At 40.4% G+C, this 115857-nt stretch overlaps 11 protein-coding genes, 3 non-coding genes and 1 pseudogene across 17 annotated transcripts; 6 read left to right on the top strand and 9 right to left on the bottom strand.

Moving 5' to 3' along the window:
- Positions 1-881: 881 nt before the first annotated feature.
- On the bottom strand, positions 882-3470 carry LOC122015139. Of its 2 annotated transcripts, XM_042571876.1 has the most exons (6): positions 2807-3469; positions 2549-2600; positions 2383-2457; positions 1352-1411; positions 1205-1257; positions 882-1129 (listed from the first exon to the last, which is right to left on the bottom strand). In XM_042571876.1, exons 1-5 carry the CDS (start codon positions 3361-3363, stop codon positions 1234-1236), a joined length of 768 nt encoding a protein of 255 aa, XP_042427810.1. In that variant the 5' UTR covers positions 3364-3469; the 3' UTR covers positions 882-1129; positions 1205-1233. The 2 variants fall into 2 exon arrangements, 1 of the variants encoding a protein (XP_042427810.1); XR_006120838.1 differs by having other exon boundaries at positions 1205-1411; positions 2807-3470.
- Positions 3471-26329: 22859 nt separating this feature from the next.
- Positions 26330-30721, top strand: LOC122015115 (mitotic checkpoint protein BUB3.3-like). Of its 3 annotated transcripts, none has more exons than XM_042571813.1 (9): positions 26330-26597; positions 26688-26818; positions 27084-27166; positions 27761-28015; positions 28385-28457; positions 28814-28894; positions 28977-29055; positions 29529-29629; positions 30474-30721. In XM_042571813.1, the coding sequence occupies exons 1-9, from the start codon at positions 26487-26489 to the stop codon at positions 30565-30567; spliced, it is 1008 nt and encodes a 335-aa protein (XP_042427747.1). In that variant the 5' UTR covers positions 26330-26486; the 3' UTR covers positions 30568-30721. The 3 variants fall into 3 exon arrangements, with proteins under 3 accessions (XP_042427747.1, XP_042427763.1, XP_042427755.1); XM_042571829.1 differs by having other exon boundaries at positions 26348-26597; positions 26726-26818; XM_042571821.1 differs by having other exon boundaries at positions 26348-26601.
- Positions 30722-31858: 1137 nt separating this feature from the next.
- LOC122015128 (uncharacterized protein At2g23090-like) lies at positions 31859-34721 on the top strand. Its single transcript, XM_042571844.1, has 3 exons — positions 31859-32079; positions 32182-32222; positions 34390-34721. The coding sequence occupies exons 1-3, from the start codon at positions 32007-32009 to the stop codon at positions 34507-34509; spliced, it is 234 nt and encodes a 77-aa protein (XP_042427778.1). The 5' UTR covers positions 31859-32006; the 3' UTR covers positions 34510-34721.
- A 712-nt stretch (positions 34722-35433) lies between these two features.
- On the bottom strand, positions 35434-40657 carry LOC122015108 (casein kinase II subunit alpha-like). The gene is made up of 10 exons (XM_042571801.1): positions 40283-40657; positions 40010-40139; positions 38513-38707; positions 37588-37745; positions 36907-36997; positions 36760-36825; positions 36069-36151; positions 35923-35986; positions 35785-35853; positions 35434-35703 (listed from the first exon to the last, which is right to left on the bottom strand). Exons 1-10 carry the CDS (start codon positions 40567-40569, stop codon positions 35647-35649), a joined length of 1200 nt encoding a protein of 399 aa, XP_042427735.1. The 5' UTR covers positions 40570-40657; the 3' UTR covers positions 35434-35646.
- A 1772-nt stretch (positions 40658-42429) lies between these two features.
- On the top strand, positions 42430-45252 carry LOC122015102. Its single transcript, XM_042571791.1, has 2 exons — positions 42430-43023; positions 44360-45252. Exons 1-2 carry the CDS (start codon positions 42493-42495, stop codon positions 45119-45121), a joined length of 1293 nt encoding a protein of 430 aa, XP_042427725.1. The 5' UTR covers positions 42430-42492; the 3' UTR covers positions 45122-45252.
- A 336-nt stretch (positions 45253-45588) lies between these two features.
- On the bottom strand, positions 45589-45662 carry TRNAE-UUC. Its single transcript has one exon. It is a non-coding gene; the product is annotated as a tRNA-Glu (tRNA).
- An 87-nt stretch (positions 45663-45749) lies between these two features.
- Positions 45750-45823, bottom strand: TRNAE-UUC. The gene has a single exon. It is a non-coding gene; the product is annotated as a tRNA-Glu (tRNA).
- A 497-nt stretch (positions 45824-46320) lies between these two features.
- On the bottom strand, positions 46321-51665 carry LOC122015094 (adenylosuccinate lyase-like). The gene is made up of 10 exons (XM_042571781.1): positions 51377-51665; positions 51011-51166; positions 49580-49795; positions 49299-49481; positions 48449-48670; positions 47909-48025; positions 47681-47824; positions 47391-47492; positions 47181-47249; positions 46321-46744 (listed from the first exon to the last, which is right to left on the bottom strand). Exons 1-10 carry the CDS (start codon positions 51557-51559, stop codon positions 46511-46513), a joined length of 1626 nt encoding a protein of 541 aa, XP_042427715.1. The 5' UTR covers positions 51560-51665; the 3' UTR covers positions 46321-46510.
- A 2015-nt stretch (positions 51666-53680) lies between these two features.
- Positions 53681-56319, bottom strand: LOC121998567 (protein DETOXIFICATION 29-like). The gene is made up of 8 exons (XM_042553544.1): positions 55535-56319; positions 54905-55446; positions 54744-54830; positions 54606-54662; positions 54281-54519; positions 54087-54205; positions 53916-54002; positions 53681-53784 (listed from the first exon to the last, which is right to left on the bottom strand). Exons 1-8 carry the CDS (start codon positions 55730-55732, stop codon positions 53713-53715), a joined length of 1401 nt encoding a protein of 466 aa, XP_042409478.1. The 5' UTR covers positions 55733-56319; the 3' UTR covers positions 53681-53712.
- Positions 56320-56446: 127 nt separating this feature from the next.
- On the bottom strand, positions 56447-67614 carry LOC122015087 (annotated as a pseudogene).
- Positions 67615-82601: 14987 nt separating this feature from the next.
- LOC122015079 (deoxyuridine 5'-triphosphate nucleotidohydrolase-like) lies at positions 82602-83667 on the bottom strand. The gene is made up of 3 exons (XM_042571758.1): positions 83264-83667; positions 83087-83178; positions 82602-83017 (listed from the first exon to the last, which is right to left on the bottom strand). Exons 1-3 carry the CDS (start codon positions 83596-83598, stop codon positions 82773-82775), a joined length of 672 nt encoding a protein of 223 aa, XP_042427692.1. The 5' UTR covers positions 83599-83667; the 3' UTR covers positions 82602-82772.
- Positions 83668-86226: 2559 nt separating this feature from the next.
- Positions 86227-89710, top strand: LOC122015072 (receptor-like protein kinase 7). The gene is made up of 2 exons (XM_042571746.1): positions 86227-89080; positions 89229-89710. The coding sequence occupies exons 1-2, from the start codon at positions 86446-86448 to the stop codon at positions 89582-89584; spliced, it is 2991 nt and encodes a 996-aa protein (XP_042427680.1). The 5' UTR covers positions 86227-86445; the 3' UTR covers positions 89585-89710.
- A 33-nt stretch (positions 89711-89743) lies between these two features.
- TRNAE-UUC lies at positions 89744-89817 on the bottom strand. Its single transcript has one exon. It is a non-coding gene; the product is annotated as a tRNA-Glu (tRNA).
- A 793-nt stretch (positions 89818-90610) lies between these two features.
- LOC122015067 (CBBY-like protein) lies at positions 90611-99250 on the top strand. Its single transcript, XM_042571734.1, has 11 exons — positions 90611-91066; positions 92063-92112; positions 92305-92368; positions 92605-92653; positions 94359-94427; positions 95064-95125; positions 95881-95961; positions 97336-97490; positions 97572-97656; positions 98316-98459; positions 98912-99250. The coding sequence occupies exons 1-11, from the start codon at positions 90804-90806 to the stop codon at positions 99012-99014; spliced, it is 1125 nt and encodes a 374-aa protein (XP_042427668.1). The 5' UTR covers positions 90611-90803; the 3' UTR covers positions 99015-99250.
- Positions 99251-100164: 914 nt separating this feature from the next.
- LOC122015062 (phytoene synthase 2, chloroplastic-like) lies at positions 100165-102083 on the top strand. The gene is made up of 6 exons (XM_042571719.1): positions 100165-100707; positions 100818-100868; positions 100960-101132; positions 101198-101433; positions 101530-101722; positions 101805-102083. The coding sequence occupies exons 1-6, from the start codon at positions 100392-100394 to the stop codon at positions 101958-101960; spliced, it is 1125 nt and encodes a 374-aa protein (XP_042427653.1). The 5' UTR covers positions 100165-100391; the 3' UTR covers positions 101961-102083.
- Positions 102084-115857: the final 13774 nt, after the last annotated feature.

Here is a 115857-nt window from a genome sequence, read left to right as displayed (position 1 = left end):
ATAAAATAAAAAAATTAAAAAATTTGATAAAAAAAAAATAATAAACAAAATTGATTAAAGAAATAAAACTAAATAAATATTAAAAAATTAAAAAAATAATAAATAAAATTAATTAAAAATAAAACTAAATAAAAATTAAATAAAATTAAAAAATATAAGTATTAATGAAAAAATAATAAACAAAATTAATTAAAAAATAAAATTAAATACAATTAAAAATATATATAAGTATTAATGAAAAATAATAAATAAAATTGATTAAAAATTTAAACTAAATAAAAATTTTAAAATATATAAACTAAATAAAAATTTTAAAATATATAAGTATGAATGAAAAAAATTTAAAATAAAATTAATTTTAAAAATAAAACTAAATAAAATTAAACTAAATAAAAATTTAAAAATATATAAGTATGAATAAAAAAAACTAAAAATTAAAAATAATTAAAAATTAAAAATTAAAAATTAAAAATATATAAGTATGAATTAAAAAAATTAAAAATAAAATTAAAAAATTAAAAAAAAAACAAGAAAGATAGAGTATAGAATGGTCATTTGAAGGCTTTATCTAACCATAAGGATCGTTTTGAAAGGGTATTTATTATCTCCTTTTTTTTTTTTTGTTGTATTACTTATTATTCTTATATACCTGTAATTTATTTCCTTGTAAATTCACATATCTTAATATTTTTTTAATTATTTATTTAAATGTCTATATATATGTACCTCTTCTTGAATGTATCTTTTTCCGCAACATTTCGTTTCGTTGTAATGGATTGAAATTTTCAACCTAGCGCAATTTTGCTTCTTTTCTACTAGAAACACATTTCTCTTTGGAAAGAGAGAGAAAGAAGACTTCACATAGAAACAACTCACTCTAAGCTTGTTTATAACAATATATCGACAATTGGTTGAATTAAAATAAGAATAGATAAACAAAATAATATTAGCATAATCTTTTGGTGAACATACACCAAGACAATTGCCATTTTTCATGGCTTTCCAACAATTGATGAATCGTGTTGTTTCACATTCACAGCAATTTGTATCTTGAATAGTAAGTTTAATCTTTAAGGGGTTCCCAAATCTTCTTCTAAGGATCAACATAGTTGACGACCTTTATTGATTCCTTCATACAAACAAATAAAATTTTTATGAAAGGAAATATAAAAGGAGGGGAATAAAATGTAAAGTAGCAACTTACGAAGTTTTAAGACACTTGGTCCAAGTACTTCAGGAAGTCTTCTTATTTCTTTTCTTTTTTTTTTTAATTTAAACAGACGACATTAACTTTATCAGTCAAACCGAAGAGATTTAAATATAAACAAATTATAATAAAAAATAATGTAACCTTCATCAGTCTATCTCTCTCCTGTTTGATTTGCTCAAGGAAGCTTATGTGCTTGGAAACCTGCCAAAGTAATTAGCAATTCACTTTTAGTATTTAACACTAAACTCAAATAGATTTTTGTGGGAAAAACAAAAGCAGGGAGCCCCTAAATATTCAGATGTTGCCTGCATGGTTTACTCGACAATTGCCTAATCCATAAAGATCTTTGCAATTTACAATACATGGTTTTACTATATATGAATTATACAGTAACATTTGCTAAACTTCATGCATGTCACATACAGATATTTATTTTCAATACTACCAACAGAGAGAGATTGTAGAGTTAAGATAGTTACAGTTGTACTCTTGTATTTGCGAATAATTTAAAAAAGAACTTCGGTAAACATCAAAGAATTAAGTTAGTTTAATGTTTTTTGCACATTAGACTTGAGATTAATGGCAATAAAAAAATATCCATGTTCAAGGTAGAAATTGTGGTGGAAGAATACTATTCCCGTAAATATATTATGATAGTAATACACGAGCCCTTGCAAAGATGATAACACGATGATAATGATAATTACATAAATGGATAAACGATATATCATAGTGAATCAGGGTGGATTAACAATAATCCCCTTCCCTAACAAAAATCTTCACAATTATCATTCCATTCATTACAAGTTCTTCCTTTTTTATGGATTTATTCTTCTTGAGCAAGAAACTTTCTTGGCCAACTTGCATTGAGCATGAGCAATTTACCTTAATGAAGTATCTACCATGCATGCCTCCATTTCATTTACTCTAAACTTTCTTTCTGATGTTTGTGTACAAATATGTCAGTTTGTTTAATAGGACCACAGTCTGGTATTATTTCCCTGACATTCATTTTGCTGTCTCCCACAATATGGTGATAAACAAGCATTCATTTGTCGAGGAACTCATTTTTAGAGTCAAACTTTCATTCGTTTTTACTTAGAAGAATAGTTACTCTTTCTATTCTATAGACCATTATTGATAGAATATCGAAACAAAGTCAAACATTGTACCTTTGCACTCAATTTGAAAGGCAGTGGGCTTTTAGCTTTAAGTCTGTCATTCCTTCTTTTTGATGGGACTTTGCTCTGTAATGTAAAGATTTACACTATGAGAAATAGAACTATTTTCAAGGAACACTGGAAGATCAAAAAAAGTTTATAACTTGTATCTTCATACATTTTGGTCGTTCCTTTGGACTTTACAAGATTCATTGCTTCCGCTACTGAATCTGCAAGAACAAGACTGTTAGATAATATAAGTAAATCGAGCAATCTGGATTCTTTTTTCTTCTTCCTTTTGCACTTTTAAATCTAATCAATTGGTCGATATTATGCAGCCATATTTTGATAGCTCAACCTCTCAGAATTATCAGTAATCTGACATAATATTCGGGGAGAGAAATGTTGGGATTAGGTTTATCAACATTCTACAAACCTTCTATCCTTGTTCTTCACAGACGAATGCTCAGTCAAAGTTCCTTCTTCAGCTAGACATTCTGCCGAACATGAAACAGGCGAAGGGGAAAAATCACTCAACTTGGCCTCGGGACGACACTCCAATCCAGGCAGTGCCCAATTCTTCACTTTTCTCGTTTCCTCTCCATCTACATACTCTGCCGTCATGACAACCGACTGAAGCCTCTCGAAGGTCTTCACCATGTACATGACGCGCCCTGCCCCGTGCGCTGGCAGGCTGTTCATCGCCTCCTCCAGCATCGATCGCCTCAAAGCGTTCACTTTCGAACTCCCCGTCAAACCCATGTCCTCCGAATCACTGCCTACTGTTTTCAATTTCCCCTTCTTTGACGTCTCGGAACTCTTCTTCTTCTCCGGAGTGAAAAAAGAATCGAGTTTTCGGGACAATTCGATACGCTTCGCCCGTTTATCTTTTGCCGGGGACCTCGACGAGAGTCTTCGACGAGGAGTGGAGAGCTTGGAGAATCCCGAGGGTCGGCGTACGACGGCTCGAGATATCTTTGCAGCCGCCGCCATTACTCTATCGCGCGCAGTGGGGGGATCGGAGAGGAGGGGGAAGAAGAAGGGTTATCAAGCGAGAGAAAATGGTAGCTCTACGGAAATTCGAACGTTGAGGGTTGGAGTCATCGCAACTGGCAACGGCTAGTTTCCTATGTTAGCCGGAATAAAATAAAATAAAATAATATGAAACGAAGGAATGTTCTTTATTTTAAAAAATTAGAATATCATTGGATAATCATCATGATCCTGAGGAATAATTTAGCAGGTGAAACTTATATGGAAAAAATATATTGGTCTAAAGATATGGAAATGCTATTTTTTTCTTTTTAATTTTTCTATCCAACATAAAGTCCTGTGCCAACTGAACAATAGATCACCAAATGAGCGGCTAACTCACTAGGAGTAGCTAACACCTACCTAGCTAGACTCACTAGCTCACCCAAGTCATTAGTTCTCGAGCCCCGTCACTCAATTATATGGATGAACATAATCTTAATAATACGATGGAGTCAAAACTAAAGATGTGTACACTAACATCACATATAACCAAAAGACATAAATACTGATATCATCACAACCACAAAATGTAAACCGTGACGAATCAAAGCACTACTTGACACCAATAGCTGATGATGTTCTTAATCCCTGCCCAACCTACTTTCTTCCCCCACTTAACATCTTTTTGCAACAACCACCTCATCTTCCAACTACCGCCAACAAGGTTCTGCTATAAATACTATCCAAAACTCTTTATGCAAGTGAGTGTTTATAAGTAAATAAGTGTTCTTTCTAGTTTCCTAAGTATTTCTTTCTGTAATTTTCTTTTTTTTGGTAATTTCCTATTCTAAGTTTTTTTATGTATTATTTTATGTCTGTACTTTACTAAGAAGTTTGAATATATAGTTTTATATGGCAACGTAAGTCTTTTTCTAGGTCATTTTTGTCTTCTTCTTGATTTTAGTGTTTTGTACCTTTCTTAGTCCTTATCAAAGTAACTCTGTTGTGAATTGTAACTATATAAGAAAGAACAGTAGAATGACCGTATAAGACATGTGCTAGTTAAGTAATGATGACAAACAAGTAGCCTAAGATCTAAAAGTAATCGGGTTGTTGTTCAGATATTAGTTCCTTTATAGGTGAGGCTCATAGGAAGAAACTAAATACTATGACCATACCATACATCTTTTCACTTGGCCTAGCTCTTCTAAAAATATCAAATCCCAAAACCCAAAAATTCAACATTCTCTCTTCAAACCAAAATCATTAAAAAAAAAAAAAACCCCCCCTTCTCTTCAAACCAAAACCATAGAACCCAAAAAACTCCAAAAATTTGGTATTAGAGCTTAAGACATTGAGACCACAACCATGTATGATTTTTAGTTCAAAGAACTTCAAAGACTTTCATAAACTAGACTTTATAGATATAGTCTTACAATACTCAACTAAGAAAATTAATACTTCTGATCGATATAAACATAATTGTTATGTTAGATCTTAGAAAGACAATCACTGCTTTCATAATGATGATCCACACCTAAATACTTTTACAATACTATTACAGATCTACTCCTTAGTATTAGATCTATCTTGGACTCTCAACAACAATAGACTAATTGTCACGCCCCAGAGGAGTCCCTGTCTGGCAAATGGACAGCATCTCTCCTGTAACTGTGACAATATGAAGCATATATACATTGTCACATGACTACTCACAAGCAAATAACAACCCACACGACTAGATATAAACACAACCATGCAGTTTATAAGCAGCCCACACGGCTGAAAGTAAACACAATCACACAGTTGTTAAACAACCCACACGGTTGGAACATAACACAGCAGAAGTCACAAAATAACGAACGTGAAACCAACAAAACAACTAACTGCGAGCCGACCCGGCTTGATACGATAACATCAAACCAAATACAAGAAAACACAAAGCTGAATTCCATACAAAGATACATATACATGAATAAGTCTAAAACTAATAAAGCGAACGGAAGCAATAACGAAAAAAGTCGCTCGATGTGACATGAGAATGGCGGATAGGATCTCCAGACGACTTTAACCTGAAATAGGAATAAATCAATGGAGTGAGTTCAAGAACTCAGCGGGTATCGATCAGACATGCATAGTAAGATATAACTATCAGTAATAATCATGCAGTACAGTCTCCTGAACAATAACAAGCAATGCAAAATTGAACAACAGAAGAAATTATACTCACCAAGACCTCTTATATATCCGAACATAAGGGTGTGAACCATACCAACAGGTGCAGGGTCGTTAGACCAAATACATAATGTCTCATGTATGCATGTCAATCATATGCAACCACCAAAATGTAGCATCTAGAATGCGGTAATTACAAGCAATAAATACAATCCATGCATATAATGCAAATGACATAGTATTTCTTTATGCAAGTGAGTGTTTATAAGTGAACAAGTGTTCTTTCTAGTTTCCTAAGTATTTCTTTCTGTAATTTTCTTTTTTTGGTAATTTCCTATTCTAAGTTTTTTTATGTATTATTTTATGTCTGTACTTTACTAAGAAGTTTAAATATATAAATTTTATATGGCAACGTAAGCCTCTTTCTAGGTCATTTTTGTCTTCTTGATTCTAGTGTTTTGTACCTTTCTTAGTTGATCCTGTCCGAAAGCTGAATCAACGAACGCTGGGCAGGTGGCGTTCTCCGGTTGCTGACGTGGGTCTTCGGATGCTGGTGCGAACCTCCGGCGATCCTGCTGGTGCGAACCTCCAGCGATCCTACAAAGAAGTCGGGCCGGGAAGGGGTTCCCGGCGGCGACCCTCCGACGCTCTAGTCAGGTAAGTGAACAATGAAGAAGTAGCTCCCCTAGTATTATAACGCGTACCTTCGGCGAAGTATAGGGCTCCTTATATAGAGCGGTGAAAGAACTCACGCACACATACCGAGGCAAACACGTGTTCTTAGCCCATACCTCGGTATGTGTTTGTCAGAGAGCTTACCTGACACCATACTGCTACAGTCCCGGCACATCTTCGATGGGACAGCAGAACACCTTACCGCCAGATTTGGAGTATGACCTAGTCATAGGAATTGACAGTTGTCATAAGATGCTCCTTGTCCTTCTCTCCCTACTCCAAGCCGGGGTGTCCGGCCGGCCGACACTCATCTTCCGTCCGTCCGGCCGGCACTCATCTCCCGTCCGGCCAGCCGACATTCATCTCACATCCGGTCGGCCGACCCTCACATCACATACGACCCTCCATATGCATCGGTATGCTGGGGAGATCTTCGGTAAAGTGCTGTGTGGGGACTACTGGCAGTATGTTACCTTATGTCTACGGCCGAGCATGACTTCTGCTCGGCCCTTCGTTACCGTTCAATCGAGCGTCGGAACCCCGACCCCTGTCGGGGTGCCTTTTACCATCAGCTATTTACCGACCGACCGGCCGGGGGGTTGGCCCATTCTTCTCCGGTCGGCCACCTGGCCTTTGACTTCCACGTGGCGTTGACCCCTCAAAATGGGGGTCCCCTGTTCTAACCGCCGGATCACTTGCCTCCCCCTCAAGTCTAGTCGAAGGAGACGAAGTCCAACTGACTGGACTGCCGGTCAGACTGAGTAACGACCGCTGCATTAGTCCGCTCGGCCAAGCATAGGGATGCTCATCCGGTCGGCGGTGTCTTGCCCGTGCCTTGTATTCCCTTGGAATCCATGCCGAATCCTCTTCTCTACTGCCCATGTGCGCTGCGTGTGGTATGGGGCGCTCATTAAATGTAACTCGTATCCTGCTGACACGTGGCGATCTTACTTTTGTCAGGGTATGGCGGTGGCGGCACCTCCGATGGGACAGCCGCCGTTTGAAATGAACGGCTGGATGATGACCTCGTTCTTCACGACCTGAATCGGACGGCTAAGGCCGTACGAGGCTAACGTTATAAATCTCGCGGCCTCTTCTCTCCGCCGCCTTCTTCTTCATCAACCTTCGACCTCCCGCTGTCCTTTCTGCTCCGGCGACCTCGTGTCTCAGCTCCCCGACGGACCCGAGGCCCCTTTCGATCATCCCTTTTGCTCGTAAGCCTTCCTTTTCCTCGTTCCCTCCTTTTTCTGTTAGTTGTCCCCTTCAAGCCAACCACCGTTTCTTTCTCGTTCGAACCCTTCTTTTTGCCTCGAATTTCTTACTGCATTTCGCCCATGACTAGCACTTCTCAGTCGACCGCCGGCGCTCCTGGTCTTTGGTTCACGACCATGGAGAGCCGGTTTGATGAGGAGGACGCGCTGCATCTTGCTCGGACTTTTGACATCCCTCTTGACCACCACATAGTAATAGCCACCCCAGCCGATCGGCCTCATGAACCGCCGCCTGGCACCGTTCTTTTCTTCCGAGACCAATTTTTGGCCGGGTTACGCTTTCCACCCCATAAGTTTTTCTTGCAAGTTTGCAATTACTTTCGCATCCCGCTCGCCCAGCTAGTTCCGAATTCCATCACGCTACTGAGCGGGGTGGTAGTTTTGTTTAAACTGAATAACATCCCGTTGGATCCCAAGGTGTTCCACTACTTCTACTACCCTAAGCAGGCCGAGTGGGGTACTTTTGTTTTCCAATCTAGGATAGGTTTCGTCCTTTTTGATAATATGTCGAGCTCCAACAAACACTGGAAGGAGCATTTTTTCTATATGCGCTTTCCCGAGCCACCGACCTTCCGAATCAAGTGGCAGACGGCGATGCTAGCGCAACCGGAGCTCGGCAAGTTCAGGGGCGATCCGGCCTACCTTCATGCAGCCGATCGGCTGGTCGGCCAGCGATATCACATCGACAAGCTGCTCCTTCTGGGAGTACTATATATATTCGGCTTGTTCTCTATCCCCGCCGATCTGCCTTGCAGCATGAGTAAGTTCTCTTATCTTCCCATTTCTTTTGTTCTAACTGATTTATTCTTTGTTTCTGCAGTCGAAGTCATGTGGCGCGCCAAGGCTACTGAGCGGCTGAAACTGCGAGCCGCTGAGATCGAGGCGGCCAAGAAAAAAGAGATTGCCGAGCAGAGCTTAGACACAGCTGGTCCGGCCAGCGAAGAGGGTGAGGGGACTCAGACTATCCCCGAAGCCTTAGACACTCCTGCCTCTCTCGGCGAGGTTGCGGGCGATCTCGAGCCTCCTACTCAAGTCGAAGTAGAGCGCCGTTCGGCCGACGACGCTCCCCTGGCCACTCGGAAGCGCAGACGGCCAGAGCCAGCTTCTCAACCAACTGTGTCTGATGAACCGCAGTCCGAGCAGGGCGATGAAGCTCCAGTGCTATCCGGGACGGTCTCTATAGAGAGTACCCCCACGCCGAGCGGCTCTCCAAGGGCTATCTCTGAGGTGCCGCCCTCCAGTCCTCCCCGAACCCTACGGCATCTTAAGTGGTTGGGCGACCGTCCTTCTTCCTCCATCGGTGAGCCGTCCGGTAAGGCCGCTGCGCCCTTGGGTGATCCGAGCGGCCCGAGATTGATAAAAACTATCTTGCGCCTCCCGTCTGAGGAATATATGGCGGCTGCTGATCGGCCAGTGGTCCCCGAGCAGCAGATCACCCTTACGGGTCCTCTCGCCAAAGCCTAGGAGGACGCTCGGCTCCGAATTGCCATGATGACTCCGGTCAACTGGGCGACAACAATCTACAACAGGCGACCGGGGTATGTTCTTTGCCATGTTTGTTATTTGGATTTAGTTTCTAACTTGCTCCTATCCGTTTGCAGAATTGGGTGGAGTAGATTGCAATCAGCAATCGCCTAGCTGAACTGGAGGACGAGCTGAAGAAGCTCAAAGCCGCAGGAGATAGCAGACAGTCAACGACCGCTCTGGAGAAGGCCAAAAAGCTGCTGGAAGCCGAACGGGGTAAGTCCTTCGGCTTGTCGAGCGAAGTGGCTTGACTCGAAGCTTTGGTCAAGCAGCGGGATAAGGAGATAAAGACCGCTACCACCCGGAAGCTTAAAGCCATCGACGACATGGATATGATGAAGGTAGAGAACCGGGGGTTAGAGCAGCGGGTTAAAGAATTGGAAACCTCATTATCCGCCGAACAGGAAGGTCGTTCGGCCGACCAGGCTAAAGCGGAAGGGGTTCTGAAAGATCTTCAAGCCGTCTTCGATGCTTCTAAAGCTTCTTTTAAAGAATATCAGGACGGGGAACCTGGCCGGTCGGCGGAGGTGCGCAAAGCATTCATCCGCTCGGATGAATTTGGCGAAAGGTTTAGCGACAAGCTATCCTTAACCTTTAAAGAGGCGATCAAAGTGACAGTGGAATATATGAAGACCAAAGGCCACATACCCGTCGAGCTGTCCGTTCCCCCCGAAGATTTGGCGGCTATGATGGGCTTCATCCCCGACTCCCTCTTTGATTTCGATGATAGTGAATGAGGAGCTTATGCAATTTCTCTCAAGTGTACAATCTTTTGTATGCCTGCCGTTAGGGGCGAATATAAATTTTGTCTGCCCGCCGCTCGGCGTAAACGGATAGTCTTCTTTTGTTATTTGTTTGTTCGAACCGCGTCCAATCTTTAACTTTCGTCTCCTTTTCAGTTTTCTCGCGTCCAAGTACATTTTATAAAGGAGTCGCTTGGCCGCACGATGTCTTCATTCCTGCCCTTAAGGCAGGCCCGATCATGAGCCGGTCGTTACAACAGAGTAAGACCTTGCAGAAAGCTATCCGTCCGGAGGATTTATAGACTCCGGTTATTCGCCTTTGAGCGTTGAATTTTACCGTCAGCGCTTGACGACCCTCCGATCGGCGGATTTATAGACGCCGGCTCATTTCTCGATTGTTAACGTCGGTTCCACTCGGCGGATTTATAGACGCCGGCTCGTCTCTCGATATTTAACGTCGGAGCTCGACGGTCTTCCGCTCGGCGGGTTTATAGACGCCGGCTCGTCTCTCGATTTTTAACGTCGGAGCTCGACGGTCTTCCGCTCGGCGGGTTTGGAGTTCGACGGTCTTCCGCTCAGTGGGTTTATAGACGCCGGCTTGTCTCTCGATATTTAACGTCGGAGCTCGACGGTCTTCCGCTCGGCGGGTTTATAGACACCGGCTCGTCTCTCGATTTTTAACGTCGGAGCTCGACGGTCTTCCGCTCGGCGGGTTTATAGACGCCGGCTCGTCTCTCGATATTTAACGTCGGAGCTCGACGGCCTTCCGCTCGGCGGATTTATAGACGTCGGCTCGTCTCTCGATATTTAACGTCGGAGCTCGACGGTCTTCCGCTCGGTGGGTTTATAGACGCCGGCTCGTCTCTCGATATTTAACGTCGGAGCTCGACGGCCTATTAAGGATAATTTTTTATATACTCCCGAACGACATGGAGTCCTCGTCGTCGAGCCTCCGACTCAGCTAACATACTCCTGGCCGAACGGCGCGGGATCTTTGACCTCGATCGTGTTTCGAATAATATACACCCCGCCCGAACGGTACGGGGTCTTTACCATCGAGCCTTTGTCTCGTGTAATTTGTATGCCCGGCCGAACGGCACAGGGTCTTCACGTAGTAGGTCGTTCAGCGGATAATGCTCAATGCGTTTTTATCTTTTTGCTTCCTGCATTACAAGTACATAGGCGGCCCAAAGTATATACAAAAATGAGTTACATCAGTGCACCTTTCACCCAGCTCGATAAGGCTGGAGATGATTCGCGCTCCATGGCCTATCCAGTTGCCGCCTGTCTTCATCCTCCAAATAATAAGCGCCCGAGTGGAGCTTTTCGATGATTTTGAAGGGGCCCGCCCAAGGAGCTTCTAGCTTGCCGACGTCGCCGACCGGCTTCACTTTCTTCCAGACAAGATCGTCGACCTGGAATGATCTGGGGATTACGCACCGGTTGTAATTCTGCTTCATTCTTTGACGATACGCCATCAGCCGGACGGACGCCTTGGCTCTTTTTTCTTCGACCAAATTCAGCTCCATGTTCCTCCGCTCGGCGTTGTCGTTACCATAATTCTGGATCCGAGCGGACTCTACGCCAACTTCGACAGGAATAACCGCTTCGCCGCCATATACCAGATGGAAGGGCGTGACTCCAGTTCCCTCCTTTGGTGTCGTTCGGATGGCCCATAAGACGCCTGACACTTCATCCACCCAGCTACCTCCCATATAATCGAGCCGAGCACGCAAAATGCGAAGGATTTCCCGATTGGCTACTTCGGCTTGACCATTGCTTTGGGGATATGCCACGGACGTGAAGTGTTGCTCGATGTCGTAACTTTTGCACCAATCTTTGAGCAACTTTCCTGTGAATTGTCGCCCATTATCGGAGACAAGCCGGCGGGGGATGCCGAACCAACAGATGATGTTCTGCCAGATAAACTTCTTAACCATCTGCTCGGTAATCTTGGCTAGCGGCTCGGCCTCCACCCATTTGGAAAAATAATCTACAGCCACCAGTAGAAATTTCGGCTGACCGGTCGCCATAGGGAATGAACCCACAATATTCATTCTCCATTGGTCGAACGGACAGGACACAGTAGCTGCTTTCATTTCTTCCGCCGGTCGGTGAGAGAAATTGTGATACCTTTGACAAGAAAGGCACATTGCGACGGTCCGAGCGGCGTCAGCTTGTAGGGTTGGCCAGAAGTATCCAGCCAACAGGATCTTCTTAGATAGCGATCGTCCGCCCTGATGTCCCCCGCACGATCCTTGATGCACTTCTTGGAGGATGTATGCTGCATCTTCTGAACTCACGCATTTCAGAAGCAGGCGGGAGAAAGCCTTCTTGTATAGTTGATCTCCAATGAGCGTGAACCGACCGGCTCTCCTCCTTAGTAGCTGGGCCTCATCCCGATCGGACGGTGTAGCACCCGAGCGGAGAAACTCCATGATGGGTGTCCTCCAATCACTTGGGAATGTGAGGGCTTCCATCCGATCGACGTGCGCCACCAAAGATACTTGCTCGATTGGCGATTAGGTGACGAACGACGTTATTGCACTTGCAAGTTTGGCTAACTCATCGGCCGCTTGATTTTCTGCTCGGGGTATCTTTTGGATGATGACCTCTCTGAAATTGGCTCTGAGCTTCTTAAAGGCTTCAGCATAGAGCTTGAGCCGAGCGTTGTTAATCTCAAAAGTACCAGAGAGCGGCTGAGCGGCCAACCGAGAATCTGAATGTATAGTCACCCGTCCGGCTCCCACATGTCGAGCTGCCTGCAAGCCGGCTATGAGGGCTTCATACTCAGCTTCATTGTTTGTAGCTCTGTAATCCAACCGGACGGATAAATACATCTTTTCTTCTTGGGGAGAGAGCAGCAGTACTCTAATCCCACTTCTGAGCCGAGTCGAAGATCCGTCCACAAATATTTTCCACATAGCTTCCGGCTCTGAATTCTGCACCTCAATCACAAAATCTGCTAAGGACTGCGCTTTAATTGCCGAGCGAGGTTGATATTGAATGTCGAATTCACTCAACTCCATTATCCACTTAATAAGCCGTCCGGACGCTTCTGGATTCAATAATACTCGTCCGAGCGGGCTATTAGTTTTGACAATGATGGTATGCGACAGGAAGTAGGGACGAAGGTGCCGAGCGGCGAGGACCAGCGCGAAGGCTAATTTCTCGAGCCCAGTGTAGTGAGATTCAGCATCTTTTAAAATATGGCTCAGAAAATATACAGGCTCTTCTCCACTCGCCCTCACTAATGCCGAGCCGACTGCTTGTTCATTTGAAGATAAGTAGATACAAAGAGGCTCACCTACAGCTGGCTTGGCTAGTACAGGCAGAGAATTCAGATATGCCTTCAGTTCTTCGAACGTCCGATCGCATTCTTCGTCCCAGTAAAATTTAGTGGTCTTGCGCAGTATTTTGAAAAAGAGCAAGCTCCGGTCGGCGGTCTTGGAGATAAATCTGGACAGAGCAGTTATCCGACCGGTCTCAGATTTTTTGGAGGCGACATATCTTGTAGAGCTTTCACCTTGCTGGGATTTGCTTCGATACCCCGCTCGGTCACTATGTAACCCAAGAAATGCCCTCCTTTTGCTCCGAACAGGCACTTCTGAGGGTTTTGCTTGACTCCATATTTCCGTAGCGTTCGGAAAGTTTCCTCCATGTCTTCGAAGAGATCGGCCGCTCGGACGGACTTGATAAGAATGTCGTCCACGTATACTTCCAGGTTTCGCCCGATCTGCCCCTTGAACACTTTGTTCATCAGCCGCTGATATGTAGCTCCCGCGTTCTTCAATCCGAACGGCATCACATTATAGCAATGGGTGCCGTCGGCTGTAACGAAGTTGACTTTTTCTTGATCTTCACGGACGAGCGGCACCTGGTGATAGCCTTGGTAAGCGTCGAGCATACATATCAGCTCGCAGCCTGCAGTGGAATCCACCAATTGATCGATCCGAGGCAGAGGATAGAAATCTTTCGGGCAAGCTTTGTTGAGATCCCGAAAATCTATGCATACTCTTCACTTGTTGCCCGGCTTGGAGACCAATACTACGTTTGCTAGTCAGCTTGGGAACTGAACCTCGCGTATATGGCCGGCCTCCAAAAACTTCTCAACTTCCGCCCGGATGATGACACTCTGCTCGGCGCTGAAATCCCTTTTTCTCTGCTTCACTGGCCGAGCGTCCGGTCGGACATGTAGCTCGTGCTGCGCTATGCTCGGCGAGATTCCGGGCAGCTCGTGCGTCGACTAGACGAACACATCACAATTTCTTCGGAGGCATTTGATCACTTCTTGTTTCTGGTCTGCCTCCAGGTCGGACGCAACGAACGTTGTGGCCTCCACTCGGGTCGGGTGAATCTGTACTTCCTCTTTTTCTTCATAAACTAGAGAGGGAGGCTTCTCAGTTATGGCATTCACCTCGATCCGTGGCGACTTCCGAGCGGAATTGGCTTCTGCTCGGACCATCTCGACGTAGCATCGCCGAGCTGCTAGTTGATCTCCCCGTACCTCTCCCACTTTGTCCTCGACGGGGAACTTTATCTTCTGGTGGAAAGTGGAGACGGTCGCTCGGAACTCGCTGAGCGCCGGTCGTTCCAAAATGACGTTGTATGATGAGGGAGAGTCAATCACCACAAAGTTTGCTGTCCGCGTCCTCCTGAGCGACTCTTCTCCTAGTGAGATAGCCAGTCGGATCTGTCCGACCGGCAGGACTTCATTGCCCGTAAACCCATAGAGGGGGGTTGTCATGGGCAGCAGCTCGGCGCGGGTCAATTTGCAGTTGATCGAATGCCTTTTTGAATATGATGTTGACCGAGCTTCCTGTGTCAATAAAAATGTGGTGAATAGTGTAGTTGGCTATTACCGCTTTGATGAGCAGAGCGTCGTCGTGGGGCACTTCAACTCCTTCCAAGTCCCCGGGCCGAAACTGATTTCGGGTCCACTCGCCCGCTCTTGGCTGCAGCCGACTACATGGATCTGGAGCTGCCGGACGCTCGCCTTCCTTGCTCGGTTGGAGTCTCCTCCGGTCGGCCCACCAGCTATGATGTTGATCTCGCCTCGGGAAATATTGCTTCTATTTTCTTCTTCCCGAGCGGTCGGTCGGGGACGTTCCCTAGACATCCGGAGATTCTCTCGCCTCGGAGAGCGATGCCTCTCGGGAGTCTATTGCTGTCGTATGTCAGCTATCGTCCGATCGGCTTCACGAGGCCTCTGTCGCCTGTCAGATGAGGGCGATCGTCGACCACCACTTCGGGAAACGGGATGAGCAATCAAGGGAAGACTTCGACAATCCCTTATGTTGTGCGTATCCGTCCGGTGGAAGGAGCAGAACATTGGGGTCCATTTCTTCTTTGGCTTGGGCCGAGCGGCAGCTACCTCTTGCACGTGGGACCTAGCATGGGGGGAGCGGATTGCTTCGGCCCTTGGTCCTCTGGGTGGTTGAGCAGCGTGAGGCTTCCGCTCGGCAGGAGGAGCCCGCTCGGTTGGAGTTTCTTTTTTCCGGGCTGCTTGGGCTTCCTCCACGTTGATGTATTCGTTGGCCCGGTGTAGCATGTGGTCGTAGTCTCGAGGCGGCTTCCGAATGAGTGATCGGAAGAAATCCCCATCCACTAGGCCTTGTGTGAAGGCATTCATCATGGTCTCCGAGGTGGCCGTTGGAATATCCATGGCCACTCTGTTGAACCGCTGGATGTAGGCTCGGAGCGATTCGCTAGCTTCCTGTTTGATGGCAAACAGGCTGACACTAGTCTTTTGATAGCGCCGACTGCTTGCGAAGTGATGGAGGAAAGCCGTTCGGAAGTCTTTGAAGCTTGAGATAGATCCGTCCGGCAATCTCCGAAACCACCGTTGAGCCGACCTAGAGAGGGTGGTGAGGAAAACCCTACACTTCACCCCATCTGTGTATTGATGCAGGGTTGCCGTGTTATCAAACTTGCCCAAATGATCATCCGGATCGGTGGTTTCATTGTATTCGCCGATCGTCGGAGGCACGTAATGCTTGGGTAGAGGGTCTCGTAGAATAGCCTCTGAAAATTGGCGATTAATCCGCTCGGGCGATGCATCCGCTCGGGGGGCTTTCCCTTTTCTGTCGTCTCGTCTAGGCATTTCATCCGAAGAAGATCCCCGATCTCGATTAGTTGCTGCGGCTTCGGGGGTGCAGAATAGGGCCCGATGGAATGCAACGGTGGTCTGTGGTGCTTCCGCTCGGCCACCAGATGCTGACGTTGCTTGCTGCTCCGGCCGCTCGACTGGTGTTTTTTGTTTTTGCTCCACAAGCTTGGCGGCCCTCAACTCGATCAAAGCGTCGAGTTCCTCCGTGGAAAGCATCACCGTGTGTTGCCGTCCAGCTTCGTCCATTGCTTCCGCTCGGATGCAGGAGCGTTCCCACAGACGGCGCCAAATTGATCCTGTCTGAAAGCTGAATCAACGGACGCTGGGCAGGTGGCGTTCTCCGGTTGCTGACGTGGGTCTTCGGATGCTGGTGCGAACCTCCGGCGATCCTGCTGGTGCGAACCTCCGGCGATCCTGCAAAGAAGTCGGGCCGGGAAGGGGTTCCCGGCGGTGACCCTCCGACGCTCTAGTCAGGTAAGTGAACAATGAAGAAGTGGCTCCCCTAGTATTAGAACGCGTACCTTCGGCGAAGTATAGGGCTCCTTATATAGAGCGGTGAAAGAACTCACTCACACATACCGAGGCAAACACGTGTTCTTAGCTCATACCTCGGTATGTGTTTGTCAGAGAGCTTACCTGACACCATACTGCTACAGTCCCGGCACATCTTCGATGGGACAGCAGAACACCTTACCGCCAGATTTGGAGTATGACCTAGTCATAGGAATTGACAGTTGTCATAAGATGCTCCTTGTCCTTCTCTCCCTACTCCAAGCCGGGGTGTCCGGCCGGCCGGCACTCATCTTCCGTCCGTCCGGCCGGCACTCATCTCCCGTCCGGCCAGCCGACATTCATCTCACATCCGGTCGGCCGACCCTCACATCACATACGACCCTCCATATGCATCGGTTTGCTGGGGAGATCTTCGGTAAAGTGCTGTGTGGGGACTACTGGCAGTATGTTACCTTATGTCTACGGCCGAGCATGACTTCTGCTCGGCCCTTCGTTACCGTTCAATCGAGCGTCGGAACCCCGACCCCTGTCGGGGTGCCTTTTACCATCGGCTATTTACCGACCGACCGGCCGGGGGGTTGGCCCATTCTTCTCCGGTCGGCCGACCGGTCCGCCCTTCTCCGGTCGGCCACCTGGCCTTTGACTTCCACGTGGCGTTGACCCCTCAAAATGGGGGTCCCCTGTTCTAACCGCCGGATCACTTGCCTCCCCCTCAAGTCTAGTCGAAGGAGACGAAGTCCAACTGACTGGACTGCCGGTCAGACTGAGTAACGACCGCTGCATTAGTCCGCTCGGCCAAGCATAGGGATGCTCATCCGGTCGGCGGTGTCTTGCCCGTGCCTTGTATTCCCTTGGAATCCATGTCGAATCCTCTTCTCTACTGCCCATGTGCGCTGCGTGCGGTATGGGGCGCTCATTAAATGTAACTCGTATCCTGCTGACACGTGGCGATCTTACTTTTGTCAGGGTATGGCGGTGGCGGCACCTCCGATGGGACAGCCGCCGTTTGAAATGAACGGCTGGATGATGACCTCGTTCTTCACGACCTGAATCGGACGGCTAAGGCCGTACGAGGCTAACGTTATAAATCTCGCGGCCTCTTCTCTCCGCCGCCTTCTTCTTCATCAACCTTCGACCTCCCGCTGTCCTTTCTGCTCCGGCGACCTCGTGTCTCAGCTCCCCAACGAACGCTGGGCAGGTGGCGTTCTCCGGTTGCTGACGTGGGTCTTCGGATGCTGGTGCGAACCTCCGGCGATCCTGCTGGTGCGAACCTCCGGCGATCCTACAAAGAAGTCGGGCCGGGAAGGGGTTCCCGGCGGTGACCCTCCGACGCTCTAGTCAGGTAAGTGAACAATGAAGAAGTGGCTCCCCTAGTATTAGAACGCGTACCTTCGGCGAAGTATAGGGCTCCTTATATAGAGCGGTGAAAGAACTCACTCACACATACCGAGGCAAACACGTGTTCTTAGCTCATACCTCGGTATGTGTTTGTCAGAGAGCTTACCTGACACCATACTGCTACAGTCCCGGCACATCTTCGATGGGACAGCAGAACACCTTACCGCCAGATTTGGAGTATGGCCTAGTTATAGGAATTGACAGCTGTCATAAGATGCTCCTTGTCCTTCTCTCCCTACTCCAAGCCGGGGTGTCCGGCCGGCCGGCACTCATCTTCCGTCCGTCCGGCCGGCACTCATCTCCCGTCCGGCCAGCCGGCATTCATCTCACATCCGGCCGGCCGACCCTCACATCACATACGGCCCTCCATATGCATCGGTATGCTGGGGAGATCTTCGGTAAGGTGCTGTGTGGGGACTACTGGCAGTATGTTACCTTATGTCTACAGCCGAGCATGACTTCCGCTCGGCCCTTCGTTACCGTTCAATCGAGCGTCGGAACCCCGACCCCTGTCGGGGCGCCTTTTACCATCGGCTATTTACCGACCGGCCGACCGGGGGGTTGGCCCATCCTTCTCCGGTCGGCCGACCGGTCCACCCTTCTCCGGTCGGCCACCTGGCTTTTGACTTCCACGTGGCGTTGACCCCTCAAAATGGGGGTCCCCTGTTCTAACCGCCGGATCATTAGTCCTTATCAAAGTAACTCTGCTGTGAATTGTAACTATATAAGAAAGAATAGTAGAATGACCGTATAAGACATGTGCTAGCTAAGTAATGATGACAAACAAGTAGCCTAAGATCTGAAAGTAATCAAGTTGTTGTTCAGATATTAGTTCCTTTATAGATGAGGCTCATTGGAAGAAACTAAATACTATGACCAGACCATACATCCTTTCACTTGGCCTAGCTCTTCTAAAAATATCAAACCCCAAAACCCAAAAATTCAACATTCTCTCTTCAAACCAAAATCATTAAAAAAAAAAACCCCCCTCTCTTCAAACCAAAACCATAAAACCCAAAAAAAACTTCAAAAATTTGGTATAAGATCTTAAGACATTGAGACCACAACCATGTATGACTTCTAGTTCAAGGAACTTCAAAGACTTTCATAAACTAGACTTTTTAGATTTAGCCTCACAATACTCAGCTAAGAAAATTAATACTTCTTATCAATATAAACATAATTGTTATGTTAGATCTTAGAAATACAATCACTGCTTCCATAATGATGATCCATACCTAAATACTATTACAGATCTACTCCTTAGTATTAGATCTATCTTGGACTCTCAACAACAATAGACTAATAATTTATTAGACAAAGTGTTTATTTTGAGTAATTTAAAGCTTCTTCGTAATAGGTGTTTTTGAAGTTCAGTTTGTTTATTTATATTTGATTTCTTTAAGTATAGCGTATAGAATCCTAAGTCTTCTATTATGTGGGTTTTATTTGTTGCAATTAGTTCTTTAATTTGAAGTAGTACAATTTTGGACTAAAGTTCAAAGTTTCTAGATTTGTTTTCTTCCATAAGTTTTGACAGAGTTAAAATCTTTTTCTTAGTCAGAATACTAGGTAGATTCAACTGACTAAACCATTTAAAGAATCTTTCATTTAAGAAGTATATGTTTTGTTGTAAGCCATTGATTATTTGAGTTATTGTAATAAGGTTTTAGACACTTTGCATAATAAATTGTTCATCTGTTGTTGTTAAGAGTCCAAGATAGATCTGATACTAAGGAGTAGATATGTAATAGTATTTAGGTGTGGATCTTCATTATGGAGACAATGATTATATTTTCAAGATTTAACGCAACAACTATGTTTATGTTGATTAGAAATAATAATTTTCCTAGCTAGATAATGTGAGGCTAAATCTAAAAAGTCTAATTTCTGAAAGCCTTTGAAATTCTTTGAACTAGAAGTTATGCATGGTTGTGGTCTCTAGTGTCTTAAGCTCTAATACCAAATTTCTGGAGTTTTGGGGGTTTTGTAATTTTGGTTTGAAGATAGAGGTTTGGGGATTTTTGGATTTTTTGTGGTTTTGTTTTGAAGAGAGGGGTTTTGGGGTTTTTATGATTTTGGTTTGAGGAGAGGATGTTAAATTTTTGGGTTTGAAATTTTTAGAGGAGCTAGGTCAAAGTGAAAAGATGTCTAGTTCAATCCTAGTGCTTAGTTTATTCCAATGTGTTTCACCTATAAAGGAACTATCAGTTGAACTGTTGCCGTGGCTACTTTCAAGTCTTAGGTACTTGTCTTGCATTATAAATCTTATATGATCACTTTATTGTTCTTCCTTATGTAGTTACCTTAATAATATGGTTACTTGAATAAGGACTAGGGAAGGTTTAGAATATTAGAATCGACAAGAAGACAGAGCTTTACTCTGACCTAAAAAAAAGACTTGTGTTGTCATATAAAACTTATGTTTTCAAACTTTTTAGTAAAGTACAAACATAAGATAATACAAGAGAAACTTATAATAGAAAAGTATTGCAAATAAGGAAATTACAAAAGGAAAGACTTACAATAGAAAACTAAAAAGAACTCTTGCTCATTTACAAACATCCACTTGCACACACTTGCTTCTTTCTCCTCTATATGCTTGCATAAAAAGTCTTGGATAGTATTTATAGGAGAACCTTATTAGTGTTAGCTGCATGAAGGATTGTTGAGTGGGTGCTTCTTCATGAATGGTTGTTGAGTGGAAGATAAGGTGGCTCTTGCATAAAGGGTTAGGTGGGGGAATGTTGTGCCCAAAGGATGTCCACATATTTCCACAATGATATGATATTATCCACTTTGGGTCAAGACCCTCATGACTTTGCTCTTGAGCTCTCCTCAAAAGGTCTCATACCAATGGAGATATCATGCATCCTTTTAACCCCATGATCTTTACCAAATCTTTCCAATATGAGACTTTGATTGAAACCCAACAATCATCCCCTCAAACGAAGGACCACAATTACTCTCATAGTCTGGGCCTCCCCACGAGTATCCGGTCATCCTGACCTGCTCTGGGCCTCCCCGCAAGTAGAGCTGTCAGACGGGTCAATCCATGGCGGGGCGGGTCGGCCCGTGGCGGGCCCACCATTTTGGCGGTGCGGGGCGGGGCGGGGTGGGTCGTCAACTTGGCAGGTTGGGAAATTTCCAACCCAACCCAATCCAAGGCGGGTCGCGGGTTTGACGGGCCAACCCCGCGGGCCTATCAAATTTTTAATTTTTTTTAAAAAAAGTTCATATCTTCAATGTTTTACTTCCGAAATATTTTTTCAATCAAATGTATTCATAAACAAGTATTTTAAATATAAATAGACATAAATAAATACTTATGTTGGGTCAAAAGTACTATTTTTATTTTAAAATTATAACAAAGAAAGATAATAAACTGCCATAAAATTGTGCAACAAAGAGGAATAGTAATTAGGACTCCTGGTTGTGCGTCAAGCAGTTTAGATCAGTGGTACCCTGACTGTGCGTGTGTAAACGAATCAAATAAGAAGGTCACCTAATTTGGGTACACACACCAAGCTCTTCATTGTACATAATGTATGTTTCAGATTTATCCCATAAACGAATCAAATAAGAAGGTCATCTACTTTTAAGATTAATCGACTTTGTGTGCATATATATTTCTGTAACTTTTGTCAATCACACTCAACTTCACAAGTATGAGCTTTTCCTAATTAGTATTCTTCTCAACGAATAAGATAATGAAATGTTATAATTTAACCCCTGGTACTCTCGCAGTTGCAGCATTGACTACTAATATAAACTGCTTACATGTATTTCTCAACCCGCGGGTCAACCCAAGCCCATCGCGGGCTGAACCGCGCGGGTTGCAGGCCGACCCGCGCGGGTTGCGGGCCTAGGCGAGTCGGCCCACGGCGGACTTGGGTTGATAAAATTCCAACCCAATCCGCTTAATTGGTTTGGCGAGGCGGGCCAACCTGACGGACCTAACCTAAATTGACGGCTCTACCCGCAAGCATCCACGCCCGGTCACCTTGACCTACTTCGGGCCTACCTGCGAGCATCCGGTCACCCTGACCTGCTTCGGGCTTCCCCGTGAGCATCCGGTCACCCTGACCTACTTGTCCCCTGCAAGTATTCGGTCACCTTGACCTGCTCCGGGCCTCCCCGCCAACATCCGCGCTCGATCACCTTGATCTACTCCGGACCTACCTGGGAGCATCCAGCCACCCTGACATACTTGCTTCCGCACAAGTATCCGATCACCTTGACCTGCTCCAGGCCTTCCACGAGCATCCGGTCATCCTGACCTACTCCGGGCCTACCCTTAACTTCGTTTAAGGTCACCCCACATAGTATCTGGTTCGTACCATGGCTCTGATATCATTTGTTGTGCCCAAAAGGATGTCCATATATCTCCACAATGGCATGATATTATCCACTTTGGGTCAAGACCCTCATGGCTTTGCTCTTGGGCTCTCCCCAAAAGACCTCATATCAATGGAGATATTATGTATCCTTTTAACCCCATGATCTTTACTAGATTTTTTTAATATGGGACTTTGATTGAAACTCAACAGAAAATAATTAGGTTAAGTGGGGATCAAGAACATCTGTTAGCTACTATTGTCAAGTAGTGCTTTGATTCGTCATGGCTTACATTTTGTGGTTGTTATGACTTCAATGCTTATATCTTTTGGTTAATTGTGATGTCATTGTTTACGTCTTTAGTTAGGGGTTCATCATGTTGTCAATATTATGTTCACCCATAGAATCGAGTGATGGGGTTAAAGAGCTAGTGGCTCAGGGTAAGTTGGTGAGTCTAGCCAAGTAGGTGTTAACGGCTCCTAGTGAGTAAGTCGCTCGTTTGGCGAATATATTCATTGTTTATTTTTCTTTTTATAATGTTGGCACAGAACTATATGTTGGGTAGAAAAATGGAAAGGAAAAAAATATTATTCATGTCTTTAGGTTAATATATTTTTTCCATATAAGTTTCACCTGCTAAATACTATTCGTCATGATCATGATGTTTATCCCATAATTAGTTGCTTCCTTGGGCTGAAGCACATCAGTGTTTGAGTTGGTCAGAGAGGGCTACCTAGTTTAAATTGGGATCAATAAAATAATCTTCTTATTTTAGATGTTGGCCATTAATTAACTTCAAGAATATCGATACGAATTAAATGTCTGGCGGACTCAATCTTAAAAGTAATTCATTCAGGAGGAAAGCTTTTGAAGATGTAGATGACAAAAGTTTTTGATTCTTGTAGAGCTTAAGCTAGAATGATGTCTAGAGTGTTTGAATTCTCGAACAGAATCGAGATCACGTATCGAAAGTATATATAGTAATCCATAGTCCATAAATGTAAAGGGATTAATAAGTCTCCCTTTCAAGTTGTGAGGAATAAATTTCTCAAAATTAATGTGTCTTCCGGAAGTAATAGACTAATTGACATAACAACCAAGGTTAACTGAATCTGTATAGGATTTTACTGTCTTTTGGCACTTCAATTTATAGTTGAATTCAACTTTAAAAATAATGAGCATTCATGCTGGAGGACTGTCATGTAGTATCTTAAGTAGCTCACATAAATTGAAAAAGATCTGGAGAGTTAAATGTTCGACCACGTTGTCGATGTAGGTAGAAATATCGTTGGGTATAGTGATAGGAACCTATAAGAATTCTTTCATAGCCTATGATTTCTAGTGCGCGCCTCAAAAGAGTCCATGTGCCAGTCAACACCCCTAGCTCCCTCTCTCTATCATTTTCACGAAGGAGCGAGTCCGTAAATATGAAGTCGCTCTTTCAAATATATATATATATATAAATGTTTTTTTTATTAAATAAAAATATTAAAATATTTTAAAAAATTATTGAAAGTTAAAAATTAATCGTTGTTCAATGATTAATTTTTGTATTTAAAAAATTCTTTATAAAAATTAATCGTTGTTCTATTTTTTTCAATCACTAAAATATTTTCATTTATTTTAAATAGCTGAAAATCTAGATCAATTTATGCACCGTGAATTTTGGAAAAATGAATTAACAGAAGATGCAGAGAATATTGATGAACAAATAATGTTCCGGCTATATGAGCAGCAACAAATGGTACATCAAAGAGTTCAAAGTTCTTATGGTAAAACATAGAGAACAAGGTATTAGAATGAAGATTGTGAAGTCGTAGATGCTCGTCTTTTCAATGATTATTCTTTGATAAGCTAGTATGTCCTAATGGCATATTCCAACATTGATTTCGAATGCAAAGAGGGTTATTCCTTCGTATAGTCGATATCTTGAAAAATCATTCAAAATATTTTCAATAAAAGGCCAATGGAATGGGAAAAAAAGAGTTGTCGCTACTTTAGAAATGCACAACAGTTATTCGTCAATTGACGTATGGAGTCCCTACTGATCATTATGATGAGTACTTACAGATTGCTGAAACAACTGTCGCCAATGCTTATTCAACTTCTATCGATGTATAATTGAAATGTTCGAGACCCAATATTTGAGGAGACCTGATCGATGTTGTTGATATCCAACACTTGGTTGAAATGTATGAGTAGAGATACAACTTCCCTGGCATGTTAGGTAGTATGTATTATATGCATTGACAATGGAAAAATTATCCTGTTGCTTGGAAAGACCAGTTTACTCAGAGAGATCATGGCGTCCTAATAATTGTGCTTGAAACAGTGACATTTGTGGGATTGTGGATATAACACACCTTTTTTAAGATTGCAAGGGTGCATAATGATGTCAATGTACTTAATGAATCACTTTTTATTCAACAATGTCTTACAAGGAAATACACCTAAGGTTAATTTTTCGATGAACAATACACAATATACAAAATGATACTATCTAACCGATGAGATCTATCCAGAATGGGCTACTTCCGTTAAGAGCTTTCTGTGCCCTAGGATCCCAAAAGAAAAATGTTTAAGGACCAACAAGAGGTCGCGAGAAAGGATGTCGAGCAGGTATTTGGGGTACTTCAATCTCGACAAGAAATGATTAGAGGCCCAGGACGATTTTGGTACGAGAATAATTTGAATGATATCGTATATACATGTATTATTTTGCACAACATGATTATTGAGAATGAGAAAGATATAATAGTCAATTGGTCGAATGATGAAGAAGATTCTTCATCACAAATATTTCAATGCTCCACCCAAGAATTCCAAGAATGCCTCCAAAAAATTATAAGCTACGTGATAATCAACTGCATTATCAACTTCGAGCCAATTTGGTTGAGTATATCTGATCACACTATAGTTGTAATTAGTGAACAAAATTTATTAATTATGATATATGTAATGTAATATTTTTATAATCTTACTATTTTATTAAAAATCTCCCCCCTTTACTAACTAACTTTGGTGAAGCCTAAAATACATTTACGTTAATGTCCTTTTTTCTATTCACACTAAAAATAATTCCAAAGTTTATTAGTAATTTCACAAGCGAAACAATCAGTGATCTAGAGTTCAAGACTCAGCTTCAGCGTATTATTATGAATTTTTCTCATCATTAATTTTCTCTGGTTGTATTATATAAAAAAAATATAGTTCTCTTTAGTCCCATATCTTAGAATTGACAATAATATAATCAAATAAACTTCTATAAATATTTTAGGCCGATGATGTTAAAAAATATATTTTTCTTAGTTTTTTTTTAATAAGACAAGTATAATATTAAATTAAAATAATTTTTTTCATAAGTAATCTCGTTCTCCAGTCACTATTGTTTTATATATTATTATATTACACACGCGTTACTATCACACTAGTTTTTTATTATTAATGATATTCTAAGTTAGTAATTTATGGATTTAAATTTATAAAAAATTAATTATATATAATATCAAATAGGAAGGAGAGATCAGAATATATATATAATGAAAAATTTATCCTCTAGTCTATAATTCATGGCCCGGCCCTCTCTTGGTCCTTTCATAATTTGTAAGTCGAATAGCGATCGGAATCTGATCAAAATTGACTTTGATCTTCCCTAATTTCACCTTTCAATTCAGGTTATAGTTTAGGTTGAGACAGACGGTCGAAATTCACTACAGGGGTGATCACATATTTATAGCATAGTCCAACATCTGTCTTCATGTCCCATCTAAATTATAATTTAGATGGAAAGATGAACTTAAGATAGATCGTAGTCAATTTTAACCTAATTTCAACTTTTGATTCGACCAATAAATTATGAAAGAGAATCAGAGAGAATTAGAGATGGCAGATAAGAGGATATGGACTTAGGCTCTCCTCGCGCGTTTGATTGACACGTGGGTTCAATGCGCTTAAGGGATCGATCCCTATGAAGGAAAGTGTAAAACGAAGGATAACAGGGAGAGAGAAAAAAAACATATCAGAGATGTAATTTGATTAAAGATATTTATAATAATAGTAATAATGGATCCGGATAAAAACGAACTGAAGTAATTTATCTCTTTTAAAAATATAAATTTATCGTTAATTCTTTGACACGGATCCAGTTATCTCCTTTTGGACGAGCGAAGGGCCGTATCGTTGAACCACCGGCTTTCAGTTGGACCGGTCTTGATCTAGCTCTTCTTAATCGAACCAGTTTGAGACCGTTTTGGCGGGAATATGAAACCGACGACATCCGCCCCCAAACCCAAGCTAGGGTTTCTTCTCTTCTCGGGGTGATGCTTGCTTTGCTTTCTTCGTTCTCTAATCTACCTCGAGGACGCGACGAACGAATCAATTTTCTTCGGACGTCTGATGATGTTGGAGGGGTCTACCTTGGCCCCGGTCGAATCGATCCTAGACGCCATCTCTAGGATCCGATTCGCGCCACAAACCAATGACCTCCTGGTCGCCTCTTGGGACGGAGTCGGTACCCTGCTCAATCTTCTTTTTTTCTTCCTTTCTACTGTTATTGGCCGGGCACATAGTAGATTTCCGGTGTTTGTGGTGGTTCAGATTATTAGGCTGTATGATGTGGATCGTGACGTCCTCAGATTTAAAACATCTTCGAATGGAGCACTTCTGGATTGCTGCTTTGAGGATGAAAGGGCTGCGCTTTCAGCTAGTTCTGACGGTTGTATTCAGAGGTAAGCTTGCTGTTTGCTTGAGTTTTTACAATTTATTTTGCGAGATGCTAAGGGCTGAAAAATAAAAACATTGGCATTTCTTCTTTTTCACTTAAAGGGAAAGATGACTACTTTGAGACAAATGTAGATATGGTATATGTATAATTGAATTTTTTTTTTTGGAAATGAGAAATATTGAGTTTCTATTTTCTTATACGCACTTTGAAATTTTGACCATCCTATGAAGCTGTTATTATGTTGACTAGACGCATGATATTTACAACAGGTACGACTTCTCTTCAGAGTCCCAAAATTTAGTGGGAAATCATGATGATTCAGTCACTTGCATTGACCATTCTAAGGAAACTGGTAAGCTACTATTTGTTTCCAGTATATTTTCTACTTAAATTTCATTTCTTGATAGTTTATTGTGGACAAGAATTTAGTAATGACTTTTTACAGGCTGTCCAATTTATTCAATGAATAATAAACAGAAAAAAATTGCTACCTCCTACCAAAAGAAAGGAATGAAAATTAACTTTTGGATCCTTACTATCACACAATAGCAAATGCAATACGCTGGCAATTCTATTGGATATCAGCATATTTCCTTAACCTTGATTGTGGAGTAGAAGTGACTTCTTATCATGTTGCCTTTTGAGATAGTAAGAATGAATAATTTTCCATGTCTAGTTCATCGGGTATCTAAAGGTTAGTCGAATAACAAAATTTGTTATACTAGAGTACATGATTTATTGAGATCTTTTCTGAGCATATTCCAGCTTAGCACCTAGTATATTATGGTTAAGGATAATGATTTTGACATTCTGAACCTTATGATACAGAATGGTTACAAATTGATTTTTTTTTAAACTGTTTCTGCTGCACTTTTCTTTAAGAGTGCTGAAATAACTATATCCCTCACAATCAGTAAGCTATTTGTGATTGTTTTCTGGATTTCAGGTCAATTTATATCAGCTGGTTTAGACAAGAAATTAATGTTTTGGGATATGCATATGAAAAATGGGAGTACCAGATGCACAAAAGAGGTAGATTCAAATGTATGGTCTCTGTCACTTTGCCATTTCTATCTAATAGCTGCTGTTGGAAACATGATTAGCACCTATGACTTGAGAAACTTAAGCGGGACAGTTCAAATGAAAAAATCCCCAATGAACTATCAAATAACATGTGTTCGCTCATTTTCTGACAAGGAAGGTACTGCTTTTTTTTATCTCTTCTTTTTGATAAATTATGTGATGATGACTACGAGAATGCATAATTTTCTATTTATTGAATTCATGTAGTGGTTGTATGACACAACATATTTCCTGCTACTTTAATTGCCTATGCATGATAAAACTAATAATTACATTCTTCTTAGTGAAGAGAAACATCATTTTACTCATGTGGAATGCTAAAATAGGCTATCGATTTGTTTAACTTAAAGTTTATTCCATAACATGTAATTGTCATTGATTTGTTTTTTCTAGATATGATTCTTAATCCTAGTGCATCAATGCCTTGCTATTTTTCATTATTGTATAAACAATTAAGAACATATTAAGCAAGGATAGACATTTTCAGGATATGCAATTGGTTCAGTTGATGGTTGTGTTGCACTAGAGCATCTTGATCCTTCCAAGTCATCTGAGATGAGGTTAGTTTTCTTTCTTGCTGAATTGGCTATTAGCATATCATTATATCTTTTCTTCCAATTCTTGACATGTTATTTGCTAATTATGAGAATTTTGTTCTGCTTGCAGTCTTATGTTTACTATAGTAGTATCATCAGGTGTTGGTCTCAACATTTAGAATTTCAAAATGTTAAAAGTTATTAAATGCCAGTTTTTTCTTGATTTAATTAAATTTGTGTTATAGTGTAGAACAGCTAGCATCAGTTGTTGAATTTACATTGTTTTGTGCTACATTCACTTTTTAGCCGGCCCCACCTAATGGGATAAGGCTTGAATGTTGTTGTTGGTTGTGCTACATTAACTTTTGTCGGATATGTAGGTGTATCTTCAGATGTCATCCAAAATCAAGAAGTGGAAGATATAACATGGTTGCCTTAAACGACATAGCATTTCATCCATGGTACACATGTTCTTTGCTCAAATCCCTACTTCTCCCAGTTCGTATAATTTGGTGACATGATAGGATTTTTTTTCTTCTACAGCTCTAAAACCTTTGTTACAGGAGATAATGAAGGCTATGCTATTGTCTGGGATCTGCAAAGCAAGAAGAGACTTTGTGAGGTATGACATTGTACAGTGGATTTGTAGTGCGAGTTCATATTCTGCAAGCTGGGTTGGCAAAGATTAATAGTTTCTTTATGAAAATTCTTCTATAGTCAATTCTCTGGATGAACACTATGGATTTTAGCTTTAGCCTATCCATAGATCTTTTTTCTCTTAGTAACATCATATGTTGACAATGTATACACTATATTATTTTAATTGTTCTTTGATAGGAGCTGTGGTACTGTAAATTGACTGGCCCTTACTGAGTTTGACAAGATAATGTCCCTTTGCAAAACTGTGCAATCATTTATTGTCCTGTACATAAGGGACATTTAACAGCTTCATGATCAAATAGTTTCTTTTTCAACCACTATGGTTTGACAACGACCCTAAATACAAGAAAACACCATCCTCCTAATTATTGTTTTTCAGTCTAGGTTTATTCTTCAATTATTTTAAGATCTTCTAATCTTTTGTCTTTCTTACAGCTCCAAAGATATCCTTCCAGTGTCTCATCTTTATCATACAACCATAGTGGTGAGATTTTAGCAATTTCATCCAGCTACACGTACCAGGAAGCAAATGAAGTGTTAGTTCCCTACACTCAGTTATCATCCCTACAAACAGTACTATACAAATATCTTCCTGAATCATGTAAAGGAGTGCAAATTTGAAAGCCTGATTTTACTTCATTTTTTTAAGTTCTGAATTATAGATCAGTCAAAATATTCCTGGATATTCTCGATGATATTTTATATTACAAGGAGGATTTTTTTTTTTAAATGCTAAGTTTATCTGATATGACTGAATAGACCTGATAATGGAAATGGTCAGCTTTATGTTGCATATGTAGAAAACTAACCATTCATTCAGGAAAAGTGATAGTACATTGGGCAATACAGGTATATCATCCAGTTGAGTCTATCCAACGGATGAACATTTCTTTTCAGATGCTAGATGTCGAACCATAAACGTATAATAGCCCTTTCCTAAAAACTTAATATTTTGCAAGTAGTTAGTATTAGCATTTTAACATCTTTGATTATTATTCTGCATCCTCCATTGCACTGAATTTTCTACCTCTTATTCACTTAGCACCATGACATGAAAAGATCTCGACTTGAAGGTTGAACATTTGCAGATAGTTAAAAGAAAGCCATTAGGTTCCTTTTATAGAAAGTTTTGCATCAGTGCCTTAATAACTTTATGCTACAGATTTTCTCTGAGAATTGATGTCCTTGCAAAAGAAATGCGTTCAGTTGCTAATCGTTTCTTCTGTTAATTTAATTTCTCTTGCATGTTGACAAAGGTAGAAGCTCCATTTATTGACATGAATCTGGGAACTAGCTAAGGTTTTAGGTCCTAAATAGTAAGGAAATAGCAAACGGTTGCAAGTAACAGCAAAAATCTTATTAATGCTATTTGTTTAACAGAGAAGAGCCCCCTCAAATATTCATCAGCTCAATGGAGAACATTGTAAAACAATCTTGTTTACCTAATATGTCAGCAGAGGAACCGATGTTGTAACTACGAAGATTTTGCTCAGTGAGAGCAGCGTTGTTGTCTTAAGACAACCTAGTTAACTTGTATACTAAAACATGAAGTTGTAACACACTAAGCTTGTTGTAGACTGGTACGCTGTAAAGCATTCTGTTGTAGTTTAAGACTTTAAGTTGGATTATTATTTTTGCACAGATGATGATAAGTTACGTTACTATGGAAGTTTATTTAAAAGGTATGTTGAGGCAATGATGTGACGATTGTAATGCTGCCGAAATATCATGGTCGATTCGAGGTAAATTTCATTACATTTAATTTCACTATTCTTTTGTTATGATAATTAGTTGACTCCATCAAAGTTAGTTTTGTGTTCTAAAAACAAAAGCTGCTGCTTTGATTTGCGCGAATAATAAATGCTCTGGATGAACTCCATAAATTGAAAATTCAGTGATCTTTATTTTATTTTTTTCTTTTTCTAGTGAAGTGGCACACAATGAAAGGTCAGAAATGTCTGCATCTTTTTCTCCACTTACCAATCTGAAACCATGAGATAAACAGGTGGAAGTTGAAGGTTTTAATTGATGTTAATGGATTACAGTCTGTGGCACATTGGCCTTTTGGCCACTAGAAGAGCGGAGTTGTCGCCGTCTGCCTACGACTCATGTCCATAATATTAGATGCTTCGTTGACTTTACAAGTCCTTAAGCCTCCTTAGGATGATTAGATTTGCTTCTACTTTATCTAGATTCTGCAAATCTAGACCTCGCCAATATAATAATAGGCTGGTTAGAAAAAAAAATATGATTAAGCTGGGGAATATATAATTATAAGCTCGTCAATATTATTAATATATTTTTAAAAAATTAAGTAAATAAAATATGATTTAGTTAATGATGATAAGTCCAAAACAATAAAAATCAGAGATATTTATTCTTAAATGAAAATAGGCAGAGGTTTTTTAAAATCTTAATTCATATAATTGAACATTTTTATAGTATTAAAACTGTTAAAATTTTGAATTTAATTGTAGATAATTGTTTTTATTAGAGAATGCGCTATTTCTATCTAATTTTATCATCAAAATAAATTAAGAAGTGCATACGGTCAATCTAGAAATTCGATATTTTTTTAATTGTATTTTTTATTTGATAATTTAAATATCCTATCGTAATATCACATAAAGTAATAATCGAGGTCGAAAAGAGACAGTTTAACAATATTAATGGTATTTTTGTAATTGTAAACTTTTGAGGACTGTCTTGTAAAATGGCGAGTTTTAGATGGCCAAATTTTAGAATTATTTAAAGCATCTCTAAATTATCGAGACCCTCAGCGCCGTCGGCCGTCTCAAGTGCTTAAAGCCCCTCGCTTTCTTCTCCCTCACGCCGCGTTCTCTGCCTCGTTCCATCGCATCGCGAGGAGAAGGAGAAGAGGGCGGAGGGATAAAAAGTGCGGTGAGAGCGGAGATGGGTGGCGGCAATGGCCAGAAATCCAAGATGGCACGCGAGAAGAACATAGAGAAGAACAAAGCCTCCAAGGGTATTCGTATTCTGTTCTAATATGGTTATCGAATTTCATGGATCTTATATTTCGCTTGCTTAATCGATCGAGTTTTTGCTCCTTTTCGATTTTATCGTGCAGGGAGCCAACTGGATACGAACAAGAAGGCCATGAGCATCCAGGTTACCTCTTTACTTTGACATGATTTTTTGTTTGTGTTTTGATTTGTTCCAAAATTTCTTGCTGGGTCTCTGATTAGTAATATGGAGACTTTAGCACTAGATGGAATCGGTGCGGATTGGTCGGTTTTTTGGATTTCATGGTATCGCCATCGCAATTGATTCTAGGTTTTTTCGATTTGTCCTTATCCTTCCATAAATAGGGTTTTGTGGATTAGAGACGGTTAGAAGATAAAACAATCTATTTCGGCTTTGTGTTGATTGGGGTTAGGGTTCCTTTGGCAGAGTGCTAATTTCTTTTTAAGACCTACTTTATTGTTTTATTTGGCATAGTTTTGAGATTAAGCAAAGTTATAGCTTTCCATTATCAAAGTAAAAGCTGTTCCACGCCATTTTTGATTTATTTTCACATTCAGTTGAACTTCATAAGGACAATCCACCTTTACAGATTTACCTCTGGCTCTGATATAGAAGCCAAGACGCTCTTGGATTGTTATGGATTGTGATTTTGCATTATCAACACTGATTTCATGATAGAGTTTGAGATTTGCTGTCCTGATGAGTGGATTGCTGTGGCATGAAATCTGGGGTTAATTTTGGAGTTTTATGTTAAAATCTTTAGGGTTTTAAATTTACAGTTTGTTAAAATTTTAAAAGTTGTCTTAGTTTTTGTGTGTTTGTATGTTGTAATTTTTGTGTGTTTGTTGTACTTTTAGGGTATGATAGACTTTCTCTTTAGAGAGTTGGTCTTATTGTTTGATTTTGTAAAAGGGTTTTAGATCCCCCACCTAATGGATAATTCTTCAATTTATGAATTTTCCTCCATATGAGTTTTTGTGAGTTTGAGTTTGTTCCCAGGGCTTCATTATGGATATTGCATTGGGGTTGGTAGTTAAGAGAAACCTGGTATACTGGCATTAGGGAGGAACAAAGGGAGTAACAAACAGGTACTCCACAAATGCAGAATTGTAATAGTTAGGAAACTGAAAAGAATGTTATCTCGACTGTTTATCCCTCAAACCAATAGATTGGTACATAAATTAGGACCATGTTAACTAAATAAGTAGGTCAGGTTGGCCAAACACTAGGTTAGAATGACATAACATTAGAATAACATAACACCTAAAGGGGCTGGAAATATGAATGAAGATATTGCCAGGGAAAGCCACAAACCAGCTTAGTAGAAATTGGGTAGAAATTGTTCCAGGACATTTTGGCGTTTCTCTGCATCACTGGACGGGGTGTATAATCCTCTGCCACTTCCCTTGGAATTGTTTAGTGGGTAAGAACTATAATGTTGCTATCACATTCAGATTTTAGTATAATGTCTTCCCTTGTCTATCTCCACTCTGCTTCACCCTAAGAATTTTCTTGCTAACATGAATAAGCAGGTGGGGTCGAGTGGGTAACTTAAGCTGTGTGCCTGTTATCATGACTGCTTGCTCTATTCATAGATTCTGTATGTGCGATCTATTTTTCAGCCCAATCCAATCTTGATGAGGTGGGGTATAGAGTTTGAGATCCTAAGATCTAGTTGGGCAAGCTATCGCATATGGATTCCTTTTGAGAAAAGCACAATTATAATTTTCTGCTTCTGTTGCATTAGCAGATGAATTGATTGATTGATTCATTAATGCAAAAGGATCATTATGAATGAGCCCCTGCTCTTCTTGAGTTGGGCCTAAATACTTTGTTCTAGAAACATCTGCTTTGTATTCACTTAAGTTGTTTGGGCTAGATGAGTCCATCACGACATTTAGAGAGTATATGACTTTGTTGGCATAGTCTGACCTTCATTCTCGTATGTCAAACTGACCTAGTGTTTGGCAGATATATATGTATGAAGGAATGTTTGTTGTACACTCCCAAAACTAAAATTAAAGATAAATTGTCTCTGTATGGAGAGGATCTCTCTGTATGATTCTGAACGTTTGCAATCTTCTCTGAGCTAGGCATGATATGCTTCTCTTCTTATCTTGCCTCTTCTATGTTTTCTTCCCTTTTTTTTGGCAATATATTCCTAGTTCCAGTCCAATATGGCGATGGAGGCCTTGGCGACTAGCTTCACGTTTGCATCTTGGTTTATTAGCTTTTGCCAACGCAATTCAATTCCTTTGAGCTCTTTGATTGACTTTGTGCCTTTTGTTTTCTCCCTGACTTTTGAATTCAGTGCAAGGTCTGCATGCAAACATTCATGTGCACCACCTCGGAAGTCAAGTGCAAGGAACATGCCGAAGCAAAGCATCCAAAGTCTGATTTGTACCAGTGCTTCCCCCACCTCAAGAACTAGTTGACAAAACAAAGGAAGCATATCCTGTGTAGTTCTAAGACTAGTCATGGTGAACGCCGCTGCTGCATGGAAATGTCATAGGTGCAATCTTTTATTGGATGGCTCTATTCGTGTGTCTTGCATCGTTATGAAATAACACCCGTCTGTTGTGTGGTGAACCATTTATGAAAGTGAGCCTATACTTCTTTGGAAATTAAACTGTTATTTTGCTATTTCTGATCCTTCTAATGAAGATTCGAGATCCAAGTCAGACAACATAGATATATCATACAATCAACGCCTATTGGATAGAGATTTTTGTAAATCCAACATCTATAGAATAAGCTGAAATCATAAAAAAAAAATCTGGAAGCTCAAATTCCCACTCTCATCTACAATAAATGAGCTGAGTGCTTGTGCGAGTCTATCATGTAGTGTTTTATCATTTGCAAGCAATCATAAAGCGGCATGGTGTATATAATTGTAAAATAATAGATACTTTTGGGGTGTCAGACAACTTTCCAGCTCATCTTCCCAATATGATTAAGATCGTCAGGTGCAAAAACTAGGCAAAATAAAGATCGGTGATGCAAACTTTAGATCAATACACGCATGAATGACGTGGTGATGCAAAAACTTTAACGATCACCTTTAGCTAAATTAAGAAGCCATTGACAGTGATAATGTAACTTAAGAAAAAAAGAAGCCATTGACAGTGATAATGTAACTTAAGAAATAAGCAGGATTATTCTATCAGAGACGCCATGGGGGTACAATGACCACTATATAGCTTCATAACGATAGTGTAGTATTTTGGCATGCAACTGTATACCGAGCGTTGGTACAAAAAAATAAAAGGACAGCAATTGAAAGTAGGATCATACAACTGTATCCTTGTTTCAATTAAAGACGAATTTGTCAACTAACTGAGTTGCTAATGTGATGTTCAGATGAAAATAATGGACTGCTTGCTTCAACTTATGGCTTGAAGAAGATAACTTGTGGAACAGTACATCACTCAACAAAATAGCTAAAATGGCTAAATAAGTGCCGGTATTCATGCCATGTGATTCAACAACAGTGGACAGAATTTGCAAAAATGCACAACAGTGATTACAATAAACTTAACGGACACAGAAAACTATTCAGCTTGAATGTTTAAGTACGGGTCCTGGAGCTTTCGGCACTCCTAACTGGATTGAAATAAGGATGGTCCTGAGTGATACACAACGGTTAGCATTAGAAAGCATATCTATGAATTATGGAGCAATAGAATTTACAAGAAAGAGCATTTACCATCGCTTCCTTTGCTGTGAACCTCTCCTGGTGATCATATTTAAGCAGCTTGTCCACAAAGTCAACGGCCTATGAAGGGAAGAAATGAAAAGGTAAGGAAAATGTTGAATTGGAACCTGTGAATCTAACAGGTCACACCTCAGGAACTGCAAGATGCTGGTTGTCAGGATTTATAAATTTTGCCCATGGCTTCCTGCTGTGCCTGTGAAAATGGAAATATGACTTAAGGAACAATACATAACATGAAAGAGAGGGAGCTTGGTTACAAAAATAGAATTGAGAACCTTCCAACAAGTGCTTCGAATTGTGGATCCAACTCTAAGTGGTATTTGTTGAGATACACAGTTAATCCATCTGTTCCAAGCACCTGAACCACACAGTACATATCCTCGTTGAGTTTTGCATGAGCAGTGAGTCAGACTAACTGGTGGAAGCAAACTGTATCCACCATCAAGAACAAGTTGATTGAACAAAGCCAACATGAAACATCTATTCCACCATATTGCAAAGGCATTTTGCAAATGATGATTCAATATTCATGGAAGCTATGAATCTAAACCTGACCATCATATATGATTATGTGTATAATAATTTCTTAGTTTGTTTCTTAGTTTCTGAATTAAATAAGGCATAGCTTCAAATACTGATGTTCAATGCATTTTAGAAAGTTAAAACAACCTTTCAAGCACGAAACAACTATAAGCCAACAGAGTAAAATACTTCGTGGTGATATGATAAGAAGATAACATGACAAAGGCAACTACCTTTTCAATTTTTTGTTTTTTTATTAAAAACTTCTTTGGTGGTGTTAAGGAATAAAAGAGATAAGATAACTTAGATGATTGGTTATTGCATCAGTTAAACGATATCTGAAAACTCTGAAGAAGGGCAATATATAACATAAAATGTACACCATCTACCCACGACTAAAGACTGTAATTAACATCCACATTTAGTTTAAAGCTAAAAGCATACCTTTGCTATTTTGACCAACTGATCATAATTATCATGTCCATAAAAAAATGGCTCCTTACGGAAAATCTGTCAATCATAATGAGTCTAGCTAAGCAGATGGAAACAGGCATACCATAACAATAGAATGATATGGCAGTTATCACATACCATCCCAGCAAACATACAACCAAGGCTCCACATGTCAAGTGAATAATCATAATCTTGCAAGTCAACAAGGAGTTCTGGGCCTTTGAAGTACCTGCAGGAAAAGGCTCCTTATTAACTAATCCAAGATAATTCTTGTAAACCTTCTTTTCCATCTATATTACTGCATTTTAGTCATTTATTAACATCAAAATTAAATTGTAAATATTCAGCAAGAGCTCTAATGAATCTTTCTGTCAGAGCTCTAATGAAGCTTAGTACAAACATTAAGTTCAGTATTGCTCGGCAAAATGTAAAAGCCATATGTATTGCCTGTGAGTGCCTTACTTTTAATGAGGGAAAATTTATATGCAATGCAATAAATATCAAATATTTCAGTTTCATATTCATTGCTCTTCTAAATTCGATCAGAACATGCATGCAAAAGAAGACAAGTACAACTCCAAAGACATATTCATAGTTTTTCCTTTAGAAAAGATTTTCCCTGAGAATTGGTCACATTCATTGTGTTTTCCAAATCCCAACCAATGAATGAGAAGATTAACTTTCATTAATCAATGGAGCTAGCACCAAAGGTTTGGATTCCTACAGATAAGCCAACACATGATGAAATTGGTTTTATTTTGCAACAAGAAAGGAGATGATGCAAACTTAATAATAAGGAACCAATTAATAGCATCATACCTTGAGGCAACCCTCACATTGTACTCTTGTCCTGGGTGATACAACTCAGCCAAACCCCAGTCAATAAGACGAAGCTTTCTTTGTTGGTGATCTATCATAACGTTATGAGGTTTAACATCCCGATGCATGATGCCTTGAGAGTGGCAATAATCAAGAGCCTACACAAGAACCTGGAAAAGTTAAAGTCAAACAAACTTGTTGTAAACTAATTTACTAAAAGGTGTCAACTAAAACACAACAAGGCCACATGTAGACACAAATATAATATTTTCAGAAATTATATAGATTAAAAGGCTGATGCTGTGAGTTATAAATGAAAACAAATCAAAAGATTGAAAATAAATAAATAAATCAGCAGACTGCTAATCTAGAAAACGTATGGATATATGTTAGCAATTTAATTCCTACAGTTACACAAAACATTATTGTCAAATGTCAGAAAGAAATAATACTTGAGAGGATCGAAGAACAATTTTAGTTTAGCTTTACTATCAACATGAATCAAATACAACTAATTTTGGACCTTGTTTGTAGTAATTAGAAGTTAATAATTGTGTCAACACTTCGAAATATATGAAGCAAACTACAATTAACAACAAAAAATCTGCATATCCCAACTATTTGGCATTGGATTTTCATGCACAATATAATCTTAGTTTACTCCAATTGATTAATCCACTCAATATTCTCCACTGTATAACAGCTAATCAATCAAGAACCCACTTGAAAGCTATATAAACATGGAAAGGCAGGGGAAAATACCATATGAAAAAGTACAACTTCCTGGAAACTTGATTGAACTAAACACTTCAATTATATTATAATATACCAATATCACAACTAATATCATTGTGATAATTAATCACATCATTTTAACTGAAAAAATAACATCATTTAGCTCAGTGAAACAGAAGGATAAGCTTGCCTTTAGTAATTCATAAATATAGTATCGAATATCATAATCTGATAATGTTGGATAGAGAACTTTAAAGTCAGTGTTGTTGACATATTCAAAAATCAGACTAGGAGTCTTTGATTGCTGATCTCTGACAATATCAAGTAACTTGATAATGTTGGGTCCACCACAAAGGTTTTGCAATATCTTTATTTCTCTCTTGATCTGCATTACAAGAAAGTAATCATATATATCATAACATTGTAAAGAATGGAATTGCAGATAGCAAATAGAAGTATCGTGTCATTGAGCAAATCTACCTCCATATCTAACAGAGAATACAAATGCAAACACCATAAAAATCATTGAGATAACCATGTTAATGAGAAGAGATTTTAAAAAGAGAAATATATTAGACATCCAGTCCAAACAACCAAGCAATGTTCACAAACATGTAATAGATATGTTCAATCACAGATGTGAGGATTAATAATATTGCTCGGCTAATATTCCATGAAGGTAGATAGGCAAGGGACCGCAATTGTCTTATGAACAATCAAATTATTTAGTGCAAGTAAAAAGTGTGGTTGGATAGCTAGCAGAAGCTCTGTATGAAGGCCCATCTGTTTGATCATATCCAACCCACTAGCCCCTAACTGCAATAGACAAATTACTCCTGGCATAGAGTCAGAATGTATCAACTCTGATTACAATAAATCTACATTCTAAAATGAAGCTGCATTAATCACTACTAAACTCAGTAGCATCATCCAAATTAGTATTATCTAACCTACTTATTTCAAAGCATAAATTGGACTTTTAGAAAGTTTGTTCATAGACAAATTTTAATAATGAAAGGGGGCCAAGCATGAGTCCTTGCTGCTGACTAAATAGGAAAAATATCATCTTGTTTGAAGCAAATGTAATCTCACGAGTTCCATACACTGATCCACCAAACTCAAAGAATGAACTTAATCAGATATTAAAAAATTATTCAATTAACAAATCATTTAGCAAGTTACTAAAATTATTTGGTTGCTTCTGAGCAAGAACTAATAATGGGAAGTTAGTCTATGGACAAATATCAATGAAATTCGAACAAATCTCAAGGATCTCTAAATTAATTGAATGCTACTTTTTTTAATGAAACGGCTCCCCAATAAATTTGGTGTTATGAAAGCTAAAATTGATTAGAAGAGATTAAGAATATCCACTATCAGCAAAATGAAACAGATAATGCCATTTAGAAAGTAATTAGAATTATTTGGTTGCGTCTAAGCAAAAGGTGAACATGGATCATTAGCCTTATGAATAAATGCTACTTTTTATGTTGTCCAATATATCGTGATTAGAGAATTTAAGGATATCCACTGATAACAAAATGCATCGGTAAAACGATAGTAGTTACACATGTAGTTAAATTTATAAACCATAGTTGTTGCTCACAAATTTGCTCTTTAAAAAGAAAGGGAGGAAAAAAAAGCTCTTTCATAGATAAAGCAGCATGAAACCCGACAAATTTGATACCTTTTTCTTTTTGACTGGCTTTAGAATCTTAATAATGCATTTCTCATTATTCGTGATGTGAACCCCTTCGAAAACCTCGCTGTATTTTCCCCTCCCAACCTTCCGAACGACCTCGTAATCATCTTGTTCCCTAGGAAAGCAATCGACAAATCCTCGAATCCTCAGAACCGAGAAACCCTCGACGGTTGTAAATAGGTTAAAAAAAAAAAAAAGAGCAGCTCAAATCTTGGCGAAGGGCGAGAAGATGCACAAAGATGAGGCGGGTGCCCTTACCCCCATTGGACGGTGAGCGATTCGTAGTCCCAGTAATCTTTGGGGCGCTGGACGTTGACGTCGGCATAGACCCTGGCGAGGGAGGGGGCGCCTGGCCGGCGGACGGATTTGCCGATCTTCTGCGCCATGGCTGCTGCGGCGGCGAACGGACGGGGGAGGAGTCCGAGGAGAGGGCCGGGAATGGAGCTGGGGACGAGGGTAGAGAGGGCAGGCAGATGGAGGAAGGATTGGATTGCTAGGCGACGAGGGAGGAGGAAACGGGAGGAACGGAGAGAGCCAAAGGTCATAAGAACACAAATAGAAGAGAAATAGGAGGAAAATATAAAGGTGGGGAAAAAAGTGGCGGCGGGTCGGCGGAGAGTCGGAGACTTCTTGTCATAGATAATATTGCGTATAACTATAAATAAGCATCGTATTAAAATTATATTTATTTATTTGTTAAAAATAATAATTTAATAAGATTCATATTTTTTTTTTTAATAAGATTCATATTAAAGAACCAAATGCATTAGGCAGTAAATAATCAAGTTTATTATAATTAAATTAAATCTTTGAGTATAAAATAAATTAAGTTGTTAATAATGATCAATCATATTCGAGAGTTGAGGCGATGGATGTTTCTGTTGAATGTGTGTGGACTTCCAATGAGATGAATTTACAATCACAAGACGACAGTGCCGAGTCAGGGAGGGATTCATCGGCGTTGACCCTCTTACGCTCAAATCAGTCACCGGCGGTAGCAATAAGCAAGCAAAGAAGAAAAGTGAAAGCAGCAGCGTAACAGTAGCTACAGTAGAGATTTTATACCTCCGTCGAAGCTTGGGGGTCCTTATATAGGACTCCTGAAGAGCACGTGCACGTTTCTCGAAGTAAGCATACTTCTCAAAGCATACCCTGAAAAGACGTGTCAAAAAAGCGTCTCTGACATCATACCTTAACAGCCCGAGCATATCCCTGACAAGATAGTGGAAGCTTCCGTCTTATGATCCTCTGCCTGACCATGCCATCAACCATGTCGCCTGTCAGCGGCACTGGTTCCGAGAAGGATATCACCATCTACTCCCTTTGTCTGTTTCTGGGCCGAGCGGGAGAGCCGCTCGGTCGATCCTCTTTCATTTGGATGGTTGCCCCTCCTGGGGTCGAGCGGGAAAGCCGCTCGGCCTGCCCTCAGCCATCCGGGCGACTTGCCCTTGGGACGAGCGGGAGAGCAGCTCGGCCATCATTCCGCTGTCCGCTCGATTGTGACTCCACTCTGTTGGTTCTGTTGGTTCTGAGGTTTCAGGCAAGTCCGAGCGGATTGATCGCTAGGCATCTGTATTCACTGATACTTTGTCTTCTGAGCGTCGGAAGCTCGGTCTGGAGCCGAGCTATATTGATATCCGATTGGGTTCTCTTACTTCCGATCGGACGATGACGATCTAGATGTTGACCGTCTTAACTTTGATCATCCTCGTGTCATTGACCCTTTTGCTGAGCGGGCCCTGCCTCACTACCGGATCAATGATTATTTAAGTTTATTTCTTTTAAGTTTAAGTTTAATTTAAGATTCACAAATATTGTTCTGGAATAAAATTTCATGTTTGTTCATGAATGATTTATTATACGAGCATGTCTCCTTCTATGTCTTCTCATCTATATTATTGATTAATAATCATCTATGATTTTTATCATCTATATTGATCTAGGGATAAATTGACAGGACACAAACGAATGAATCATCTTTTATTTATCACGTAAACGATTTATTATAGTTCTACGCCAGATTAGGAAGCTATTTACAGAGCCCGAGTTAACCTCCTCTCCCCCTTGGGAGAAGATCAAGGTCGTTGGCCTGGGTGAGTTTCAAGTTTGACCTAAAAGTTATAAGATTTCACAATCATCAATCACTCTTCTCGTTGCTGATTCATCGTTGGGGCAAGATGAATCAGCCCCAACGATGAATCAGCAACGCTACAATGTTGGATTGGAATCATCTGGATTCAATGTTGGATTAAATATTTTATTTTATGATTCGGTGAAATCTATGCATTCAGATAAAAATGTTTGACTTTGAAAACTCTGGTATCGTACGTCCCTAGCCGTCTGATCTTTACTAATCTCTAGTGGCGGTGAGTGATAAGGTCATGATACCGCGAAATGACCGCGACTCCACCGCCGTCTTTAATCCCGTCGCTACTACCTAAAACAGAACGCGATTTGGGGAAAATCAAATGGCCACGCGACCATCTCTATCGCTCGTCGCCGTCTTCCTCCTCCTCCTCTTCGCCGCCGCTTCGCCCGATTGCGACGCCCTCTCTCTTCCCTTCAACTCTTCCTTCTTTGTCCTCTACAATTCCTCCACCCTCGCTCCCCCGCCGCCCGATTCGCCCCCTGGCCCGGGCCCGGGCCCTTTCCTGAGGGAGGTGGTCCGAGCGCTCGTGGATAGGGATTTTTGGGAACCGGAGGCGAAGGTGAGGGTTGTCGATTTGGGTGGAGGGGGCGCCAGGGTCGGCTCGAGACAGAAATACCAATTCCACGTCCGAGTCGGCCGGAGAGCCCTGATATTGAAGTTCTACGATGAGGACGTTGAGTGGAACGAGGTGGATGGCGCGGTTATTGAGTTTGGATCGGATGTGGCCGCTGGGGATGCTGTGGCAGGCCTCAGGCCGACCGTCAGGGGATTCGAATTGATTGGACCGCTTGAACTCAGAGTCGGCAGTGATGTAGGCGATGATGATCGGATGTCACTTCATTTGACATCGGTAAGTTATTAATCCCTTTTTGCGTATTCAAATTCTTACAAATTTCATTTTTTGTTTAATGAGATCCGGATTCAATGGCCTATTGTGTCTGTGATTTTCTACAAGATTTGATTTTGTTGAGTGATATATTGTTTGTGTTGATTTGATTCAGTTTATCGTGGTGGTATTTAATGCTTTATAGCTTCATCCCCTGTACTTTGATACTTTGATTGTTTATCTTGCTATATAGGTGAGTCAGTAGATTGGTAGCTACTGTTATATCTACTTGAATTGCTTATACCGGTGAAGACCAATTTATTATGCCTGCCTGCTGAATCAAAAAATTGAGCCGTGGTAGCCAATTTTATGCTTTATCATGTAATTACCAGATGATTTGGTGTTTGCTGACAAGAAACATGTGGGATTGAAGAAGTTTGAGTCCTTCGATCACTATTATTATATGAACAAATGAGAATTAAAAAGCTACCAAAATAAAGAATGTATTTTTTTTTTGGAATATGAGAGTAGAGTTGTTCTAGAATAAAATCATTAGATTGATCATCGATCCATCCCCCATTACTTGGAGTCATATTGCTAGTGGGTTAGCTAGTCTTTGTCGAAGAGGAGAGAACACAAGATCTATAGATGATAAAAGACAGTGCCATTTGAGATATTTGCCTGTCTTTCCCTCTCCATATTCCTATTGTATATAGAAAAATACCCATGAAACTTGGATGCTTACGCCCATGATACAAGCATTCAGTGCATGGTCCTTTTGACTATTAAACTAGATAACTTTCACTATTTTATATGGACTAATGATGCAACTTGGGCAAGACCATGTGACCTCAATAATGATATTATGTATTTGAAGTTTCTCTCTCTCTCTTTTTCTACAAGATCATCAACTGATGACAGACAGATTTATCCAATTGCATCTACACCTTTGTCATTTTTGGCTCAGGGCCATGATCCCTACTTGTGCTGCATCAACTAACTTCATCATACTATATTAACTTAAGTCTCACTCCCAATAACAACCACATCATCATGTGACTTGACTTCTCAATGTATTTATCTTGATCAATATCCTGTGCTTGGGCCTATAAATCTCGAATGAGGGTAAGATAAAGGTAAATGTAATCTCGGTTAAGTAACTAACGTTCATCTGGAGTTGTTGGCATGCTAATCATTATTCATTCTGTGTTCACATTTGTGTAATAGACTGAAGAACTTGCAGTACTTCTTTTGCATTTACAGAGAGAGACCCTCCTCCCTCTATGCGGTATGAAACAAAAATTCTCGTTGATATTGGACTTTCATCTGATAGAATCTGGTACATGTTATTCTCTTGCAGTCAAACGTCACTCTCAGTGATATAAGGCACATAAATATTGGCCGTGGCATCAAGGTGAAAATAGAGGGTGCTGAAGGAATCTCTCTGACTCATCCTTATGATATTGGACTTTCACTTAATGGAAGCTTAACTTCTCGCGTTGAAGACCATAGTGAGTTTTGGGAACTTGGCTACTCCACATGTGCACCTCTTCTGACTGTCAATGTCATAGGACCAGCATCTGTGTTGGCTTATAGCTCTGATAATTCTTTGGAAAACATAGAAGTTGCATTCCGAGCCAATGATACTATTGACTTGCTACCGGTAAGATGTTACAGAGAAGACCATGCAAAACAGATTTCATCTTGTTCATTTTGCGCCGTCAGTTCGAAGTTGGGTCTGTTAGACAAACTCCTGAGAGGCTTTTTAGGCAGCATGTCCTACCACAACACATCCATACGCTTTACCAAAGCAAAGATTACTTCTGAGATTGTAGTCAAGTTCCAGTTGCAGATCGAGAACGATGTCAGCAATGACAACGGGAATTCAGAGAAGGTATCAAACTGGAAACAGAAACCAAAGGTTAACCAAGTGTGGTTGGAAACTACAGCCAGAGTGGAAGGGGAAAGAAAGCTACGGCCTGTGCTTGTCAAGAATCTGAAGAAGCCTTATATCATCGCAGATTCTATTTCTTGGAGCAGCCTGCTCTCCAACATTTCATTCACAAATTTGCCTTCTCTTGTTGTACCTCCTGAGGCTCTCACATTGGATGTGAAGTGGTAGGGAGGGAGATGTACAGTTCCTGTTTATTGTATTTTAAACTTCAGTGGCAGCAGAAAAGGTTTTAAATTTAAAAAAAAAAAACAAAATGTTTTATTTTATGATTTATGTTTTAAGTTGAATTGGATCCTCTATATGCAGCATTTTAAAGTAAATTTCTCATAAATATATAAATGTCTGTTTATATTAATCTCCCATATACATTTTCTCCTCCAATGTATCCCATAGTTAAAATTGCATATATTGAAACAAAAAAGAAAAAGGTAATGCACCTGTAAATAAGTCATAGTTAGAAATTAAATTATGAATGATTGAGAGACAAGTACCATAGAAACTAGAACTTTACTAGCTCGTTGAATAATTGTATATTTAAAAAATCAATTTAAAATAAGACAGCTCCCCTGCATGGCTGCATTTCTAGCCCGTTGAATAAAACAGTACACAGAAGGTGGGAAACAAAAACAAAAATATTCCATTGCCGGGATTTGAACCCGGGTCGCCTGGGTGAAAGCCAGGTATCCTAACCGGACTAGACGACAATGGATCTTGCAATTCTCTTGCCTATAATTTATATATTATCTTTCAATTCCAGGTCCCTGTATAGTCTCATTTGCTAAAGTCAAAAAAATAGTTCCATTGCCGGGATTTGAACCCGGGTCGCCTGGGTGAAAGCCAGGTATCCTAACCGGACTAGACGACAATGGAATTGGGAATCTGCGTTTAATAAATAAAGATATTCAATAATTCTCATATTAACCTCGTAATAAAAATAGTTGTTCACCAAAGCCGCATTGCGCATGGGAAAGGTTATGAATAAAACTTGCAAGGAGGTCTTTAATATAAATTTTTACGAAGATCTCTCTGAAAAAATTAATTAACGTCGAATCTGGGATGATCGATCTAACCTTATAAAAGTTTTCTATCGATCATCAGAATAAATCGAAAAATACTCGCAACGAACAACATAGGAGCCCAGCACCCTTTAGTTGCATGTCTCATTTGGAGAAAAAATTCCTGTAAATTTATCATAACTGAAACTCGAACTGTGAATACTTGAATGACTACCTGAATACTCTATCGTTGCACCATAGTACCGGAGGCACGAAGATCTCTTTTAGAACCATCAGAACAGTGTGCACATTAATAACATTAATAAGACACTGAAAATATAATAATTCCGGAAAGCATAAAAAAGAGAGAGATGACTCTGCCAAAGTTGAAGATTTAGTAAACATGATATCATGATATCATGAGCTTCAATTAAACACTCAGAATTTTCACTCAAAAAGTTAGATTTTGCCTGTTATTAGAGAAGAAAAAGGAGAAGATTAATTTGCATTTATTATACAAAGTTACAGATTATTGAATGCTAAAACATGGGAGAATGATGGTTCAAGGGAGCTTAAATCCATTTACTAAATCCACTGCCTCATCCACAGACTTGGCCAATTCTTCCGCTTCTCCAATGTAGGAATTTGGAGTCAAGTTCAAGAGAATTGCTTTTGCTTCCTCAGGTAAATCCAAGGACTCAGTGAACTCTCTGATGCTTTGCTTGGAGACTTCTCTTCCTCTAGTTAATTCCTTCAGCTTCTCATATGCCTCAGGAACAGCATGTCTTCGCATCACCTAATGATACAAAAACCGTCAAATGGCACTCCAGCTTAAGTTTATCCAATAACAAGAGCTTGAGTAATTAATCAAAGTATTATTGGTGACATAGGCTTGTACAAACATCAACGGAAGATTTACATCTTGATTTCTCTGTAGTTAATTTAAGTATCAGAGTTACTCATAGAAGTTAAATTTTGCAAAAGATAAACTAATGGTGAGAGATACACATCAACTCTTTCAAGTGGCTTATTGTTACAATGCAGCGATGCTGCTAAAAAAAGAGTTGATAAAATCTTGCCGGTTGCTTTAGTTTCAACAGAAAACCAAGTCTATGTTATAGTGTCTTCCCTAGACATCATAAAACAATCATCTAGCACTTTTGAAATTTGATATTCATATTCTATGATTTGATTGAAATGTTGAAATACAGGATTAATTTTGCATGTCTTACAGTTTGTATAGGCTCCGCAAGGACTTCCCAAGTCTGGTCCAAGTCTTCATTCAAACGAGATTCATTCACCTGCAAAGCACCATTTCAATTCAGAACTGACTAACTAAATTTCACATGATCCTCGCAGGCAATCCGAATCAGATGAAAACTTTTTGCAATCCTTCAAGGTCGTCCGGTGACTCTTAAAGATCATAATTGCAAGTTATATACCTGGAGCTTCTTGATTCCTTGTAATGCACTTTTATAAGCCAGAAGAGAGTACCCTAATCCAACACCTAAGTTCCTCAAGACAGTCGAATCCGTCAGGTCACGCTGTTGAGCACAATACGTAGCAAAAATCATAGAAAGAAGATCAACCTCCATAATCATTATAACTGGATGAAAACATACTAAATGATATTAACTTTTCGGTGTTCATGTTAACTCTTGGGTCTTACTAACAAAAATGTTGTGATACCCATAAGTATGCATCTTAGTTGCCGAACAGAAATGGGAAGTACCTGCATCCGTGAAATGGGAAGTTTCATGCTCAAGGCTGATAAAATAGCATTAGCCAAGCACAGATTACCCTCGCTATTCTCAAAATCTATAGGATTTACTTTGTGAGGCATAGTGGAAGATCCAATCTCTCCAGCCTTTGTTATCTGCAAGCAGTATTAGAGATATCCTTCACCAATCCATTTTGTTAGGAAAAAAAAATCAAGCTCTAAACTCTTGAACCATGTTACCTGTTTAAAGTAACCTAAAGATATGTAGCTCCAGATATCTCTGTCAAGATCAGTTAAGATGTTGTTAAACTGAATGATGTTATTGAAAAGCTCTGCAATATAGTCGTGAGGCTCTATCTGCATGGGGAAAGAAAAAAATAAATCCCAAGAATCACATGAACTGCTCTTATTAATGGCTTGAATGAGTAAACAGTAGAATCGAGGAGAAATACATTTAAATGAGTCAAAAAAAAGAGTATGCAATTGCAAGCCTTACAATTCTACATATTCATCCTTAGGAATTTCAAAGTTGGATTTTATTAAGAACTAACACCCATTTTTAATCCATCCAAGTATACCTTCCGAATAAATTTACTATGGTGCTAATTACAAGCTTCCTTGACCAGAATCAGAAAGACAACACTTGTAAAAACTGCAGTTACATCAGCATGGTGAAGAAATCAATGTGTTCCAGCAACAAGATATCATATCATTGTGAAGAAATCAATTAATACAATCCTTAGCAGTAGATGAGAACATGTTCATGCAGTCAAAAAATACCTGTGTTACATAAGCATTAAAATCTACTCCCAAAGATTGTACAAACTCTGCAGCTATACATTTCCAGTTGATATCAGGATATGCAACTTTATGAGCATTATAATTTCCGACTGCGCCAGCAAACTTCCCAAGTATCCGAATTTTAGAGAAAGCCTTTCCTCTCTCACTAAGTCTAACAGCAAAATTTGCCATTTCTTTTCCCAAAGTAGTAGGTGATGCTGGCTAAAATTGACCAAAAAAGAAAGGTTAAAATCCATTCAACTTTAAATAAACCGTTTAAAAGAGGTAATGCCAACAGGATTAACTAGTCATATCAAAAAAAAAAATAGAAATGTATTTCATGATTATAACAACTAATTTCTAGGCCTATTATTTTTTTTAAAAGTAGTGAAACATATAAATAAATGGAAATTATAGCTCTAAAGCATTATTTATATGAACCATGAAACTTGTATGCACTTTTCTAGAATAGGAGTTTGGCTGAATATAAATTGTTCTTATTTTTGAAACTTCATCTAGGGCAAAATGAACTCCAAAATTTTAGGGGCACTTGTGTAATTGCAAATTTGAAGAGACGGAGAATCTAATTGGGCGACTATGATGGCAAGCAATTCTTGGCTGGGCAGTACATAAGTGACATGAGGTGTAACATCAAGTTTCTCAACACTGCATCATATTTGAATAGTCGATCATTAACTTGTTAATTATACTACAATTTATAGTGAGACAATGGAATCTAAGTTAACTTGTGTGCAGTAAGAACCAACAGCGACTGGCAACAAAAATTAGAATTTCAAATGCAACTTATCTTGACAAAACCACAAAGAAACTACAATGCCCTCTATGGTACCTGGCCATGTGTGTGAGACAACATAGGAATGTGTGCATGTTCCTTAGCCATAGTAGATATTTCTTTACACAGATCAACCATGACTGGAAAAACAACATCACTCAGAGCCTCTTTGAGTGATAAAGCATGAGCCAAATTGTTTATATCCTCAGATGTGCATGCAAAATGGAAAAACTCAAGCACCTGAAAAAAGTATACAATAATAATCAAGAGTCATAAAACGCATTGTCATAAACTAAGAGTTAGAATACAAAAACAATAAAAGGAAATAAATGAATAACCTTTGCAATCTCCAAATGGGATTTACATTTCTGCTTCAAAAAGTATTCCACTGCTTTCACATCATGATTAGTTATTTTCTCAATCTTTTTTACTTCTATAGCATCAGTTATGTCAAAATTATCAATAATACTTTCCAGAAAAAGATGAGCATCTTGACTAAACTGTGGAACCTCCACAACTTCAGGGATTTGAGAGAGTTTTTGTAGCCATTTCACCTGCAGATAACCAACTGAATGACTTCAAAATAAGAGCAACTAAAGAAAGCTACCAAATAATTTTTATGCAATTAAACCGTAGCTATTGCCAGTCATTTGTGTATCCAAACAAATTAACGCTCAACATTTACCCAATTAAACAACTTAATATTCATAATGTTAAGTGCTACTGATCTAGGTTGGTTTCATTTTATTAGCCTTGCCCCTTGTAGCTTCACTTAATTTAATTTAAGCATAGGCACCACTGCCTGTTAACATTTTTTCCTACAAAAACAATTTTTGCATCTTTTTTATACATATATTTTCAAACATCAAAACAATAAATGAATGTTTATTGAATAAAAATCAGAAATTCTAAAATTTTATAAAATTATCAAACCAATTAAAGCTTGTTGAAGGGGAAACAAGTAGCACTAGGAAGAATTAACAATAACAACAAATATCAACATGAAGGATATAAATATGGCATATATTTGTAGAAGTAAAATATGACATAATAGAGAAAGCAATTGTTACAGTAGTGTCTCCTAAAGTACAATTTCAACAATGTAATTTGGCATGCACCATGACGATGAAGAGAAAATTCACATAAATTCAAAAACAAATTTTTTATGTCACTGATCTAATCAATGGATATAATATTTAAGCCATTTATGGGGCGGATAAAATTTCTATAATGTGCATTGCATTAACATATGCTCTAAAAATTGTATAGGAACTCCTAACAAAGAAATCTGACACTTTCTAAGAAGTATTGGACAAGTATAAGAGTTTTTGCATTGCCTCCATCTTTGTTCCGTAGGGACCTATTGATCTAGTGAGCAGTAAGGTTTTAAGATGATCATATCAAGAAAAAATATTGGGGACATATCAAAATCAGAGTAACTGACAAAATTATAAACTTGAAATCATATAATCCCATCTATCAACAAAATGGTTTCAACTCAAATATGTTCTTACTGTTTTTACTAAGACCAATAGTAGCAGTAAGAAAATATCACTTGACCGAATGTTTGTCTGATTCACTAATGGAATGAACACACTTCTTAGGGGTTGTTTATCTGAAGTTAAAAATTGGTTCTTAATTTTAGAGCAGGTTATGTCATAATATTATCAATTATATTGTAGAATAAAACATAATCAAGCTTCAAAGGTAGCAGAGTAATCAACCACAAAAGGATGAGGCTACGGAACTTGTTGAATGAGAATACCAACCTCAACCAAAACCCGGTACCGGATCAGTCCATATTCACTGAAGAATGGCCGCAAATCCTTCACCTTTTGCATATAACGTCCATCTAACGGTGACAATGACACTGTACCTGATGTCAAATCCCAAATGGCAAGATCAGCCGCGTCATTCTTCTCCACCTGAAGTGAGTAGGATCCCATATAATTAATAGACTACATAAACTAAATAAATCTAATTGCGTCGACTAACAAAACGAAGCAGTCCAACAGCATTATTCTCGGAAACTATGGTCCAAACCGATTTTACAAAAGAAAAATTCGACCTTTCACTCAAAAGGAGCAAACTTTCTGTTTGAAGAATTGCCCAACCGATAAACGAGAGAAAGTTACCTCTTCAGCAGATGAAATCGGAGAAGACACTTTTAGTGACGACCGTAGAGGAGGCAGCGAACCGAACTTGACGAGGAAAGGGCGAAAACTCGGCCTTAAGCGCGAGGAACTCCCGGCGGCGAGGGATGGGCAGGCGCCTCGAACCCGGGAAGCTCTTGGGGTTGGGGAGGTCAATACGTCCATTGATCGATGACGCCTCAAAAGGTTAGAGTCCAGACCAGGAGAGCGGAGACAGACGCGGCGATGGCAGCCCTATAAGCAGACGGGCAGCCGGGCAGTGTGGTTATCAAAAAGCAGGGAGTCCTGTGTTCTTTTTTTTCTTTCAAAAATATTATTTTTAGAGGCTTTTTCCCCAATTATTTAAGTGATAATTTATTGTTTTTGTGTTACTATATGTGACAATTTAGGTGGGTTTGATGTAAAGATTTGAAAATAAATAAATGGATTCATTTCTAAATTTTATATTTGGTTGATAGTAATGAAATTAAAATTTTATAATGAAATTAAAAATTTAGGTATTGGTGAAACTCACATTCTCCTCATGAGAATGAGAATTAAGTTTTGATAAAAATATTATTAATATATTTGTTCAATTTTTCTTTTATATCACTTTCTCTTTTCTTATTCTCTCTCATCATACTTTCTCTCCTCATTCTATCACCACACTTGTTTTCATCATACTTTCTCTCTCCTCAATCTCTACTCTCTTCTCATTTTCTCTTATCACACTTCCTTTCTTTTCATTCTCTCACATCACACTTTCTCTCTTATCGCGCTTTCTTTTTCCTCGTACTTTCTCTCTCATTACACTCTCTTTCCTTTTTTTCTCATCGTACTTTTTCTCATTATACTTTCTCTCTCTTCAATCTCTCTCGTCATATACTCTCCGCTTATTTTATCTCATCGCACTTTCTCTTTCTTCATTCTCTCCATCACAGTTTTTTCTCCTCATCCTCTCTTACCATGCTCTCTCTCATCTATTCTCTTTCCTTATTTTCTCTCATTACACTTTTTCTCTATTTATTTTTTTCATCATATTTTCTCTTTCATCATTCTCTCTCATTATATTTTTTTCCCTGACATTCAACTTTCTCTCTTATATAATTTTTTTCTTTTATTTTCAGGTAAAAAAATTTAGTTTATTTCAATAGAAAATATTCAACTAACCAAATATTATTTTTAAGTATGATATCCATACTCATACTTATTTTTATTCTATAATAATATGATTCTCATTTCCATTCTAATTTTTAAGGAAAAACTAAATGTTACCTTAATTGTAACCGTTATAAAATTATAATTGAGGACCAAAGCAACTTATGTTTAAGATTTAAATTGAAAATATAAATAGGATGTCAACTTGACCATTCCCAAAATAAGGAAAGCCTTTTTTATTTTCGCCCTACGTTACAAAAAATAGCACTTTTTATTAATTTTTTAATTCTATAATTGTAAATTTCCTAATTGTATAGGGATGTATTGAACTATGCTAAAATATTTTCTTATTTTTTTAATGAAATAAAAAGAACCCAGCAATAAAGAATTGCTTCCATTCCATAAATAAAAATCGTGAGATATTTCTGGATAGATCATCATTTTGTTAAAATTTGATAATATAGAAAAAAAAATTAATTCATGTTGAAATATATTCTCCAATTATCTTATTTTACACTCATCATTTAATACATTATCACATATTATTTTTCCATATTATGCCACTACACATTTTATATATAATATAATACATGAATATATAAATTAATATCTCATACTTATAAATTTGACTTGGTAAAATATGTCAAACTCATATAGTAATACAACATAAGGGGGAGTAGCGATATTAAATTAATAAGAACATATATTATATTTAATCTTAATAAAAAATCGAGAAAGATATATTTTATAATGTCATTGACTAAAATATTTATAAAAACTTCTCCTCTCAAAATGTTATAGAACTAGCAAGAATCAGAGAAAATTACTAATACGTTTTAAATTATTTTCAGTGAAAGAAAATATATTAATATAATTTTATTTTACATTTTATCAAAATTAATTATTAAAAAAATTAAATTCTTAATTAAATAGTAAAATAATATATCATAGTTAAAATATTAACATAAAAAAAATATTCTCCAATTATATATATTATTTTACACCCGAAAGGCATATGTAAGCAAAGACATCCCTGAAAAATGGCACTTAAAAATTATTAAGATTATATATATATATATATTTGTCAGAAAGAATATAAGATGACATTTTTCCTTAGTGTTCAGGACGAAGATCTCTTCAACTTCTTTCTTCGTGGCATTTAACATTTTTCCCCCATTTTTTCAATGTTGTGGAGCCGATGATAATTCTATTCCTCCTTCCCATTCTCTCACACGTTCTTCTGCTTTAGTAGCCTGCGATAGTATTTTGGAAATCTTATCAATGAATTAAACATAGAAGTTTTTGTTGCAATAGATGTATATTTTTTTCATTTTGTTCATCAAAAAGTTAACTGATACAGATTAAACTATTGATCGTTTGGTACCTCTTTATGCCATTCAGTTCTGAATGTAATCACCAGCAAAATAGCAGTCTGCAACAGGGTTCCACATAACATCCCAATCCAAATTCCCTGTAGGAAAAATTGAAAACAGATTATATTTAGATGTTAATATCATGAAAAAAAAAAAAAACTCTCTTTTTTCCTTAATCTTACGAGTTCATTGAGTTTAAGCGTGAAACCCAGAATAGCTCCAAATGGCAATCCAAAGAGGTAATAGCATGCTGTGTTCAGAAATGCAACTGAGGTTTGCCAACCAGCTCCTATGGCCACTCCTGCAAAATTTGAGATTGAAAATCAGTTCTTGATCTTGTTTTTTTGACTTCAGTGCCGATCGAGTAGGAGAGTACCTGAGAGAACAGGCTGAATGCTGTTCAGAAGAATTAGAGCACCAAGAAAGTACCCTAACTTGGATGCTTCTCTGATCACATCTGGTTCATCTGTGAAAAACTTTGGCAATTGCTGTCTGAAAATGAAAGCTATTGCCATGAAAATGACTCCGAAGAAGGTGGATGTGGTGACAATGATAGCTATTGAAAACTTTGCAGCTTTTGGTCGGTTGGCCCCAAGTTCATTAGATACTCTCACACTGATACCAGAAATACAAACATGTAGCTTTTTCAATGAGTCAATCGACTTACTGCACTAGTTTCAAATGATTGAGTAGTTTCCTACCTGACTGCCACATAGAAACCAAGAGCAATCATAAGTGTCCAGATTTGATAGTTCATGCTGTCAAAAGAGAGGCTTAAGCTGTGGCTGAATCAAAGAATCAAATTTACAAGATTTTCTTCCCAAAAAATTAGAATTTACCTTATCGAAATAGCACTAACTGCAATATCTGGATTCCTCAAGTAACCTACCATAATGATCACTGCACTGTAATACCAAAGCTCCAAGCTGCAACCAAAATGCTAAAGTAAACTTTAGAAAATTATAAAATTTCATCAAGATTTCGAGTTGAGGATACCAACCACAGCATTATGGCCGAGGCAAGTGAAAGTTTTAAGAAAGAAGACAGGTTTTGGAATGCCATCGCAGAGAAACCTGTCCATGAGTCTGAAAAACATCCGGATAAGAGATATATCATCTGTGCAAAGACAATGAGCCACCACGAGGCATTCTCGACCATGGCAGCTGCTAGTAATCCATGGTCAAGCTTCACCACAAATATCCAATTGAGGAGGATGTGGAAGGCCAGAACTGTCCCAGAGATGGCAGTAATGGCCCACACCTTTCTCTGAGATTGGAAAAATTTCTGAAGGGGAAAATTGAGGGCATAAGCAAACAGTTGCGGGATGACCCAGATGCAGAACTTGCCTGCTACTTCTGAAATGTCACTGGGTTGGTGCAGCAGTCTCAGGATTGGTGTTGTGAACACATAGAGAGGAGTTAAGACCACGGCTGTGGCGAGGGTTATGACCCATGATCTTTGCATGTAGACTCCTAGTATGCGAAGTTGCCCTGCGCCCACAGCTTGGCCACAGAGGGTTTCCAAGGCACTTCCCATCCCCAACTGCAAGAAATAACAAGTTTCCATTCGATAAAATGCCATGATGAACACTTGAACAAGTAGCCAGTAAATGACTGATACTAATCAATACCAGAATTCCATAAGCAAAGCCTTCGGTGACGTTCTGAGAGACCGAGACCGCAGCGAGTTGAACGGAGCCCAGATGACCGGCGAAGGCAGCGGTTACAAAGCCAATGGAGAACTGGAAGACTGATGAAAGAATAGCCGGCCCTGCTATGCGCCATGTCTTCTTTGTTTCTTGCCAGCACTTGAACAAGAGGCTTTCCATGGTTGAATTGAATTCGATGCTTTAGGACATCACTCTTGGATTGATGCTATCTCTACTTGCAGATTGAAGCTAGCACTTGAACAAGCCTGATCTTATTTGTAATGGTATTTTATTATGGAGTTGCTGACGAATTGCTCAATTTTCTCAATAGGCAAATTTTGGTTTGGTAAATAAACTTTGACCTTTGTCTCAATCCAGGATATCTCAATTTCAACTAAACTGAAGATAATATGTTTCAGCATCATCCAAATGAAAGAGGCTAGCTCTTCCTTTATGACTGGCATAGTTTGTGAGTTGTTTCCAGATAATGATCATTTAAGTGGACCCAATCATTGTTTTATCTTCTGTTTGGTTGCCTTAGTCAAACCTTCACCAACCAAACCCAACCCCACTACCTACTTGCTACTTTGTTTAACAATTTCCTTGCTGGTATCAATAAGTCAAATGCAACAAGTTCTCCTTTACCTTTTGGAGATGGTATCATAATGATTCATCAGTATGTTTTGAAGTCAGCATCGTAGTAGGTATTGAGTCCCATTTTGTGGTTAGTTTTCTCTTTGTCAGTCCACCTCTCCTAATTGGAACTACTTGGGAGGAAAATATGGTTATTTGCATACTTGTTTCACGGCCACCTGACCATATCTGCACATTCAGCAATTCATATTCCATGAAAATTATAAAGTTGAATGTATAAAATATAAGCATATCAAGTTTAGGGCTCATTGATCCATAACTTACCCATTTTAAGGCAAATAAAAATACATGACTTTGTAATCTCCTTCCCGTAGTTTAACACGTGATCCAACATTAGAAAGTCATTTAACAATTTACAGTTGAAAGAGTTTTTTGAAGAGTACAGGGGAAATATTCAATGGAACCGTTGAGTGAAAAGGATTTGATGCCTCTGGTACAAAGGAATTTTGAATTTTTTGGAACAAATTCATCAACTTTTCCACTCCGCCCTTTTAGAGCAACCTCTTGGTAGATGTATCGTATGGAAGTTTGGTTCCCGTGGAACTGTTGCAGGTCTTCTGCCTTTTGATGTAACACCATGATTCTCAGTTTTGCTGCTATCTCTTCCTAGTATAGCATCGAGTGGCTTCCTCAATGTTGTCACACTGCAGCAATGAAATATGTTTAATAGTTCAATTTATCTACACAAAGAGTAACAATTTTGGGACGTGAACCTTTTGTCTTTAGATGTCTGCCTTGATGGGGCCTTCATCAGAGGCCTGCTCTGGACCTTTTTAGTGGATTTCTCCCTGGTTATTACCGCCTGCAAACCAAAATCAGAATTCCCAACAATATTATTATATCACTTCCTTTAAAGTTGTATCTTCAAAGTCTCATTATCTAACTTCATTTTAACACCCCAATAAATACACTGTCATTCTAGGGGTCTAGTCTAATTGTTGTTTTTGTTCAAAACTTGGGCTGGAGCCAAGTTATCAGGAGGCTGATTCATTGTCTTTGGCATTCATTTTGGATCTAATTAGGAGGGCTTGTGGACTCCATGTGAAAAAAAGCTTGAGCTAGTTTGGTCTCAAGTTGAACTCAACTTGTATTCAAATTGATAACGTCCGCTCCTTCCAAACACCACACCGTCTCTGCAGTTATCCAGGAAGTTGTGCTGATTAAAGTTGTGCTCAGTTTTATTTCTAGCGGACGGACAAGTGGGAAAGAATTTACTGCAAATTACCCAACCGCGAAGGTAAATCATATACCTTTTTTACCCGAGTCATCCCGAACTACTTTATCGTTTCCGGTAAAAAACTCCCGATGACACCGAAGTCCTACTTCATCGGCAAAATCACAAAACCCTAACTCTCCCTCCAATCCCAACGTCACGTCCTCTTCAATGCTTCATCAGCCGAACTCTTGCATCACTCCTACAATTTGGCTTCTTCACCTCCATTGGCATCTTTGTTCTCCGACAGTTTTCTCTGTTCTCGGAAGCTTCGAGGTCCAACTCTGCTTCATCGCATTAGCTCTTTCTTGTCTCATTGCATTAGCTCATACTTGTTCTGTCACGTGACCTCTGGTACAAAAGCTTCCATCCAGCTATAAATTCTGCTTTTCGATTCATGATCCAGCTACAAAATCACTAATATAGGATAATGTCGAAGCATCCATCATCATCTCCAAAGGTAATAATTTTTAGATTATAATTTTTTTCAGCAATTTGTGCTTTTAAAAATTTTATTTATTTTAATACCCTCAGTATAATTGAATCTAATTTAGTTTAAGTTCATCAACTTAGTTTTACGAAAGTTATGTGATTGAATTGTCTTAAACACTATCATTTAGCTACTTCATCGAGTTTTATTTATGAAAACACATTATTTCAATACAATCATCAACTAGAACTATTGTTTACTATTGATTGGAATTATATAATCATCTAACATATGCATATTCAGTTGTCAATTTATATTTAACTTTGTTAATACTATTCAAATGAATTGTCTAAACATATTTAATCTAAATAGTGTATTTTGTTTTCTTCCATGTCATACTTCCTACCTACTATGTGATAAGGATCTCTTAATCTAAATAGGTTATATCATATCTAACCTACCCCATATATACGTATAGATCTCATCGTATTGTTTTAATAAGTTCAGCAACTTAGTTTAACTTATCTCCAAATTTAATATTTTTTAGATTATATATTATTTATTTTACATTAGATGAGTAAGTTAAGGACATTTTTATAGAATTTTGGTCTGAAACTTCCACAAAAGGAAAGGGAAAGGGAAAGGGTCATTCAGGAGTTATTCTCCATAAAAAACACATTAGTGTTATAAGCAGTAGTTCATTTGTCATTCCTCGGCATACCAGAAATTTGGCATCTAAGGCGGGTGAACATATTTGATAATTGAGATTTGGAAGCAAAGATATTCAAATTCTTCAACATGACTATGTTATTCACAACCAAAGATGTAATATTATTGTCCCCTCGAGATGGTCTAGTGGTTGCGCATGAGGTGCTGCTACCATAAGGTCTAGGGTTCAAATCTCGGCATAGTCGAGGTAAATGCCTCGCTCATGCGCCAGTCACTATTCCAAAGGCTAGTAGTCACCCGTAATTTACCTCCTCCGTGTTGGCCCTAGGACTGGTTAGCGGGGACGCTGGGGGCGAGCGTAGTCACCTTTTGCCACTAAAGGATGTTACATTATTGCTTAGAATCCCAAATAGAGACAGACATGTCCAGATGGATTCCAATGTTGCTTCTGGTACATTATTCGAAAGATTTTTTCTTCAATGAAAGAACTAAATCAATCTAGATTGAAACATCTACTAAGAACATATTCTTTCCAAGTGGATTCAGATACGGATGTTTTGCTATTTTATAAATTTTATATTTTGTATCTTTTTTCTTTTGTTTCGTTTGCTTCTAATGCATATAAACTACCTTTAAGGATTATAGATATTGTTAATGATTTAGACAACCTAGGAAGTTATAATTGGGCTGAGGCAATATATATGTCTCCTCAACTCTTAATATTTGGGGATGTTTTTGTATCGAAGACTCTTAGCTTTGTCCTCTCACTGCCTTATATGAAGAGATTTGCTACTTGCTATAAGTTTTGATTAGTTAGTTAATTTATGGCACATGCTTGATTTCTTGAGCATGTCCATATTCAACTAGCAAGCAATATCGTAACACCAAGAATAAGTGGAAGTCTACTTATTCTCGTAAAAATAAAGTAAAGACTAAGTTAGAACAGTTTGACCTACAAGGTAACCATTATATAGTTAAAGGTTTTTAATTAATTATGTATCGTTATTGATTTTGTAGATTATTGTTGATATTCTCGCTACCTCCGAGGAAGTTTATTTACTTGGGATCCCCTCCTTATTCAATTTGAGTCTACATCACGACGGAGTGGAACATCGGCTGCATGATTTCATATAGACATAGAGGAAGAACCTGGATATTCACACTGCATTGAAAAGTAAAAACAAATCCAAAAGCAGCTTACCCTCAATGAAACTTTAGTTAAAGTTAATCAAGAATTAGTTGTCTTATTCAACTAGCCACTCTGCAGAAGATCCTCATCTTGACCTTATTTCAACTAATGTGATGAGGAGAGGACGTGACAGAAGTCGCTAAGATACACCTAATTGGCTAGCATTGTTCTAAAGTAGGAAGAGGACCAGGAGAGAAATAAAGGAGGATGAAGGAGGTAACTTGAAGATAAAGTTTAGGAAGGATGATTTTGATATGCAAGAAGAGGATAAACTATATCAGTTGCCAACTAGACTGATGATGAAGAAGGTCTGTAAAATAAAAGGAAAGGAGAAGGAAATTAACACTATGAGATTGAACGCTATTAAAGTAAATTTACATTTACGTAGTAATATTTATGTTTGTTATTAATTGTATTTTCTTTAATTTGACTTTTTCTTTTGTTAAATTAACACTGTGAGTTTGGTTTATTTGCAGCCTCAAAGGAATATTCAAATAAACAAAAAAAGAAAAAACGAGAAGAAGATGTGGCTTACATGATAGAATTCTTTCAAAATTTGAGATAACCTACTTCTGAGTTTCTATGGGAAGAAGGCTACTATGCATTGACAATAAATCTCTTCCTCACATGTATATTAGGCAGCATATTTATAGATGGAAAAGTAATTGACGCTTATATTTCATTAATCTTCAGGGAAGCGTCCTCGTCTAGTAAGTCGTATAATAAATCCATATATTGCTCAACCGGATTTATGGTAAAAATTTAACTTTATATTATAATTTTTTATTATGTTTGTCATATTATTACACTAATTTATGATTATATATTGAATTTTGTAATCATCGTATGAATATTTATGGGAAACAACTTTATATCAAATTATTAAAACAAATTTGATTGATCGAGAAGCTAGATATATTTTTATACATATAAATATTGATCGTGCACATTATCATTTAATGATCGACACCAACGCAAAAATATTGTACCATTATAATTCATTATCCTACAACTTTATATATGATGAATATTTTGCAAAGCTGGTTAGTACTAATTCTTTAAAAATTATATTCTAATATTATGATACTTATTATATCTTTTTATGAATTTTTTTGTCTATCTCATAGGTCTCTAGATTAAAAATGTTTCTCAACGATAAACTAAAGGAAATGCACGATGGATTACAAGATTATCAATCTTGAGACAGACCTCTACTAAATAGATTGTCCTAAACAAATATTATCATCAGTAAATTATTCCATTATTAGTAAATTTCATTGGTACATTGCCTTTGTATTTTTTTTGTTACTATTTTAATTTTGTGATGTTGCAGGAATGATTACGCCTTCTTCGTATTGCAATATATCAGACATCTTTTGTATAATATTAATATGGAATCCATGCAAAAAAAACATTCATAAATTTAGAGTGAAGGTTGCAATATCAATCATTAGGGATAAATTTTGTAAATTCAAAGTAAAATGAATCGTCAATCTTGTTATTAATGTGTTGTAGTATGTTTGTATTTCTTGTATATCAAATGATGTAGTACGTTTGTTTGTTGTAAATTGATAATTTATCTACTTATTTGGTATCGAAATTTTTTAGTCTAGATTCTTGTTAATATTGATTGTTATTGTTGTATTGCGTTGGTCTTGTATTTGATTGTTTAAAATTGTTGTGTTGCGTTGTTCTTGTATTAGATTGTTTAAAATTGTTGTATTGTGTTGTTCTAATTGGAGTGTTGTATTATAATCCATCATGCATTTCCTTTAGTATTACTGAAATATTTTCAATCTAGAAACTTGCGAGCATTGGATAAACAAAAAAATTCCTAAAAAGGTATAATAAATATCATAATGCTAGAATAAAAATTTTAAAGAATGAATACTAATTAGCTTTGCAAAATGTACATCATATTTAGAGTTGTAGGACAAGGAATTATAATAGTAGAACGTTTTTTGCTTCGGTATGCGCGATCAGTATTTATAGTTATAATAACAACTAACTTCCGATAAACTGGATTTGTTTTGATAATTTGATATAAAGTTGTTTCCCATTAATGTTCGTATGCTGATTGCAAAATTTAATATTAAATAATAAATTAGTGCAATAATATCACAAACATAACAATAAATTATAATATGAAGTTAAATTTTTACATTGAATCTGGTTGAGCAATATATGGATTTATTATACAACCTACTAGACGATAACACTTTCCTAAAGAGTAATGAAATATAAGAGTCAATTACTTCCCCGTCTGTAAATATGCTACCTAAGACACATGTGAGGAAGGCATTTATTGTTAATGCGTAGTAGCCTTCCTCCCATAGAAATTCAAAAGTAGGTCATCTCAAATTTTAAAGGAATTCTACGGTAAGCCACGTTTTCTTCTCGTTTTTTTCTTCTTTTTTTTTTCCTTTTAATCTTCTTTTGAGATATTGCAAATAAATCCAACTCAATGTATTTAACAAAAGAAAAAGTCAAATTAAAAAAAATGCAATTAATAACAACATAAATATTACTGCATAAATGTTAACTTACTTTAATAGCATTCAATCTCATAGTGTTAATTTCCTTCTCCTTTCCTTTTATTTTATAGGCCTCTTCTTCATCATCAGTCTCGTAGTGACTAATATAGTTTTATCCTCTTCTTGCATATCAAAATCATCCTCCTCTTCACCCTCTTCTATTTCTCTCCTGATCCTTTTCCTAACAGGGACCAATGTTAGCCAATAGGTGTATCTTTAGGAGTGACATTGAGGTCATAGTGACTTCTATCACGTCCTATCCATGTCACATTGGTTGCAACAAGGTCAGGATGAGGATCTTCTGCAGAGTAACTAGTTGGATAAGAAAATCTTCCCTTTCCAATATGACAACTAATTTTTGATTAACTTTAACTTAAGTTTCATTCTCGAGGGTAAGCTTTTGGATTTATTTTTATTTTTCAATGCAATGTGAACTTTCAGCTTCTTCCTCTGAGTTTATATGAAATTGTGCAGCCGATGTCTTACTTCGTTGCTGTGTAGACTCAAATTGGATAGGGAAGGGTTTCCAAGTAAATAAACTCCCTTGGGATAACGAGAATATGAACAATAATCTACAAAATCAATAACGATACAAAATTAATTAAAAACTTTTAACTATATAACATGCATTTAGCATAAGTTTAAATACACATAATGGCTACCTGGGTATGTGAAACTCCTGCTAACTTAGTCTTTACTTTATTTCTATGAGAATAATAAGACCTCCACTTATTCTCGGTATTACGATGTTTGCCAGTTGAATATGGACATGCTCAAGAAACCAAGCTTGTATCATAATTTAACAATTAGATACTATTACATATTTATGAAATAAATTAACTAACTAATCAAGACTTATCACAAGTAGATCAGCAAATCTCTTCATTTAAGACAGATGATAGAGCTAGGAATTTTCGATGCAAAAAAATCCCCAAATATTGAGAGTTAAGGAGCCTATAATTATATATTGTCTCAACTCAATTATATCTTTCTAGGTTGTTGAAATCATCGACAATATCTATAATCCTTAAAGGTACCTTATATGTACTAGAAGCAAACAAAACAGAAGAAAAAATATAAAATTTACAAAATAATAAAACATCCGTATTTGAATCCACTCTGAGAGAATATATCTGTATTGATTTAATTCTTTTCTTGTAAAAAAACTCTTTCGAATAATGCACCAGAAACAACATTGAAATCCATCTAGACATGTCTACTTGTATCTGGGATTCCAAGCAACATTTTGAATCCATCTTTGGCTGTGAAGGACACGGCCACGTTGGAAAATTTGAATACCTGTGCTTCCAAATCCCAATTCTCAAATATGTTCACCAGCAATCCCCTAAATATCAAATTTATGGTATGTTGAGGAATGATGCAAATGGGGTACTGCTTATAATACTAATGTGTTTTTTATGGAGAATAATTCTTGAATGGTCTTTTCCCTTTCCCTTTGTGGAAGTTTCAAAACGAAATTCTATAAAATGGCCTAACTTACTCATCCAATATAACTTTACCTCCAAAGTTGATAATTGGACCTCACTCGCAGAACTTGATGTCATTTTTTTAATTTCCTACCGTATAACAAAACAACGATCAAGTTTTGTAAAATTCAATCAAATATCTTTTGTAAAACTAATTTAAACAAAATTTAGTCACTAACTATAGAACAATTAGGGAATTACAATGAATGAAAAAATAAATAACATATAATCTAAAAAATATTAAATTTTGAGATAAGTTAAACTAAGTTGATGAACTAAGCAAAATAACATAATGAGATCTATACGCACATAATGGGTAGGTTAGAAATAATATAATCTATTTAGGTTAAGAGATCCTTATCACATAGGTAGAAAGTATGAAACAGAAGAAACAAAATACGCTATTTAGACTAAGTATGTTTTAGCCAATTCATCTATATAGTATTAACAAAGTTAAATATAAACCATATATGACAACTGAATATGCATATGTGTAGATGATTATACAAATCCAACCAATGGTAAACAATAGTCCTAGTTGATGATTGTACTAAAATAATGTGTTTTCATAAATACAATTCCATGAAGTAGCTAAATGATGGTGCTTAAGACAATTCAATCACATAACTTTCATAAAACTAAGTTAAATTCAATTATAATGAGGGTATTAAAATAAATAAAAATTTAAAAAACACATAAATTGTTGAAAAAAAACTTATAATCTAAAAGTTATTACCATTGGAGATGATGATGGATGTTTCAACATTGTCCTAGATGACTGATTTTGTAGCTAAATTACAAAACAAAAAGCAGAATTTGTAGTTGGATGGAAGTATTGTACTAGAGGCCACGTGACGGGATAAGGACGAGCTAATGCAGCGAGACGAGAAGGAGCTAATGCGGTGAAGGTGGTGAAACCAGAGTTAGACGTCGAAGCTTCCGGGACAGAGAAGTCAGGATACGAACCAACCTTCGAAGTGTCGGAGACCAAAGACACCGGTGGAGGCAAAGAAGCCAAATTGTAGGAGGGTCAGTGATGTAAGAGAGGATGTGACGGAGGATGGAAGGAGAGTTAGTTGCCGATGAAGCAGAACTTCGGTGTCGTTAGGAGATTTTTACGGGAAAACAAAAATGTCGTTCGGTTTGTGATGGCTCGGAATGCAGTTGTTTTTTTCCTACTTCAGACAGGCACATGACATGGACGAGGGGTAAAAAAGGTAGGAGATACATGATTTGGGTAATATGCAAGTTTACCTACGTGATTTGATAATTTGCTAAAGAATCTATATTGTTGACAAAGTACTCCCATGCAGTGCAATGTGATGCGTTGAAAGAGGGGCAATGATTGGATGTGCAATGATAATGTGCAAGTCTTATCATAGTGCCCAACACTATATTGTTTAACAATTGGGCGTGTCTACTATTAACATACAAATATGTAATCAATCCCTTTTCTAGCCACTCAGGTTTTAGAGACAAATGATTGGTCAATCAATCCTAACATGATATCATAGCAAAAGGTTCAAGGTTTAAATCCTACATGTGTTAGAAAAAAGAACTATCTCATCAATGGATGTATTGTGTTTGGGACATGAACTTTACTCACAACACATGAAGGGGAGTATTACAAATATAATATTTAATTCTTGTGTCAAATATTACCCATCCCTTTATGAGCTATGTTTGGTCTAATCAAGTGTAAGTACACTCAGCCTCATATGCTAAGAAGCTAAAATAATTTTTACGAAAGGACAACCAACTACTAACCTTGATCATTTCTACATGCTTGAGACTGGATTCACTTTTCTTTTGAGCTTGTGCTTCTACCTGAAGCCTTCTTTCATGGTTTGCTTCCTTAAGAATTCTCCTTTCCTGTCAAAACATAACTAAATTCTAACCTTTTCCATCAAAGTTTATTTTAAAGCTTCAAAGACAAAGGGACTCACATCAACTCTTAGTCTAAAAGGCCTTGGATTTGTAATTGTCCTTTTATGCTTCCCTTGGTCAGAAGTCTCAGTAGTGGAATTGATTTGAGGTCTAACTGCCTGTATAAATACACAATTGTACACTGAAATTGCAAATATCTATTTTATACTGAGGCAAACTGTAACCTGCCTTCTGGGGAACATTTTCTCTGATTGTGGATATGATGTTCTTACTTGCATGATTTCTAGTTGAACTCACAACTCTGTCAATAAAAACATAAGTCAACTTCCCCTTAATCAATTTGAGGAGAAAAGAAGTAGAAGTCAGTTAAAACAAAACTACAAATACCTTTCCTTGTTGGTGCTAGGAGTATTTTCTTTATCATCATCTACCTCAGTCATCAATTCTACTTTCTGAGCTCCACTATCTGGTTTGCAGGAAGAGTGAATCCAAGAAACTTTGAGCTTTATATCTTTCTGACAGTTATCCATTGTTGTTGACTTTATTACACCTATTGAGCGCATTTCACCTGGGTTCAGACATTCTTTATCTGCATTGATAGCTAGAAATTGTTTGTCAACCTTTGTAGCTAACATTACAATCCTTTTCTCTATCAACTTCCGATTCATTCAAGGGATTGCATAACTTTGAAGATGCTTCGCTTTTCAACTTCATCTTACTTCTAATTTCATGAGCCTTTACCAAAGTCTGTGCAGAGTCTCCAGCATCTTTGGTGGTCTTGGGATTTTTTGTTATGCAGAGATACCTGCTGGGCACATTCTTCGTGCATTTGGCAACTTTGACAGTCTTCATTTTAACACAAACCTCTGTTACACAAGGCTCACATTTGGATGTGGAAGTACTCTCTGGTTTTCCCTTGTTAGTAATAGAACTTGAAGCAGCAGGGACAGTCTCAACAAACAAAGACTTTACCACGGATTTGTCCATCGCGACACCCACTGGTTCCCCCGGATGTCTCATACTCCGATATCCCTCTTGATTCGTCAAATGTTTTTGGATTTTTGACGTTGTCACTGCTCCTTTTCTCGCAGCATGATGTGCTCTCGCCATAGCTTCACTGGGGGTTGACCTCAAGCTCAAGATGGGATGGTCCTTTAGCTTGGTTTTAGCCCTATTTTCAGCAAATGAAGTCGCAATGCTCAGTCCCACAAATCCTACACTTTAAGGATTTTGCATGGGCAGATTTTGGGCATTTTGGAATCAAGCTGTTATAATCTCTGGTTCGTTTTAGATTTTGGGCCCACATGAGAATTTTAAACATAATTTGCTACTGTACAAGGGTATTAAAACAAGCACAAAATATGAAGAATCCAGACCTTGGAGCTTCTCGATCCCATGCTTTTCGACGACGCGCACTGGGGGTTCTTGCTGCCATGACCTGCGATTCATTATGAAAGAAAAAATTGTAAATTATTAACCTAAAAAACTATGAAAGAGGGGGAAATGACAGAAAGGGGACGACACAGTCAAACCCTAAGCCGAAAGCTTCTGAGGAGAGCATCAGGATCAACTTCTTCGTGAGTTTGATCACAACCTAGACATCAATCGCCATAATAATTAAATAAAATTACAGCGAGAATGGAAGATATCCGGGGAAAAGAAGAATCTTCCGACAAGGTAAACAAAATCGAAAGCCCTAGTTGATATGAATCGTTGAGGCAAGAGATCACCAACGCGGGAGCAGAACCAGGAGCGGTCGTCCGGAGGAGAGCAGTCTGGGACGGTGAAGTCGACGAATTTGGGGGCTTCGATCTCCTCGTACACTGCGTTGCCCACTTCGCTGGTCGGTACCTCCGATTCCTTAACCAAATCCAATCGGAGCCTCTCCATTCCAACCGGGAACGAATTGATCGAGAGAACTTGAGATCGTAACCGTGAGACAAACAAACGAGATCGAGGTCAATCGAGCGAGATCGAAGAACGACTGAGAAGGAATGCGGTTGGCTTTTCATGTGACAAAAAAAACTAGCCGTTAGAGAGGCCCTTTGGCGAAGACAACGAACTTCCGCATAGAACGAACGCATCGAGCGGTAAATCTTAGGCCGTCGAATCTGATAAATGGGATATACTTGGAGATTAGTAGATTACTTTTGTGCAGGGATGTAAATCTCAGACTTAGATCAAGATGATATCTGTACATGTCGAATGTTAAACTGGTCATCCTAAAATTTACCCAAAATACATCAACTAAATGACTGTCGTGCCGTTCTAAACTCTTATATAAGGAGGTTATAATTAAAAGTCAAAAAAAAAAAATTAATAGTACAGATTTTTTTCCACCTTTGTTCTCTAAATCTTTTCTTTATTGTGTATTTTTGCTTGGTGATTTACTTATCATAGTAATTGGATATTTTTTGATTAGTCACGAACAACTAGTACCTAGTTGTTATGTACTTCTACCGTTGTATCATGAGAAAAGGATGTCCATCATAACCTCAAAGCACCATCAGAGGAAGATAAATCTAGTTTAAAAAAACTACTTGAAAGCGGACCTCGACATCTTCTTTTCTACTACAACTTAAGCTCTGCAGTCTTCTGCAACTCAAACTCTTCAGTCAATAGTCTGCATTTGAACTCTACACTCAGGAATTTATAACTCAAACTCTATCATTTTTTGCAACTCAAACTCTCCAGTCATGAGTCTGTACTCAGAAGTCTGTACTCTAAAAGTTGGAAGTCTACACTTGGACTCTGCACTCGGGAGTCTGCAACTTAGACTCTACATTTTTCTACAACTCAAATTCTCCAGTCGAGAGTTTGTACTCGGGAGTCGAAAGTCTGTACTTGGAAGTCGAAAGTCTGCATTCGAGAAGTCAGAACTCTACACTTGGACCCGACACTCAAAAATCTACACTTTGACATATAAGGGAGCTCAATTTTTCAACCAACTTAGTCATCCCAAACAACTCTTTCTTGACAGCATGAAATTATCACTTATAATTAACTCAACAAATAAATCTGATTTAATTCATAAGTTTAATTTGGACTACTCCTGTATCTTCGGTGCCTATCTCTGATGAGATTTTTGCATTCTCCTTTGTTTTAGTTAATAACGTTAAATGAAAGTTATAACGTGCTTTCTTTGACAAAAGTAAATCTAAGAGCTCTCCTGACTATGAACCACTACAAAAGGAATCCAAAGGTTCTTACTAGAGAGTCCTTTGGCGACCAGAAGAACTTGAAAACGGTTATAGTCGAGTCGGTATGCTTAGGTAGGGTTGCCATTAAAGAGTCGTGGTTCAATTCTCGATAGATGTACATACTGTTTTAATTATCTCGTGTCCCTATTTAAGGACAGGCTGATAAGATGACCTTACTTTTCGCCGTTGCCATCAGAGAATTTGAAAAGATTGTGAACATTTTCATAAAGATAAAAAACAATAGCGGGGTAATAGTACAATGGTTAGCTAAGATCCAGCCCCTGCACATGCTCTTCTTCACTGTGCCTTCTTCCTTCCTTCTCTCCGGGCAACCCACAATTAACTTGTTTCCATCATATTCCTCTGTACCTTCTGATCTCAAATACCAAGCATTAATGGTGTCAGCTGTAATTTTTCTCCTGTTCGTCACCTAATTGTGTCGCTGCCATTCATGCCGTTCTTCATGTCATCACTGCATCGATCACCAGGTTATTTTTCAACAAATAATTACAACAATACTACTAAACAACAGTTATATATTTAGTCTCACCTTGTTTCATTCAATTTGAGAAATGGCTAGTGCTCCGGTTCACAGCCGCTGTCAAATTCAGAGTACTGAGTACCCCTTCTCTCCATGTTAGTGCTGCTGCTCTTCACTTGCGTGCAAGTTCATGTGGGTAAGCTGATGAAGAATTATAATGAAGAAGTGATCAAATAATTGGTAAAAGATGAAACCACCACCCTAGCAGCCCCCTGACCCTAGCCCTGGCCCCGGCCCCACAAGATTCCAGAAGTGATCAAATAATTGAATATGCAACTGGTGAATGAGAGAATATTATTAATTTCTTCTGTTTGTTCTCTAATCGTGATCATTTGGTGTAGGAAAGAGAGGTGTTGCTGGCGGATGTAGGAGATTTTTAAGGGCTTTGTTGAATTTAAAATTATATAGAATTTAAATTCAATTTATAATAGAGATGACTTGAGTAGATAATCTTAGGCTATCAGTAGGGATTGGTTTCTACTATGTGTCGAAAAGAGATAGATTGGACTCAATCGTCGAGCGGGCAAATCTGTTGAGTAGCAGGTTTGTGTTGCCGAACCGAACAGTCGAGAGTACAGATTCCGATCAGATAGAGCAGCCGTCCAACCAGAGAGGCCGACCGAGTAGTACAGTCGGGCAGGAGTAAGACCGACCGGATAATACGGTCGAGCGGGCATAAACGTTGACCGGGCAGTACGGTCGGCCAGTAAGGCCGACCGGGCGATACGGTCAGGTGGGCAGACAAGCATGGCGAGGGGCAGGTCAGGCGAGCATACAGGTCTGGCGAGAGATAGGCATAGGGATGTAAATGAACCAAACGGTTCGCGAGCTATTCGGAGCCCGATTCGGTAAAAAGCTCGTTCAAGTTCGTTCATTTATCTTATCGAGCCGAGCTCGAGCTCGATTTCAAGCTCAACGGTTTTATTGAGCCAAGCTCGAGCTTAAGGATATTCGGCTCGTGAACTTGCGAACATGTTCGTTTATAGGCTCGCGAGCCAAAAAAAACGAGGCTTAAACCGAGCCAAAAAACGAGCTCTAAAACGAGCCTTAAAATGAGCTTTAAAATGAGCCAAAAAATGAGCTCTAAAACGAGCCAAAAACGAGCTCTAAACGAGCCCGAGCTCGCTTAACGAGTTAGGCTCGTTAACTTTGATAATCGAGCTAATAACGAGCCGAGCTCGAACGGTTCGCGAGCTTGATAATTCTAAAACGAGCCGAGCTCGAGCCTTGTGATAAAAGCTCGATTCGAGCTCGAGCCCAAATATAACTTAAACGAGCCGAGCTCGAGCCTAATATTGTTCGGCTCGGTTCAGCTCATTTACATCCCTAGGCAGGCAGGCCGGGTGGACAGACAAGTCTGGCGAGAGGCAGGTCGAGCGGGCGAAGCGATAGGCCGAGCGGTCAGAGAAGTTGGTCAGGTGGACAAAGAGATCAACCGTGCGAGTGAAGAGGTCGGTCAAATGAAGGGGACGACCCGGCGAGTTGACTGAGGTCTGCGAGAGTCGCAGTTTCCCTGAAACAGATTCGCCCCACTTTCAGTTGTGCTTCGAGGCTTATTAGGGTTGTTTAATTTGTTTCCAAGGATACAACGGTTGACCATGAATTCCACCAAGCACTGGTAGTCACTGTGAACTGAGAAGCACACAATTGCTATCACGGTCACTCTACCGAGCAGAAGTTGCACGACAGAGGAGGAGGGAACATAGATGGAGAGCTTTTGTTGCTTTCTGTGTATCTTCTGTCTATGATCGTAGTCTCCTTATATATGAGCTCAGATTAACGACAACATTAATGATCGATTAAATACAATTACTCACTGAGCAGTGTCACGACGGTCATTACATAGCAGTAAAAGGTTTACGTTGCAAAATGTTGATTGTTCCACTTGGCCAAATTTTGCCCCGATCGGTCCGACATTCGGCGCATGCAGATCATGCCCGCACATAAGTCAACATTGTTCATTGCAATCCGGGCCCTGTATTTGCACCCCCCCTGTGCACTCACACGTGAGAGAGAGTCTCTCCTCATGCATTTGTTCACATCCTCAATGCATGTGAATCAATATAAACTAATTGATCCTGTCGAGAATATGAGAAGACGGAACTGCCGTTGTGACGTTGCTGGAATATTGATCGCATCTCTATGACCCAGATGATCAGCTGTCTTCTGTGTTGATCAAGTCGTCAAAAGTCCTCTGGTCAATAGTACCTACGACCAGCGACCAGGTTGCCCTGGTCCCTAATGCCCCGATGCTTGAGACGGATCCCGCGAATATATAAGCAACTGACCAGGGGCGGAGCTAGGCCCCTTATAACAGATGGGGTAATGAATATCATTGTTGATTATGAAGTTGATGAGATTTTGATCCTCAATGATCTGATACAAATATAAACAGAAGTTACACTAATGAGCACAGAAAATTTTAGTAAATTTGTACAGTATCAAAAAAGACAGTGACTCAGAGATTTTTAATGGCTTAACCACCTATAGTTCCTTAAAAAAAATCAGGGCTTCGCCATGCAAATGGGAACAAAACAAGCCATAACATGTAATATGCTGACTTAGTCTTACTCCCTGTATTGTACAAGTAAATTGATATTTTGAAATGACAACCAATGTATCAGATTTATCACTGAAGGAGGAAAATCATAACCCCTAAAATAATAAAAAGAAAAGAAACACAATACTTTCAGATTAAATTGTTATTCGATTAAGGACTTGTACCATTTTTCCTTTATCAATTTCCACGAAGCAAAAGAGAAAATTAAAAACCTGAGCCGCTGAGCCCAGTTATCCAAACGACACAACCCTTCTGCTTGAGCAGCTTCTCACGATCGACCTTCCCGACCTGGCATTCTTGCCAGAAGATGTTCGTCGACTTCCCGATTGCAGACATTGAACTAAGATGACTCCGAGATCGGTAGAGATCAATTTAAAGATTAGAAAAGATACAACTGCAAAAGAGGGAATTTTTTTTTCCAGAAATACCTCATCGCCAACATTGAAAAACCGACGGAAAAGGAAAAAACTTGCAGCGATTAGGGGTCACAAAACCTGAAACAGAAAATTTAGGCCATTAGGGGGTCGTTTCAGGGAGCACAGGCGGTGCGCAGCCGCGCAAGGAGAGGGCAGCGAGGAGGGAAATTCAGCACGAGGGTTGCAACTTGCGAGCCCTACTTTTACTTTTTACTTGGGCAAGATTGTAATTTTCTAATATCTATGGGCATTTACAAAATATTGAGGTGGGGCAGTTGCCCCACCAATCATCAACGTGGCTCCGCCCCTGCAACCGACTAATAGTAGGACAATAAAATGAACAAAAGAATGAGTACGCTGATGTACCCTGGTCCCAGGGGCGCCCTCGGATGGATCGGTGAGCTGGTCGCGATGCTGATTGAGTCATCGCGGCCCTGAAGAGTAGGCGAATGTGAGGCAGCTGAGGAGCCGAATCTGGGGGTGACGACATGGAATCCGGTGCAGCCTGGATCCAAGAGGCAGCATGTCGACCGAAACATGAAGACGACTCCTAAGCCAGAATACTACAGCGGCTCCTCGGCCGGGACACGACACGCAGGTCGGATAATACCAGTAACTCACAATCGTAATAGAGATATGAAACACAACGGCTCAGTGGCCGGAACACAAGACACGGGGTAGAACATAGATCACAAAGGTAGAGCGCAATAGCAATAAACGAAGGCTGGATCAGCGGTGGCTCGAGAGCAGGATCATCACCGAAATCGTACGTCGACATAGATCGAATATCGAATCTGCGTCCAAAGTGTATGAAAGAGCAGCTCGAGGGCTAGACAGGCGCCGCGAACGTGATAGCGGCGCTGGATGGTCAGATTTCGCGATAGGGGTGCCAACAGCGGCGATGGCGCTGTGCCACCGACGATGGTCGCGGGTCGACCGGTGGCTGTCGCTAGAGGTGGCATCGGAGGGCGCCAGCAGCCACTAGAGGTGGTCGCGTTGACTGCTGGACTCGGCGGCAGCTGCTGGAGGCGGCGGCGACAGCCGCGGGAGGGGGCAACAGCGGCGGCGCCCGCTGGAGGTAGCAGCGATCATCCTCAGTGGCGTCAGCGTCGGCGAGGGGAGGAATGGCGATGATTGTGGCGTGAAGAGAAGGTAGTGTTGCTGGCGTAAGATGATGGCAGCGGCGGTGTCGTCCAGGAGCGACCTGGAGGTATATGAACTGCCGGTGTGTCGGCGATCTCTAGCGGAGGCGGCGAGGTGGCCCCAGTCTTCATTGTTGCGAGGGCAGCTGCAGAAAATCCCACCTCCTCCTCCTGGTGACAGCGCTGGCGTGAAGAGGCCAAAGGAAAGGAGGTAGAGGAGAGGAGGGGAGCGGCCGATGACTGAGTCGGCGAGGCGCGTGAGAGGAAGAAAGCCCCTCCTTGGCGGCAGAACCTTGCACAAACTAAACCCTCTACCCCCCTTGTGCTTGGCGGCAGCGAAAAACAAAAGCACGAAGCCCCCCCCCCCCCTTTTCCTCTGGTGAACAGTGTCACCACTTAAAACCAAAATCCTATTGATGTCAAATGACAAAAATGTCCTTTCCTCTCATCTTATCACCGTATCACTAACCAATATGTCTTGAAGTTCCTGGGACTAAAATTCCATTCACAATAAAGCTTCTATCCTCTTCCACCTTTTCATCATTCACACATGTTCAACAGTTGTTGAGTGCAGCATTGATAGGATCAAGGCCACCAAATTGTGAGATGAGATGCAAGAGATGCAGGGGCTATTGCGAAGAAATGTAAGTGCAGGAACATGACTTTTGATCCTGTCTGAGAGCTGAGTCGATGGACGCTGGGGATGTGGCGCTCTAGTTGATTGGTCGAAGACTCCGAAAACGTAGATATCTTGCTGACGTGGACCTGCAAGCACAATGCCGGGGAGGGGTTCCCCGGCGATGGCCCTCCAACACTCAAGTAAGATCTCCGGCGGAAAGAAGTAGAGCAAAGAGGAAGCGAGAACTGTAGCTATAGTAAAGAAGTGAGCGTACCTCTGTCGAAGTCTGGGGGTCCTTATATAGGGCTCCCCGGAGACGTGTGCATGCTCCCCAAGTTGTTCATGCTCCTCAAAGCATACCTGGAATGGTCGTGTTAGAAAGGTGTGTCTGACGCCATACCTTAATAGCACGAGCATATCCCTGACGTGACAATGGAAGTTTCCACCGTACAATTCTCTGTCTGACCATGCCGTCGACCATGTCTCTTGTTGACGACACTGGTCTCTAAGAAGATATTGCCAACTGTTCCCTTTGTCTGCTATCAGGCCGAGCGAGAGAGCCACTCGGCCAATTTGCCGTTTAGGTGATGCGGCGGCAGGGTCGAGCGTCCGCTCAGCCAATAATCTGCTGGTTGGCTCCACATTACCGAGCGAGGGAGCCCTGCCTGCCGGGTTGAAGCTGCGTCCATTGCCTGGCCGAGCGGGATGGCCGCTCGGCCTTCGTTTCTTCTTGCTTTGCCTTATGAGCGTCGGAAGCTCGACGTCAGACCGAGCTGTCGGAGTGTCGGGTTGGCTACCCTTCTTGCTGATCGGGAAGGTAGCTCGCCTAATCGGACGCCTATCCCGCACGTTGACCTACTTTGACCTCTTGCCGGGCGAGCTCCACCTTACCACCGGATCACATGTCTTCCCTTCAAATTTAGTCGAAGGAGGCTGAAAGTCCGACTGACTGGACGAAATTAGTCTAATGCTCTGCTAGCCGCTCGGTTGTGCTGCTGGAGAGGGTCCAATTAGCTCCTCGTCGTCGATCGATGGAACGTATGCCGGTACTTGTGCAAAATCCATCGCTCCGGGTCCTGGTCCGCGGGCGGTCAAAGCTGACGTCATCCGGATCTCCTCGGAATTCCCTCAAAACAACGTCATTAAATCGAGCACGCGGCCATACCCAGTAAAGGAGCCCATTAAATGTGCCCCTGTAGGTGAATGCCATGTGGCGCCTCCCCCGTCCTCACGCGATCGATGCGTCAGAGGTGATGTGACGTGCGACGGTTCAAATTCGACGGTTGGATGCGTACGTCGATTCTCGCGACCTAGATCGGATGGCTCTGCTCAACCGAGCCCTATCTTTATAAAGCCGCCACGCCGACTTCTGTTCAATCGTTGCTGCCTTCGTGTTCGTGTGCTCTGGCGATTGTCCGCGCTCAGTGCTCTGGCGACCCCAGACTTTCTACTCCAGCGCTCCACTCTACTGTAAGCTCCAACTTTTATTCCTTCGTCTTCCTTTCTCACCCTTTAGCATTTTCCGGTGTTTCGTCATTCTGTCTAGTGAACCTCCTGTCGATCCTATTTTCTATTTTTCCAGCGATCCCTTTAGCGAATCCTTCTGCTTCTTTGTTTTCCGATCATGGCCAATTCCTCCCAGCCGGTCGACCCCACTCCTGGTCTCTGGTATACCACCATGAAGACCAGGTTTGATGCGGGCAACGCGGCGCACCTTATTAACGCTTTTGGCATTCCGTCCGACCACGAGATTGTCTTGGTCGGACCGTTTGATCGGCCACACGACCTGCCAACCGACACTATTTGTTTCTTCCGAGACTAGTTCATAGCCGATCTCCTATTTCCCATCCATCTGTTCATCATCAAGGTTTGCAACTATTTCCGGGTCCCGCTCGCCCAGCTCGTTCCCAACTCTTTCCGCTTGTTATGTGGTGTGGTCGTGCTATTCAAAGTGCACAACATCCCCCTTAAACCTCAGATTTTCCATTACTTCTACTACCCCAAACAGCCCGAGCTGGGCACCTACCTGTTCCAATCCCGTATTGGTCTGGTCTTCTTCAACAAGATGCCCTCCTCCAACAAATACCGAAAGGAGTACTTTTTCTATTTGAGATTTCACGAGCTACCCCACTTCCGAGCTCTATGGCAGACCACCCTGCCACCCTCGCCCGAGCTGAAGAGATATAAGACTAAACCGGATTACCTCCATGCTGCTAATATGTTGGTCGGGCTGAACTTCGACATCCATAAGTTGTTGCCAGAGGGCGTGATGTACATGTTTGGGCTGAGTCTGAACCGAGTGAAGCTCCCGAGCAGCCTAAGTATGAAATTTCTTAACTTTCTTCCTTTGATTCTAACTGATTCTGTTCTTCTTTTGCAGACGACATCATGATGCGTCCCAGGCGGCTGGTATAATGAAGGTCAAGTAGGCCGAAATTGAAGCAGTGACTGCCAAGGAGATGGAGCAACTCGGCCTGCCTCTTGTTGGTTCATAGGAGGGCACAGCTGGGGAAACAACAACTGCGGGCGACGAAACCGTTGAGCGGACGCCTAGTGCAGGAGGGGCGATCGATCCAGGATCAGTCCGCGGAGCGCCTCCTGTCATTCCTGCTGAAGCTGTTAATGGAAATTAATAATCCAATTTCTCTCACAAAACAACAAATGGAAATTAATAACACATCTTCTAACTCTAATAAGAGAAAAGAACCTTCGGAAATGAACCAAACATATCTTTGGCATCTAAAGCTTGGTCATATTAACTTAAGCAGGATTCAAAGGTTTGTAACCGATGAACTCTTGGGTTCATTAGAGTTGGAAAACTTTCCAACCTGTGAATCTTGTTTGGAAGGTAAAATGACCAAGAGATATTTTAAGGCCAAGGGGTATAGAGCCAAAGATGTGTTAGAACTAGTTCATTCTGATTTGTGTGGTCCTATGTCTATCCAAGCAAGAGGTGGCTATGAATATTTCGTCTCCTTTATAGACGATTATTCAAGATACTGATACATTTACCATATGGTGTAAAAGTCGTTGGATGCAAGTGGATCTACAAAATGAAAAGAGGGACAAACGAGAAGGTAGAAACCTTCAAAGCAAGACTTGTTGCGAAAGGGTATACTTAGAAAGAGAGAATCGATTATGAGGAAATGTTTTCACCGGTAGCCATGCTTAAGTCTATCCGGATACTCTTGTCTATTGTCGCTCATATGGATTATGAGGTTTGGCAAATGGATGTCAAAACAGCTTTCCTTAATGGAAGTCTTGAGGAAAACATCCATATGAAGCAACCAGAGGGGTTCATTGAAAAATGCAAAGAGCATCCAGTGTGCAAGCTCAATCGGCCCATTTATGGATTAAAGCAAGCTTCAAGATCTTGGAACATCCGGTTTAATAAAGTAATCCAGTCATATGGATTTATTCAGTGTCCGGATGAGTCTTGTGTATACAAGAAGTGTAACAGAAACGTGGTGGTATTTCTTGTATTATACGTAGATGATATTTTGTTAATTGGTAACAATGTCAAAGTATTAGCAGACGTAAGGGTATGGTTGTCTAAACAATTCGATATGAAGGACTTAGGAGAATGTGTACACATTCTTGGGATCAAAGTCATAAGGGATCGCAAGAAAAGGATGTTGTGCCTATCTCAAGCTTCATATATAGATACAATCCTTACTCGTTTTAGCATGCAAAACTCTAAGAAAGGTTTTTTACCTTTTAGGCATGGAGTAGCTTTATCTAAAGAGATGTCTCCGAAGACATCAAAGGAGATAGAGGACATGAAGGTAGTTCCTTATGCTTCGGCTGTAGGAAGCCTAATGTATGCAATACTGTGTACGAGACCAGATATCTATTTTGCTGTGGGCATGGTTAGCATATATCAAAGTAATTCTGGACAAGGGCATTGGACTACGGTAAAACATATATTAAAGTACCTGAGAAGGACTAGAAATTATATGCTAGTATACCAAGCAGATGATTTGCTCCTTGTGGGTTACACAGATTCAGATTTCCAATCATATAGAGACAATAGTAAGTCTACATCAGGCTATGTGTTTACTTTAGGAGGTAGAGCCATTGCATGGAGGAGTGTTAAGTAGAAATGCATTTCAGACTCAACCATGGAAGCTGAGTATGTGGTAGCCTCTGAGGCAGCTAAAGAATCTGTATGACTTACGAACTTCCTAATGGACTTAGATGTGATTCTTGGTTTGCCTAAAATCATCACAATCTATTGTGATAATAGTGGTGCAGATGCAAACTCGAAGGAACCACGAGCCCATAAGTCGAGTAAGCATATAGAGCGCAAGTACCACCTGATACGAGACATCGCCAAGCGAGGAGAAGTTGTCGTCGTCAATATTGCATCAACGGATAACTTGACAGATCCTTTCACTAAGGCCCTTCCGGTGAAAGCTTTTAATCGGCATGTGGAGGGGATGAGAATTAGATGTATGGCAGCAGATATGGCAGCTTAGTCTTTTAGTATAAGTGGGAGATTGTTAGAGTGTATACTAAAAGCTAGCTTTTTGTAAACATCTATTTTTGAAATAATAGAATCACATTGGTCAAATGTCTACATTTATTTGTTAAGTGTAGTTGTTCAATTAATTTATATTGTAGATAACTTGATGTGTGGTGTCACACACAGAAGATCATGTTATCAGTTTTTTATAAATTATAAACAGTTGCTCGCAATTAAGATGGAAAGGAACAAACTGTTGGAATAGTTGTAATGTAATTAGGCATTAGTTTATCTTGACTAATAAATTACACTAGTACACTCTGAGTGTATTGAGTAAGATCATTTAAGGTAAGTTGTTTTTGTACTGACTTAATAAAAGAACAAGACCTTAGTTATTATGAAAATGTGTGCTCTTAATCCTAATATAATAACAAGCACATATATTTAGTATTTATTTCTTTGACTTATCAAAGGGTGAGATTTAGCTCGGTAAATCAAAATGCCCGATAAGTTAGGAAATAATATTATTTATAGTGTGTGTTGTTGATTATAGAAGGAAACTATGTCCTAGAAATCTAGGTTGATAATGTCCCCAAGAGGAGCTCATAAGGATTGTCATGTTAAACCCTGCAGGTGGACTTAGTCCGATATGACGATAAGGTTGAGTGGTACTACTCTTGGACTAAGATATTAATTAAAATGAGTTATCAGTAACTCAATTAATTAGTGGACATTCGACATCTTAAACACAGGGAGATTAACACACTCATAATAAGAAGGAGCCCAAAATGTAATTTGGGATTGGTGCGGTAGTTCAATAATAATTCTTTAGTGGTATGAATTGTTATTAATGAAATTAAGTTGGGTATTCGGGGCGAACACGGGAAACTTAATTTCATCGGGAGACCAAAACCAATTCCTCCTCTCGGTCCCTATCGTAACCTCTTGTATATAAAGAATTATACCCACCTTCTTATCCACTCTTTGGTGGTCGGCCAAGCTAGCTTGGAGCCCAAGCTAGGGTCAGCCAAGACCCAAAGATTGAGCCAAGTAGGGGTCGGCCAATGCTTGGAGCCCAAGCATGGTGTGGCCGACCCTAAGAAAAATAAAAGGATTTTTATTTTAAAATTTTTTTATGTAGATTCCATGGTTTTAAAAAATAGTTTAAAATTTAAATCTTTCTTTCTACAAAAGATTTGATATCTTTCCTTATTGGTAGATTGAGAGAAAGATTTTAATTTTGATAAAACTTTCCTTTTTGTAACCATGTTCATGATTTAAAAAGAGAGTTTTAAAATTAAATATTTCCTTTTATAGTCTTCTACAAAAGATTAAGATAGAGATTATATATCTTTCCTTATTTGTAGATTGAAAGGAGATTTTAATTTTAGAGATAACTTTCCTTTTTGGAAATCAACCACATGTTTAAAAGAAAGATTTTAATTTATAAAATTTCCTTTTATAACCAACGGGATAAATTATTAGAGAAATTTTAATTTTAAAATTTCCGGAAACAAATAAGCAAGTTTTATTTTTGTGTTTAAAACTTTCCTTATTTGGAGCATGGGATGTGACCAGCCATAGCATGGTTAAAAGGAAAATTTAATTAATTTTTCCTTAATAACCAAAGGCAAGGAATATAAGAGAATTTTAATTACAATTAAATTTCCTTATTTGCTAAGACCAAGGAATATAAATGAGGGGGTAGAGGTGCCTTCACCTTACAACATCTATTCTATAGTTCCTCCTCTTTTCCTTGGTGTGTGGCCAACCCTATTCCTTCCTTTTTCTCTTCTTCTTTAGTGACCGGATTATCCTTCCCTTGGAGCACTTATTGGTGGCCGGTTCTAGCTAGGAGAAGCAGGAGAGAAAGGAGGCTTTGCTCTTGTATCCCTTGGAGCTTGGTGGTGGTGGCCGGACCTCTACTTCTCTTGGAGAATTGGTGGTGGTCGAATCTAGCTTGGAGAAGGAGCTTGATGGTTCTCGTCTCGGAAGATCGTTGCCCACACAACGTCCGAGATTAGAAGAAAAATACGGTAGAAGATCAAGAGGTTATTTGCTTACAAATGAAGGTATAACTAGTAATTGTTTTCCACATCATACTAGTTTTTCTTTGTATGAATTCCAAACACAAGAGACATGTGATTCTAGAATTTTGAATTTGTGATTCGAGTTTGTGTTTTTTTTTGTTTTTCGAATTTGTAATTCGATTGTTCGTTTTGGTTAAACCTAGAGTTATATAAGGAAATTAAATATTAAATTTCTCTAAAAGGCTGTCTAGGAAATGGTGGTTGCTCCCATATCCAAGAAGGCCTAGTGCCTCGCCATGTTTAACCTGGTAGCCAATTTTAGAAATTAATATTTAATTAAATTTATAACATAGGTGAATTTGGATAAATAATGTTAAGCATCGTTTGCGATCCTAATCTAAACCATTAAGAACAGATAAGTTAACGTTTGTGATTCCTAATTTAATTTCTAAAGAACACAATAGGTTGTTTAGGAAAGGTTCGACACTTGTACAAAATTTTGTACAGTGAAATCGGTACGATCTTCCTAGGACCAACCAATAATTTTGGCCCCATATGGAGAACTGTTCCGGCCGATCCTCGTGCGCCGCTCGGCCTCCAGATGCTGAGGTTGCTTGTTGCGCCATTCGATCGGCTAGCATCTTCTATTGTTGCTCTATTATCTTGGTCGCTCGCGCTTGTATGAGCGCGTCGAGCTCCTCTTGAGAGAGCGTCACAGTGTGTTGACGTCTAACTTCTTCCATCTCCTTGGCTCGGATTCAGGTGCGTTCCCACAGACGACGTCAAATTTGATCATGTCCGAGAGCTAAGTCAATGGACACTGGGGATGTGGCGCTCCTATTGACTGGTCAAAGACTCCGAAGACGTAGATCTCCTGCTGATGTGGACCTGCAAGCACAACGCTGAGCCAGGGAGGGGTTCCCCGGTGATGACCCTCCAACGCTCAAGTAAGATTTCCGGCGGAAAGAAGTAGACCAAAGAGGAAGCGAGAACTATAGCTACAGTAAAGAAGTGAGCGTACCTCCGTCGAAATCTGGGGGTCCTTATATAGGGCTCCCTAGAGACACGTGCACACTCCCTAAGGTATGCATGCTTCTCAAAACATACATGGAATGGTCATATCAGAAAAGTGTATCTGACATCATACCTTAATAGCACGAACATATCCCTGACGTGATAGTGGAAGTTTCCACTGTACGATTCTCTGTCTGACCATGTCGCCAACCATGTCTCTTGTTGGCAACACTGGTCCCTAAGAAGATATTGTCAACTGCTCCTTTTGTCTGTTATCGGGTCGAGCGGGAGAGCCGCTCGGCCAATTTGTCGTTTAGGTGATGCGGCGGCAGAGTCGAGCGTCCGCTCAGCCAATGATCTGCTGGCCCGCTCCACCTTGTCGAGCGAGGGAGCCCTGCTGGCAAGGTTGAAGCTGCGTCCATTGCCTGGCCAAGCAACATCCCGCTCGGCCTTCGTTTCTTCTTACTTTGCCTTATGAGCGTTGAAAGCTCGACGTCAGACCGAACTGTCGAAGTATCGGGTTGGCTACCCTTTTTACTGATCGGGAAAGTAGCTTGCCTAATCAGACGCCTATCCCGCACGTTGACTTACTTTGACCTCCTGTAGAACGAGCTCCACCTCACCCATTGGATCAACTTTTTAATCCATGAAAAATCCCCTCTTCTTGGCTTGTTAATTGGTGGATCTTAGTCGTCTCATTGTTCCACTTTAAATGAATCTTAGTTGTTTTTCTAATGTTCATTAGCTCTGACGGATATGAGTGATATATCAAGTGGCTAAAGGTGATGAACATGGCACCTTCTATCAGTGATCAGAATGCTAAGCAAGCGGTTGACACATTACAAACTTTATTTATTCAAATTTCATAGAATTAGCTCTTAATGCTTAGTTTAATTAGATCCAAAGCCAACTTAAATTTCATCGATACCACCAAATCAGGATTACATTCCCATCAAAACAATTAACTTTTGACCATGTCAGAATGCATAGCTGAAACCATGTCAGAAAGGCAGTGAGTGCATTGCTAGTTCGCATACAAAATACCAGTTTGCCAACAAAAAGCAATCAAAGCAGATCGCAAGATTTAACAAGGAAGTCGCGAGCCACCATTTAACTCAATCAGGGCAAGTTCCACAAACAGAGAAGGTTGGAGCAAACTTTTGCAACGCATCAAATGCCTGTGGATCCAAATCCACCTTCTCCCCTGGCAGTCGCATCCAGATCCACAACTTCGATCACGTCCGGCGTCACAATCCTCTCGAGTATCATCTGTGCGATTCGGTCACCTGCTTTCACCTCGAAGTCTAAATCCGAGTGGTTGAACAGGATGACTCCGATCGGCCCCCGATAGTCCGCATCGATCACACCGGCTCCCACGTCGATCGAATTCTTCCATGTTAGGCCCGATCTCGGAGCTACAAGGACCAGGTTTTAATAATCATTCACGTTAGCATTTCATCGAACATGTGGAAGGATGAGATTACCGATGCGGGCGTAGGTGTCGGCGGGGATGGCGATGCTGAGATGGGTTGGAATTAGGGCTTTGCCTCGTGCAGGAACGACCATTGCCGCCGCACTGCATCGAGAATGTGAAGCGATTGCATGAATGATTCGTTCGACGACCCAAACGTTGGGGGACAAAATATGAGAAACCAGCATACCTGGAGAGATCGTAGCCGGCAGAAAGAGGAGACGCTCGCGAAGGCAGGACCGCTTTGTCCGACAACTTCTTAACACGGAGTAGAGGGAGATGGATCTTGCGGTGGAGGCCGCCGTTCTCAGAGAGCTTTGGGATCTTGGGAGATGTCTCATGAACGTCGAAGGCGGCGCCGTTGGTGGAGTCGGCGATGGAGGCCATTGTTGCGAAGTGTTGGAAGACGGCTCTGAACGGTGACGGGAGGGGGAAGTGGGGGAAATTGGGGTACGGCTTCTGAGATATATATATAGAGAGAGACCCAAAAATTAGGGTTCGTATTCGCGGCAAAGTTTCCGCCATGCCGTTTCCAGTCGTCTTTGAATCTGGAGCCAAAAATTGGCAAGGTTGTTTGGTTTTTTCTTTTTTCAATTTGAATCCATGTGTCGACTTATTAGACATATATTATTAAATTATCTAACCCTTAAACTTTTTTAATTATTTGCTTTTTGGTCCTCTAATTTTTTTCTAAATAAATTAGCTTTCAAACTTTTTCAATCGCCTATCTTTAACCTTTTAAATTTTTTTAACAAATCAATCATTCAACTTTTTTTAACGGGTCACTTATACTTCTTTCGTCAAAATTTTTTAGCAATATTAATAAAAATTATGAAGCATACCTCCTGCGTGCCTTTTAGAGAGATAAAAGAAGTCCATCATTTGTGCAGTGTTCGACTAAAATTTCTTGACCATCATCACAATTTCCAAGGTATCACTTCTTAAGGATATCTTAATCAAAGAGATCGTTGCTGCCTCGTTACAACTACATTTAGTCGTCGTGTCTCTGCTTGACCCATTTGGGCTACCACCTTAAGGAACGGATGTGATCGATTCACCACCAGCGAGATTGTCATCATCGCTAGGCACCAAAGAGGAGATAGCGACGACAGAAGTAATGACCTTTTGCGGAGGGATGTTACCAGCATTGTGCTCTATAGCTTCGTTTTATCTAATATTGTTGATGATATAAGATCTGTGCCTTTTCTATATTTTATCTCTCTAAAAAGTACGTAAAATGTACGCTTTGTAATTTTCATCAATCTTTATTAAAAAAAAAATTGACGAAGGGCTATAAGTGACCAATTAAAAAATCAAATTGTTGATTTATGTAAAAAATTAAAGGGCTAAAAGTAGACGGTCAAAAAAGTTAAATGGCCACATAGATAATTTGTCCTATATTATCTTGTTTAAGAAATATTATAATAAAAAACAGCCACATAGATAATTTGTCCTTTAAGAAATATTATAATAAAAACAGCTGGATGGACTCGACACGTGTCGGTTTCGATCTGACTTACTCGATGTAATCTGAACTGTTCGATCAATAATAAAACATGAGGACAAAAAAAAATGGAAACAAAAAATCTGAACTGGTGACAAAATTAATATGTAAAAGTTTTTTTTTTCATAAAAAAATATATATAACAACATGGGAAGAACGTCGCAACACGTACGGAAATTACAATCGCATTAAATATACCAAAACAAAAATCTAATCAATTTGGCAGCAATGTTAAATTTTATAAAGATTTTTTTCAACTATATTAATCTTTACGTTTAACTTTGCCTCGTAACGTTCAACTGTTGTTTTGTTATACTTTAACACAGCCATTAGTATCACTTTTTATTTTATTTATTTTTTTTTCTCCAAAACCAATTTTGGTGTTTTCTTCGTCAAGCGCTAGATAGCAGATACTTATTGTTTGCAATTATTTTAGAAAAGCAGAGGAAATAAAGCCACAAATATGGGAGATTTTAGGTGCATAAATTAGCCTTCAGCTCTTTTGCTTTTCCATGAACCAATTAAGAGCAAATTAAAGTATTGTTTTCACATGTTCTGAAGAAAAAGAAAATAAAAGAAAAGCATTGAATGCTTATACTGTATTGTCTGGTTTATTGCTGTCCTTGTAAAACATGCACCCAGTTTTCTTCTTACTGGATACATACAAAGAACGCACTCGTATTAACTATTAATACTTTGAAAAAAAAAAATCAATACTTTTCAGCTCGGAGTAGATTGATATAATCCATTTAGCAACTGGACAGATCGATCCAGACTGATCTTGTAAGCAATCACATGAACACACAGTCCCACCTTAAAGCCGAATATGACAAAGAAGCCTAGTGAGACAGGAGACCGGACCCCTAAACTCTGTTCTCAAACACAAAGTCGATTTCAGCATTCAATAAAGTGTTTATCGCCATTACTTGCGCCTGTTTCACTGCACTAGAACAGGAACTACCCATTTTCAATCTTTTTTTCTCTTAAAAAACTACTAAAACAAATCAATGACCAAATTTTGGATGGAGCAGAAGATTTTGATATTGTTCCAGAGTTGACCATAGTCGTAATGGATTGAATGTTACACGAAGGGTTGGTTTTTATCATTAATGACAGGAATTAAATTCATACCCGACAAATATGCAGTGAATTCTACTCGATCTTTGCTGGATTTTAAACCCGACAAAATTGGACCGTTCGTCGGCTGATTCAATTCAAGGTTTCCAAATAAACCGAATTGGACCGGACCCGACCGGAATCATTTACACCAGCATCTAAATGCTTAAATGATAAGAACGACGATAACGACAATTTCACGTCGATCTAAATGAATATTTGTTACTAATCATAATTAAGGGCATGATTATCCAGGCCTTAGCATAAACAACTCACTAATCATCATAATAAATCTGAAATTACGTTTCCCTGTGTTTGTTGCTTTGCTAATACCGTCCGGTTACCCGTCTAATCCACCAACTTGATCTAATCTTTATCAGTTAATGTCCACTTGACTTGCTGTTGTTTTAGCGGGAACACTGTTTACCTCCAATGAGAAGCCGGGTATAGCTTTAGGTATCTAGTTTGTGCAGCACGAGTGTTTCGTTAGTGGATAAAGGCAGAGTCCAGAGTCATCCGCCGACGGCGGCGGTGAACCCCCGGAGTCAAACGCGGCGGCGACGGGGATGACAGGCCCACGCGTCGCCAGACGACAAATCCCCGGTGATACTTTAAGCGAAAGGGAAGCAAATGGACGCCCCCTCGTGCGCGGTCTCGTCGACTCTCAAGACTTCCTCGAGCTCATCACTTCGCATTCGCGCATATCGCTCTGTTAATTCCTCGTCCTACAATCTCGATCACGGTCTCTCACCATGCGCCACCTTCTCCTCCTCCTCTTACTCTGCTTCGCCGCCTCCGGCGAGGCAGCTCCAGCAGAGGAGCTACAACTCCTCCTCCAGCTCAAAGCGTCCTTCGAGACCGCAAATACGACCGCCTTCCAATCATGGACCGCAAACAACTCATTTTGCGGCGGTTTCGCCGGTGTCAAGTGTGATTCCGGTGGCTCTGTTTCAGAAATCGATCTCACCGCCACCGGCATCTCAGGTGCAATCCGCTTTGATATTATCTGTCGGTTTTCTTCCCTCACTGAGCTCTCCCTGGGGTCTAATTACCTCTTCGGTGACATCTCCGATGACCTCCACAACTGCACCGGCCTTCGCCGTCTCGACCTCGCCTCCAACTCCCTCGGCGGAGTAATCCCTGACCTGTCGCCTCTTGGCAAGCTACAAATCCTCAACTTGACGAGCAATTACTTCACCGGCGCCTTCCCGTGGAGCTCCCTCGCCGGACTGACTGCGATGGAGGTGCTCAACGTCGGGGATAACTCCTTCGATCCCGATCCTTTCCCCGATGTGGTGACGAATTTGACAGAGCTCAATTGGATTTACCTCTCCAACTGCAATATCCATGGACAAATTCCGCCGGCAATCGGCAACCTGACAAAACTCATCAACCTTGAGATATCCGACAGCTTTCTCACCGGAGTGATTCCCCAAGAAATCTCCAAGCTCTCCGATCTGTGGCAGCTCGAGCTTTACAACAATTCGCTCACCGGGCGTATCCCGACCGGGTTTGCTAATCTTTCAAAATTGGCCTTCTTCGATGCATCCATGAACAATATAGAAGGCGACCTATCGGAGCTCCGGAGCTTGACGAACCTCGTTTCGTTACAGCTGTTCAAAAACAACCTTTACGGCGAAGTGCCGCCGGAATTTGGGGATTTCCGATTCCTCACCAACCTCTCGTTGTACTCAAATAGGTTCAGCGGAAAGTTGCCGGCGAAACTCGGAAGTTGGACGGAATTCAACTACATCGACGTGTCGACTAACTTCTTTACGGGGCCGATCCCGCCGGATATGTGCCGGAAGGGTACCATGAAAAAGCTTCTGATGCTGGAGAACAAGTTCACCGGGGAGATCCCCGCGAACTACGCCAATTGCTCTTCGTTACTTCGGTTCAGGGTCAGCAATAACTCTCTCTCCGGCGAGGTTCCTTCTGGTCTCTGGAGCTTGCCAAACTTGAACATTATTGATCTTGCCATCAACCGATTCGAAGGTTCCATTGGCGCTGGGATCGGGGCAGCCAAGTCTTTGAACCAGCTCTTTATTTCCGATAACCGGTTCTCCGGTCAGATTCCGCGGGAGATTGGAGGCGCGGCAGGTATTGTCGGCATAGAGATGTATAACAACCATTTCTCAGGTGAGATCCCGGCGAGCATCGGACGTCTACAAAACCTCGTGAGCCTTTATCTGCAGAGCAACGACTTCTCCGGCGAGATCCCGGAAGAGATCGGTTCGTGCGTCGCTTTAAGCGCCATGAACCTAGCGGAGAACCTGCTCTCCGGTTCCATCCCGGCAAGCCTCGGCCAGCTGACGAGGCTCAACTCGCTAGATTTGTCGGATAACAAGCTTTCCGGTGAGATCCCGGCGAGCTTCCCCGCACTGAAGCTCTCCTCCCTCGATCTCTCCAACAACCGCCTCACCGGAGCCATACCGTCGGGGCTTGCCATTTCGGCCTACAATGGTAGCTTCGCCGGGAACCCTGGCCTCTGCGTCGATGGCAGCGACGCCGACAAACTTAGCTCCGTCAAACGATGCCTTGTCTTCAACAGGGGTTCTACCTTCGAGTTGCGCACCTTCCTCACATGCATTCTCGCCGGCATAGCAGTCTTCCTCGCTGGTCTCGGTCTTTACATCCTGCTAAAGAAGCGCCGCGACGACTCAAGCGGGGCCGACGACAGGGCCTTCGCAAAAGATCCGTCATGGAACATGAAGTCGTTCCGGATCGTGACGTTCGACGACCAGGAGATCGTGGAAGGAATCAAACCGGAAAATCTCATCGGAAAGGGCGGCTCCGGTGAGGTGTATCAGGTGCATCTCGCGAACGGAGAAATGGTGGCGGTGAAGCAGATATGGCGCAATTCGGCGGAGGGAACCAAGGAATGGAGCACTGCGGCGATGCTGGCAGCGGCGCAGAGGCGTCCGCGGAAGCGGCTGGCCACGAGGCAGTTCGAAGCAGAGGTGGGAACATTGAGCACCGTGCGCCACGTCAACGTGGTGAAACTCTACTGCAGCATCGCGAGCGAGGAGTGGTGCCTACTGGTATACGAGCACCTTCCCAACGGCAGCCTATGGGATAAGCTTCACGGTCCGGCGGAGGCGCCTCCGCCTGGAAAGGCGGTGGAGTTGAGTTGGGAAGTGAGGTATCAAGTGGCGCTAGGGGCGGCGAGAGGTCTCGAGTACCTGCACCACGGCGGTGAACGCCCCATCCTTCACCGGGACGTCAAGTCCAGCAACATCCTCCTCGATGAATGCCTCAAGCCTCGTATAGCTGACTTCGGCCTCGCCAAGATCCTGCATTCCACCAGCGCCGCCGCAGCCGGAGGCGGTGCACGGGAAGCTTCTTCCGCCCCTGTCATCGCCGGCACCCACGGCTACATCGCTCCAGGTACTTCACTCTGTTTCCTCAAAATCCATTACCTTTGTTGTGATTAAGCTTAATTAATCATCCTGTTCAAGTTGTTGAAAATTAAGAATCATCGTTTGGCATCGCCGTTTGATTGATTTCTCTAAATTTACGTGGTTTGGAAATGCAGAGTACGCGTACACATGGAAGGTGAACGAGAAGAGCGACGTGTACAGCTTCGGGGTGGTGCTGTTGGAGTTGGTGACCGGACGGCGGCCGATCGAGGCGGAGTACGGCGAGAGCAAAGACATCGTGCACTGGGTGTCGCAGCAGATGCGCAGCTGGGAGAGCGTGATGGCGGTGGTGGACGGCAGAATAGGGCCGGAGTGGGCCAAGGAAGAGGCGGTCAGGGTCCTGCGGGTGGCGCTGCTGTGCACGATGAGTCTGCCGGCGCTGCGGCCGTCGATGAGGACGGTGGTGCAGATGCTGGAGGAGGTTGTGAACGGTGGAGCTGTGAAACATGTAAACAAGAAGTTGACTGCGTAAGGTTTATGGTGTACGATGGAATAAGTAAATCGGCGAAGTGTAAAATGTGACGACGGCAAGAACACCAGATGGTTTCCATATCCATCACTGTTTTAGGGGTCAAATAAAGTCAAAGTTAAACCGCTATCTCATTTGTTAAAAGTCAAAGTCAAAAAAAAATTCCATTGCCGGGATTTGAACCCGGGTCGCCTGGGTGAAAGCCAGGTATCCTAACCGGACTAGACGACAATGGATCTTGCTATTCTCTTGTCTATAATTAATATACAGTCTTGTTTTAGAAGAATTAAATTGATAATTTATGAAACTTTAAAAAAGAATAATGAGAAGATAACAAGACATGAAATAGAAATTCATACAGTCACTTTAATTTTGTTTTAATTTAGATAAAACATCTAATGAAAGAAAAGAGACAAGAATTGAATGTAAGTTTTACTTATTAAAACAATCTTACAGTAAAGTTAAAATTGAAAGAAAATCATAATAAACCTACCATATTTCATATATAAAGTAACATAGAAAAATGCAAGTGGTAAATAATAATGATACGTAGCACAATAAGTATAAAAAGAAGAATGATATTTAAAATGCTCTGTAATATTTAATAATAATTTCAAAATGTCTTACGTTTTATTAATACTAAAATACTCCCATTAAGTTTTTCATTTTATTATTTAACATATTGTCCCTATTTTATTAAATTGAGTGATTTAAATAGTTAAGTATGTAGAAAATGTTGATTCTATCTCTCGAAGATATTATCACCTTGTGTCCTAGTGTCGATCGGATGATTATGATATTTTTATGATGTATATTGTATTTTTGAGATGTGATTTAATTCATTCGATCGACATTAAGACATGAAAATATAATATTTTCGGGATAGAGGATCTCATCTCGTAAAACATGGAGTCGTGAGTTATTTGTCCTTCGTTTATGCTTGGTTTTCTTCAAATTGCGTTGCGTCGCGCATTGAATGATTTAAAAATCTGAGAGCAAACATTAGAAACGACTTAAGTCCCGACCCTGGTATATCTATCTGTACCCAACTCCTACAGGCTACAGCCTTCGAGGAGACGCAAATCGTATCTTAAGTCGTATACGAGCGATGGATGGGTGGTCCAGGTGAAGAGACGAGAAGCCGGCGTCGCTCCACCACGCGCTGCCGCTGCTTCTACGTCTCTCTCGCCATCTCACTTCTTCGGGTTCGAATCTCCGGAAGATGGCGGCGGCTGCCGCCCGATGCCTCCTCGTCGGCCGCGCTCTGCTTTCGCCGTTAGTTCCTAGACTCGACAACTCCCGGAATCCTGCCCCATCGCCGCTTCCCTCCGTCTCCGCCTCGTCCCTCTTTGATTCTTCCTGTTTTCCCTCATGCAAAAACTTCACCTATTCCAGAATCTATGCTGCTCCCCTTCGATGTTTGTTGTCAGATATCAACGAATCGAATCCTGGGCAGGATTTTGCTCTTCTTCTCGAAGTCGAAGGGTTTGACTCTCCGCCTCGCCTTTTTTTTTTCTAATAAATATTTTTCGCTTCTGTTAATTTCATGCTGTTAATTTTGTTCAGAAATACCGTGCCCAAGCATGACATGAAGGAGTGTAAATCCCATTACTTTTTAGCTTGAATTTTAAAAACATTGGTCTTAATATCTGCTAGGATAAGACCAACTGACGGTAGATTCAGATTCTACTGAATCATGTAAATGTTTTAGTTGATTGTTCTTAGCCACAAGTTGAGATTTTTGTGTTGACAATCCCTTTAAATGCTTCCTTGAGAGGGTTGCCGAAAACTATTCAATAGGGAGCTTATGACTCAAAACTTAACTTGCCTGAAGATAGTAAAATTTTCCAACTATGAAGGTTATGTAGACTAGCTATTTCTGTTGAAATCTAGCTCTCCTGATTTTGTCTTATCATATTTGTGGTGGTACTTGTTTGACCTATTTGAAAAGCAAACTGTTTCATTTTCTTTAACTGAAGTAAATGTTTCCTAGCTAGTTAGTTCATGTTTCTGGAAGTGCTGTATAATAGGTACGAACATAACCACAGTCAAACCACATTAAATCTATCTTTTATTAATTTTGGTTACTTCTCTTTTTCATGTATCTTTATTTTCTTCTTTCATTCTTGCTTCCAAATTATTCATGTGGTTATTGTGTTTGTACCAACCAGTGTGAGAGAAGTACATCATGCCTAGCAACTCTTATCCGAGCAATGCTGCAATCCTAGTAATGTTTGTTCAGGCTTCGCTATCTGCTTTTTCTTTGTGTTCTAGTTATGTAATGTTTTGATTATTTTCTCCATATTGGTGCTTCATCTTCCTTGCTTCAAGTTATGACATATCGTTATAATCATCTATTAGAAAGTTCTTAGTTTGACTTCTTTGCGGTGGCATATTCTGCTTGTGTTATAAAAAAAACTGACATCTAACAAAAATGATATATTATATGTAGTGACTCTACATGTTTTATTTTTTCCCCAGTGTTGTTGCAGACATATTTCGTTTAGGCAACCGTCAAGCATTTAATACAGGTGATATTTCCCAAATATTCTCATCCCTTATTAACTCAACTTGTTACTTCTGACCAATTTTCTCTTGAAAAAATAACTCTTTTATTGCTAGTCATTGAATGTTTTCTCTGATTGAGATGCAGCCTACATATTAATAATGCTCATACTGTTTGAGGTTGTTAACAATGAATCTGCTGTTTTAATTACAATCAGCATTTCAGAAACTTGGGCTGGATTGTGCTAATTGGACAGAACCAATATACACTGATCTGATGAGGTATGTAATGACAAATTGGTTCATGATTGTATCACAGTTTAAGATAAAACTTTTTGATATTTTGATCTTTGTAGCACTTTCTTTCATTGTCTCTCTTGTCCAGACTTTTTGATGTGGTCTCTGTAAAACCATGTATTTTTTACCTGTTTTGGTTGTATTTTCTAGAGGCTCATTACACTTGTAGTATATAACTGATCTATGTCGATGGCATGAAGTTCATTCATCTTTTGTTTCAGGAAGGCTGCTGGTGATGAAAAACGGATGTTGATCTTGTTCTTTAACAGGGTAAATTTTGCTAGTTGGCGTTGTGGTTTATATATTAGCTTCTTAGTTTTTAAAGTTGCTATTCTTCAATAGACAGGATATCTAGCCATAAAGAGAGGTGCCTTTGACTTGCATACTAAAGCACATTGTTTCAATGTTTTTTTTTTTTTTTAATGTTATTCCCTGCCTAGGATCAATCTACCAAATAGATATTTCCTAGGCAGACTTAATTGAAATGGAACAATTAAACATTGGCAGTGCCAAGCAGTACATAACAAAATGAACCATTCCTCTGTCGCCTTTTCAAAAACCAAAACAACCCCTGAGAACTTTGCACAACCAACTGGACATCAATTCTTGAAGCTAGAGGTAAGGCAAGGCGTAAGCACAAATATACTAGATAAGAATATAAAAAGTACGACTATAGATATAAATATACCCCCAAAACCTAGCGCCATCCACATTATCAACAATTGCAATCTGCAAACAGTCACGAATGCAACAATGTGTGTTAATATTCACATCCTCAAGACAAAAACATCACAACAAGGGCAAGTGCAGCAATAACACATACCATGATCTCACCAACATCTGCAATCTAGAGATGGAAGGTGGGATAGGAAAGTAGAGGGAGGGAGGAGAGTGAGAAATATATTTTTTTATTTTGTTTACTATAGGGCCCATCTAGATGGAAGGAAGGAAATGTAAAGGAAGGGGGTGGAAATGAGGAGTGGAAGGTGGAGGGAAAGTGAGAGGGCAGAAGTGGTACTAAAATATGTATGTTTTGAAGGAAGAAATGTGAAGGAAAAAAATCTCACTATCTAAACCATTCCTTTGTCTTCTTGGATAGAGAGGAACGAAAGAAAGGAAAATGATCATTTTACTTAGGTTTGGCCATAGAGATGGTTTTCTCCATTCACATATTTGCAACTTATATGACGTGAGGTTCTTGCAAAGAAGTGGAGGTTTTGATGACTTTGTTTGTGTGAAAGATGGCAGGTTTGACTTCTATATTGTGGATGACAAAAAATGGAGCAATGTCAAAAGGTAGGTTTAGTGGTATTCATAACTATGGTAATTTTGATAACTTAATAAAGATAAAATAGTAATCTGGAAAATAAAAAATTATCCCTCTCCTATTCTGTCCAAATTTGAATTTGGTAGAAGAGAAATTTGCGAGAAAATCAAATCCGCACAGATCCCTTTGATCCGTCCTTAACAATTCCTTCCAAGTAAACATCAGAAGGGAGACAAAATTTGGCTCCTTCCTCTCATCCCCCTTCCTTCCATATAGATGGGCCCTTAAGGAAGAGATTTGAATAATTACATGATCATTCACTTGACTGATCCTCTTAAGGAAGATCTTTGAATAATTGCATGATCATTCACTTGACTGATCCTCAATTGTCAATCAGCTGAAATTTGAACCTAATGATTTAGAGAAAAATACTGTAACTTTCATTCATATTCTTGCCTCCCATCTTCCCTTTTCGCTTTACCTCCTCTCCTGTCCTTTGCTCCCAAGTAAACAAGAAATGAAATCTTCGAAGATCCATGCATCAAGTCTCCTTCCTTTTTTTGAGTGTTGAGTGATTCACGATTCACCAATATGCATAGAGCTTGTCAATGTCAAATATGAACGAACCAATTCCAAAGATAGCGTATGAATTCATATACTTGCATTCTCAAAGGTTCTTCTATCTCACTATGTCCTGTTGTTTTGTAGATTGGCTGGCCTGCTTCATTGCCTACAAATGAGAAAGAAATATTCATGAAAAATATTTTACAAGAAAAGGTGAATGTTTGTATCAGCACTTTCTCTACCTGTGAGCATTTTAGAATAAGTAACCATGCTTGAGACAGACATATAATCAAGAAAAAAGCATCTCATGTCTTTAGTCTTAATTGACAAAGCTTTTATGCTTTTTATTTATTAACTTAGTTGGGAGTTACTTGCAATGTCCAACCAAGAAACTGGCTCTTATAGGTGCAGAACTGCTAGTTGGATTTCTCAGGAGGAGATCTAAATGAGTCCTTGATTCTCATCGTCAAGAATTTATTTTCTGCAATTGATACTGAAATGTATTGATGTATAATTTAACAACCACTTTTTATATCCCCAAATTTTACTTCTTATGGTATATCATTGCAATTCTCTTATAGAATGGCAAAAAACCTGCTGATTTTAGTTGGATTTCTCAAGAGGAGATCTCAATATACCTGTATTCTTATTGTCAAGAACTTGTTTTTTTTTGTAGATGATATTATACTCAACCTCTTTATGTATTATCTAAGAAACAACTTTTTATAGTCCAGAGTGTTGCTACTATCTGGGTTTCATTATCATTATCACCATTTTCTGAACCATTTTGGTTGGCTATTTTGCTATATCATGTTTCATGTTAATAGACCATGTCTATAATTTGGGCAGAAAAAAGCTTTGGAAGATTTTGCTACCTCGAGCAGCTTAACTTTGCGTCCTGGTGTTGGGAAGTAAGTTTATGTTCATCGTTAGTTAGTATTTTAACTGCAACATGTCTTGCATTATTTCTTGAGCTATATTTTTTGCTGGGAAATTACATAATTTTTAGGCAGCATACAACTATGTGATTTTCTAGTCTTTCTTCTGGGATGGCACGGTGCAATCATATGCCTCATACGATTACTTGGTTTTAGATCACTGATGTCTTTTTCAGACAGCTTTTTGTTCTAATGTACCTGTACCTTCGGCCCGGAATGCCAACTTTTTTATGCAGGCTTTGAGTTTTTCTTAACAACCTATAACACTGTTAGACTCTTCATGGATAGTTGGAAACACAAGCATGCTCCTTACTTGGCATGGATTAGATGATCACTACCAGAGAATCTAGTCAACTATCACCTGGTTGACTTTCTATTAAAAATAAGAGACAAACTTTATTTTCAATCTCCAGAACTATTTTTTTCTTCTAATTTAGGAAAGGAAACTGACATTGGATCCATGAGAATTTACTATTTCATCCTTCTCAATTTAGATGTCGATATAGCATGGCATCCTAAAGACACTGAAACAAGTATCTGGGAGGGCATTTTAACAACTTTGTGTTTTATCCCCAATACAATATTGTTGGTAATCATATGGAACTATTTGTTTCTTGGATCTATTGCTTCTTTATTTGGTTACTTAAAAGAATTAATATTTCTTATTCTTGCATTAATTGTCTAACCGTTGTTTATGTGCCTTAATTTTCTGTTGTTGTGACTGGTAGTTTTATTGATGATGCACTTCATGAAGGTGTACCTGTTGTGCTGCTAATAGCCTACAGCAAATATGGGGAGAAAGCATGCAGGTTTTTTGCTCATCTGTTATTATGCCATTTGATATTGCAAGATACAAATATTTCAGATGCACAATCAGTTGAAAAAGTTTATATTTTGCTTGAATTTCCCTAGTGATTCTTTCAGGTCCTTGGCTTAAAAGGATATTGTATTTAGTAGTTAATCTCAAGTGCATTAACGTTCTTTTTTTATTGTTTTGTTTAATCTTGCTTTTTGAATATGTTAGATAACTGAATTAAATGTTTGTTATGTTATCATATCTATAATGCTGTCTCATAGGCTCCTTAGAAAGATGAGATGATATAGCACAACGTCGCATGCTATACTCCATCTTGCTGCAAGAGAAAGAGGAAGCAGCAGAAAAAGTTAATTTAATACTTGAAGATTTTATCAAATAATACATTAAAGCTTTTATATAAGCTTTCAAATCAAAACATTATATGAAGGGATATCCTTTGGGGAGATGTAGCAGTGGATGATAAGGTAGCAAATTTATTGGAAATTGGACTTTGTTTTAGTTAGTTGGAACATTAAACAAATAATCATTTTTTTCACACAATGCGAAATGGGTCAGTGTAGTGGACATGAAATTTTTGGAAAAAGAATTCTCGTGTGCTTGGGCCCTATCTGTGCAAAGGCAATCTTCTATATTCTACTCAATAATCTGGGGTGTGCATTACCATGTACTGTATAGTTTTCATTAATTAGTGCAATATTCTTCCTAACAAAACGATGTGTATCTATAGTACACAGATAAAAACTCGTAGCCAACTCAAATTGATGGAAAGAGACAGGCGAGGAAAGCAAATCAGTTGGACAGTTTGACTGACTAGCTTCAAAACTATAAACAACTTCAAATGGACATTTATTAATAAAATTGTTATATGTGAATTCAACAATCAAACCCTTGGTATGCTACCAATTAGGCACCGAAGCTTCTTTCCTAAACTTTAACAGACCACCTTAGCTTGCCAATTGGTTGTGGATGAAATGTTGATGAAAATTTGAGTTGACTTCCGACCAAACAAGTATGTTACTAGTGTATACTAAACAACTAACCTGCTCACACAGTTATATTGCACTATTGATGTATAGGAAACCCAAGTTTTACTTTACCACTTATCAATAGGTATCATGGTATTGACTTATTGCACTCCTAGATCGAACCATTGTTAAGTACTGATACAATGTATGCCAACTAGGCAACTAGTAGACAGACTTATACCATACCTTGATGATGATGATGATGATCAAAAGGTTTCTTGGTATTGGTTGGTTAACACGATTCCTCATTTTGTACAAATACCTTTTTTATCTTTCTAAATTTCTTTCGCTGGTATGTATAAAGTGGTATGCATTACTTTGTATGTTTGTTTATATTTCAGGTCTATTATTGGCAAACTGGGCCAAGAACGTTTGCAAAAAGTAAAAGTAGTTGGAAAGGAAGAAGTGAAAAATAGTTTATATGGACAACTTGTATTGGGGAAAGGAGTATCCTCTAGTTTGGATGAGCTACTTGCTAAAGAAGTACGAAAAGCAGGTGAAAAGCTCAACTTGAACTTCGGGAGGTCTTTGTGGGAGAATAAAAAAAAATACTAATTACACTTACTATATCAAGCAGCTTCAATGGAGAAGCAAAGGATTGCCCATGATGTTGCATCCATTTTGAAATTGAGTGTTGATATTGATACCAGTTCATCTGAAAGGTCTGCAATTTCATATCTTCTATTTAAACGGCATTTTCTTTCGACAATTCCAAAGATATTTCTGATGGAACTTAGTGTATATTTCAATTTCAATTTGTATTCTGGAATTCTAGTTTTTTAATCCTTTGTCCTTGCAAATTATGTTCATTTTTCTGCTTTCTTCAGGTCAGAGGAACACGTCGTTAGTTATCTGTTTTACACTCAAACAAAGCGCTGGCTTACCACTGAAAGTGAATTGGATAAAACCTATCCAAATTTCTATTTATTGTTGAGTAGAGCCAGATATATACGTGAATGTGTCCTATTTAAATTTGCCCACCTGAAATTGGAAATGTAGGACTTGAATGCATATAGTTAGTAGTAGAATATTTCGATTCTAAGTCTTTCTAATACCCTGCACCAAATAGAAACAACAGATTAAACTGATCTGGATAGGACATTTTTTCATTGCTTGATTGTCACTATATCCCCAGAACAGTTAAAACATGGTTCAGATTGGTGCTGCCTTGCAATATGTTGCGTCTCATTACAGTTTCTAAAATAAGAAATTTAGAGCAAATGTACTAGGTCAATGGCTACTTTCGTCTTTTAACTGATTGCTCTATTTTAGTTCAAAAAAAAACTAGCAATGCTAAATGTGATGTGTTAACTCAATGCAGCTTTGAGGATATAATTGCTACATTACGAGCTGGAGCTGAGTATGCATGCTTACCTATACAAAACTGTGTGCTTATAGCAGGAAGCCAACCTGGTGTTTATGGTTCTGAACGAGTAGGAATGCCATGTGTTGTTATGCGAAGCGGGTAAGTTTTCCATCATTCTTTATTCTGAACATCTGGACTCTGGTCAATATGTGAATCGATGTCCAAATTAAGTCTGGTTTTGACAAGTTTAGAGAGAATGAGAGTGATTTGGTGTTAGCTGCCGTAAGATCAGTATATCGAGTCATCTTGATCAGAGGATTGTCAACAAAAAAAACTGAAATTTAGAAATTGAAGCTCTGATATTTCAGAGCAAATAGTATGTTGCCAGGAGATTTTTTTTGAACGTTCACCCATATTTTACCCCTTACAGATGGTTTCTAAATAAGTTATTTGAATATGCAATGTAGACTTGATTTGCTTTTAGAGCTTATAGTATTCCTCTGTAGCTCTATTCCCAATCTGTGAATGAAATCTACGAACTATATAGAAATCATCATCTTGATGTTCTCATTCATTTATATCCTCGTGCCATTATTTCTTCTTTTTTTCAGTTCGACGGCAAGAGCAGAATTCCGCTCTGCAAAAGCTGTGATGGATGCATTTGGTGGAGCAGATTTAACCGTAGCTAAACTTCTCAACAAGAAGTGGTACTAGTTGATCTTTATCCATGATCCCGACCCCGAAAACCCAAACCCAGGCAGTAGGGTTTTTCCTTGCGGTTTCCTGCCTGGGGCCCCTGATGAAAGGTCCAAAAGTTGTATGCACTAAGTAGTAACGCACATGTAGCTTCTTTGTAATTTTGTAATTTATGAACCCACTTTTCATAGAAAACACTGGAACACTGTGCCTAGCTGTGTGTTCAAATGACAGAATGATACTATTTTTTGTTACTTTCAGACCAAGCAGTTGGGATGATGTTTGTATTTAAGTGAATAACCTCACAATCATCTTACTGCCTATACAGATTTTCATTTGGTTAAAGTTTGCTTAATGAAACAGCAGCTAAGAAATAATCCTATGGCAAAATTGCTATGTGAGCACTTGACGTGCTACCCAAAGTTTATGTGGACAACAAAACTTGTTCTCAGAGGTCTTGTTTTATCTGTCTCTCAAGTCTCTGTCCCAACAAGTGTCCAAGAACAATCACATTCTGAGATGGATGGGCTGACCCATCATAACTTTTTTAGAAAAATGATTATAATTTTAGTTTGAATTCTAGAATGTGCTCGAGAGAACCCTAAAACATGGAATCAATCGCAGGGAATAAGAAACAAAATGTAAATTTGATACCCTCACAACAAGACATGCACACTTGCCCACCACCACACGCTCACGCACGAACATTTAATGCCCCATTTTACCTTGACAAAGCTTGCAGGCAACGAGCATCTTCTTCTACTGATTCTGTCATATTAAACTATTTACAATTTGACGAAGTTGAAGATGCCAAAACTTTGTCCTTAGCATTAAACAGAGTTGATGAACACAGTAATTAATAAATAATCTCCGAGTTCAATTACCAGCAATTCTCACAGAGGGAGACGACGAAGATAAAGGTTAAATTAAAAAATTTCCTTGTTTTTCGTTCTAAAGCGTTGCGTTTGTCTGATTTTAGGCGGACGCAATTTTGGAATAAAAGTGTTTTTGGCTCAATTCTACTCCCACCAATCCTGGATATCTCTGATTAACCTTAAAAACAATCAAAGAAAAAAAAAATTAAAACTCTACTTGTTCGAGTAACGTCGATTTCACTATCCGCATGCAATTACACTCCTGGTTCCCGTTGCATTTTATCTTTGCTTCGGTTCCACCCCGTGAATCTGCTCGCATGGCCAGGACGACAAGAGGATGTGGTTAGAAGAGCAGCGAGCTCAGTCCTCCACTCGCCCGGCCGCGGTATCTCCACGTCCACCTCAATCCACATCCCTTTTTTAAACCGTCAGCAGCAGCGGCGCCACAGATAACGCGGAGAGTCCTCTCGGTCCTGCATCGCGCGGCGGAGCAGCAGTATCGAGCCTTCTCTCCTCTCTCATGTCTTCTGGCTCGCTTCTCTGGGTCGCGTCGCCCAAAGAATCGCCTTTCCTCAACGGGAGTAGGAGGAGCTTCCGAAGAAGCAGCGCTCGCTCGGCGGTCTCCTCCAGCCTGCAGGTCGCCGTGCCGCCTCTCACCTCCGAGCAGCTGGTTTACGGGGTCGTGCTCCGCCAGGCGGCGTTGGTGGGCGAGGCGCGGCGGAGGACGCCACCGGCCGTCGAGGCCCCTACCGCCCCACTGCGCGGGCACTTACTCGATGAGGCCTACGAGCGCTGCGGCGAGGTCTGCGCCGAGTATGCCAAAACCTTCTATCTCGGTAATGTTCCCCCAAAAAACGCTTCTTTTAGGGAATCCTGATTTCCCTTCGCAAATTGTTCTTGAACATGTTAAAAAATGCTCCTTTTGATGCAGTTTGATTGTTTTCAGGAACATTGCTCATGACTCCAGAGAGGAGAAAGGCTATCTGGGCAATCTACGGTATGAATGCCAAATTAAACTACTCAAAAGCTTAGCTTGCTCATTTTCTACCATCATTGAAATTTTGGTTCTCTTTTGCTTTGATGTTCAGTATGGTGCAGAAGAACTGATGAACTTGTCGACGGTCCAAATTCTTCCCACATAACACCTGCTGCCCTGGACCGATGGCAGAATCGATTGGAAGATCTGTTCAATGGCCGTCCCTATGATATGTATGATGCTGCTCTATCAGACACTGCGTTAAAATACCCAGTAGACATTCAGGTAATTCAATTAAGCTACTTACAAAGGTGGTTTGAATTAGATTGCTTAACTTCTTGCTGATACAGCCATTCAAGGATATGATCGAAGGAATGAGAATGGATCTGAGGAAGTCAAGATACAACAGCTTCGACGAGCTCTATCTCTACTGTTACTACGTGGCTGGCACCGTGGGCCTTATGAGTGTTCCTGTAATGGGAATTGCTCCGGATTCAAAAGCCCCGACCGAGAGCGTTTACAATGCCGCATTGGCTCTCGGCATCGCGAATCAGCTAACCAACATACTCAGGGACGTCGGAGAGGAGTGAGTTTTAACTCCCTTCCAGTTGCAATCTCCTAAAGTTAACAGGGGCACTATGGCTGATTCAATCACATACTTTGTGTTCTTGCATTGTTTCAGCTTCAGAAGGGGAAGAGTGTACCTTCCGCAAGACGAATTGGCTCGAGCTGGCCTATCGGATGATGATATTTTCAAAGGAAAAGTGACCGATAGATGGAGGAACTTCATGAAGGGGCAAATTAAGAGAGCCAGAATGTTCTTCGATGTCGCTGAGAAGGGCATCTATGAGTTGAATTCAGCTAGTAGATGGCCGGTATAACTTATTTAAAATTGAAGATTAATTATCACAGAATCTCTTTGAACAGTCTATAGCATCATTGTTCTTCCTTTTTCAGGTATTGGCTTCGTCGCTGCTGTATCGACAGATTCTTGATTCCATTGAAGCAAATGACTACAACAACTTCACGAAGCGAGCCTACGTAGGGAAGGCGAAGAAGTTTGCTTCCTTGCCCATTGCATATGCCAAGGCATTACTAGGCCCTTCTAGATAGGCAATAGTGACGAGGAGATGATCTCCCATTATTATTATTACCATAGGGACTTGTAAAAGACACCTTTTTTTTTCCTCACCATTTATGATGAAATTAAAAATATTAGATCATTTGTTTTCTCCATTTTATTTGTAACGACGACAACATGCATATTATCAACTAAATAATGGTCGATCTTGTCTGAAAGTCGATACGATGAATATTAGAGACGAGACGTTCTTATTGACTAGGCGTGGACTCTAAACTAGATGGACTTACAACCACAAGAACGTTAGTGCCGAGCCAAGGAGGGGTTCCCCGACGTTGGCCCTTAGACGCTTAAGTCAAATCACCGGTGATAGGAAAGCATAGCAAAGAAGTGGAGTAAAAGGAAGAAAGTAACAGTGTAACAATAGTAATTTCTCATATCTCTGATGAAGCTTTGACCTCTTTATATAGGGATACGGAGCGCATGTGCACGCTTCTTGAGACGTACATGCTTCTCAAAACTTTCCCTGAAAAGACATGTCAGGAAAGTGTCCCTGACATCATACCTTAATGACTCGAGCATATCTCTGACATGACAGTGGAAGCTTCCGTCGTACGATCCTCTGCCTGATCATGCCATCAACCATGCCGTCTATCGATGGCACGGACTCCCAAAAGGATATCGTCAGATCCTCCTTTTGTCCGTTACTGGGCCGAGTGGGGGAGCCGCTCGGCCAACCATCAGCCGTCCAAACACTATCGTCCTCGGGCCGAGCGGGGTGGCCGCTCGGCCAACCTTCCACTATCCGAGTTCCGCTGTTGTGTCGAGTGGAGGAGCTGTGTCTGAATGTACTTTGCTTGATCATGACTCCGCTTTGCTGGTTCCGAGGTTTGATGTAAGTCCGAGTGTGCTGGCCGCTCGACGTGTGTATCACCGACACTGCTTTTCTGAGTGTCAGAAGCTCGGTATGTGGCCGAGCTATGATGATGTTGGATCGAATATTTTTTATCCCGGTCAGTCAAGTGGGTTGCCCGACTGGCCAGTGATATAGGGGAGTTGCCCCGTTCCTTGACTTTGACTTCCACCGTGACCTACCCCCTCCTTGGGGTGAGTTCCTTGCCACCGCATCACATGCCTCCCCCTCAAGTCTAGTCGAAGGAGACTGCAAGTCCGACTGACTGGATAAAAATTATGGAGATTAGTTGGCCGATCGGGCGTGACACTGGGTGGACTCCGATCAGTTTGTCGAAGAGTGTCAGTTTGTACTTGGGCTTTCTCCTTCGGTGTCTTCGAACGAGTGTGATCAACGCTGACGTCGCCTGAATCTCTTCGAAATTTGTGTGAATCGCCCCCCTTAAGACCGAGCACACGCCCACGCCTATTAATGGCGTCCATTAAATGTAGACCAGTGGGGAAATGCCATGTGTCGCCGTCACAGTCACTGTATGCCCCGAAGTGACAGGTGTTGATGTGACGTTTGTCGGTTTGAATTCTACGACTGGATATGTGCTCCGGTTTCTGTGACCTAGATCGGACGGCTCCGGTCGGTCGAACCCAAAGTTTATAAAGTCGCATCACCAACTTCTTTTTCCCACTTTGCGTCTTCTACGAAAGCTGCTGGCGAAGTGTCCCCGTGCAATCGGTGCTTCGGCGATCTTCTTCCCCTCTTACATGAACACCTTTTCTTCTCTTGTAAGTTCTCCTCCTAAACCTTGTTTGCCTTCAATCTTTGCGTTTCTATTCTAGCGCTTTTTGCGTTTCTCGTTCGCATTTCTTCTCTTCGAACCCCCTTTTTCTTATATTTTGGCAATGACAAGCTCTTCACAACCGTCAGACTCCGCTCCTGGACTCTGGTATACTACCTGTTGGTGCGATTAACACTAACGATCTAACTCAGGTTTTGATGAATGACAAAGTAGGTTAAGTTAGTTTAATTGTGATCTAACACTTTGATCAAGTGTGCAGGAAAAGTCTAGACAGGTCGACGGACTGACCTGATGTCTTACACGAAGCCCAGCTAGGGCAAAGGGTCGACCTGATAGTTGGCACGAAGACCAGCTAAGTCAAAGGGCCGACCTAATAGCTGACACGAAGTCCAGACAAGTCGAAGGGCTAACCTGATGTCTGGTATGAAGTCCATCTAGGTTGACAGGATGACCTGATAGCTAGCACGAAGTCCAGATGTGTAACGCCCGAAAATTCTCAAACTTGCATTAGAATTATTCTACGATTTTTCTGGAATTTTTAGATATTTTTCCGGAATTTTCCGAGTAGCGGAAGTAGCAAAAATAAATATAAGCGTAAAACGGCCTAGGCGGGGATTGAACCCGAGATCTATGGTTTAGTGGACAAGGCTAGTAACCAGTGGACCCAGCAGGGCTGTGCTGAAAGGAAAGGGGAACAATCCTAGTTAAGTGGGATTTGGGCGGAACTTATTACTAAGTATAAATAGGAAACTTAAGTTGAGTTTGGGTTAATTTTGGTTCGGCAGCCATCTCCTCATAAACCCTCACCGTGACCTATCCCTCTCCCAAAAACCTGCACCGCCGCCCACACCTCTCCCTCCTCCTCTCTCGGGGCCCAAGCCCCAAGGGCTCTCGGATCACTTTCCGGCGACGACTCCAACACGAAAAGGGTTCTTCTCCGCGAGAGGAACGCGAAAACGTGAGCGGATCGTCGAGAGGACCATCTCCACCGGAGTTTTAGCGAATAGAATCATAAGAAATTACGATTAGGAGGTAAGAAACCCCTCACCTGCGGTATAATAGCTTCCGTTTGAGTTTTTATGCTTTAGTTAGGATGTATGCAGTTTTTTTTATCGATATCTAAGGTGTATTTAACTCTCTTTTCAGATTAGGGTCTTAGTTGAACACCTTTAGATGGGCCGGGCATGTCTTCCCTCTTCAGATAGGAGGTTAGATGTTGTCGGGTGCCTAGAGGTGGTCTCCCTAATAGAGAGGAGAGTTAGGGCACGCTAGGTGTTCGATAAAATAGCTAGTTTAGTAAAAATGCACCCTAGGCATCTTTAACAGCTCAGTTAGATACATTAGAAGTATCTATTCAGTATACTCAGTTTATTACAGCTTATATGGATTAGATATCCAATGGGTGGGCTCCCATAGTCGCCTCTAGGTGCAGATAACCTAGTTCTAGGTTCAGATAACCTAGTTTCAGCAAAACAGTATTAGCTACTTCAGTATTTTACTTTCAGTTGGCACTGTACTGGATTAGATATCCATTGGGCTGGGCTCCCATAGTCGGTCCCTAGGTTTAGATAACCTAGCTAGGTTTAGATAACCTAGTTAACCCTACTAAATTCGGGACTTGCAAACCCGGGTCTAGTTAGGGATGCGCGCATAGCAAGTACAGTTGCCAGGGCCCTACAGCAGCATGTTTAGTATTTTCACTTACTATGTATTAGTTTTCAAAACTCAAAAATCAGTTATACCAGTTGAGTTTGATTGCAGCTTCAGTTTAGTTTAGCTTAGCTCAGCATTATGCTTCAGTGTAATTTTCCATGTTAGCTCTATGTTCAGCTTATGTTATGCCATGCTTGTATGATACTATGTCATGCCATGCTTGCATATTCAGTATGTTTTCCAAAAGCATGTTTTAAAAGCATATTTGCATCGTATGCATGATTTAGTGAGGTAGATGGTTTCTTACTAAGTTTTTTAGCTTACAGATACTATTTTCCTTATACTGCAGATACAGGTAAAAGGAAAATGGACTAGCAGCGGAGGCTGGAGGACAATGCGAAGATGGTGTGTGTGTGTGGAACTGGAATCAAAGGTCCTTAGGGGACTTAGCAGGATGAACATTAGACTCTTTAGCATGTTTACCTTAGCACTTTACAGTTTATGGTTTAATACTTTCATCTTTATGCACCTTTAGTTTTGGAACGTACTAAACTATGAAAGAATGAGTTAGATTGTTAGTAGTCATTATGGGAATGTTTGTTAATGCATGTTAGAAGTAGCTTCAATTGATTTAGAACTGCTGTGTGAGGTTTTGGCACGCCAAAGTGCTGAAATCAAAACTCCCGGGTGAAATCAGACTCTGATCGGTCTCCAGACCGATCAGGGTTTGAGCTGTGCCACTGGATCGGTCAGCCGACCGATCCAGCGAGATACAGTATGCTACTGTATCCTCCTGGATCGGATACAGTAGCGATCCCAGGTATTCCAGGTGCCTGGATCGGTCAGCCGACCGATCCAGACATACCTGGATTGGTCTGCCGACCGATCCATCACGGGACAGTAGCGAACCCAGGATTCTGCAGGTTCCTGGATCGGTCAGCCGACCGATCCAGGCATACCTGGATCGGTCTGCCGACCGATCCAGCCTCTACTGGATCGGTCCCCAGGCCGATCCAGCCAGTGTTCGCGTGGGGGCCAATGGATCGTTCCATGGACCGATCCAAAGCTCCAATTTTGCCTCCTCAGCCTAGCTATGAATATCTAGAAGGTAGTGGGACATGAAATCTCACTCTCACAGAGTTAACAGAGGCAACTACAATAGTTTAGTAAAATTTTTATTCAGCCCAGTTTTCCGCATTAGTAATTTAGCTGCAGTTAGCAAAGAAACTGTAGCGGTCCGCCTTGCAGCCTAGCAGTAGAAGGTGGGTCGTTACAGAGTGGTATCAGAGCCGTGTTCCATACTTCCTACACACACATCAGCATTGTACCTGCAGCTTCCAAGTAAGAATACCTCTACTCTCTATATGTTCCTTGCTTTCTTATTTCAGTTCATGTTTATATATATCTGAAGCATGCTAGTATATGATAGTTTTTAGACATGATATCAGTAGTTGTGAAACTATGAATGCTTTAGTTATGTATGTTCTCTATGTCATTAGAAATGGCCCGAGGACGCCCAGCTAAGCGGGCACCAGCTACTGAGGCCCAGCAGGAGGCAGGCAGTTCAGTGCCCCCTCCAGATCTTACAGCGTTGGTGGCTAATAGTCACCTTAAAGGCTAACCAGCAGCATACTCCTACCGTCACCCCGGAACCGAACTTAGCAACCCCAGCATTTATAGAGGTTCCACCAGTTCAGCCAACAGCACCAATACCAGCACCAGTAGTCCCAGCAGCTGAGCTAAGGAAAGAAGCTTACCTAATCCAGTGGCAGAGAGTTAAGCCCGAGAATTTCTCAGGCACTAGCGAACCATGGGATGCTCAAGCATGGTTCAAAACACTGGAGAGGATAATGGAGCTTCTAGACTGGCCGGAACAAGAGAAGGTTAAATGTGCTTCCTTCTGCCTGACAGGTGACGCTAGCATATGGTGGGAGAGAGTTAGAGCGAAGCGCCCAGTGAATCAGATGTCATGGGCTGACTTCGAGAAAGAGTTCTTCGAGGAATTCTTTCACATGCGAGTTACAGACCGCCGCTACGACGAGTTCATTGAATTTCGCCAGGGCAACCTCTCAGTGGAGGAAGCCGTGAAGAAATTCAACAGGTTGGCTCGTTTATGCCCAGAGCTAGTCAGCACAGAGAAGGAGCGAATCCGGTTGATGCTCAAGATGCCGAGGCCGAGAATAGCAATGTGGTGGCGTACATAAGCCACAAACCGCAGAGGAGTTAGTGAGCGCCTGACCACGTAACATTATCGAACAAGATAAAGCAGCAGGTGTCTCCTCGAGTCCAAAGGCCAAGGAAGCTCTCACACTCAAAAACAGCAAGGCCACTCTAATCGGAAGGGGAACTCCAACAAAAGCGCAAATCGTGGAGTGACTCAAAAGGAGGACCATCTAGCAAGCGACCCAGTTATCCAAAGTGTGCTACTTGTGGGAAATTCCACCTGGGGTTTGCCGCAAGGGCACGCGAGGATGCTTTGAATGTGGACAAGAAGGGCACATGGCCAAGCAATGGCTCGAACAAGACCGGTCTTCCTCACCACCGCAGATTCAAGATGCAAGCCACCAAAGAGTTATATCGATGCAGCCTAGAAGGTCCCCTTATCGCCAGTGGCATTAGAAGCTCCAAATGGCGAATGCGAGGATCTACTCACTCATCGAGAGGACGTAGCCATTGCTCGGTCAAATAGCATTTTTAATCAATAGTGCTACTGTTTTATTTGATACTGGGCAACCCATTCATACGTAGCTGTGGTGTTCTCCGAAAGATTAGAAATACCATCAGAAGTACTGGTCAGTTTTGACGACACTACCTTCGGAGAAGTTATGGCATCCACGCACCGGCTCGAAAGGCTACCATTATAGCGCATGGGAACTCTTCCGTGATCCGATCCTGCTTAAAATGACCGACTACGACGTTATCTCGGAATGGACTTTCCGATCGATACGGTGCTTCCATAGAGTGTCAGAATGTAAAGTCGATTCCAACCCAAGGTAAGCATAATACATCACGAATCAAGAGAAAAGCCAGAAGATTTCTCTCAGCAATGAAGGCCCAGAAGTTGATGGATTCAGGATGTACGGGGTACCTAGCACATGTAGTCAGTACTAGTCAGGGCAAGGACCAACAGCTAGCAGAGGTCCGAGTCGTATGTGACTACCCAGCAGTCTTCCCTGAGGAATTACCAGGCTTAGCACCAGACAGGGAGATTGAATTTGAGATAGAGCTCTTCCCCGGTACTAATCCCATTTCCAAAGCGCCTTATCGCATGGCTCCAGCAGAACTGAAGGAACTTCAGGAGCAATTACAGGAGCTGCTCGACAAGGGTTTCATACGCCCGAGTCACTCACCATGGGGAGCGCCTGTATTGTTCGTGAAGAAGAAGGATGGAAGCATGCGACTGTGTATAGACTACAGATCCCTGAATCAAGTCACGATCAAGAATAGGTATCCTCTTCCCAGAATCGATGACCTGTTCGACCAGCTGAAGGGAGCAGCAGTGTTCTCTAAGATAGATCTCAGATCGGGTTATCATCAGGTGAAAGTCAAGGAAGGGGATGTACCTAAGACAGCATTCAGGACCAGATACGGACACTACGAGTTCGTAGTCATGCTCTTTGGCGTGACCAATGCTCCAGCTACATTCATGGACCTCATGAACAGAGTATTCAGGGAATACTTGGACAAGTTTGTCATCGTGTTCATAGATGACATCCTTATCTATTCAAGTACTCAGGAGGACCATGCAGAGCATCTGAAGACAGTTTTGCAGATCCTTCAGCAGAACCAGTTGTACGCCAAATTCACGAAATGTGAATTTTGGCTAGACCGGGTAGCCTTTCTCCAAGGATGGTGTTATGGTAGATCCCAGCAAGATAGAAGCAGTAAGTAACTGGAAGAGACCTAAGAACGCCAGCGAAATCAGGAGCTTTCTGGGATTAGCAGGATATTACAGGAAGTTTGTAGAGGACTTCTCCAGGATAGCCTCCCCACTGACAGCTCTTACCAGGAAGAACAGGAAATTTCAGTGGACAGAGGACTGTGAGAACAGCTTCAGCGAGCTAAAAAGGAGGTTGACCAGTGCTCCCGTTTTGGCTCTACCAGACGACACCAGCAGCTTTGACATCTACAGTGATGCCTCTAAGTTGGGACTAGGAGCAGTACTGATGCAAAACGGCAAGGTGATCGCCTATGCCTCCAGACAACTCAAGGATTATGAGAAGAACTACCCTACTCATGACCTTGAGCTTGCAGCAGTAGTGTTCGCTCTCAAGATTTGGAGACATTACTTATATGGAGCTCAGTGCAGAGTATATACAGATCATCAGAGTCTGAAGTACTTCTTCACTCAGAAGGATCTGAATATGCGACAGCGCAGGTGGCTAGAGCTGGTCAAAGATTACGACATAGACATCCTCTACCACCCAGGGAAAGCCAACAAGGTAGCAGACGCACTCAGCAGAAAATCCAACGCTACCTTGTTATCTCTTACAGCTATGTCACCGCCCCTACAGAAGGAGATCGTAGAGTTCGGTCTCGAGCTTATTGTTGGACAGCTCTCTACTATGACCTTAGAGTCTACCTTGCTTGGTGATATTCAGTCAGCTCAGGACCAGGACCCCGAATTAAATCAAGCAAGGGCTAACAGAATCGAAAGTAGAGAATTGAGTGTCCGATAGGGGGGTTTTTATTTTGGTGATAGACTCGTGTTCCAGATCGGGAGGAGCTACCGAGGCAGATTTTAGATGAGGCTCACAGGACTCCTTATGCGATGCATCCAGCTCCACCAAATGTATCAAGACCAAGAAACGCTTTTGGTGGCACAGGATGGCGAGACATCGCCAGATATGTTAGCGTCTGCCTGCCAGAGGGTCAAGGCGGAACATCAGCGACCGGAGGAGTCTGCAGCCTATACAGATTCCGAATGGAAGTGGGAGGATATCTCTATGGATTTTATAGTGGAACTGCCCAGAACCACGAATGGTTTCGATGCCATCTGGGTAATAGTCGATGGTTGACCAAATCAGCCCATTTTTAGCTATCAAGATATCTTACTCCATGGAGAAGCTAGTTCAGTTGTAGATCGTCCGACTACATGGAGTCCCACGAACCATCATTTCGGACAGAGACAGCAGATTCACATCACGGAGTGTGTACAATAAGCATTGGGTACAAAGCTAAAGTTCAAGACAGATTCCATCCTCGCATGGACGGATGACGAGCGTAAATCAGTGTACCAAGATATGCTCCAGCCAGGCCCTAGACTTTAAGGGAAGTTGGTGCAAATATCCGAGTTTAGCGAGTTTGCATACAACAACAGCTATCGTGCCACTATCGGCATGGCACCTTACGAGGCTCTCTATGGGCCGAGGTGTAGATCTCCAATCTGTGGTATGAGAGTGGTGAACGAACTAGAGCTTCAGACAGATCTAGTAGCAGATACCACAACCGCTATACACCAGATCCGCCAGAGGATAGAGACAACTCAGCCAGAAGAGCTATGCTGATACGCAGCGCAGACCCTTAGTTTTCTCTGGTGGATCCTCGAGTAGCTCCCATGAGGGGAGTATGCGTTTTGGGAAGAAGGGCAAGCTAAGTCCCGATATGTGGGATCATACCTTATCGACGAAGAGCAAGGTAGCCTATGAGCTAGAGCTACCTCGGAAGATGTCACCGTCCACAATGTATTTCATGTCTCTATCAAGAAGCATACCCCAGATGCCACCTGTGTGATTGAGCCCTACCAGCAGATCCGCAAAGACCTCAATGATAGTCGCCTATTCGATAATAGACCGAGCAGCTAAGAAATTGGAACAAGGAAGTACCATTAGTCAAAGTTATTTGGCACAATCACACAGAAGAGGCAACTTGGGAGACAGAAGCCAGCATGAGACAGAAGTACCCAGAATTGTTCTAAGTTCGAGGACGAACTTTTTATAAGGTATGGGGGATTGTAACGCCCGAAAATTCTCAAACTTGAATTAGAATTATTCTACGATTTTTCTGGAATTTCTAGATATTTTTCCGGAATTTTTTCGAGTAGCGGAAGTAGCAAAAATAAATATAAGCGTAAAACGGCCTAGGCGGGGATTGAACCCGAGACCTATGGTTTAGTGGACAAGGCTAGTAACCAGTGGACCCAGTAGGGCTGTGCTGAAAGGAAAGGGGAACAATCCTAGTTAAGTGGGATTTGGGCGGAACTTATCACTAAGTATAAATAGGAAACTTAAGTTGGGTTTGGGTTAATTTGGTTCGGCAGCCATCTCCTCATAAACCCTCACCGTGACCTATCCCTCTCCCAAAAACCTGCACCGCCGCCCACACCTCTCCCTCCTCCTCTCTCGGCGCCCAAGCCCCCAAGGGCTCTCGGATCACTTTCCCAAGACGACTCCAACACGAGGGTGCTCTCCTTCGCGAAGGGTACGCTTAGACGCGAGAAGATCGTCGAGGAGTCGTCTCCACCGGAATTTCTAGCGAAAGGAATTGTAAGAAAATTAGCGTACGAGGTAAGAAACCCCTCACCTGCAGTATAATAGCTTCCGTTTGAGTTTTTATGCTTTAGTTAGGATGTATGCAGATTTTTTATCGATATCTAAGGTGTATTTAACTCTCTTTTCAGATTAGGGTCTTAGTTGAACACCTTTAGATGGGCCGGGCATGTCTTCCCTCTTCAGATAGGAGGTTAGATGTTGTCGGGTGCCTAGAGGTGGTCTCCCTAATAGAGAGGAGAGTTAGGGCACGCTAGGTGTTCGATAAAATAGCTAGTTTAGTAAAAATGCACCCTAGGCATCTTTAACAGCTCAGTTAGATACATTAGAAGTATCTATTCAGTATACTCAGTTTATTATAGCTTATATGGATTAGATATCCAATGGGTGGGCTCCCATAGTCGCCTCTAGGTGCAGATAACCTAGTTCTAGGTTCAGATAACCTAGTTTCAGCAAAACAGTATTAGCTACTTCAGTATTTTACTTTCAGTTGGCACTGTACTGGATTAGATATCCATTGGGCTGGGCTCCCATAGTCGGTCCCTAGGTTTAGATAACCTAGCTAGGTTTAGATAACCTAGTTAACCCTACTAAATTCGGGACTTGCAAACCCGGGTCTAGTTAGGGATGCGCGCATAGCAAGTACAGTTGCCAGGGCCCTACAGTAGCATGTTTAGTATTTTCACTTACTATGTATTAGTTTTCAAAACTCAAAAATCAATTATACCAGTTGAGTTTGATTGCAGCTTCAGTTTAGTTTAGCTTAGCTCAGCATTATGCTTCAGTGTAATTTTCCATGTTAGCTCTATGTTCAGCTTATGTTATGCCATGCTTGTATGATACTATGCCATGCCATGCTTGCATATTCAGTATGTTTTCCAAAAGCATGTTTTAAAAGCATATTTGCATCGTATGCATGATTTAGTGAGGTAGATGGTTTCTTACTAAGTTTTTTAGCTTACAGATACTATTTTCCTTATACTGCAGATACAGGTAAAAGGAAAATGGACTAGCAGCGGAGGCTGGAGGACAATGCGAAGATGGTGTGTGTGTGTGGAACTGGAATCAAAGGTCCTTAGGGGACTTAGCAGGATGAACATTAGACTCTTTAGCATGTTTACCTTAGCACTTTACAGTTTATGGTTTAATACTTTCATCTTTATGCACCTTTAGTTTTGGAACGTACTAAACTATGAAAGAATGAGTTAGATTGTTAGTAGTCATTATGGGAATGTTTGTTAATGCATGTTAGAAGTAGCTTCAATTGATTTAGAACTGCTGTGAGGTTTTGCACGCCAAAGTGTCAAATCAAAACTTCGGTGAACGACTCGATCGGTCTCCGCACGATCGTGGTCTCGAAGTCATCGGCCACCGACCGATCCAGCGAGATATAAGGTGCTATCAGATCCTCCGGATCGGTCAACCAACCGATCCAGCAGCGATACGAGCGATCCTGTATTCAGTGCTCGGATCGGCCACCGACCGATCCAGATACCGGATCGGTCACGACCGATCCATCACGGACAAGAGCGAACCCAGATTCAGGCTTCGGATCGGTCCACCGACCGATCCAGGACCTGGATCGATCTCGCCGACCGATCCAGCCTTTCTGGATCGGTCCGTAGACCGATCAGGGGTCAATGGATCGTTCCACGGACCGATCCAAAGCTCCAATTTTGCCTCCTCAGCCTAGCTATGAATATCTAGAAGGTAGTGGGACATGAAATCTCACTCTCACAGAGTTAACAGAGGCAACTACAATAGTTTAGTAAAATTTTTATTCAGCCCAGTTTTCCGCATTAGTAATTTAGCTGCAGTTAGCAAAGAAACTGTAGCGGTCCGCCTTGTAGCCTAGCAGTAGAAGGTGGGTCGTTACAAGACGGGTCGATGGGCTGACCGGACGTCTGACAGGTAAGTTAAAATAAGTCACTAGAGGGGAGTGATTGTGAGGACGCGTTCCTGGGAAGAGAACTTAGGCGTCGATCCAATTTAGATCCATTTTGGAAATCTAAGTTGAGATCGTGACTAGATTTCGGTCTCAAGGAGACGAAATCTAATTGATACTCTGTTTGATTATAAATTGTGCTAACCTTTGTTTTGCAGGGTATATTTGTCTCGGACTAACATTTTCTTGCAGTGAGTTGAAGCTGCTGGAAAATGGGGTCCGCGCGCTTGGAAGGGATCCGGGTGCTCGGAGGTCCAGGCGCCCGGAAGGACCCGGGCGCCCGGGGGTCCGAGCGCCCGGAATGCAAATTCTATCACCTTATCGCTTCGCGCACGTGGAGCACTTTGATTGGACCTGATATATCTTCATATCAGGCCCAATGTGGGCCTGATATCTCCCCATATCAGACCCAATGTGAGCCTGATATGGGGAGCCTAACAACAAGAAAAAAAAGAAAAAAGAAAAAAAAAGAGAGATTTAGGTTTTTCAAAACCTTTAGTCCACCACTAGGAATGCCAAAAATAACAATAGAGAGCATATTTGGACTTCTTGCAATTTTAGAAATCCATAGGATCTAAAATGACTTTAATTTGAGGTCTCTAGATCGATCAGTGGGTTTCGATCAAAACCTACTGATGGACCTAGAGAGCTTCGATTGCACCCATTTCAGTTTCTGTGAATTTCTGATGTTGCAAGGAGTTCAAATATGCTATCTATTATTTATTTCAACTTCTAAAATATGTTAAAATATAATAAGAAAGGATCAGCAAAACAATCTCCATACGTTGGCCCTGATATGATTCATATCAGGCCCACGTATGAGGATTTTTACCTATTCATCATTATTATAATTTTATACCTTTGTATAAACTGAAATAAATAATAGATCAGTTTCTGTTATTTATGGGGTTACAAAGAATTCAAATATATCATCTATTGATTATTTCAACTTCTCCAAATGTATTAAAATATTATAAAAAAATAAACTAAATTCTAAATGTTGCGAGCATGATATGATTTATATATTAGACCTATATTATGCATGTACACATGGAAAAAAAAAAAAGAGGAAAGAGAAGAGAAGAGGAAAAATTAAATTGATTGTATAGAAGAAAATAAATAGGAGAGAGTGAGAAAGTGAAAAAGAAAAAGTTAGATTTAATAAAAAATATACTTAAAATACTAAAGTAATTTATACTTTTTGATAAATTTAAATAAATAAAGTGTTTCTATTTCTGGTAGAAGATGTCATTTGGAAATGACTTTCCGGTGCACACAGCCAGGGAGCTTATTTATTTAATTGATAAATATAAATGAGTTTATACCATACCAAATATTAAATTTATTCATAAATATTTAATTCTTGTATAACTCTATAGACAACTTCAACGTACGTCATTAAAGTTAAAAGTAACGTGACTACTAAGGTTGCGTTTGGTAGCCTGTAATCTATCTTGTAATGTAATTCAGATTACATTACAAAGTCGATTATTTTGTTTGGTTTGATTTAAAAGTTGTAATGTAATGTAATCTGGATTACAAAATGTAGTGAAGATTTGTAATCTGGATTACAAAGCAAATGCTATGTAATCCGATTACATTACGAGGTCATTGTTTCACCAAAGTTTAAATGCCGAATATACCCCTAGTCTGTTGTCGACCGCCGCCCGTCACCGATAGCCGACCTTCGTCGTCGCGGTCGTCGGCCGTCGCGGGTCGCCGGCCGTCGCCGGTCGCCGGCGGTCGCCGGCGGTCGTCGGTCGCCGCCGTTGTCGGCCGACCGCGACCGCCGATCGCCTGCTGTTGGTAGCCGATGGCTACCGCAAACTCTGGCAGAGGTGTGGCGACCGCCGATAGAGGTCACAGGATATTTTTATCATTTATAATAATATGAATTACATTTCTTATAAAAAATAATGGACACCAAACAAAAGAATGTAATCACCTTTGTAATCAAAGATTACATACATTACATTATCAAACGTAGTAATGTAATCAAGATTACATTACATTACATTACAAATTTGATTACATTACAAGCTAGATTACATTACACCCAACCAAACGTAGCCTAACAATTAGTATTATTATTATTAGATCACAGATTAATTTTATTCGTAATATGGCAACTAACCCA

The sequence above is a fragment of the Zingiber officinale genome, chromosome 1A, assembly GCF_018446385.1.
Source record: "Zingiber officinale cultivar Zhangliang chromosome 1A, Zo_v1.1, whole genome shotgun sequence".
In the NCBI taxonomy this organism is placed as follows: domain Eukaryota; kingdom Viridiplantae; phylum Streptophyta; class Magnoliopsida; order Zingiberales; family Zingiberaceae; genus Zingiber; species Zingiber officinale.
This window is presented reverse-complemented; position numbering and strand designations above follow the sequence as displayed.

Coding starts and splice junctions, on each gene's coding strand:
- LOC122015139 (XM_042571876.1), bottom strand. CDS start 3,363: ATGGCGGCGGCTGCAAAGATATCTCGAGCCGTCGTACGCCGACCCTCG. Junction 2,458..2,548: donor TCCAAAGGAACGACCAAAAT/GTATGAAGATAC, acceptor TTTACATTACAG/AGCAAAGTCCCATCAAAAAG. Junction 1,412..2,382: donor CTTTCAAATTGAGTGCAAAG/GTACAATGTTTG, acceptor TTACTTTGGCAG/GTTTCCAAGCACATAAGCTT.
- LOC122015115 (XM_042571813.1), top strand. CDS start 26,487: ATGATGTTGGAGGGGTCTACCTTGGCCCCGGTCGAATCGATCCTAGAC. Junction 28,016..28,384: donor CTCATTTTCTGACAAGGAAG/GTACTGCTTTTT, acceptor AGACATTTTCAG/GATATGCAATTGGTTCAGTT. Junction 29,056..29,528: donor GCAAGAAGAGACTTTGTGAG/GTATGACATTGT, acceptor TCTTTCTTACAG/CTCCAAAGATATCCTTCCAG.
- LOC122015128 (XM_042571844.1), top strand. CDS start 32,007: ATGGGTGGCGGCAATGGCCAGAAATCCAAGATGGCACGCGAGAAGAAC. Junction 32,080..32,181: donor GAAGAACAAAGCCTCCAAGG/GTATTCGTATTC, acceptor TTTATCGTGCAG/GGAGCCAACTGGATACGAAC. Junction 32,223..34,389: donor AGAAGGCCATGAGCATCCAG/GTTACCTCTTTA, acceptor TTTTGAATTCAG/TGCAAGGTCTGCATGCAAAC.
- LOC122015108 (XM_042571801.1), bottom strand. CDS start 40,569: ATGACCTTTGGCTCTCTCCGTTCCTCCCGTTTCCTCCTCCCTCGTCGC. Junction 38,708..40,009: donor AGCCAGTCAAAAAGAAAAAG/GTATCAAATTTG, acceptor CTTGTAATGCAG/ATCAAGAGAGAAATAAAGAT. Junction 36,826..36,906: donor GTTGTATGTTTGCTGGGATG/GTATGTGATAAC, acceptor TATGATTGACAG/ATTTTCCGTAAGGAGCCATT.
- LOC122015102 (XM_042571791.1), top strand. CDS start 42,493: ATGGCCACGCGACCATCTCTATCGCTCGTCGCCGTCTTCCTCCTCCTC. Junction 43,024..44,359: donor TGTCACTTCATTTGACATCG/GTAAGTTATTAA, acceptor ATTCTCTTGCAG/TCAAACGTCACTCTCAGTGA.
- LOC122015094 (XM_042571781.1), bottom strand. CDS start 51,559: ATGGACGTATTGACCTCCCCAACCCCAAGAGCTTCCCGGGTTCGAGGC. Junction 48,671..49,298: donor TGTCTCACACACATGGCCAG/GTACCATAGAGG, acceptor GGTCAATTTTAG/CCAGCATCACCTACTACTTT. Junction 48,026..48,448: donor TTAATGCTTATGTAACACAG/GTATTTTTTGAC, acceptor TTCCCCATGCAG/ATAGAGCCTCACGACTATAT.
- LOC121998567 (XM_042553544.1), bottom strand. CDS start 55,732: ATGGAAAGCCTCTTGTTCAAGTGCTGGCAAGAAACAAAGAAGACATGG. Junction 54,206..54,280: donor CATTCAGCCTGTTCTCTCAG/GTACTCTCCTAC, acceptor CAAATTTTGCAG/GAGTGGCCATAGGAGCTGGT. Junction 53,785..53,915: donor GAACTGAATGGCATAAAGAG/GTACCAAACGAT, acceptor ATACTATCGCAG/GCTACTAAAGCAGAAGAACG.
- LOC122015079 (XM_042571758.1), bottom strand. CDS start 83,598: ATGGCGGAAACTTTGCCGCGAATACGAACCCTAATTTTTGGGTCTCTC. Junction 83,179..83,263: donor GCCGGCTACGATCTCTCCAG/GTATGCTGGTTT, acceptor TTCTCGATGCAG/TGCGGCGGCAATGGTCGTTC. Junction 83,018..83,086: donor CGACACCTACGCCCGCATCG/GTAATCTCATCC, acceptor TGGTCCTTGTAG/CTCCGAGATCGGGCCTAACA.
- LOC122015072 (XM_042571746.1), top strand. CDS start 86,446: ATGCGCCACCTTCTCCTCCTCCTCTTACTCTGCTTCGCCGCCTCCGGC. Junction 89,081..89,228: donor CCACGGCTACATCGCTCCAG/GTACTTCACTCT, acceptor TTGGAAATGCAG/AGTACGCGTACACATGGAAG.
- LOC122015067 (XM_042571734.1), top strand. CDS start 90,804: ATGGCGGCGGCTGCCGCCCGATGCCTCCTCGTCGGCCGCGCTCTGCTT. Junction 95,962..97,335: donor TATGGGGAGAAAGCATGCAG/GTTTTTTGCTCA, acceptor TTTATATTTCAG/GTCTATTATTGGCAAACTGG. Junction 98,460..98,911: donor TGTGTTGTTATGCGAAGCGG/GTAAGTTTTCCA, acceptor TCTTTTTTTCAG/TTCGACGGCAAGAGCAGAAT.
- LOC122015062 (XM_042571719.1), top strand. CDS start 100,392: ATGTCTTCTGGCTCGCTTCTCTGGGTCGCGTCGCCCAAAGAATCGCCT. Junction 100,708..100,817: donor TGCCAAAACCTTCTATCTCG/GTAATGTTCCCC, acceptor GATTGTTTTCAG/GAACATTGCTCATGACTCCA. Junction 101,723..101,804: donor ATTCAGCTAGTAGATGGCCG/GTATAACTTATT, acceptor TTCCTTTTTCAG/GTATTGGCTTCGTCGCTGCT.